This window comes from Leiobunum rupestre, chromosome 3 (assembly GCF_980474605.1).
Source record: "Leiobunum rupestre chromosome 3, qqLeiRupe1.1.hap1, whole genome shotgun sequence".
NCBI lineage: Eukaryota > Metazoa > Arthropoda > Arachnida > Opiliones > Sclerosomatidae > Leiobunum > Leiobunum rupestre.
This window is the reverse complement of record NC_143386.1, coordinates 10,408,889-10,553,067: the sequence shown is the minus strand read 5'-3', so window position 1 is coordinate 10,553,067 and position 144,179 is coordinate 10,408,889. Positions and strand designations below refer to the sequence as shown.

Here is a 144,179-nt window from a genome sequence, read left to right as displayed (position 1 = left end):
TTCTTAAGATAAATGGTTTTTTAGCCATATAGGAATTGTATTCCAAAAATCGAAGATTCCCGTATAGTATTTGGGCAGAAAATCGTAATATAATTCAATTTTGGTTAGTCCGAAAACTTATTATTGGATTTTCTTATGTAGTTTACAACAAAGGCATTCTCGATCGGGTGACCCTTACTTCGTTGGAGCTTAGAAAAAGCAAAGTTTTTCCAGATAATTATCATATTTTGTACTCCTAAGCCGCCGTATATAGGCTTTGGAATCAGCTAGGCATTAATCCCAGGAAGTGAAGAGAAGCACATTGTGAAAAACTAAATGAAATTCACAATTTATTTATTTAAAAAATCCAACGTTTCGGAGGAACTGTTCCTCCTTCTCCAGGGATTTTTACAAGTCTGACAGTATAATGGTAAAAATTTGGGACGAAAAAATATTTATGAGCTTTATCAGGGACTCATTTAAGTAGTAGGAACATTTGAGTTGGCGCGTATTCAATTCTTGAAGTCGGAAATTTGTTTTTTTTTTGGGAGTGGCAATTTTTTTGGCGGTTTGACGCGCCATCTATTATTCAATTTATATTTTATATTATAAAATGGCCGCGGCAACCTGCAAAAACGTCCGCTCTGTGTTAAAGACTAAAAAAAAAACGATTGACAACGATGTTAAACATTTAAAAACAATAAGTACAATCTCAATTTTAAATAGCCTTAATAAATATTTAACGGAGGAAAACCTTTTGAATGATGACATTAACCAAGAACTTTTAAATTTATGGAAAACTACTCCAAGACCAAGGCCTATTGGAAATGAGTGCAATGAACAAAATGAACCTAGTCATAATTCCTATTTTGAAAATCTTTCTATCTGCCTTTGGGAAACGTGCGTTAATACCTTTCATCGGTCATACTGTCCAAAACGCGAATCAGATTTTAATAATATGACTCTGAAATCAGAATGGAGAGAACTTATTATCAATGACATAGAATGGTGTGCGAGTTTTGAAAAAGAAACAATTTTGGAATGTGATTCTAATGAAAAGAAAGATCACTACACAGAAGACCGAAGAAACACACTTAAAGAAATGTGGTTTCCAGTCTTAGAAACTGAATTCAATTGCGATATTTCAGAGTCAATGGTAAAGATATTAGAAATTAAATTGGTTTGGTTTTATTTTAAAAATTTTAATTTTTTTAGAACAAGTTAGATAGCTTTGCTATTGTCATTAATAGCATAGCGAAAGGAGTTTTGGTGACCCTGATTTCAATTATCTTTGATAAGGATAAACTGGAAACTGAAAAGACTGGTATGGGATTTCTTATTATTGAAATTTTGTTAGGAAAAACTAAATAACTGAACTTTAATTTAGCTACAAATTTAAGTGCCATTGAAGATGGTTCAAGTTCCGATACTGAAAATAAAACCGAGCTAGACACTAGACTTATAGAATTGGGAGGAGCTGCCCTTAAAAGCATACATAATCTAGTCAAGAATGCTCTGAGAAGAAAAGTTAACAACAATAAGATTCTAGCCAAAAACCACCTATGTCTCGTTAGATGTTTTTCAATGACTGCCGAGGAAAAACCAAATGATCTCCCTCTAAGTTTGCTAACTAGAGATAAAGGCCACATGTTTTTCCTTAAGAAGAATTTCAATGGATTTTTACACAAGTTTGACCACGAGTTAAGGATAAATATCCAAAAGAAAAACCTCAAAGCTTTTGGACCCAAAATGGCACAAGTAGGAGTAAAACAAATAAATAATAATAAATAAATAAATCAGGTATCTTGTCTTACTGGAATTTTCTTTTTTTGAAAAAGCATCTTCAAATTAGTTTATATTAAAAATATCGCCCAATAGTTTCAAAGTTAGTATTACATTTATTAATTAAAAAAAAGAATTATATTTCCTAAATTTAAATATTTTTCTCAAATTAGGTTTTTGAGATGCCTGGTTTTTGGAGTTAAGTTAGACTATTGTGTTAATGTATTTTTTAAGTACAATTTGAAAATTTTTAGGTGCTGCTTCCTGTTATAAAGATAAATAGTCAATTGAAGAAGGAGTTTTTTAAGATCTCAAAAGAAATGTTAGTGAATAATGTTTTGGCGCCATATTTACCATCTTTTTATGGGATGCTAATTTCGAAAATGGTTAATGCAAGATTTAATGACTTTGTATTTTCTAATTTTTCTGAAAAAAGTACCCAAAGGAGGGTACATGTTAAGGGACAAACTGGGAATGATTTCTAGGCAAAAAAAACGAAAAGCTACAATATCCAAGACTTTTGAAGGAGCTAATAAAATATCAATGTTAGCTAAAAATAATAAAGTCACCCAGCCTGAATCTGAGAAAATAAAAATTATTACACCCAAATCCAAACCAGCGAAGAAAGAAGCAAAACCAAAACCAGCGAAGAAAGAAGCAAAACCAAAACCAGCGAAGAAAGAAGCAAAACCCAACCTACCATAGAAAGAACCAAAAGCGAAGGTACCAACGAAAAAACCCAAATCACCGAAGAGAGCATCCCAACGCAAAGCCAAGTCTGTGATAAAGTCAAATAAGGAAGCGGCTCTACTGTGTCATACACCTTCTGTAAAACCATTATCACCCTCTCAATGTGTAAATTTAAAAAAAAAATGTACAAGTTTTTCCTAGGCGTCTCAATTACCTCAATTGAAAGTGATATTCTTTTTTTAATTTTAAAAACAAAGTTGTTAAAATAGAAATACTTACGTAGATATATTGAAGAGGATCTCACTTAATTGTATCATAATTAGTTATATTGTAATGAAACAAGTTTTTTTTCCAAAAAAAGTTGTCAATTAGACCTTTCAGGAGGATTTTTAACCTAAAATTTATAATTTAAAAATTCTATCTTTAAAAGCAACTGTGATTGAAACCTTTGTATTAAAAAGTACAATTTAATGAATACTAAAAAGTGATATTTTTATGAAATAATGAAACTCGTTGAAATGAGATCTATCAAAAGATTTTTAGCCTAAAATTAATAATTTAAAAAATTCAACTTGTTTCATTATATCTTAAGTAACACACAACCAACGGTGATTGAAAACTGTTTTATTCATAAGTGAAAAAATATGAAATTAATAAATGTGGATTAAATCGGTTTGAGATTTTCTGTATTAAAGTTTTTTTGGTTTTACGGGTTCGTTTAACCCTCTTAAGCTCAGATTCAGCTACTGCAATATGGCAACCTCGGTGAACCTTTTCCCTTGGGTGTCTTCTTTCAACAGTTTGTTCCTTTCAGCAAAACAATAGTTTCGTCCTGACAACTTGCCAGCAGCTGCGTCACGGAACTGACCGAATAGGGACTCAATTGCATTGCCATTAATACGACCCGGAATCATACAATTGGAAGGATGGTCTGTAAGATATCCTTGGACTAATTCCTTAAACCCGTAAACCATTAACCGCAAGAGATCCCAGGTCTGCCATGACAAGAACATTTTTTGTTTTGGGGAGTTTAACTTTATATCTTCAAAGGAATCTAAAACATCATTTATCCAAGTTTCAAAAAATTTAAAACCTCCATCAATTGAAGTCAAAATTGGGTGATTTAGGCGACGTAGAATTCCTTCCTCAAATATCTTGTTACAACTCAGTAGATATTCTCTGGTCATTAGGATCTCTTCCTTATGAGGTACAATTAGTCTCCCTTCAGGGTAGGCAATCTGATACAGGGCTAACAACATTTCTTCTTGTTGCATTATTTTTGAGGGCTTTACATTTAACCGAACCCAGCTGTCTCGTTCGATATAATTTTTATGAAGCTTTCGAACCCTTTTGGCTTTTCCATTGTTTGATCTAATCTGGTCTTCATCATAAACTTGTCATATAGGATTCCAGCCAAACTGAACACCAACAAACTCAAACGACTTTGTACCGTTGAGACGAGATGAATGCAATGCTGATACAAGGCTCTTTAGCTCGTGAGATGGGCAGATAATCCAACTTAGCTTGTGGAATGGCCAACAGGGGTGTTTGAAGCTAGCAGTAAAGCTATGGTCTCTTGAACCATCATCGTTTAATATGAAACCGAACTGTCCTGAAACTTTCAAGGTATGCTTTATTAAAGCTAAATTTGAGCTAGCACCATCATAGATTAGACCTCTGGTTTTAAAACCGTAGTTGTGGAAAGCATCCAAGACATCAAGGAGGATACCATATAAAACTGTGTGTTTCACAGAGCCATTGGATGGAATGTATGGTCCAATTACGTTAAAAACATAAGATATGTCCCTCCATAAAAACTGAAGTACATAGTCTGTTGGAGCTGGTGTATCATGTTCCACAAGTTTGTATACGTCAACTAAAGACTTGTACTCTTGAGGCTGCAACGCTAATCCTGAGAGTTCATTGTTTCTAGAATTCCATACCACTTGAGATATTACTCTGACCTCGTCAAAGATTAAGACACCTTCGCCAAGTGGTTTTTTTAATCCTTTGTAAATTTGTTCGTCTTGTATCTTTCTGTAAGCGTCTCTTTGATCAGCCAAGTAATCATAGTTCACTCCAGGCCTTTGAATCCTTGCCCTGGTAAAATCTTTAAGAGACTCCTCACTAGATAATTGCAAAATATTAAAAGATCTCAGCGCTTTAAACGCAGAAGGACATCTAACGTAAATAACAAGTGCTAAACGATATGTGACCATGGACCAAGAATTAGCGTGACTTCCAGTTTCTTAAAATATAAAAAGAGGATTAGAGCTTGTGCATATTTATTAATATTAATTACAACCTACCATTTTTCACTTGATCTTTAAAGAATTCTGCTTTTTTCCGTTCATGAATTTTCATCCTATCAGCCTTCCAAATATCTCTAAGCCTTTTAGCGGTTTTTTCATTCTGACACTCATTAATAGCTTCTTCAAGTTTCTCTAGTGTCTCGGCTAATTGTTTCTAGAAGCGTAGCTAGTTCACAACTTTGTGATTTCTTCAACCGAATGTTTAGTTTTTCTAGTTTCATCTCAAGGGCTTAATTTTTTTGAATAAGCCACTTTCGATGTCTACGTAAGTTAAACAGTCTCTTCTTAGAACTTCGTGGAGTGAGGACCGCTATTTTAGTTCTCGATGAAACATCCACTTTACTCCTCTTCTTAGCTGAACAACACAGTGATATTGCATCATTTGCAGCTTTTCTCTTCATATATCCTCTTAAGTTGCCTAACCATTTTAAGCACTCCGAACACTTTTGACTTGACTGATTTTGGTTTGGCTTCACGAAGCTGCATTTAGGGGACTCATAACGTAGAAAAGCTATTGTTCGTACAACTACAGAGGAGCTATTGATTTTATTTCCAGCAGTAAAAGTCAAACTGGCAGGGTCAATCCCTTCGCATATTTCATACATTCCTTTTGCTGAAATGTAATTTAAAAATGTCCCCATCTCTTCTGATACTTTCCACATGCTGGTTTCCAAATTCCAAACAATAACACTGTTTACAAATGATTTTTCTACTCCTATTATTATTATTATTGAGTGGGGTGGCAAGCCAAACACTTCGACCTAAGGTCCATTGTGCATCCCCAAACTGGGTGACTTAAACAAGTCTTATTGCTGACACAAAGCTTAAAATCTGCCTGGCCGTGATGTTAGAGACGTCATACGTCTCCAACCGATGCATACCCAAATGCTCAAACCTCTGGGCTGCATAGTAATCGCAGCTACAGAGTACATGTGAGGCAGTTTCCTCCTCAGCTAGACAAGCTCTGCAAATCGGGTCATCACTTACCCCAATGAGAGTTAAATGTAAGTAGGCCAATAACAATAATAATACTAGCCCTAGAGAGTGAGAGTAATTCTCTGGCTCTCTCCCTAGAAGGGCCAAGAGTAAACTCTTTGGCCTGCCTTTGACCCTCAATCTCAGACCATTGTCTGAGTTGACGATCTGACATAAACTTGGAGATCAAGCCGCGCACAAGTCCTCGGGAGATGGGGAGAGCAGGTTCTGGTCCAATGAACCCAGCCCTCGCACCTTCCTTGGCCAAGGCGTCGGCCTTTTCGTTCCCAAGATGCCCCTTATGCCCAGGTACCCAACAAAGTTGAACTTTATTGTGCAACCCAAGAGCACAGAGGAGATCTAAGCAGCTAAGAACCAGTTTAGAAAGAATGCTATACTGGCTAAGAGCTCTGAGCTATCCGAATAAATCTGGATAACCTTCCCATGATACCCTTGATGTAGACAGTAAGCAACACAGGAGCAAATGGCAAAAATTTCCGCCTGGAATACACTAGTGTGTATCCCTAGGTTTTCATAAAAGCCAAAATTATTAGTAAGGCAATACATCCCCGCACCAGTGCCATAGTGGGCCTTAGACCCATCTGTGAACCAGACGATCTCTTCTCTGGTAACGAGGGTCAAGTTACTCCACTCCGCACGGCTAGGGAAGTTGACCTCAAAAGGTTTACTAAAGTGAAGTTTAGTAACCATCATATCAGAACCCATTGTCAGAATCGGCATCTGATTGGAAATATCCCGAAAGAGCTTGGTGTGGCTATACTCCCAATTATTAGCCTTCCACCAGCCATTTTGGTTAAGCCTATAGGCACCTAAAAGGGCAGCTTCCTCAATAAAAAGGTGGAGAGGAAGCATATTCAGGAGTATTTCCAGAGAAGCGCTTGGGGCTGTTCTCATGGCTCCTGTAATGCCGACACAAGCCAGCCTTTGTAGAGTGCGCAGATCAAACTGCACAGTAGTAGTAGGAAACTAAAACTTAGCGCTTTTATTTCCAAGATGGCCGCCAAGATGGCCGCCAAAACAACCCCCCCCAAAATATTTTCCAAAAATTTTTGTCCTTGGAAAAATCGAAAATATTTTTGTTTTCAATTTCACCTTGAAGATAATCTTTGACCTCGACGCTCGAACACTGTCAACAACCACTAAGCCTCGGTCTATCAAATCAACAAGTTTGGTCACGATCGGACAAGGTCGAACCGAGATATCGGCGGTAATGTGTGACACCACCAAATACTTACGTTAATTTACTTTTGGTGTCATTTTTTGGTTTTTTTCGTTTTTTGGCCATTTAAAATGCTAATTAGTTATTTGCGAGATGGGGAAACGAATTCGCGACCTTCGCTTTATACCCTTGGCGGTTTTGGCCCCACCCAAAATACTTTAAACAGCTAATAAACGTGCCTAAACTTGCAATAATAACTATTTCTATAAATAATAATTGTTTTTACATTTAAAAGTCAAAGGATATGTGTAAGCGTAAGACGTCTCAAAAATCGAGCTCTTTAAAGGTTAAAAAAATGAAGTTATTTATGGGGAAGCCAGAAATTAAATGCAAATCGCCTACCGAGAATCCTTGTTATTATAATGAACCATGTCGCAAACACGCTTTTAATTTCTTTGATAATTTAAACTTTAATGTTAAATGCTGGATTTGTCAAGAACAATGTCTTGACAAGACAATTTTTAAACAACACTTAATGGATCACTTATCGAGTAGTTATAAAAATCAAATTCGTATTGATGTTTGCGATTGTCTTCATTCAAAGAAACCAGAATATACAACCAAAGAAGAAATATTAGACGATCAAATTATTGATTATTTGAACGAGTTTAACGTAAAACATCAAGAATGGTTAAATGAGTTTGTTAATGGTACTGGAACTCCAAAGAAAATTCAACGTAAAAAAAAGACAACTGGTATTAAGTCCGAAGAAACTTTAAATTCAACAATAAAATCAAATGTTGTATTTCCACCAGACTTTGTCATGCCATCTGATGAGCAGATGGAAGCAATTATTTTTTTTCAAGAATATTGTAAAAATAATCAAATTTTAACTCTTAATCAAGTTGAAACACCCATTGAGGTTTTGGAAAATCTTGAACAAACTTGTCAAATGCTTGAAAATATGTGAATAAAGCTGATTTTCTAATATATTGTGATTATTTTTCCTACGTAAAAATAGATATTTTAACTCTTTCATGTTAAGGTTTAGCGTGGTAGATCGGTAGCGTTGCAGGACGTTATTCAAACAGTCTCAAGTTCAAATCACAATCCTTTCGATCTATCACGCTAAATCTTTTATTAGTATAAAACGAGATGTCGCCCAACTGAAACTGTCATTATAAAGATGACAAGTTTCGTAGTATTTCTACCTTCGAACGCATCACCCGATATTTACCCGGAAAATACACCTTCTAGTTTTAAAGTTCAATTAGCAAAACCTTTAAATTTTAATAATGAAAAATGGTCTTGCGCATTAGCAGAAATAATTCTTCCTGAAACTTATTCGAATATAACAAATGAGTATTCGCATTTCCAAGTAGGGCACGTGTCAGATGTTATTTCACCCGAAGAAAATCAATGGGATTATATTAAAATTGAAATTCCACCAAAACGTTAAGAGGGTGATCTAGATCGAAATAAGAATAATATTCCAACATCTCTTCAAAATAATATACTCAACGAGTTTGCTAAAACTATTGAGGCCAATCAATCACTTAAAGGAAAAATACATATGAATACGGTAAAAGTTGACGAAAACGAAGACAGTTCAAAATTAAAAATACAGTTACAAAAAGATGTGCAAGTAAGAATACCTCAAGCATCGCCCCTAGCATCTGTTCTGGAATTTCGAGAAAATGATTTTGTCGACAGTGATTATCTTTCTAATTATCCTCTCTCGAATCACGCTAAAACTATTTCTTTAACTTACGCAACAAATTTTATCGAAGTACGAATTAAAAAGGCGTTAGTTGTGAATAAATATCAACAAAAATATTTACCACGACAAATTCCCGTGGAAGAAATACAATCACAACCCAGGAGAAAAAAACAGAAAATTAACAAGAAACCGAAACTAAAACCAGAAGTGAAACAAGAGGAAAAACCAAAACTTGAACCAAAAACAAATTTAGAAGAAAAGCCAAATTTTAAACTAGAAGGAAATATAAACAACATTTTACCAACAGAACCTTTAATTCTAAATATTAATGAAGACGTCAATCAACCAAAAGTTTTAAATCCTTCCGAAGAAAATATTCTACCAAGTTCTCTCCCAATACCCATTAATCCACCATCTCAGCCTGTTATTAAACAAATACAATGGAATAATTACGCGATTGTTTTTGAAGCGGGCAGATATGAGGGAGAAAGACAATATAATAATGAAATTCAACCGTTCACATTACACTTAATTATACGTGATTTATTAGAACGATGTAAACCAAGACAGTTTGATGGATTAAAAACCGCGATATCTTCCGATGATGAAGATAATTTATATTTTAATTTAGAAATACCGGTAGGAATGGAAATTAAATTTCAAAATCCATTAGCAGATCTTTTTAAAATTCCAACAGACACTTATTTTACGGGTATTCAAAAATTTGGACCGTTAAATAATTTAAATAATATTACTTTTAATTCGCGTACTAATTTTATCGACATACGTATTGAGACAACAAAAATACCGCAATTTGAGCAGGAAGATTGGGCTTTCTATTCCGTATCAATTATCCAACCTTTTTTATTTGAAGGTCAGAGAGATGATTTTGGAAATATTATCCCATTATCTTTGCATAGGCAATTAAAAAACGAGATTCAACAGGCGACTAACTTCCCCCCTTTAAATCGGTACGAAATTAGTTACGCAATAGAAGAAATAAATCGAGGTCATTACTTGAGAATTTCATTTCCTAGAGATCTACAAATTGCCTTCACTGGGAGATTAGCAAATATTTTTAATATAAACGCGCCAGAATTTCAAAATGGTGTAATTAGCAGTAAAAATCCTTTAAAAGTGTATGAGGAAAAATTTATGTCAGATGAAGAATCGGTTATAGATTTTAGGTACAATAAAAATATTCCAATCGAACACCCTAACTGGGAAAATGACAGTTATACGTTTGAACGAAACTATTACGAGTCTGATAAAGATTTAGGCGGGAATTTTATACCGTTATCTCTTCATTTCAAAATTTTGAATGAACTTCAAAAATATTTTGATTCTCATATCTCACTTAAGGCGGGTTTTTTTATTTTCAAAGAAAATGGAAATTATTATTTTCAAATTGAATTAATGAGTGGGTTGGAAATTAAAATATTCGGTCCTCTAGCAGACCTCTTACAAATTGAGTACAAAGTAGATTATATATCCTCAGTTTATAAAAGCAAAGCATTAGACCCTCTTCAAATTAGAATAGAATTAGATAATACGGCTAATTTTATAATTTTTCGAAATGATTTAAACAGAGTTGAGAATAGTCGACGACAAAAACGTGATATTGATTTCCACAATTACGAACATGGTAAAAATAATAAACTAAATATTGTAGACAAATTCCATTGTCGAATTCCAACTGGGGTGTACCACACTATTGATGATATTTTATTAGCAATGAAACAATCATTGCCACATCAGAGTTGGGCTAAATTCGAGTTTAATTTTAATTCAGATTCGACAGTTTCAGTTAAAGGTTTGGGTGGAAACAGTTTTTTAACCTTTCCAATAGATAACCCCAAACTCGGGCGAATGTTAGGTTTTTCAAATAATCAAATTGAAAGGCCTCTTTTTAACGAAATAGGCATGTACCCCGCAGATCTCAACCACGGAATATCCGGAATTTATGTCTATACAAATATTATACAACCTATAATAACAGGACACACTAATACCCCCCTGCTGAGAATTATCAAATTAAACGAAAATAAAAATCGAGCACAGGTTGAAAGATTTCATTTTTTAGACCATTTTCCAGTTCTCTACGATCAAATACAGACTATAGAAATTTCTTTAAGGTCGGATTACGGTGAACTCCTGCCATATAAAACAGGCAAGACTATTATTAAATTAATATTTAAAAGACTGGATGCTTAGTCTAAAGTACACTTAAAACAAGCTCATCATGGAAAGATATTATCATCATTATGTTCAAACAGGACGCGGATATAACATCTTTCGAGGAAGTCAATATCAGACTGGGCGTGGATTTGGCTCAATTTTTAAAAGTTTAGCAAGATTCGTAACACCTCTTTTTCGACCCGTAGCTAAATCACTCGGTATTCAAGGGTTGGTTATGGGGAAAAGGATAATGGACGATGTTGTTGCTGGTCAAAATTTTAAGGAGTCGTTAAAAAAAAATAGTAAAATTGCTGGAACAAATCTTTTAAATAGTCTCGGTGATACCATATTAAATACACAGAAAGGTTCTGGAGCTCGAAGAGTAAAGAAGCGCAAATCAAAATTACGCAATAAGCAAAGAAAACGCAAGAGAACAAAAACCGATTTTCTTGACTAAAGCATTATGCCTCAATTTGAATCTATGTGTTCGGAGTTGGAGCTTTTTAACGAACCCCTGATTAATGGTAATATTGAGGGAAATAAATTTGTAGACTATTTCCCTATAGCTCCCTTGTCTAATGCTACACAGATTGATTTTTCTATCCCCGGGGGAGATTATTATATTGACATGTCAAACTTAATGCTTAAAATTCGAATTCGGGTTAAAAAAGAACAAAACGGTGTTTTAATAGATATACCTGCAGCCGAAAAAAAAGTATCATTATGTAATCTTCCATTGCATTCTATTTTTAGCCAAATAGACGTGTTTATGAATGAGACTTTAGTACAATCTAGCAACAATTGCTACCCATATTTAGCATATTTAGCAACAGTTTTAAATTTTGATAAAGGCGCCAAACAATCTTACAAAACCGCCGAGGGCTATTACGAAGACGGGTTTTGCGACCCAACGCTAGCGTTTAACGATGTTCATAAAGATAAAAAAAATAATGGAATTTTAAAAAGAAGTAAAGATATTGCGGGATCGAAACTTTGTGAATATATGGGAAGACTTCATGTAGACTCTTGTAAAATAGACAAATTTCTTTTAAACAAAGTGAATTTAAGAATTCGACTCTTGAAAAATTCCGATGAATTTATAATTATATCACAGGAAGATGTTAATATCAAATATAGATTAATTATCGAAGAAGCTGTTCTTACTGCTAAACATATTCTCGTAAATCCAGATCTACAGCTGGCACATAATGCTATATTGCACAAACAGAGGGCTTTGTACGATCTAACACAAACTGTTGTTAAAACTCTGACAATTTCAGCAGGCGCGAGCGATTTCGTGAAGTCAAATATTTTTTTAGGTAAAATTCCAAATCGGGTAATAATCGGAATGGTAAACAATTCTGCTTACAACGGGTCTATTCGAGAAAATCCCTTTCAATTTAACCATAATAATCTCTCGTTCTTACAACTTTCATTAGACGACCAGAATATACCAGAAACTGCTCTAACTCCAGATTTTAATAAAAACCTCTATACTCGGTCGTATTATTCACTATTCTCGGCAATGGATTTAATTGGAAATAACTCTGGTAATTGTATTGATTACGAAAATTATAAAAACGGTAATACATTATTCGCGTTTGATTTAACTTACGATTCCTCGGCAAACTCTAACAACCTCTCAATTCAACGAAATGGTAGTTTACGTATGGTAATGAAGTTTGCTTCCCCCTTAACTAATATTCAAAACATAATTATTATTGGAGAATACGAAAACCGATTTGTCATTAACCAAGAGCGTCAAGTTACGTATATTACGGAATAAAACCAATCAACGACGGCAAAGATTGATTAGTTGTTTCGCGAAATCGTAGTGGTAAAGATGTCTCGAACTCACAGTCTCTCACCCAAACAAGAAGTAACGGTGCTAGGATATGTAAATCCATCCATCAAAATTTACCGACTAGACACTTGCGCCGAATTTGAACTGAATTTGGAAGCCTGGCAATCTCTATTCACATTCGAAAAGGAAATAACTGATTTTTTTGAAGACCAAGTTGCTAGTTTTCAAACCTGGCTTCCGCTTGAAGGTTCAAAGATAAAAATCGACTGTTTCAAGGGACAAAAGGAAAAACTCGTGGATGTGCGCGCTTGTGCCAGAGGAAAAAACCATTTGTATCATCTTTTCTATTCTACAAATTATGGTTTTAATCTCAACCAAGCAGGGTGGAAAAGATTAAAACATTGTAAACATACAATTGATCAGGAGATTAATTTAATTTTGTCGGCAAAAAATATTATGCGTGACATAATTGTACATGAGCTTACGGATAAAATGTTTGAAATTACCGAAAATTGTGAGAATCCACATTGTAAATCTTCGATTGCTCACGATGTCTCTTGTAAACTAGGATTTAGCACAAATTTTGAAGACCGAGTGGAAAATATGATATTAATAGCTATCCCCCAATTAAACTACGATCATATTGTTGTAAGATTCCAAAAGGAATTTGGACTTGATCCCTTAATAGTAGAAAGTCAATTATATTTTGATATTGTACAAAATGTTTCAAACTTAAAATGCGATTTAATTTATTAAAATAAAAACTTTTACTATAGTTTTGTTTTTTTATTATTTCTATTCACACATTTAAAGATGGTGTTGTCAAAAACAGACAAACAATTAAGTAAAGTTTATTACGATGTTGAAAACCCATACAGTTATTCTGACAGTGTTACTTTAAGAAAAAAATTTCCCAAAATTTCGGAAAAAGAAATTAAAAATTTTCTCAGTAAACAACCAACCTACACACAACACAGAGCTAGGAGATTAAATTTTAAACGTAACAAATTATATGTAACGACGATTGATGAGACATTTATGGCCGATTTATTAGACCTCCCTATTTTACAAACTTTTAATAAAAAGTACCGCTATACGTTATTAGTTCAGGACATTCTAAGCAAATTCGCGTTTATTCTGCCAATTAAAAATAAAACCTCGAGCGAGATTGTGAAGGCCTTTAGAGAGATTTTCAAAAAACGAGTACCCCTTAATTTATGTACCGACGCAGGGACAGAATTTCGAAACGCCCCATTTCGCGCTCTCTTAAAACGTTATAACATCCACCATTACCTCACGTACTCCGAGAAAAAAGCTTCTATGATCGAGAGACTCGTTCGCACGGTAAAATCTAAAATTTTTAAAATAATTACCAAGACCGGCGATTTACACTATCTTAATAAACTACCATTAATTGCAAAAGCTTATAACGCTCGAAAACATTCAACAACGGGAATCGCCCCTAAAGATGTCAATAAAAACAATGAATCGGCAATTTGGGAAAAAAACTATGGCAATCTTAGTATGATTGGAAAGGCAAGTTTAAAAATTGGGGATAAAGTTCGATTAGCCGTTGCAAAAACAACATTTGATAAATCATACAGGGGAACGTTTACAGCCGAAATATTTGAAATTCATAGAGTAATTACGAGAGATCCCTGTATGTATATTGTGAAAGATTTGACCGGCAATATAATTAAAGGAGCTTTTTACGCTCAAGAAATAGTTAAAATTCAAGTGTAGAGCGCTACAGTCTTTATTCAACATTTTGTTATCCATGGGTAAAGTACACATTCTCCTGGGTCTCGCGATTGTAATATTTGGAGTGAGCGCAACAATAGTTTCCTCCGCGATGAAATTTAAAAAAAGAAGTCCAGAATACAGCTTAGATATTGGAATTTGCGACAAAGCCTTCAATTTAGGAAGAGACACCTACCTTGTAAAATGTAACGAAACTTTTGACGTGCGACATTTTAAAAAAGAAGACGGTAGTTTAAAACCATCTATCAGAGGAATCAACTTAACAAAAGATCAATATGAGAAATTATGCATTTTGACAGTGACGTGAAAGATGAATACTAATCAAATCCAAGCTATACTTAAGTGTGACCCCCGTTCGAGAGATAAATTTATCGGAGTGTTTCCCGCTAATAGATTACCAAAAGTTCCAATTAAAAAAAAATCATATTGTTTCGTAATCAACACCGATCCCGATACGCTTCCAGGGTCTCATTGGACGGCTGTTTACAAATCGGGCGACACTCTGGACTTTTTTTGTTCTCTAGGAAGATCACATCGTGACTATGGATTTTTGCTAGAGCGATATAGCAAGCGTATTCGACACAATACTCATAAATTTCAATCAAATAAAAGCCAAAACTGCGGACCACATGTGATTTATTTTCTAACCTCGAGATGTATGGGGATTTCTTACAGTAAAATAATTAACGAATTGTATAATTTCGATTTAAAAAGAAACGATAGTTTAGCGTTGTTGAATATATGTATTCATTTGATGAAAGAGTGGAAACGAAATAAATCAATTTGTTTAAAATAAAAAAAAATGTTTATTTATTTCACACATAATTATTTTTACACATTTTTTATTATTCTTGCCAACGAGAAGGAGGGCGGGTCTGTCTTTTAGGCCTCGGCGATTTTTTTGGGGGGGATGGTAATTTTATTTTTTTTTGCGGCGATATTGGAACGCCACCGACAGCACCCTCCTCCTCTAAAGACAGCTCTCGATCCCAATCCTCTTCCTGGCTTAATTGACTTCCAATATCGGTATTTTCTAAGTATTCTTCAAATATTTCATTTTCTCGACTTAATCGTTTACGCATTCTATCATCGGTAATTGTCTTTTGTTGCTTAACAATCGGCGTAGATGCTTTCCTCTTCCAAGATTCTACATTTTTTAAGAGACTCGGGAATTTTCTACTTTGCTCGTTTTCTCTCTCACTGAGATATTCTTTCATTTTGCGAGTCATAGTATTTAAACGAACCTCCGCAGCGTCGCCAGCGTTAACTCCCTCGGGCGTTTTGAAGGGTGAATAAATTTGCGAGGTGAACGGGGAATTTAATGGAGCAACAGGTCCGGGGGCTTGAAAGTTTGTAATTTCAACTTTAGGTACCGGTATCGCTTTTCTCATTTCCCGGGCCTCGCTCAGTATTTTTAGAAATTCTCGCAATTTAGAGCGGCTGTTTAAATTAGAAGTTAATATATTTTGCAACTCATTATCTAATAAGTTATAATACGTTTCCTGGGGAGAAACAAGCTGTTTATTTTCTTGAGATATTTGTCCGACACTCGAGGCGGGAACTAAAATCATTTTTTTCATTTTATCTTTTATTGAATAAATTGGCAATTAAAGGAACAATTGAGCCTAATAAAGCCGGTATGAAGAATCCCGTACCTTTCTGAATTATTAGAGCACGCTTCTTTTTTTGCGAAATTTTCGGACTGGCTAAGAAGCGTATTGTTTTTTTATATTTAGAAAGTTGTTTTTTTTTGGCTTTAGATAATATAATTCCACCACCTTTCAAGTTTTTGCAAACGCTCTGTAAGGCTTTTAATTGCTTTGGAGAACTGTTAGCTAATAAATTTTTACGTACCCCTCCTTTAGATTTATACAATAAATTTAAATATGGATAGTGTGTTTTAAACCTGTCAGAGGGATTTGCAATAGGAGTAGTTTTTGTACGTACTGTCTTTTTTGGTGTCATTTTCTTTAATGAACTTGATAATAATATAGTAAATTATTTATTATTGGAAAAAACTACCATTTGTGGTCCATTTTGATTAAATGTGTACGATCTTAATCGTAAGCTATCTGGAGTGGTTACAGATGTGTCTATAAATAGTGAATTGTAAGGTTCTCCAGTAGCCATATCGTAGGCCATTTTAATTATTTTTGTGTTATTTGGAGATATTTGATTGGCCAGATATTGTATTTGACTTAGATCTCGAGGAGATTTAAACAGATTTAGATATGACATATTAAGAGAGATTAAACGAGATTGTTTGCCTCGAGGAAATAGGGTTTGTGAGATTAATACAACTGAAATTTCATAATGATGACTGTCTACGGTAACTAATTTCGCAATTTGATCATTTTTGTAAAGTTCGTCTGCTAAATCGTCAATAATAAGTAAAGAATTTCTATTTGATTCCCAGAACTCGCTGTCCATTGGCGGAAGTCCTTGAATAAACTCTATATCGGTTAAAAACTGAGATAAATCGTGGTAACCTGATTGCCAAACCGAATAACAAAAAATAATTTTAATAGGAGGTTTATCAATTAATTCATTCCTCCATCTAATTAGTGAGTTCGCCCATGCTGACTTGCCCGACATAGTAGGGCCTGATACCATCATTCGAAACGGTGAAAGAAATTTTATATAAGACATTACTGTTTAAACAAAGACAACATACTACGTATTTTGTTAGTACATTGTCTGTTTTATAGAATATATGAAAAAATAAACACATTTTTAAATTTAAAAAATTATTTTATTAAAGTTTAATGTTTCTTATCAAAAACATCCCTTCACCAGTTATATAAAGTTTCAAAAATAACATACAAAAATAACATTTTGAATAAAAAATAAAATCATAATATCTCCTTCACCAAAAAAAACTATTAATTCCCGTTTTTTAGTAAAAATTCAATTTTGGAAGTTAAAAGTTTAAATCTTAGGTTATTTAAAAATAAAGTATTTACTCGATTTTCGGAAGAGATTTCATTTACTATAACTATGTGGTTAAATGACACCTGTTTTGCAAGTTTTTTTGTTACATGTTTTTTAGATTTATAATTAAAAGACAACTTTATTTTACAATTCGCCATTTTCACATTCTAAATATCCATAGGGAACACTGGAAATATTATCTTGTAGCACACGTTTACAAAAAGTCTTTTTGAAAGTTTTACTTAAGTTGCCAACACGTAAAAGCATTTTGTACTTATCTTTTATTACGTTAAAGGGAATTTTCACCTTAAACTCGGTATTTGGCACAAAAATCATTTGTTTGAAGGCGTCGAAATGTATGATGTCTGAGTTTTCCCTGGTAAGAGTTATTCCTTTAAGTTTTATAATTGTCTGATTATTTTCAAGTTTATAGCTGTAGCTTTTTGGTCCAGTTGATACGAATTTTGTGATATATGAATTCGGAGTCTCGCACGTAAGTTCACCTAAATTACCACCAAGGGGGGGTAGCCACTCGTGTGGTTTATGTGTAAATTTTATTCCGTCCGTGTCATAATAAATTACACGCTTCCCCAGCCTATTAATTAGCTTATGCAGATGAATACGACCGTAACTGGTGACAAAGGAAGCCACAATAACGTTACCTTTGCTAAAAGTTGGCGCAAGCTCACTTTTTTTTTATAGCTTACCATGGCAACATCGTTGTTGATTAAATGAAAGTCTGTTAATTTATTCGATGTGTCTGCTATAATCTCTGTTAATTGGGAGTAGCGATGTATAATTTTAGTTGATGATTTGTCCATTCTTAACGCCATTCTGCCATATAACGAATTTTGCGCCAATTTCGCGGAAGTTCTTAAGGATGGGTTATCAACAATTTCCTCAGGCTCTAACCGTACTCCATCAGCTTCGTATATCGCGTTTAAATACTCTTTTTGCTCTTGATATGTTTTAATATTGGGTGGAAATCCTGAATTTTTAACTTTTGCTTTAAAAAAAATATCAATATATGTTTTGAAAAAATTTGTTGTAATACTATAGTGATATACTTCGAAAATTTCTAACAGTTTGTAGTTACATTCTTTTATTGAATAGTAGATTTCCACCGAGGGTAAGACTACCGTTATAGCTCGTTCGTCAATACTGTGGGTACATTTGCTGTCATTATTTATTACACAACTTCCGCATAAAGGATAATAAAGTTTTTTATTAAATCGGTATGGAAGAACGGGTAAGTAGAGATCTCTGGGGGGGAGGATTCGACAACTAATTATTCCAAAATACGCGTCTGGGGCATAATCAAAATTGTGTGTGATAACTTTAACATTTTTACAACCATATTCCATTTTTTGTAAACAATAGGCGTACAGACTACAATGTCAAAATATCGGATTTGTTCTCCAAGTAAGGGCTCTACTTCATGATACAGTTTAATTGTTTCTACACGACCACCCACTAGCGAATCTCTAGGGTTAATTTTAGGAATGATTTTAATTGTATTAAAAAATGCTTTCGCCTCGACATTTTTTCTCAACAGTTCTAATATCTCACATTCAAAAATTTGAATATATGTGTGTTTTGGTAAACTTTGTTCAATAAATTCTTTTCGGTCTAATTCCCTTTCTCTAATTTCTTTGAATGTTTTTCCGACAATTGAATTAAAGCTCGAGCCAGAAAAATGTTTTGGACAACCGTGCCAGAAATCACCCATTACATCAATTACTATGGGTGGATTTTCACAGTAACCATCTACAAAATACGGTCCTACAGACTGTTCTCCCCCTGAACTTCTGACAGTTTGCAAAATTAAATTATTTTCCTTTTCATACCAAGATAAATATTTTAATGCAATCTCGCTTTGATTCTGTCTACTTGCCAAACCGATAGCCGGTATAGTACATAGTGTATATGGTTCTAAAAACTTGTCGATAAATACATTATTAAGTGCCCCGGAAAGAGAAATACCCCCATAATTACTGATATCAATTTCAATTAGTTCTTTATATAAGATTCGAAATTTCTGCATAGCTAAGCGTAATAAATTACAATCTAAAAGACAATACGCTCTGGATTCTGATTTAATACAATAGACCGGTTCGAGCTGTTTGTGTCAATACCAATTTTTAAATTCTCGGTATTCAAATTCTTTCATTTTATGGGGTTCAAAGTATTTTTCGTCCGGAATTTTACCTGAATAGTTCAAAGTGTCTTTCGTCCAAAAAATATAGGGAAAATATCCTTTAGATTGAGGCAAAGAAAACATTTTAGGAAAATGTCTTAAAGGAGCACTAACATAGTTCAAAGAATCTACAAAACGAATGTCTACCCCTTTAATATAAATAGTTAGTATCTTGGCTCCATCGTAAATAACCTGGGGAATGACATGATTAATTAATTTAGAAATAATAAACATTCCGTCGAAAGATCTTAGATTATGGGCCATTACGATGAGGTTGGTAAATTTCGGCCTAATAGTTTTTCGCTTTCGTTTCCCATCCATAAGTAAAACAGTTTCATTTTGAAACAAAAAATTGAGAAAGTTATTTACACAATATTGTCCTTCAAAAACCGTGGTTTCCACAGGCTGATTTAAAATTTCACTTTGGGCCACTAAGAGCATGGGTTTATGCACATTATTCTCGATTATGGTTTCAATATCGAAATATACATAGGATCTTGGATTCTTTTTAAATGTCGACTGTTTAACATAATGTTGGTTTGGAGGATGATCGATTTTACAAGACTCGCAAGTTGTTTCACATTTGTGAGTTTTTGAAGTTTCAAATTGAACACAGCATTTTTCGCATCTGTGGAAAAGCTTGCAAGTTTCATTTTTTAGGTGAAAACTATAACATTCCCCTTGTTTTAAATATCTATTACAAAGTTTACAACGAATTAAAGGAATTTCTAAAATTTCGTGAAATTCTCGACCTAAACATCTTTTACATTTTATATTTCTAGTGTCAAAACAGTGGTGCTTGTTTCTATGTGTGGTGGAATAAAAAATTTTTTCGCAATTTAAACATGAAGCTACACCGCCCCAAATGGAATGTAGATTTTTAGCTAAATGAACGTGCGTGCCAATTTTTACAAGTAGAATTTTGTGTTCGGCAGGGGGAAAACCCTTGAAATAAATTTGAAAATTTTCCGTGGCGTTAAATATTATTATCTGATACTTTGGGGCTAAATATGATTGAAATTTGGCTATATCACCAATTTCTACAGCGCCTCGAGCAATTCCTACATCATCGTGCAATTTCTTAGCGGCTTTAGTTTGTAATTTACTACGAAAGTATGTTAAGGTTCGATATTCTTTAAGAACGGTTGTTAATGGAAGTTTATTCTTTTTGTACTCGGCAATTTCACAGAGTTTTATTCCTACTGTAAGGGCTCTTGCTACGCACAAATTATCGATATTATTGATATAGTAAAAATTGGCTTTAGTTTTTAAAAAAGCATCAAGATCGATAATATCTCTATTTTTTAGAGATAAAAATTTTTTTCCCATTTTCTGTGGGGATTTCAAAAGAATTATACTAAATTTAATTTCTCCATCTAGTAAGAAATCTTTTTTTGATTGAGCAACGCGAGCTATATGGTTAAATATTCGCGAAACAGTTAACTGATCAATTTTAATAAATTTAATGTTAATTGGATGTTCTAAATTTTCCGATTGAATTGCAAATCTGAGGAAATCGAAACCGGGTGCTTCTTGTCTTACGTATTTGATAATTTTAAACAGAATCTTTTCAAATACTGTAAAAAATAAATGTGTGGGGATTTCGTTTAAGTATATTAGTTCTAGGTCAATGTCCAGTTGTTTACATTTCCACTTTTTTGAATTTCTAGGGCTTAATTTTTTAATTTTATAAAACTTTTTATAATTAAAACTGTTTAACGATGAAAAGTCTAATTGAGAGTCCGAATCGTAATCACTCGAGTCTTCCATGTTCTAATTTCGTTTCCAGGTCTAAAATATTATTCTAATTACTATTACGAATAATTAATTAATGAGTTTAACTTGCCTTCGTGGGTGGAACAACAATTTTTCCTTCCGTCTGCTCAATTAATTTTTTCAGCCTGTTTGTTGAGTTTATTATTCGAATAACATCCATGGATAGGGTGTTAGCTAAGAATTTCACCCTCTTATAATCACCCTTCCAGAGTTCATCTTGGGGAAGATGTTTGATGTTTTTATATGAATATATCTGGATATCTAGATATAATCCCTTGTCGCTCGCTTTTTTTCTCGGAGTTTTAGTTTCGTAAGACACTCCCCCTTTCTTGACTTTCACTGATTGTTCGATACCGACTTCTTCGATGTTTGACATGCGACGAACCTCCTGAATATAGTCCCCATCCGATTCGTCCGACTCTATTAACATCTCCTGTTCAGGACTATCGAAAACTGAAACTACCTGACTCGCGGAGATTTGACTATTACTTGTGGAAGCCATTTTAGCCTGTTATGATTCAATAGAAAATTTTGCCCTTTTATACCAAATGTATTTTTCATTAATTTTTTTCGAAATATAAAACCTTGAATATTAAAGTGATTAATACTACAAGGATAGAACCTAGTTATAATTTATCAGTATGTAAATGGTATTTAAAATTGTTTGTGAATAACAATTTAAATATGTAGACATGTATAAAAATATAAAATTATTAATTATTTTTTTTGAAGGACTTTATATTTAATTTTCGTGACAAAAAAGACAACGCCCTAAGAGTTTTAATATTATTGCTTTAAAAATCGATTATGGATGTAAGAATTTTGGTAATTACAGGGTTAGATGTTTTAAAATTCTATGGGAAGAAATATATTTCTGCGAGGTATAAAATTTAAACGAATGGATAAAATTATATTTCTGCAGGGTGTATTTGATAAAAAATTGTCTTTTGACTTGATTTTAAAACAGGTTAAAATCAGGATGTAAAAATTAAATATTCTGAAATTTTTCTTATAAAAAGACTGTCTTTCACCGTGTACCTTTTATAAACCATGGGCTCTCGCGAAGTTTTGACTGTTTCTGGTAAGATTACTCATCCTCTCGCTATTAACCCTTTTTCACTTAAATATTTAGCTTTACGTAAAGTTAGGAATTATAACCTTTTTAAAATTAACGATATTTCAATTAGAGTTGAAAATTACTGTATGAGAACTGTCTTTCTTGAGTGTAAAACATTAATAGAACCCTTTAAAAAAATTGTTTTTGCCTGTCCCTTTATAAAAAATTCTTTCAAATTATCGCCAGCTGTTTTCGCTTCGGTTTTTTCTAGAAGAATCAATAACAATTCTTGTCTATTTGACGTTCATTCTGTTAATTTTGTCTGTCCCCACGAGGCTTTTGAGTTTGACGGCTTATTGTTCCACACTCAATCCTCTCTTGAAGGCTGGTTTTCTTACGAAATTTTACGCCTAATTGGAAAACATATGCGCCTATATAAAAATTTAAATAAGATCCCATGGTTCCGTCAACATAAAAATCGTAGGAGCCTTCAACGTGACCTTTTAATACTCTTTCAATTACAACAAGTTTCCTTTTTCCGAAAAAAACATTTATCTATTACCACTGACTTTCGCCTAACACGGTATAACATCCGTTTGGAATTAGGCATGATCGTTCTATTTTTTATTAATGATTTGGATCGACAAGAAGTTAAAATAGTTACAACTTTAGAGTAAGGAATACTAATTTTAAAAAAATAATTACAATAATTAAAATAAATATTTTTATTTAGTTGCAAATTATCTCGACCGAATCAAAATTTAAACAATCGTCGGCAACTTTTCCAACTGCGACTCAAGGTAATTACAAAAATTTATTTATTTTTTAAAAAAACTAAAACTATTTATTTTTTTGAAATAGGACTCAAACCTTATAAAATTTTAATTTTTTTATTTAAAGACTTTTTTGTGTTTTTATTTTTTAATTTGTTTATTTTGGTGAAAGGTTTTAATTTTTAAAATGTTTTATATTTTTTATTTTAAATGTTTTTATTTTAGAAAGTTTAAGTGTTTAAATATGTTTTCCAAATCAACTAGCTTTATTAATTTAATTCAGGCGGTGGAGGTTGTTTTTAATATTTCATAATCTACTTTTTCTTTTTTAACTAGCTTTATTAATTTAATGTTGGGATTGGTGTAAAGTTCTTTTTTCTCTATATTAAAAAATCCTTTGTTTTCATCTTTTTTATCCAACGCATTTTCAAGCAATTTTATTAGTACATTTTGTACTAGATTTAATGTTTTTCTATTATTATTATTATCTTTTTTGTTTCTTCATCTCTTGCGCTATCTTTTTTGTTTCTTCATCTCTTTCGCTATATAACCTTGATCCTACCGCTCATAACAAACGAACCATTGATTATTTATTATTCTTTCTGATTTTTTTCATGTACTCTATGTACTTTTTTATACTAATATCGGTTAAACTTTAATGTTTTATGTTTTTTTTTTGGTAATTGAATAGTTTATTAACTGAAAATTGTATAAGTACATTTTGTACTAGGTTGTTTTTAAAAATTGAATATAATTGTTTTTATTAATTTATAAAACTTGTTTAAGAAGGATAGTGATAATTAGTTAACCTTCGTTGTATTAAAAATTAATAATTATTCCCAAAGGCAATATTTTTAAATTTTAAAAATATATGTCAGGCTTAAACTATAAAATCTCAATGTAAAGGATTTTACCAAAAGAAATCTAGAATCAAGATGTCTGGTGAATTTCATCTAAAGCCTGTACTTTCTTTGCCGCGATCTTTAAAATTGTTTCTCTTCGAGTAGTAAGAATGTTTATTCTTTGTAATACTCGTCAAATTTCGCGATGGAATCACAAGAATTTAAAGTCTGAACTTCGTATGTTAGATCAAATTCAACATGTTGGCATTGAACAACATTCGATCTGTTTTAATTCAGACATTCTCGAACTGTATACTTCCGAAGCGATTAAGACCAAAACCAGTGTTTTATTCGTGCGATGATAGATCAACAAAAAGAATTCTTGTGGTAAATATTTTTTAGATATATTCATTTTTAATAGGTTAATTTATTTATATTTATAAATTCTAGCCTGAATTTCCAACCCGACATGTCGTTTTGTACCGAAGAGGAAAAATACCTTCTACGAATTGATGTAATTATAATTATTTTTAATTATACACTTAAAATATTTTTTAACATTTGTTTTTTTTTATTTTTCAGCCTTCAAATTATTTATACAACCTTCTTTAATTCTTTATTATTAATTTTGTTAGATTTTAGTTTTATTGTTAGTGTTTCATATGTTGTTAAGTGTATAAAAAATATATTGAAATATCATAGTTATTAAATATTATAATAACTAATTGTGTTTTTTTTTGATTACTTAAAATAGCATTGTTTTTTAAAATAATAAAATATTTGCGAAAAACTTATTTATATTATTTTAATTATTTAAAGTATTTTGGGTGGGGCCAAAACCGCCAAGGGTATAAAGCGAAGGTCGCGAATTCGTTTCCCCATCTCGCAAATAACTAATTAGCATTTTAAATGGCCAAAAAACGAAAAAAACCAAAAAATGACACCAAAAGTAAATTAACGTAAGTATTTGGTGGTGTCACACATTACCGCCGATATCTCGGTTCGACCTTGTCCGATCGTGACCAAACTTGTTGATTTGATAGACCGAGGCTTAGTGGTTGTTGACAGTGTTCGAGCGTCGAGGTCAAAGATTATCTTCAAGGTGAAATTGAAAACAAAAATATTTTCGATTTTTCCAAGGACAAAAATTTTTGGAAAATATTTTGGGGGGGTTGTTTTGGCGGCCATCTTGGCGGCCATGACATGGTTCATTATAATAACAAGGATTCTCGGTAGGCGATTTGCATTTAATTTCTGGCTTCCCCATAAATAACTTCATTTTTTTAACCTTTAAAGAGCTCGATTTTTGAGACGTCTTACGCTTACACATATCCTTTGACTTTTAAATGTAAAAACAATTATTATTTATAGAAATAGTTATTATTGCAAGTTTAGGCACGTTTATTAGCTGTTTAAAGTATTTTGGGTGGGGCCAAAACCGCCAAGGGTATAAAGCGAAGGTCGCGAATTCGTTTCCCCATCTCGCAAATAACTAATTAGCATTTTAAATGGCCAAAAAACGAAAAAAACCAAAAAATGACACCAAAAGTAAATTAACGTAAGTATTTGGTGGTGTCACACATTACCGCCGATATCTCGGTTCGACCTTGTCCGATCGTGACCAAACTTGTTGATTTGATAGACCGAGGCTTAGTGGTTGTTGACAGTGTTCGAGCGTCGAGGTCAAAGATTATCTTCAAGGTGAAATTGAAAACAAAAATATTTTCGATTTTTCCAAGGACAAAAATTTTTGGAAAATATTTTGGGGGGGTTGTTTTGGCGGCCATCTTGGCGGCCATCTTGGAAATAAAAGCGCTAAGTTTTAGTTTCCTACTACTACTCACAGTCCTTAAAGTAACTCTTGGCCACCAGACCACAGCTGCATAAGACAGGATAGGTCTGATGATCATGGTGTACAGCCAGTACACAGCTCTGGGGCTCAGGCCCCAGGTCTTGCTAACAGCACTTCTAGTTCTCCAAAATAACATTTTGCCCTTCTTGACTATATAGTCAAGGTGTGGCTTCCATGTTAGTTTGCTATCCAGGATGATCCCGAGGTACTTCACCTCGGTGCTCTCCACTAGGTACTTTCCAAAAAAGGAAATACCCTCGAACATGCCTTTTATCCTTTTACGAGTAAAAGGAACCAAGACAGTTTTATTAGGATTAACCATGAGGTTGACCTCTCTGCACCAGCTCTCTACTGATGCGGTACAAGCCCATACAGGTTTGACCAGAATATTAAAGCAAATGTGTCTGTGATCCGACAAAGACGGTTCGTTAGACACATGCCAGTTCTTGATTTTATCTGCGACATTCGCTGTACACAGTGTGAGATCAATAACCTCACTTCTGTTAGAAGTAACAAAAGTTGGTACATTGTTCTTATTCAGAATGTGAAGTCTGGTACTAACCAGATATTCCATTAAGTCTTTACCACGCTGGTTGCAGTCTGAGCTTCCCCAGATTTCGTGGTGAGCATTAGCATCGCAACCGATGACCAGCTTCCTCCCCGAACTCTCACAGTTGTTAACCAATTTGGCCATCCCCCTTGCCGTATCAGTGCACAAGCCCTGGGTGTAGCAGAGTTATAATCATAGAATATATTACCTACATTTTGGAGACCAAGTATCTTTCCATTGGCAGTCCATGGCTCCTGTATGAGAGCGACGTCGAAGCTCTCCTTAGCAAACCTTCTGCAGAGTACAGCAGAGGCTGCCTTACAGTGGTGCAGATTGATCTGCAGCACCTTCAAACTCATGTTTGGGTGGGGTTAACTTGGTTGCTGGCCAGTTCTGCCAAGCCATACCCAGTGGAAGATGTGGAGGCCGCATCACTCCCACCGGCCCGACTAGCGTCCCCAGCCTGCCCCCCTGTTGCTCCCTCCATATGAGCATCTTCCTTGATCTCGTCGATATCTGACAAGTCAAAAGCCTTAAGGTCCTCTGTGAGAGTTTCCTCTCCAGATTCCCAATGGCTAGAATCTCGTCTTCCATCTCCGAGACCTCGGATTGTTCCCTATTCGGCGAAGAGCCCTCCAGGTTGGTCGGGTCCTTCGAGCTGCCCGTGCTTGGATCAAAGAGTATCTTGAAGAAACCCCTGTCCAAGCCGGTTTCAGCTCTAAAACCTGCTTCCCTGATGGCCTTTACCGACTCTCCATCCATCTGAAAAATCCAGCGGATGGCAGTCGGAACCTCAGACTTGTTGACTATCTTCCAGCATTGCGTATTCAACGCGCTGTTGAAAGTCTTGAGTCTGCGTAGAAGAACATTAACGTCCTTCGTATACACATCCATGGTGCGGAAGGCGACCTTGAATGGTTTCGGCAGGTCTGTTACCTTCATTACTGAAAGTAATGACCCACCAGGAACCAATTCCTTCTGGTCAAACTCCTTCCCCAACCACTCTGCAGTAGACACATCCTTACACAGGTAGTGTACTGCGCCTCCTTCCAGCTTAAAACTCCAGAATCAAGGTAGAGGGTCCCCCAAGGGTATCCCATCTATCCTCTCCAGAATACTTCGCTGGATGGTGCCCATCTCTTCTTCAGAGATGGTCTTCATGGGATAGCCATCAATAGTGATGGCCATCTTTATAGAGTTTAAGGTCTCACTTTAGGTCTGGTCGTGGACCTTAGACCTTTTGGAGACCTGAGACTGGGAGTCCGGAGTTTCGTCCCCCCTTGGTCTCTTGCCTTGCGTAGGAGGGGGGTCTTCCTTATTGGAGACCTCCCCTGACCTTTGCTTTTCACGGCGGCGTCGATTCCGCTTTTGGTTTTTATTGAGGGACGCTTCCCCATCGATCCCTTGCTTCGCCAGCTGGGTCTTGCCAGAGGCAGACCCTTGAAGGCTAGGCCGGGTTCTATTTGGGGAGAGTCCCTCTTGCTTAAGGGTGGGTCCTTTCGAACCCTCCCCCTGCTTTGGGTTGGGTCCTTTCGAACCCTCCCCCTGCTTTGGGTTGGGTCCTTTCGAACCCTCCCCCTGCTTTGGGTTGGGTCCTTTCGAACCCTCCCCCTGCTTTGGGTTGGGTCCTTTCGAACCCTCCCCCTGCTTTGGGTTGGGTCCTTTCGAACCCTCCCCCTGCTTTGGGTTGGGTCCTTTCGAACCCTCCCCCTGCTTTGGGTTGGGTCCTTCCGAATCCTCCCCTTGCTTAAGGCAGGGTTCTTTCGAACACTTGCCCGGTTTTTGTTTTTTTTGTTTATTTTGTTGTGCATCCATTATTGGTCCCACGAGAAAAGAGGAAAGTAGAAGGTCACCGCCCTTAATCCTCTGTCCGGGCGGAGGGCTAATTACAACGGGGTTTCGCCTGGTTCCCCGAGGGGATCGTTCATGATACCGTATTTACGCTTCCCCGGTTCCATTCAGCCCTCAGCACGATACCTTACACCTTAGCTTAAGGAAGAAGCAGAGCCTTAGTTGGCCAGCATGGAGGGTTACCCCTCCACCTGTTACAAGGTTGCAGTTTATGGAAGGGCTTTCTACTCCTAAGACTTGGAAACTTCCTCTCAAAGTTGATCCTGATATTACAACTCTAAATGGATTAGAAACAATGTGTTGTTCACAACGCTCAATATTTGCCAGTGATGTGCTTCGTGAATAGCAGTGATCAAGGAGAATAACATTTGCTGGTTCTAAAAAATATTAAATGTGGAATGTAAAATTGTAAAGACTTACATGGAAAATTTCATATATAAATGAAGCTTCCGAGTTAAGCCTTGGTACTTTGGGAAAATAATTGTGTCCTTTTCTTGTTATAACAATTGAGTAGCTATCGTCTATTTGTTTATTGCCGATTGTTTCTATATTAATATCATCGTATCCACCGCTATAAGCTATTGCCTTAATAAACATTTCCACTAATTGTGGACTTAGCGGTAGCCTTCCTATATTTTCGTTGCCTCCCATTTTCAAATCGAAAATTACGAAAATGGTTTCCTCGGTATCCACCAGTCGGCGTTTAGAAGTTGGTAAATAGGAGCCATTTTAAATAAGGGCGGGGTTAGCTGAGTACATGATGTCAGTATAGCTGTAAGGTAAACTCAAACGTTCCTACCACTTAAATGAGTCCCTGGCTTTATACATATAGTGGCTACTGTTCTATAGCCGCGAGCGTTTTTTCCCGAAGGCGAGTCGACCGTCGAAGGGTTATAGGAGCAACGGGCTCGATAACCTCGTTCGCGCGAGGCTACTATTGTCGGAATGGGGGATTCTGCGAGAGGAGGAATTGGTTTGTTGTGTGGGAGAAGGTGAGGACCATAAAAACATTTAAAAAGTGGAGAAAACGTGGATAAGTTAAATATTTTTTCGTCCCAAATTTTTACCATTATACTGTCAGACTTGTAAAAATCCCTGAAGAAGGAGGAACAGTTCCTCCGAAACGTTGGATTTTTTAAATAAATAAATTGTGAATTTTAAAACCGTTTTAAGTCTCTTTTCATTAACCCAAGGCACCACCTTATGCCCATGTCATCTAGCGACTTATAATGCCTATAAACAGGTGGCCGGGTTACAATGCGTAGGAGGGTGGTAAGGATATGTTGTCTTTCGCCACACCAAATGACCTTGGCACAAGCTCGACTTAGCATTTCTGAGGGTTCAATTGGAAAAATTAGAGCTGTTAGTATATAAAATTATTTGCTATAGGAATTATTTGGCACGATTGGGCCCGGGCCTTAAAAGATAGTGTGCGGGCGTTCTGTGTGACATTATTTAAGCTGTCCAGAATTTCTTTGCCAACCGTATCGACGTGATCCTTTAAAATTTCTTGATCTGTAGTGAACGTAATGCGTAATATTTTAATTTTGTTATTGCTCCATTTTACATCGATTGGTTCTATTCTTCCAGCCGCCAAGCCAGAGGCAGTTACGTTTTGCGAAGTTACATTTCGCATTGCTGACTACGCTGTATTTCATTTAAAAATCGTAAGCCATCGTTCGTAGAAATAAAGTTGTTCAAATCATCGGAAGGTTTATAGAGTTACTACGCAGTTCTTGACGAAGGTGGAAAAAAATTGTTCCAGTGACAGATTGAAAAGGAAGCTTTAATTATCGTTTCGGCCTCCAAGGTTATCGCTGGAATTGTAGCTCTAATGGTAAATAACATCCCTGGTGACATTTAAATTCGATAAAATATTTATTCCAGGAGTGCTTGACGTCTGATCAGGGTCGATAATTTTTTCTATTTTGCCTGCGCTTCGCCAGGCATTTGCATAAAATTTTAAAATCAACATTTAGTACGGCAATTGACCCCCAATTTCGCAATAGTTTCGGGTCACTGTTTTTGTATAAAAGAATTATTGCTAATGTAAATTAGCTTGGTGAAGATTTTAGAATTAAAATAAGGGAGTATATTTTAAAATTACAGGACCAATAATCGGATAAAAGTGTACATATAACCGAGGGGCAGGTCACTTCCATTTTGGGTGCGTCTTAATCATAGGAAAATTATTAAATCAGGGTAATCAAGATTAAAAAATCTAATCACGATTTAAACGAGATTTAATCATTCTAATCATGATCTAATCTTTTTAATCAGGATTTAATCATTTAAACGATATTTAATCATTCTAATCATAATCTCATCTTTTTAATTAGATTTAATCATTGTAATTAGATTTAATCATTGTAATTAGTTTTAATCGTTTTAATCACGATTTAATCAATATAATCGGTCGAATCGAGAATTTATCATTAAAATAAAAACTAAAGTACGATTTAATCATACTAATCACGATATAATTTTTTTAATCAGGATTTAATCATTTTAAACAGATTTAATCATTTTAAACAGATTTAATCATTTAATCATGATTAAATCATATTTAAACATTCTAATCATGATTAAACGTGATTTAATCAACTTAGTCGTGATTAAATTGAATTTAATTAAAATAATCACGGTTAAATCGGATTTAATCTTTTGAGGGGTGCGTCGTTAATCAAGGAAGTGACCTGCCCCTCGCATAAAACTCATTAGTTAAACCATCTTTTCCTGGCGATTTATTTTTAGGTAAGATGTTGATAACTTGGTCGACTTCGGATTTTAAAAGAGTACTATTGCATTCGTTGGTATCTACATAGACGAAAAACGGGTAAACCCTGAACACGTGACGTACGCCTTCCACAGTAGAGAGAGAGAGAGAGATTTTGATAATTGTTAGGAATATGGTGGTGCGCGACGCTGGCGCCTCTAGCGGCCGTTTTTAAAACAACGGCTACTGCGCAAGCGCGAACTTTTGTTTCTAATTTTTTTCCGGGGTCATAGGCCTAGTCGCTCCGTTTTGTTAGCCTTATAGTGCTTTTCTTTTACGAACCTTGGCCTTATCCTTTGATTCCTTTCTTTTAGAATCAGTCATGCATTTAGTGTGTTATTTGTAAATAGCTTATTAGAAACATGGGCCAAATAAAGATAAATCCAGGACATGACTCTATTCGAAAAACCCGTCCAATAGCGCTAACACCCGACCCCTATTGCCCCCTATTGGGAAAAACGCGCAATCGCGGACCCACGTCATTTTGGGGGCAGTTTTCAAAAATAATACACGTGGACGTCGTAGTAAATATCCCGGAATATTTATTCACAGTTATCATATATAGTGTGGTTATTAATGTAAGTACTTATTTTTATACGTACTAAGTTCGTAATTAGTATAATATATATCATTATATAATATTAAACATATACTTTCCTAGAATAGTTAAAATTAATCTAAAAATGAGGGGCCAATATGGCAGGATTTTTGAATAACAACCGCCACTTATTTCCGAATTCCGATTTAGTCAACACAAGATGGCGTTCCGGAAACCGGAAATTTCTGCTTGATTTTGCTCCCATTTTTTTTTATTTGCTCCTTTTCGCCACCTACTAAAATGGCCATCTGTTACTTTTGGTGGACGACTGATTTAGTACGTGTGAAGGTACCAGAGTCATGTCCTGGATTTTTCATTATTTGGCCCATGTTAGAAATAATCGACCATTTACCGTGTGTTTTCCCTAAAGTAATAAAACATCGTGGATTTATAATTTTAAGTATGTTTTTATATTTATCCTGTGTTGATTGTAGAAAGTGCTTATTTTTTTTAATCGCATGATTTTCTATTAATAGGCCTTTGTCACCTAACATCTTTACAATGCCTAAAGCCGTCACAGACTAAATTACAAAAAAAAAGTATAATATTGAGGCAGTTAGGAAGAGTTAAATACATAAATGTCAATAGTACTCACCATTAAACATTTCATCAATAAATTCATCGTTATCGTTTGAATTCATCGTTTATTCAAGTCCAATTGCTAAGCCTTAGCTTAAACGCGTGGGATCTCCACGACCTACGTGATTCGAAACCGGGAATTGATAAGAGAGGAGGAGGAGGAGGAGGGTGGAGCGCGAGTGCACCAGCAAACAAACAAATTAATTTTATTAAATTTAAAACCGGGATAAAAAAATTTAATTAATTCTTCAACTTTTCTTGACGCTTATTAGTTTATTGTTATTTTCCATGGTTTTCTTTTAACAATTCTTTCGATGGGTATTTCGTAGTTACAGCATTTAGGATCTTAATTTATTTATTAATTTATTATTTATGTATTTATTATTTATAAATAAATAAATCCGATTTGTAGTACGCGTTTGAGAACAGCGGCGTAATTGCACTCTAGCCGAAACATGTAACGGGAAATATTAAAAGAGTTTTAGTGTACGAAAAAACGTGGTTTTATTTACTTAGTTCTTAATAACTTATCCACTTTTGTGAGTGCAAGAACATTAGTTATTTATATATCTTTTAAACGAAAACTCCGTCAATATGTTTAGTTTAAATTGGGTTAATTGTGATAGAAATGGTTCGTTATATTAAATACGTAGTTACAGTTTATATACTCTTTTAAATTCTTTATGAAATAGAGATAGATTTAAGAAACTGCAAACAAAGAAACGTTCACTACTTCTGTTGACTGGAATGGGAACTAGAAATATCTCCTTTCTACCAATTTAAATATTAAATTTTAAAATATTAATAAATAAAATAATTCGATACTTTCTGTATGAAATATTTATTATTGATGAACGTAAGTAAGCGAGCTGGGGATATTTTTCAGTCATCGTTACCTGGTAATTGCACGGTGCGCCAAATAAATTTACGGCGTATTTAGGAAGTATAATAGACAGTTTTAGCAACCGTGCAAAACTGTTCTTCGGAGTCAAATTATTTATTTTTACAGACGACCAAATTTCATTATTTAGACGTTATACTTGATGTACCCGACGAAGTCAGAAATATTTTCTTTAAAAACTTATTTTCCCACAGGTTCTTACGTAGCGAGTTTTAAGTTATTAACTCCAGACTACTAAACTTACGTGGGCCAATTTTGAAAATGCCTATTATCAATTACAAATATTTCTGGAAACTGTCTATTATCAATTCCAAATATTTCCGGAAACTGCGTAATATCAATTCCAAATATTTACGGAATCTGTCTATTATCAATTCCAAATATTTCCGGAATCTGTCTATTATCAATTTCAAATATTTCTGGAAACTGTGTATTATTAATTCCAAATATTTCGTAAACTGTTTATTATCAATTCCAAATACTTCCGGAAACTGTGAATTATCAATTCCAATATTTCCGGAAACTGTTTATCAATTCCAAATATTTCCGGAAACTTTCTATTATCAATTAGATATATTTCGGGAAATTACCTATTACCAATTCCAAATGTTTCCGGAAACTAATTATTATCAATTCCAAATATTTCCGGAAACTTTCTATTATAAATTCCCAATATTTCCGGAAACTGTCTATTATCAATTAGATATATTTCCGGAAATTACCTATTACCAATTCCAAATGTTTCCGGAAACTGTTTATTATCAATTCCAAATATTTCCGGAATCTGTCTATTATCAATTCCAAATATTTCCGGAATCTGTCTATTATCAATTTCAAATACTTCCGGAAACTGTGAATTATCAATTCCAATATTTCCGGAAACTGTTTATCAATTCCAAATATTTCCGGAAATTACCTATTACCAATTCCAAATGTTTCCGGAAACTTTCTATTATCAATTCCCAATATTTCCGGAAACCGTCTATTATCAATTAGATATATTTCGGGAAATTACCTATTACCAATTCCAAATGTTTCCGGAAACTGTTTATTATCAATTCCAAATATTTCCGGAATCTGTCTATTATCAATTCCAAATATTTCCGGAATCTGTCTATTATCAATTTCAAATACTTCCGGAAACTGTGAATTATCAATTCCAATATTTCCGGAAACTGTTTATCAATTCCAAATATTTCCGGAAATTACCTATTACCAATTCCAAATGTTTCCGGAAACTTTCTATTATCAATTCCCAATATTTCCGGAAACCGTCTATTATCAATTAGATATATTTCCGGAAATTACCTATTACCAATTCCAAATGTTTCCGGAAACTGTTTATTATCAATTCCCAATATTTCCGGAAACTTTCTATTATCAATTACAAATATTTCCGGAAACTGTCTATTATCAATTTTACGATTCCCACAGTACCTTCGAGGCTAATGAATTAAAATAAGAAAGGTCTAGTAAAAATAAATTCTACCTCCGAAAATTTTGATATTTTCACAATCTTAAAAAAGAAATTAAAGAAATCACACCAGATGGCGTTTTATAAATTAAGCACGCATTACGAATTACGATGTAGGTTGTTTTTCCTATTGTAAAAACAAAACTTGTTGCCTCCGCATCTCTCCGTCCTTTTCCCTTAATCTCGTTCCGGCGAGCAGTCTCCATCCGGTGAAGTGGCGCTGACGGTTGGAATCGCTCCGGACGCTGGGGAGAGGTGTATTGCCGAGAAGCCCGCCTACTGGTTCGAGTCGGTGCTTCCCTCGCGCGCTATAAAAGGACTCCAGTCCCGCTCTGGTTGCAACAGTTGATCGTCACCTTGCCCCGAGATAAGCGCGCCCCATTCGGACCCTCTCGCGTTAGAGCTACTTCCGAAGTAGCGGACAGACTGCCATCCCCGCGAGTCACCGGGGATTTTCACCGACAAGTCTCATTCATTCATCGTCCGTTAGAATACAGAGCAGCCGATCTGACCACTTCCTCGGACTTCTCGCCGTAATGTAAGTGATAATATTTGGGGTTTTTCCCACTTGCTTGTTATTACCGGCTGATGGAAACGCTTTTGGGCAAAAAAGTCCAGATGGGACCCGGTTTGTATTCAAAGGGTCCAGAGCTTTATGTCTCCTGCGACGCGTTTCTGATTTTTTGTTCGCTTTTTTTATCTTCTTTGGAGTAGAACATTTTATGAAGTTACAAGAGCGTTTCTTGTACAAAGGAGTTTATCTAAATAAAACTATTAAAGATTCAGAAAAACCTATAACTATGTAGTTCCGTTATATTAAAAGCTTATTTAAAATATATATTTATTAACGTTAAGGGATTTATACATAGAATTATCTTTTTATCTTGTTGGAAGATAATTTCTTCAACAAAGGTATTTATCTAAATAAAACTATTAAAGATACAGAAAAAAACTGAAAAACCTATAACTATGTGGTTCCTTTATATTAAAAGCTAATTTAAATATATATTTATTAACGTTGAGATATTTATACGTAGAATTATATTTTTATTTTTTTGGAAGAGCATTTCTTCAACAAAGGTATTTATCTAAATAAAACTATTAAAGATACAGAAAAAAACTGAAAAACCTATAACTATGTAGTTCCGTTATATTAAAAGTTTATTTAAAATATATATTTATTAACGTTGAGATATTTATACGTAGAATTATCTATCTATCTTGTTGGAAGAGCATTTATCTAAATAAAACTATTAAAGATTCAGAAAAACTTAAAACAATGTAGTTCCGTTATATTTAAAACTTATTTAAAATATATATTTATTAACGTTAAGGGATTTATACATAGAATTATCTGTTTTAGAATATAATATTTTATATTGTTGGAAGAGCATTTCTTATACAAAAGAATTTATCTAAATAAAACTTTTAAAAATTCAGAAAAAAACTTATAACTATGTAGTTCCGTTATATTAAAAGCTTATTTAAAATATATATTTATTAACGTTAAGGGATTTATACATAGAATTATCTTTTTATCTTGTTGGAAGATAATTTCTTCAACAAAGGTATTTATCTAAATAAAACTATTAAAGATACAGAAAAAAACTGAAAAACCTATAACTATGTGGTTCCTTTATATTAAAAGCTAATTTAAATATATATTTATTAACGTTGAGATATTTATACGTAGAATTATATTTTTATCTTGTTGGAAGAGCATTTCTTCAACAAAGGTATTTATCTAAATAAAACTATTAAAGATACAGAAAAAAACTGAAAAACCTTTAACTATGTAGTTCCGTTATATTAAAAGTTTATTTAAAATATATATTTATTAACGTTGAGATATTTATACGTAGAATTATCTTTCTATCTTGTTGGAAGAGCATTTATCTAAATAAAACTATTAAAGATTCAGAAAAACCTAAAACAATGTAGTTCCGTTATATTTAAAGCTTATTTATAATAAATATTTATTAACGTTATGAGATTTATACATATAATTATCTTTTATAGAATATAATATTTTATCAAAAGCGAAGAGCATTAAATTTAAACATTAATGTTTCAGAAACCCTGTAAATATGTAGTTCGTCATATTGAAAGCTATTTTCTAAAATTTATTTATCAACGTTGAGAATTTTATAAATATAATTATAATTTTTTAGAATAGAATATTTTTCTAGTTGCAAGAGCATTTCTTGTATAAAGGAGTTTATCAAATTTATTAATTTATTTTTATGAAGTTCCGTTGTATTAAAAGCTATTTTTCAAATTAATTTATTAAAATTCAGAGCTAAAACAATCAACGTTTAAAATATCTCAAAGGTTCCTAGTAACAAAAAGTTTCGCAGCTCGTAGAAATTTAACTTTTATTTCTTCTTCTTATCATGTTACTAGTTTACATTTAATAATTAATGAAATCGGAACCATATAGTAGGTGTTTTTTCTTCTGATCATTTTTGTAGTTTATATATAATTACGAATGAAATCGGAAGCTACCAGAAGATAAAGTCGTCCTATGTTTTTCTTCTGATCACGTTAGTAGTTGCTTAGTAGTTCCAAGTTTTACAGAAATCTAATCACAAGTTCCAAAAATAAGTAAATCGGTTAAAGCATACTTGGCCTTTCAATTATCGTTTTTTTAAACCAAATTGTTGATCCATACTATTTTTTAATATTTAAATATTTTTAACTAAAAAAAATTATTTTCGGCTAACCAGTCTTGAATGTAGAGTAACGAAATTAGTTTGAGGAGATTGCTCCGGGGGCCCCACAAATCAGCTTCAGGAGATTGTTTTGGGGCCCTACAAATCAGTTTGAAGCGATTGTTCCGGGGGCCCCACAAATCAGCTTGAGGAGATTGTTTTGGGGCCCTACAAATCAGTTTGAAGCGATTGTTCCGGGGCCCCCACAAATCAGCTCGAGGAGATTGTTTTGGGGCCCTACAAATCAGTTTGAAGCGACTGTTCCGGGGCCCCACAAATCATCTTGAATAGATTGTTTCGGGGCCCCACAAATCAGCTTGAGGAGATTGTTTTGGGGCCCCACAAATCAGTTTGAAGAGATTGTTCCGGGGCCCCCACAAATCAGCTTGAAGAGATTGTTTCCGTGTCCCGCAAATCAGCCTGAGTAGGGTCCTCCGATAAAATCGTCTTATTGAAATTGACTTTAAAAATAGTCCGGCAAGTTCTTTCGTAACATTAAAAAAAAAATTTTGTAGGCTTTTTTTAGAGAGATTTATGCAGTTCCAAACTAGTTTTTAAAATTTGGCATCGTTTTCCAAATCAGTTGTTTTATTTTTTATTTTTTTTATTTCTGAGAAAACAACACAATTAGCCTTTTCAGTGTACATATAGCAACGTAGCGGCCAACGTAAGAAGCTGTTTGCGAAGGTGCCAAGCGCTTTAGTTGAAAACAAATTAGGTGAATAGAAACCCTTTTTAAGTGCTCGTCTTCAATCAATTGACTCTTCGAATTCCTAAAGAACAAGAAGTTCAATTAATGGAATCACATCGCGGTTGTGACAACTGTCCAAATTCGCTTAATGAGGCTGATTACATCGCAGGTTCTCGGTTAAGATAATTGCCGTGAAAGACTTGGGGGGAATATTTACGTTTTCCATCTTTATTTGCTCGCAAGTTTCTTTCAACTAATGATGATAAAATTAGCGAATAAGTAGATTAGTCCATTATGAAAAGGGATCAAAAGGCTAACCATAAACAAATTTGAAGAAATTTTGAAACTTACAAATAGCTCGTACCGATAGTCTTCGAGCAAACAAAAACACGCGAAACTCGGATCAAATAGATATTTTAGTGAAATACTAAATTAAATTTAATATAATAGCCAGAAATTCCAACGGTAGACCGGTTTCGTCCTATTTGGGACTCGTCAGTACCGTGCGAGAAATCTGGCTTGCGACTATTACATTGAAAAGAGAAACTAAGCCTAAACATTAAAAATTTCAAAACGCGTTGCATATAGCAACGGAAAGCCGAAAAGGGGGGAGTGTGGTGGAGAATAGAATATACGATAAGTTAAGTTAGAAGAAACCACCTATGGACTGTGAGAAGGATGATAAAATACGCGAAAAAGTAGATTAGTCCATAATTAAAAGGGATAATATAGCTAAATCCTAAACAAATTTGAAAAAAACGCGATCTTCGAGTAATAAACTAAATTAAAATTAAATAAAATAGCCAGAAATTCCAACGGTAGACCGGTTTCGTTCTATTTGGAACTCATCAGTACCGTGCGGGAAATCTGGTTGGCGACTGTCAAATCTAAAGGAGAAACTAAGCCTAAACATTAAAAATTTCAAAACGCGTTGCATAAAGCAACGGAAAGCCGAATAGGGGGAGAGTGGTGGAGAGTAATATACACGAAATGTTAAGTTAAAAGGAACACCCTATGGACTGCATTTGCAAAGGATCAAAAAATTAGCGAACAAGTAGATTAGTCCATTATGAAAAGGGATAAAAAAGCTAAACCCTAAACAAATTTGAAATTTTTTAAAAACTTACATCTTTCAACTAATGACGAGTGAAGATACTGGATTTTTATACATTATCGTGGTGTCCTTTAGGGTACCACGGAGCACAGGGTCAACGGAAAATGTCCGGGGCAGCGACTTCAGTTACAGCCTGCCTTTCCCATTTATTCCCCCTCTGAACAATTTCTATTCTTTCTATCTCTAACGATAGCTGGCGTCATGTTTCACCACATCTAACCAAAATTATTGTTCATTTTATCTCTATTTTGGGTAGCTTTGGAAAATCATAACCATCCAACCAATAAGTGAGTTTCACTAATATCTGACACATGCGTAGTTAGACGAAAAAGCAGACGAGGATAATACTTTGACCTCATAGCTCAGCACAACCTCGGTGACCCATGACGTCAGTTAAGGCATTCCTTTGTTGGGAAAAGTACCAACGTAAAATGTATCTTTGAAGCCGATAGATGGCAGTGCGCTTATTGAAACTCACGCCAACAACGTTTCGTCCATCCCTGTGGCAGAGCACATGCAAGTTGCCCTTTAAGTTACACGTAGCTTTACGTGTATTTCTTAAAGGGAGTATGACCTTGACATCGAAGATTAAAATTCCAAAAATATTAACCCAAGTTTTATCTTATAATGATATTTTATAATGTAAATGGTGAAATCACCAGCAAAATTAGGTTTCGTGAAATTAACAGGGCATTTGTATGTGACTTCGAAATGGAATAAGGTAGAAAAATTAATTTTTACAATAGAAGCCCCATGAATTAAAAGTTCAGAACGATCATAATTTGGTACACGCGAACAATGATTATATTAATATTTAAGAAATCAAAACAGCTAAAATAATAAGTTTATCAAAATGGAATTTTTTTATTTCCATATTATGATTGCTTATGAATATCTCCTGCAAAATTATTGGTTAGCGTTACTTATCAAGTCTGACAGTGGCGTAGCTCGGGGATAGGGGTAGTTGCCCCTGCCTTCCCTTGAGCACAAACCTTGGCTACGATACTAGAAAATACATGCACATTATACATCAAATCAATAAATATAAAATTAATTACCTAATATATAATATACATTTTAGTATATGATTACTCTTATCATAAGGTCTAGGCCAAATTTTTGTCGATCGCATTCCCGTTATTAAGAGGAAAGTATTCAAGATCTGCACCTCCTAGTGGTTACGTTTTCAACTATGCATTTCTGAAATAAATTTCGCGAAATGCATTATGAATGCGAACTTACATGTTAGAACCACGCGGGTGAAATCTCCGCCGCGAGCCCTTAGCACTGACGTCAAGGCTTATTCGCAATTTTATCACTTCAAAACTTAAAATTAACACTTATATTTGCAAAATGACTCATAAGAACCTAAAACTGGCTATTAGAAAAAAGAAGGGATTTATTTTTCAAATTTGAGATTTAGACGCGATTTGTGTGGCATTTAGCAACACGAGCGTGGCTGCTCTACCAAGTAAGATCATATTTGAGATGCCCTATAGAGTATTGGCACTGTGACGTCCTAGTACGTCACCCATGCTCTTTCCTATAGATAAAAAATTTGCGACCAAAATGGCGGCCATGGCCAAAACTACGGAGTGCTACTACTCTATCGTCGTACTTTAATTTTCTTCTCGCATGGACAATGCCGTAAACATGGCGCTCTATGCTATACCTTTACTTACGGGGACGTTATGATACACTCTAAAAACATTACACTCAAAATTGAATGCTTTAGTGTTCACATGGCCGACACTGGGGCAGCATGCTTTATCATTCAAATTTGAATATTTTTAAGGCGTTCAAAATTGAAAGTTGAATTTTCGTTCACAATTGAAAGGTGAAGTATTCGTTATTGAATTGTTTGTAAAATATGGCTAAAACATTAAAATTTGAACGCTATAGCGTTTAAATTCGAATTCAGAGTTTCGCTTGCAAATCAGAATGGTTTAGTACTCATATGTGATGACTTTACAAAAACGCAATTAAATATTCATTATTAATCGCTATAGTTTGATTCCTTAAATAACGATAAAGTTAGGTCCACCAATGGGTTATAAAAGATTTTTATAACCATTTGTAACCTACTCGAAAACAAGCTCGACCTACCCTTATGTAAGCTGATTATGTCCGAAAATATTAAAACCTATCAGAGAATAGGCTCATTAGCTATATTAATTAGGCTATTGTAGGTAGAGTTTCCTTCGTCGATTATACTTATGAAATCATGATTGTATGTGGGTTAACATGGAATATGTGGTCGCAACTGTTTTCATGATCCCCGGGAGATATTCACCGAGAGAAAGTTGCAATCATGCTGGAGTGTCTTCCCCCCCGCACCGAGAGAAAGGGGGAAAGATAACAGGACGAAGGGTGGAGGGGCGTGGTTTAACTTCGGGGAATATTATCTATTCATCCGAATACATTATTAAGAATATTTATTTTTCTATTGCGCGTGGGCGTCCATTAGGAGTTTTATCTCAAGTGATGAGATAACACACCTGTTAATTGATTGAGAGGGATTTTCGCCGAGGATTTTCTTTAAATAGGCTTCAAATTGCGGCTCATACGCTCCAATTTCTGGATTCTCCTCGTTGGGATTTGTATATTTGGCAATTAATGAAGTTTGACGACCTAATCCGCGCAAAGACGAGTCTTATCATCGACTCGAAAGGAATTTACCCAGTATGCGAGCCTTAATGTTATTTTGAAGGTTTATACGAGGAATATTGTTTGAGAAACTCTCCAAAAATACGCTGCCAGTGTGAAATTTACTAAATGATTAAATACTTATTAAAATTATTTTATCGAAAATCGATTGGAACCAAAATATTGAAAACATTTCAATATATAATTATAACATAAGACTATCAAGGCCCCCCAAGTTCATATTGGGCGTAAAGGCGCGTGTATTCAGCACTAGACAAACACGGGTGAAATTAAATTATAATCTACGCTACCTGGCGGAGAAAAAGAGCAAATCCTCCTCCCTCACCCCTACCACCTTTAATAAGTTTAAGTTTTTCACCACCAGATGGATTCATCTAGCCAGTTTGGCCAGTCAATTGCCTAACGTTAAAATTCCATTCGTTTCAAACTGAGGGGGACCTTGATAGTCTTATGATTATACCTCGAGCGATTAGCAAACTTTGCATACCTTATGTTTTTAAAAGTATAGTCACAGGAGATGTAACCCGAATTATTCTGGGAAAAATCAATCCCACGTACACCTTTGAGAAAGTATTCAGGGGGGTTCTTGTTGGCGCAACCCAACAATAATAGATTTTCCGCTTCGACACAACAGTCCCAATATAGTTGTGGACAGGAATCCATACTTCTACTTGGAATGCTTATCGCGACAGATTTTCTTCTCTATGTGGCTGACGGTTTTTTTGACGTCACTATGTTAACTGAACAATCAACAACGCGAGAGGGGAGCCCGTGCAGATAGGATTTTTACACTCGTAGGTGGGGCCAAAGCCGTCAGAGTGATCTTACCATACGCGATACGCCAGGATAAGCATTTCTAATTGATGTATGGATTCCTGTTGTGGAGTACCATCGTAAGTGAAATAACGCCGTGTAACAAGAACCCGTCTGTACAAGAGGTTAAGATTGGGGTTGAGCAACGTTTTGCTGTAGTTAAAAATTAAATTCCAGGATGAGTACACCTCCGCTTTCATTTTTCAAATCTGGAAATCAATGAATTATTTGAATCAAAAGGAATGGAGAAAAATTTTAAAATCATCAGAAACTTTTGAAAGTTTCCGTTCTTTAAAATAGCAAAATTCCAATAACATTTTTAACCAATGTTATAACTAAATACAGGAATCCATACTTCTACTTGGAATGCTTGTCCTGGCGTATCGCGTATGGTAAGATCACTCTGACGGCTTTGGCCCCGCTTACGAGATAAAAAATCCCTTCTGCGCGCACTCCCCTCTCACGTTGTTGTTTGTTAAAGGGAACATACCTTTGGTATTTCTGTCGCCCTCCGAGGGTTCCAATATTGTCTCCCCCCCCCCCGCCCGTAAAACTTTGAGCGTAAAGGCTCGTTCAATGAAATTTGTACACAACACTGCGTTAGCGTGTTTAAAGGCTAGCTGAGTTCTCCTTGTGTTTTTTACTCCTAGGTGGCAGTATGTTACGCGTTAACCGGTATTTTAGTCAAATAATTAACTACATTCTTAAGTTTACGTAAAATAGAGGTTTATTTTTGGTGCCCAAGACTTAAATTGGCACGATCGACCGTATGTCGAAGCATTTCATTAAAGTCACTGACGTCGGCATTACAGACCGTCATGATTTTGAATTTGACCAATACTATTGATAGTTTGATATTTCGATAGCACCCTCTTCTGCACACGCGCATGGTCATTTTTTGTTATTTTTGATATTTACAGAAAAGCCTCTTAGAGTTATGGAATCACTCTTTTCACGTCTCTAGCTAAGTTTTCTTTGTTTGCGCGTTGGTCACATTGTCAAAGCTAATGGTAACCCCTCTTTCCTTATATAAGCGACATTTTTTCCATACTGTTTAGTAACGTTACAATTTTCGTCAGGCAGATAATGGATTTTTTTATTCTATTTTTATTTTACGTTTTGGTTTCCAGTTTCTCTTACAGCAGTTTTCGGGACGTGATGTCTTATTTTGGAAAATATTTTACTTTCATTTCTAACACTGTAATTGTTGTATTATTCCCACTAGTACCAGTTTGCATTAGGATTTGAAAATTTATCTTATTCCATTTAATATTTGAATATCTGTAAAGCAATTAGCTGAAGCACTTCAGCTAGTTACAAATAAATCATTTTGAATTCTTCAAATATTAATAAAGAGATTGAATTTTTTTAATAAATGGAATATTAAATAAAGTCGAAGAGCGGAACCAAAGCGATGTTCGGATCTCTTTGCTTGCTATTTATACAGAAGTCTCACCTTAGACCAAGAAACACAGGGACGTCTCGCTCATAGCATACCCAACGCTTTATTTTTCGGCGGGGCTTTGTTGTGGCTGCGGTAGGGAGAGGGGTGTTAGGTGATACAGATAGTCAATAGGCGCCATCCATGACAGATAAAAATAACGTTTTTTAAAGAACTTGACAAAAAAATAATCAGCTAAGAGTTACATATTTTTAAATTATTTTATATTTCTTTCATATTTTAGGGACACAAATATTAAAAAACATACCAGAAATTTCGTTTTTTTTGGAGCCAGGCTGTTGCAGCTATAGGCCACGTGCTGACAAATTGTAGGGCTGTGCACGTGACTCAAATATCCAATAAAAATTGACTCACCTTCGCTACTAGCGACACAGCGCGAGATAAATAGGAAATAGGCAACCGCAACGAAGCTTCGGGCGTGAAATATCTACCGTGCGACGTTCCTGTGTTTCTTGGTCTAAGATCTCACTAATGAGACGATTTCCTTTCGAAATATAACGTTTCCTGTGTTATTAAGTCTACGTTTCCGAAGACTTGGGGGTTTTCATTTTCTAATACGTGGCTGCGTTCAGTAACCTCCAACGAAATATCTGAAAAATTATTTTCGTTGAGACCGTTGCTAAACGTGACGTAGGATCTTGTTGAATGCTTTTTACCAAGGTTGTACATAAGGCTATTATTTAAGTAGTCAGCCTGACTAGTGAGCCTCCTATCTTAATTTATTTAAGTAGTCACTAACTAGTGGGGGTAAAAAGGGGGGTATAAAAACAAGAATGACAGCCGACATTTTGCTTTACCCGCCAGAATTAAAATATAAATTTATTATCACTTGAGTTGCATGAAATATCTTTTGACTAGTTTAAAATGTTTTCATTGTAAATATCATCCAATTACGCATTAATATGAAAACTTGTATGAAGGTGCAGTGGACTTTCTACAAGCTCTACAAGCTCTACAAGCATATTGTGATTTTTTTTTAATAAAATGGTATTGATGATGAATGATGAATTTATGATACGCCATATTCCCCATTATTTATGAATATTTGGGTAAATTTCCCACAAGTCAAATTGACAAGTGAGCCCCCAGATTTCGATTAATTTTTAGTAGGCAGAGCATTTATTTCAGTAGTCAAATGCAGTGACAAGTGCCTTATGTTCAACCCTGCATTTTACGCTTGTTGTGAATTTTGTAAAACATCGTCTGTTTCGGTGTCTGCAGTTAGCCTTCCTCCGTGCTGCGAAGTCACGTTCCGTCGAGCAACGGAAAAACCTGGTCTTCCAGCCATGACTGCTCAACGTGACGTCAAAACCGGAAACGTTAAAAAGCGTAGAATGTGAATCCGGACTCAACGTATACTCAACGGTGAGTCCGTTGAGCGTTACTGAACGCAGCCCGTGTAAAATCTTATATATTCCTACCTCCAAATTTTCTTCAAGCGGGAGTTGTCGAGACTAAAATGCTACCACCGATTTCATACACATTTTGAGGGTGGTTTTTAGGTGGAAAAGAGAAGCTGAATTCCATAAAATGTTCTTAGAAGAGTCAGACTTGGTAGTTATCCGCCAGAGCGAGCCCAACGTAAAAATGGCAGCTACACGCGAAACGCAAACAGATTTCAAATTTCTAGATGAAAAGACGATAAAAAATTCGAAATCAATTGTCTTGTGAATTCTAGCCTAGGCATTTTTCCAACAGATGATGTTCAAGATAAAAATTGACCACTACAGTGAAGATATCGAGTACAAAAGGTTTATAGGTGGTTTCTAGGTAAAAAGAGTGCCCTGAGGTCAAAACAAATAGTCTTACAAGTCCAATTCTTGACACTTAAACACCTGAGAGCGTTTGGAGCGGAATAAACCCTATTTACGAAAGGTGTACTCAAGATAGCTCAATAAGTTAAAACATAAGTGTATAATATGAAAATTTTCCGCGGAAAATTTCCCGCTCGGAAAATTTTCCGGAAAATTACCGAGGCCTTTTTTCCGGAAAATTTTCCGTATTTTTCAGAAAAATATTAAAAACGTTTTCATTCCATGATTTTTCTAATATATTGTTTGCAAATTTAAATAAAGCGGCATTTTCACCTAATTTTTTCTAATCTAAAAGTAAAACTAAACCTATAGACTAGTTTAAACTGGTTGAAATGTAACACTATTAATGTTTTGTAGTATGTTGACTGATATTAGTCATTTTAAATCGATAAAGAGTTTAAAACATTAAAAACCCTTAAAAAGTAATTTATGTTTAAATTTTTTATTTTTCCGATTTGCGGAAAATTTTCCGTAATTCGGAAATTTTTCCGGAAAATTTTCTGGAAATTTTCCGCATTTCATTTTTCCGGAAAATTAACAGCCCTAGTTATAAGAGTCTTTATTTTGGAATAAAAAAAGAAAAAATACTATTTTTGCGTAAATTTAGGTTTCGGATTTTTTTTTAAACATTTTATTATTCCAGCCCAAAAACTACCCAAATCTTGGCTAGATTTGGGCTACATTAAAGAAATTGTTTTATCATATTGGTTCCCAACTAACAGATATCGCAACGGTTTTTCACTGTAATTACATTAAATGACTTCTTGTCTACCCATAATGAAAATATCTACGAAATTTGCTCGCAGTCAAAGATGGCTGATTTTGTGCATTTTGAGGTGGTTTTCGTTTCGTATCTTTATTTATACGTAAAACATCGCCACCCAAAAAATACTACGTGCTATGAATAGCTTAATCTATCCAATGCAAAAGTCAAAATTGTCCAAAACTCAATAGCAAGCTAACTTGGCCGCTAGGGGTCGCATGAATAAATATATTTAGATTTGACAAATCAAGATATTCTGAATAAAAGAAATATTTTCAAATATTTATTATGTGCACTCTCTAGAATTTTGGCCAAAAAAATCTGGCTTTTGCAACACTGCAAAGGTACGGAGGGTCATCATACTTCCAAGTCCCTATATTCGTATATATCCATTTGGTTACACAAACCTAAGTGATAATATTAAAAATAAATATTTTTAATATAAATAGACATAGAAGTATTTTTTTTGAAAAATTACGGGTAATGTTTTTCAGCAGTTCATAAACTTTTCGTCGAGGGAACGTTGATTATTGATACGCTCACCAACAGAGTTCGGAAAAAACTTTGAATATTTCCTATAACAGCATTAGGCTGTGTATGGCTTGCTACTCTGTATTCCGTACGTTTAGGTATGGTTTCGCAACAAATTGAAAATATAGTTTGCGACATAGTCGCAATATGTTTCTTTATTACGGGAATATTTTCAAATCATACATTTATCGATAAATATCCTGATTAAATTCTCCCTTACGAAATAAAATAGGATAATTAAGCGACGGTTCAATATAGAGAGTTTGCTAGGCTGCTTAATTTAGACGCGTAAATTCGCGGAACTAGAGCAGCCTTGCTCAGAGATCATCGAGAAGAGATAATTTAATCCTGGCTCTTCTAGTTCCGACGGAAATCAGTTAAAGAGAAGCAAACACCTCATATCCGAATGAACGGCCGGAGCTTGCGCAGCGCCGAGAGCGCGTGAATTCGTGACAAGTTCCCGGGAGCCCACTTACGAAATTTGTTTTAGGGACAAATATGAATGATATATTTCTTTGCGAAATAATAATTATAATAGGTGATTATGAAAAAGAATTGCGCGCAGAGGCTCACGGGAGTTGGTTATTTTTTGACAAAGCGTCGGCTGCTTAAATTCGTCTGCACCTACCGAGGCCCGCGGTCGTCCGCGTTTAGTAAAAAGCACCAACCATGGATTGGTTGTTTGAAAAGTTAGTATTTTTCTAAAATTATTAAAAATACATAAAGTTAACAAATTTATTATATATTTTTTTATTTCTTATAGTTCTAGACCAAGTATTGATAAAGCAACAAGCCCAATTTTAGTTGACATTTTAAAGGCTGTAAAATAAATGACCACACTTACAATTAGGATTTAAATCTAGTATTATATTGTACGAACCGTTTAAACGTCTTTAAACAAGAACTGGTACTAACGCCAATGGTTGAAAGGAATTAAACTTGAAAATGAATTAAAATCAATTTGGATATAATTTAAAAATATTTCATTTAATAAATCAATTACCTTAATTTAACGACTTTGAAAACTTCTCTCAAAACTAAAAACGAAAAATCCTTTCGATTGAACAATGAAATTATAGAAATCTCGCTAACCCTTGCCCAACTAGCCAGACGAATTTACAAAAAGGGCCAATTTTGATACTTTCAACGTGGTAGTACCTAACCAAATCACGTGACCACCGATATTTTTCATAATCACCTATTATAATTAGCGTGGTCCCCAACAAGGTTCCTAGAAAAATCTCTTATATATGTTACCTTTATTTATCGTAATGCTAATTTGTTTATGAAAATTTCCTCATGTACTGTACTAACTTGTAAGTTTACAATAAATCCAATTCCGCGATTCGCTAAGAAATATTAATACATAATGCCTGGACATGCAAGCTACTCTTTATGTGGTCCTGGTAAAAAGGCAAAAAAAGCCGTGATGGAGAATTTCTGAGCTTTGGTTTCCACTAGCACGTGTCGTAATGTATCGATTGTACGTCATACTGTTGAATGACGCGCCGTTACGCACACTAGTGGAAACCAAGCATTTGCGTCCACTAGCGCGTGTCGTAATGCATTTTTCTTCATCGATTGTACGTCATACTGTTGAATGACGCGCTGCTACGTACACTAGTGGAAACCAAGCATTTGCGTCCACTAGCGCGTGTCGTAATGTATTTTTCTTCATCGATTGTACGTCCCACTGTTGAAGGACCACCCGTTACGCACACTAGTGGAAACCAAGCATTTGCATCCACTAGCGCGTGTCGTAATGTATTTTTCTTCATCGATTGTACGTCCCACTGTTGAATGACGCGCCGTTACGCACACTAGTGGAAACCAAGCATTTGCGTCCACTAGCGCGTGTCGTAATGTATTTTTCTTCATCGATTGTACGTCCCACTGTTGAAGGACGCGCCGTTACGCACACTAGTGAAAACCAAGCATTTGCGTCCACTAGCGCGTGTCGTAATGTATTTTTCTTCATCGATTGTACTTCATACTGTTGAATGACGCACTGTTACGCACACTAGTGGAAACCAAGCATTTGCGTCCACTAGCGCTTGTCGTAATGTATTTTTCTTCATCGATTGTACGTCCCACTGTTGAAGGACGCGCTGTTACGCACACTAGTGGAAACCAAGCATTTGCGTCCACTAGCGCGTGTCGTAATGTATTTTTCTTCATCGATTGTACGTCATACTGTTGAATGACGCACTGTTACGCACACTAGTGGAAACCAAGCATTTGCGTCCACTAGCGCGTGTCGTAATGTATTTTTCTTCATCGATTGTACGTCCCACTGTTGAATGACGCGCCGTTACGCACACTAGTGGAAACCAAGCATTTGCGTCCACTAGCGCGTGTCGTAATGTATTTTTCTTCATCGATTGTACGTCCCACTGTTGAAGGACGCGCCGTTACGCACACTAGTGGGAACCAAGTATTTGCGTCCACTAGCGCGTGTCGTAATGTATTTTTCTTCATCGATTGTACGTCCCACTGTTGAAGGACGCGCCGTTACGCACACTAGTGGAAACCAAGCATTTGCGTCCACTAGCGCGTGTCGTAATGTATTTTTCTTCATCGATTGTACGTCCCACTGTTGAATGACGCGCCGTTACGCACACTAGTGGAAACCAAGCATTTGCGTCCACTAGCGCGTGTCGTAATGTATTTTTCTTCATCGATTGTACATCCCACTGTTGAAGGACGCGCCGTTACGCACACTAGTGGAAACCAAGCATTTGCGTCCACTAGCGCGTGTCGTAGTGTATTTTTCTTCATCGATTGTACGTCCCACTGTTGAAGGACGCGCCGTTACGCACACTAGTGGAAACCAAGCATTTGCGTCCACTAGCGCGTGTCGTAATGTATTTTTCTTCATCGATTGTACGTCCCACTGTTGAATGACGCGCCGTTACGCACACTAGTGGAAACCAAGCATTTGCGTCCACTAGCGCGTGTCGTAATGTATTTTTCTTCATGCGCGTGAAATCGATTGCACGTTCCACTGTTGAATGACACACCGTTACGCGCATTAGTGTAAACCAAGCATTAGGCTGATTTTGAATTTTTAAAAATTTAAATTCAAGAAAAGTTTTCGATTATAAAATGAATGTCAAATCTAGTTGACTTGGTTTGATTTGAGTTTGGATTGTAGTTAGGCGAATCTGGTAACCGAACGACCAGAAACATTTCATTCAACAATCCGCTTTTCGCCACGAAGGGGAGTAAGAAGAGAGGGTCTTTTATTGAAGCGCCTACCTTGGAATGAAAAATAAATGTATATATCGCTTTAGAATAATTCGCAGTTATCTTTCACTACGTAGCAATAAGAGTCAGGTTCGATCCTAGCTAGTGGCCCTGGTTGAAAACTCAGCCGCTAGAAGACTTTGGTTATTTTTGGGTATTATACAGCCTAGCTGATTATTTATTTACTTGATATGAGATTGCTTTTATAAAAAAATTGGAATTTCCGCAAATAAATATTGATAATTGCCCATAGTTGTACTAAAGTTTTCATATTTAATATTTCAACTGAGTATAATATTGCCGATAATTATGTATAATTTAAATTAATTTCAAAAATGGCTAGATAACTTTTGTTTTACCCTAAGTCTATTTGAGCCAAACCGGTATTTGAAAAAGCTTTCGGAAAATGTAATAACTCATCCTCTACCGTGCCTCGTTATAGCAGATACGGTCAACCATTTTATCTGAATTTTCCGAAGGGGAAAATTAGTAACATTCACACACATAAAATGGGTTGTTTAAGCAAGTACTTAAAAATTGAACCGCGTCGAACTGAAATCGGTCAGATTTGTTGGAATTTTATCTCTAATTTAAACCAAAAATTTATAATATTAAATAAAACCGTTTTTTACCTCTTTATTAATTTTTTCTTTCACAATGACGTCATAACTGGCGAAATACGACCCGGTATCTACCCCATTTTTTATCAACACACCATTCTTCCACTGGCATCATTGTAAATCGTTGAAACAACTTTTTACTTTCTGACGTTACATGTGTGTAAAAACGAAATATTGGGAAAATGAACAACTAAAACTTTTTACTGGTTTAGGGAAAATATTTTTTATTTATTTGCATTTTTATTTGCATCTCAATAATTAATGCATCTGTATAAGCAGGTCCGTTCTTTGTATGTACTACACCAAATGAAAATAACGTAGGGAACACCGTTTTTGCACAGGTAATTTCGCAAATTTCCACCTAGACGTATAATGTTTAGAATTAAATATTTCTGAGCAAAAGTTGGGTTCCAGACGTTTATGAGTGTTTTTTTAGTGTCTTCTTAGACCAGCAGCGAAATATGGATTTTCATCATATATTTATAAAACCTACAGAAACTTAGCTTTTCCTTTTCCATTGAGCGCTTTTTGGAACCTGAGCTCAACGAGGGTTTCGAGCGTCTAGTTAATCTTAGGCAGTATTTAGGTTCATTTTATTGACGATCCTTAATACAGTTAATAAGCTCATAGCCCGAGGGGGTGAAAGTTAAGGGTAGCTTCAAATAATGAAGTTTTTTTGCCTGTTAATAGGAAACTTCCGAAAGCGCATACGCTTAATCCGAGAGATGATTACGGGGGAATATTCAAGCCCAAAGCAAACGTTTCACGCTTTTTGCACAGACGATATACGCTTTACCTTATCTATTGTTTTATATTGACCTTGCACTTTCTGAAAGTCTCTTATTTCGACCTCAACGTTTGCTCTAATAAATTGAAAATTCGAAGAACATTTTGTATAACATGTACCAGGAATCTTGCTCGACTGTCTTTTTGGAAGAGTTTACCGATCACGGTATATTGTTGCAGTAGATACGTTATTCTTGAATAAGAATGTAAGGAAAATGAACTTTTGGGTTTCAAAAATGTAATGGGCAATTGGCGATAATTGGAAATTTCATTTGAGAGGGCAGGTTTCATTTTGATCATAATTATTTATTATTTTTAATAACTTCGATCATTATTCATTCATTATTCAATAATTTCAATCATTATTCATTCATTATTCAATAATTTCAATCATTATTCATTCATTATTCAATAATTTCAATCATTATTCATTCATTATTCAATATTTTCAATCATTATTTAATAATTTCAATCATTATTTAATAATTTCAATCATTATTTAATAATTTCAATCATTATTCAATATTTTAAACATTATTCAATATTTTAAACATTATTTAATAATTTCAATCATTACACAATAATTTCAATCATTATTCAATAATTTCCATCATTATTCAATAATTTAAATCATTATTTAATAATTTCAATCATTATTCAATATTTTAAACATTATTTAATAATTTCAATCATTATTCAATAATTTCAATCGTTATTTAATATTTTAAACATTATTTAATAATTTCAATCATTATTTAATCCTTCTATCAATATTCAATAATTTCAATCATTATTTAATCCTTCTATCAATATTCAATAATTTCAATCATTATTTAATCCTTCTATCAATATTCAATAATTTCAATCATTATTTAATCCTTCTATCAATATTCAATCCTTTCAAAGCGTAGTGAATCATTTCAATTACCATTCAATCTTTTTCGATATTCAATCCTTTCAAAGTGAAGTGAATCATTTTAATTCGAATTAAATATTTTTATAATAATTTATTTATCACAATAAAGATTTATTCTTCCAGTCACAACTTAACCCATTTAAGCATGATTTGGTCAATTCCATCCCGATTTAATCCCATTGCATTATTTCCAATGAAAAGAAATGTCGATTAATGAAATGAATATCAAATGAGAAAGTTTTTGAAACCCCTTTACAATTCTTTGAAAATACTATCTGATTAGTACTTGGTTAATCAATACGAACCTCAAAAAGACCCAAAGTATAAAATAAAAAGCATTTTAACATAATTAATTAATATTCTACTCAACATGTATATCAAAATAATAATAATAATAATAATCAGCAGACTAATACCAGCTTAGTCCTAAAGTCATCTAGCGACTTTTAATGTCCTAAGCAGGTGGCCGGGGTACAATGCGTAGGAGGGTGGTGGCAAGCCCTTCATGCCACGCGAGCCAACGGCTCCCTACACTAGCAAGCTCTACAAGTTTTAACCAGTGGAGAGATAACTTGCAAACTCTACGCAAAAGTAGCGATTCCGAGTTTTCACCCCGTGCCACAAGTTGATGTCGATCCCGGCGCTTCTTGCTGCGAAGCGAAAGTGCTAACCACTCCGCCACCCCACCTTGAAGTGCATCTTTCCTTGAATTGATTAAATTTCGTTTCGTCAATTTTGCTCTTCGCTATCTAATTGAACCCAAGGAACCGTTACGCGCCGATTCTTCCTGAATTCAGGCTTCGTTGGGTTTTTAAGAGGAAACAGCTCGGCTGGTTTATTACATGAAGTGTGTTCGTGTGTGTTCTAGTGAAAGCGACATAATTTGACTCTAGGTCTACTTCAGATCATTTGTAAAGTTCATAATTTAGAATTTAAACAAACCGGAAAAACAAATGTCTAATACTAGCTACTGGTCTTTTCTTATTTTATTTAAATCTACACTTGAATATTGCATTCAAAATCATGGCCGCAGTTTGTTAAGATAACATTCGGAATTTCTTCGTTAGCCTCTTTCGTACTAAAAGAATAACCTTTTTCTTTTTGCAAGAACAAACCAACTTATTTGTTAAAATAGATGCAGTTCTTAAATAATTTAGTGAAGGAATTTAATTAAATACGTTTTAAAATTCCTCTTTATCTGTATACGGATTTAAATCGCATCTGTGTTATTGCTGAGAATGAAATCAACGACATTACGATTATATATTAATTGAGTTACCAGGATTTTCAGTATAGCGATGTCTATATTATAAATTTAAGAAAATAAGCCTTCCTAATGTCACATTTTTAATAATAATAATCATAATAATAATAATCAGCTAGGCTAATACCCAAGGCACCACCTTAGGCCCAAGTCATCTAGCGACTTATAATGCCTTTAAACAGGTGGCCGGGTTGTTATGGTGCCTCATACAAGGTCAAATCTTTACTTTTGGGAAAATAGGGGACCCGTGATTAAAAACCAAAGTGCTACCCGCCACTTTCTTGGGTTCGAGGTTTTGAATTTTTAAAATAATTTTATTTGCCAAGAAAATCTTATTTCTGCAACTTTTAAAATACTTCGACAAGCTGCTTGACCAAAATACCGATTGAGCCCGCGAAATAATTAAAATTTTGGTCCCTATAAACCCGTTTCTACTCCTCAACAAAGCTTTAAAAAATTCCACAAAAACCAATTGGATAAAACTACGTATATTTTCTTCTTTACTTAATTTAATTTTGTTCGATGACTAGGCAATTTTACATGTAATTTCGTAGAATAATTAGTCAATTCTTTTCCAATTAAAACGTGTTCTTAGAGTACCAACAATGTATTTTTTATATTAAGTGAGAATGACTATCTTGAATTAAATTATAACAAGTTTTCCGGTTGTAGGAACTTTGTGGAAAATTTACTATTAACTTATGGGAATTTGGTACATCAAAAATAGGCAACACTGCTTCGAGCTTAAGGTGGACTGGAAGCAACGCTAAAAATTGTCAACATAGTCCATCTCAATGAGAATAAATACATTGATTATAATCTTAAAAGAGTTGACCCAAAACACTAATATATTAAGAGGGACGCTTCTATACGCGATTTGGTCTTTATTATGCTTTAGAGGCGTTTTTGGCTGACTCGGTTAGCGGTGATTCTGTATTTCCCAATTTTCTACAAAAACATGAAATCGCTAACTTCTTCAGTTTTTGAATCAAATTATAAATCCGAACGGAAATAAGGGCGACCGACGTAAGGGGGCGCTCGCTTCGGGAACACGCTCATTAATATTAATATTGTCGGATGATTAGCTCTCGACAGCCACGGATAGATGATGTCAAAGCAAATATAATTCCGAAGTTTGTCATTCCCAGTTTCGACAAATACCCTTAAATTAATACGCAGCTATATTTAATATTAAACGACGGGTTCGAACGAAATACAAGATATCTAATATACAATGATTGCGCCTTTATTAAGTTACTTTAAAATATCGCGTATGCCATGAATCGTCTGACTTTCGATTGAATAAACAGTGGAGTAACGACGGCCTACGGGTCACTTGATTTAACCTTGGAGCAACAACTCCTAGATTTGACAGACCCTTGTAATAATTAGCATTTTAAGTTGTCTTTGTGAAAGTGGACATTATGAATTTGTTAACGCTGTGAAGATAAACGCGATTCATCGAACTCACTCAACTGTCTGTAATAAACAAATCGAGCTAATAATAGAAATCACCTACGCCAGGAATCTATTTATTTATAGTTAGGGATAATGACTATGTTAAGACGATTTTCGGACATTATGGTCTCATGCTCGTGTTTTCTGCTGGCACGAGAGGGGGGAAGGAAAAGCGTCACCGCTGTACGCTTCAATCGCGTCGGAATACAAGTGTTAGGGAACAAATGCAATATGGGGCTGATTTGATTTTGATTAGAGGGAAGGAGTTTATGGTTAGAGCATGGACAGTAAATTAAGAGGACAGGTTTTAGATACCCTTCCACAGTGCATTTTATTTCTCCCCGCGTATCAATCAGCTCGAGAGACTCCGAGGGAGTCTTGCAAGGTCGTTTGTACCACTAGATCTTAAAATTTCAAAATGACAATCTAATGCGGTTGATATTGTTACGTAATTTTTTGCGCTTTATATTTTAGTAATTTTTAATTTTGGTTTCTTAATTCAATAAAAACTATCAACTGATATTTAGTATATCATATTTAATCTATAAAAACGTGAAAAAATACCTTTTGGCGTAAAAATGTACTTCGTGTTTATCTTTTTTCTTTTTTCGAACAGTATCGTCCACTCTCAGCGATACTTGTTTTTTTTTTCAAATAACCTTGGCCGACTCCCTTAGTGTGATTGGTTTACGGGGGCTAAAAACCAGGCTTTTTACCGATCCTCTAAAATCTACTATCCATGGTTAGAGCGTAAGGTGGATTGGGAGCAACGCTCAAAATCGTCTCTACATACATGTAGTCATTCTTTTTTTGAGGTTCTTAATTTCAACAAAAACTATTCACCAACCCATTTAACCCACCAAAAAGCAGGTAAAGACGAGAACCAGCTTTTGCTTGGAGACATCTACAGTGCCACATTATCCAAAAGGCTGACTATAGGCTGAAGCCTAGGGGCCCACCAACAGCATGGGTCCATGCATCATATGCATGCAGGAGGATGTTGAGGAGTTGTGGGGCCCAGTGGCGTAGACAAAGAGGGATTTCCGGGTCAGTGGCGGCCTAAGGGGGGGGGCGGTCCGTCCCGGGTACCAGGGCAGCAGGGGGTGCCATCGGAGAAGCTCGAGGGGGGGGGGGTGCAAATCAGAACGATTAAACTTGACGAAGACGGACCCGTGAAAACTTCTGCAAGGTCCTGGGGGGTGTCACAAAACACTGCCGCCGCCCCGGGGACCCAGCCTTCTTAAGCCGCCACTGTTCCGGGTCCAGACCCCCCCTTGGGACTACATTTGACTGTACTAAATTTCCACCTGCTTCTCGACCCCCCTCTTAACATGCACATACTTCTACCCCTTGACGAATTCCTGGCTACCCCAATGGTGGGGCCCAAAGAAGCTCAAAGCCTAAGGGCCCTGCCATGGGTTAATACGGCACTGGATATATAAAAAAGCGTGTTGAAGTGAGAAATATGAAACTTATTTGGGGAAACAAATGTAGTACTACAGCAGATTGACCTTCCAGGCGAGAAGACAACATAAGACTAAACAATTGATTTGGAAAAAAAGTGATATTAGCTCCTGACACAAGTCCTTAAGAGGAAAGAATCCACTGCAAAAAGGACTTTCGTATAAGTAGTGGATTCTTTCATCTTTGCCCCTAATTATTGTCGCCTTTTTAAGGATTCGTGTCACATGCTATATTAACTCTTTTTTCCATATTATTCGTTAGTCTTAGGTTTTATTTTCACTTTGAAAAATTGTCAGCATATATATTTTTAAAAAATAAAGATTAAAAAATCTTTAATAATAATCAGCTAGGCTTATACCCTTGGCACCAGCTTAGGCCCAAGTCACCCGACGATTTTCAATGACATTCAATCAGGTGACCGGGTTATACTGCGTAGGAGGGTGGTGGCCAGCCCTTAATGCCACGCGAACCAACAGCTCCCTACACCCACTATTACCAAAAGCGACATAAGACCCAAAAGTATGTCAAATCTACCTTTGCGCCAATATTTACTGAGAACTAGTCTCACGGTAGACTATGTAGCCAACTAGTTGGAATAGTACTAGCAAATATATATTTAGTCTGTGGTCTGGCGCGATTTCCTCTCGCCCGTAGACAAATATTCTAAGACGACTCACTCGGCGACGCAGAAGTGGAGGACATTTTCAATTTCTATAACGTATTTTTAACCCCGTCTCCCACTCCCTCTTTTTATTTCGCGACCAGGTCTCATTAAACATTATACCGTACTGACACACCTTTGGGTCTTATGTCACTATTGCTATTACCGTTCACCTCAACAAGTTTTTTACACACGAAAAAAGCTTAAATTATTGCATTTTTTTAAAAAGCCTTCTTCGATAGACACTAGGACGTATAATAAAAGGCAAATTATTATGTAATCAACGTATAATTGGTTAATTTTGTCATTAACTAGTTGGTTATATTGGGTACGGTGCCATGCATGGAGACACTTATGGTAGCTTTCTATTTTCAAATTGCATGTGACGGAGTGTCGTCAGTGACGCCTTTTCCTTGGTATTCTGTGGTTTTTAATACAAGAATATTAAGTTGAAATATAAGTATATAAAATATTTCAAATACAAATAATTTCAAAATCATCGTGAAATATGTAAAAATTTTCATAACAAGATATACTATAACTTAAAATACAAATATTCATATATCCCCGGGAAATACCGCGTACCCAAGCTAAATATAATAAATATGTAGCTCGAATATGATCCGTAATTTGAAAAAGCGCTCCACGAACAAAGTTTAAAAAATTAATTCGCAAAGACGGGAGCTGTGTTTCTGTTTAGATATATTTAGCCAGACACACACGATCAATTATTTTCAAAAGAAAATACAATGATTGGACGTCTTGAATCGGAATTATTTACGAATGATAGTACATCTGAAGACAACAGCTCAAATTACTGCTGTGCTATCTTTAAAAACTTTTCGGACTAAGCAGAATTCAACTTACAACGAAGAGAAAACATTTTATTTTTTATCTTCGTCAAAACATATGTGGAAATGTCACTGCCACTGAAGCTCTAGTTACCCCTGTTCATAGTTCCCCAGTTCATAGTTACCCCTGTTCATAGTTACTCCTCTTCATAGTTACCTCAGTTCATAGTTACCCCTGTTCATAATTACGCCTCTTCATAGTTACCCCTGTTCATAGTTACCCCTGTTCATAATTACTCCTCTTCATAATTACTCCTCTTCATAGTTACCCCTGTTCAAAGTTACCCCTGTTTATAGTAACCCCTGTTAATAGTTACCCCTGTTTATAGTAACCCCTGTTCATAGTTACATCTGTTTATAGTAACCCCTATTCATAGCTTGGAAACTCATCTCAAGCCGTAACGTAACCTCCCTTATCTCCAACGAGAAGCGACGCGGCTAATACAGAAGACATAAATTTATTGCAATGTTTCCTGAACGGCTGAAACGTGTTTCGCTTCTGAAACAAGTGAATGATAAATTTGGAAACCCACATCCACTTTGTATTTTAATTAACACGCCTAATAATACGAGCAATATATCTCGCGAAAATTATTGTTATTGTTATTTATATTATCCAGGCTTACTAAATCGGAGGGAATTCCTCGGAAATAAGCGGGGATTAGAGGCTCTTAATCTTTATTCGTTCGTTGAACGATGAAACAACATAATTAAGGAAGAACGAAGGTGGGCTGAGAGCGCGCGTCCACTGATTGCGTGAAAAAAGAAAGTGGAATCCTTGTCTACCGTCCTTGGCGGCACTCCAGAATGAGAAAACAAGACACGAACCAATGTTCGCAGCGCCGAGTCAAGGGTCTTAGGTTAATTGATGCCAGGACCTGATAAAGGATCAATACGCATTAAGCCTTGGCTTTAATGCGAAGCGGCGCGATTTCGGGAAAACTGGTTCGGCCACGCTGCCCCGGAGAGATATCTTAACCTTCCTCCGAGTTGACCCATTAATTAAACTGCGCGAATAATTAAACGGCTTAAACGTTGAACTTTGGCCCTTCTAGCTGCTAAACCGAAATACGCGCTATTCCGAGAACAGTCACTCTTGTTGACAAGCTAGTTTCGAAGTAATTGTTGCGAAATAAAAATGTCAGTATTCGTTTTTAATTGGGACTTTAATTTACGAATTAGCTTTCTTTTCCTTGAATTTAATTGGTTACTGAAAACTACGGTTTTTCCCCGTGGGTTAGTGAATGCTTCGGGGACCCATTCGGAAAGAATCACGACACGAAAATGCTTCAATTTCGAATTAGTAGATTCCTAGAAAAGAAACAGGAAACTATATATGTATACACTAGGAATGTATAAGGCTCCATTGAAACCGTGCCTAGAAAAAGGCTCGAGAAATGGACTGGTCTTAAAAGACGTCGAATATAAGGCGAAGCGCGTTTTTGCAAATTAATTGGCTGGCTGAGACTATAGGCCTATACGCGACTAGGTGGCGAGTCTAGTTTAGCACGTGGCCTTGTAAGCCACGCCCGTTTCAATGAGAATCATCAGCGTAACCATAGTCTTTTTTTAATAATAATCAGCTTGGCTAATACCCAAGGCACCACCTTAGGCCTAAGTCATCAAGCGACTTTTAAAGCCATTAATTCCGCTGGTCTGGTTACAATGGGTAGGGGGGTGGTGGCAAGCCGGCCAACATGCCACGCCAGCCAACAGCTCCCTACACCTACTATTACCAAAAGTAGCGTAAGACCCAAAAGTGTGTCAGAACGGTATAGTAGTTAATGAGAGTTTGTCGCAAAGTAAAACAGGGAAACGAAGGTGGGGTCGGTAAGTACGTCATCAAAATCGAGGTACTCCAGCGCCGACGAGTGAGGCGTTTTAGAACGTATGTCTACGGGCGAGTAAATCGCAGAGAGAAAATCGTGCCAGACTATAGACTAAATATAAGGTTGCTAGTACTATTCCAACTAGTAGGTTATGTAGTCTATATAGTGCAGGGTTGGCAAAAAACCGGTTTTTTCTTGAAAAGTCCACTGGTATGGTTTTTGCAAGTTAAATCCGGATTATTGGAGTTTTATCCGGATTTTTCAATAATCATACATTTGCCTTGTTATTAAATAAAATTGTGTTATTTTCCGTCCTCCACTATGTTGCCCACCCGCTTTTGGCATCCAACACCAGCCTTGGAAATAAGTTTTTTTTTAAACTGATCCTCATGACCAGTAACCCCCTAGCTTATGAATTATAATAACAGTAAATTATTGTTATTACACTTAATTATAAAAAATTTGGGATAGTGCCATAGACTAAACTGTATGTTTCCACCAATAAAAAGCTCTTTATTGGCTAAGTATAGAAACGTTTCTTAGTGATTTTTTTAAAACAATGAGTTTTTGAAAAGTCCGGATTTTTTCATGGATTTTTTCACGTGGTTTAATCCAGTTTAATCCACGTGGATAAAACCGGACTGGTTACCACCGTGCCAACCCTGATATAGTGTGACTAGGTCTCACAAGAAATTTTAATAGGCGCGAAGGTACAGCTGACACACTTTTGTGGAGTTATGCTACTTTTGCTATTACGAAAAGCGACACAACTAACTATTACCATTAACATAACAAGTATTTATGTCTTCCTTAGCCACCACCCTCCTACGCATTGAAACATGGGCATGGCCACCTGAATTTAAAAGCTTTAAAAGTCGCTTGATGACTCTGGCCTAAGGTGGGGCCTTGGGTATTAGCCTAGCTGATTATTTATTATTTTATTGTTTCATAGTTAAAATGAATTGATTAGGCTTATTTTTCTTTTCCTCCTCTATTTGAACAAATCTAATTTAATCTGTCTCGCTTCCCAATAAAGGTTTACAAACTTCCAATTTCGATTTGGTCATCCTTCTGTAATTAATGTTTAATAGGTCTGTCAAACTTCACAAAATAGTGATTTATCTCAACGCACAAAGCTAGATATTTTTACACTTAGATGACCTCAACAGCGTTTGAATTTTGTTCGCTTCCTGCCAAATGACGTAGCGATACATATGTACCAGCTAGTGTATCTACTCTAATTACATTTGCAATTAGCAGAGGCGCTTTAAGACCTTTGGCGCCCATAGACAAAAATATTGGGACCCTTTAAACGGAATTTAATTACCATTATAAATTTCGAATAAAAGTCAAACGAAGGCTTAGAATAGTAAATTGGAATTTAAATATATTACTTCGATTAAATATCCAAAGTTTACATTATTCTTAAGACCTACGCCAAATTGAAAATACATATTTAAACACCATTGAAGCCTTTTTTAACAAAATATTATTGATATTGAATATTTCAGACGGGCTGAGATGGCTTGTAAATATTTTATTTCTGGCGGGTTTTGTAATGGACAGATGTGTTCTCCAGATCGATTAATGTTATGTGTTGCTTAAAACATTTTAACTCGTGGTTTGGTCACTCGAGAGTGCATTCGCGAGTCGTTTAGTACAAATCCAAACAATACATTAGCCAATTAGAAACATTTTACACTACAAACTTCTGATATTACAGGTATTTATTATTGAAATTTGTAATTTGTTAATGTTAAATTTTAAGCTGTTGTTAAGGGTCGTTTAATTTACTGTTTACTCTATGAGTCCTTGCACCTAAAGAGTATATTTATAGAAGGGATTTAGTTTATTTGCTAAAATAATGACACATTGCTAAATCATGCTCTAGAATATTCTCGTTTTAACACGACACAAATACTTTGGGAGCGATTTCAGACCGGACAAGAGGAAATGCCTTAAGACCAGGGCCCCGGTAAAATAATGATTCCAGGTTCTAAGAGAGCCGTTACTACTCTACTTTTTCTGGATTTTTCAAACTCGGGGCCCCGGAATGGCCAGGTCGCAGGTAATTTATACCGACTTCCCTTCTCTCAAGTCAAGACTCAAAGCTTCTATAAATCGTTTAGAAGGGTCAATTCAACATTGTACGACCTGACGTAGCTAAAGATACGTACATTAGAACTGAAAATGGAATTTCGAAACTTTATTTGTGAAATCTGATATCTGTAAATATGCATTTGTAAAATTCATAAAAACGAAATTTAACCAATGCTTTCGTAGGTCAGTGAGCTTCGAAAAGTCTGTTCAATTTGGTGGCACTCGATTTTTTGTAGCTCTTCAGAATATATTTATAGGTTACAATGGATCTGGATGATGATCTTTTTAAAGTTTTTCCAACGCTATACTTATTGCGTGAGAAGTAGATATTAAAAAAATTGAAACGCTTGCCACGCTAACTAGGCTGTAGTGGGATGAATATTAGTAAGAATGACAGCGCAATACGTTTCTGGTAACTCTGGGGAAACTATGAAATGAAATCCTTATTGTTCCTCCGGGAACCACTGCAATATTTACCCGCGAAATAAATATATGTCTTTCCGAAAAGAGGTTTTTATTATACATAGAGGGCGTACGGAAAAACGACGCTTATAATAGATAAAAAATAGGCGGAACGCAAACAAGTCAGGGTCTGGTGTTTGCGGAGAAAATGACTCTTGGACAATGAGATGAAAAGAGCTTCGAAAATGGCGGGAGTTCAATTTGGAGTAAAGAGACCCCAAAGGTCCCACACATCGTAAAATATCAAGAGTCACCACTCGGGGAATACCCGCGCTCCACTCCGGCCCACAGCTTGCCCTCCCGTCGCGCGCTCTACTCTGCTCCAAATTGATTGTCTTCAACTCGAAATATGTCTTCTATATGTTGCTTAGAACCAACCAGACTCCAAACAATTAGCCGCCCATTGCGCATTTCTATAATTTATTAAACTCGTGCTCGCGGTTGTTTTACATTTTAATGAATCTTTGTCGACATTAATTATCTACGTGGGGCGTTTGGGGGGACTGTTAAATAAAATCAAAATATATTATCTTTCACTATATTCTAAGAATGCGTTACTCGAGCTCCTTCAATTAAATGGCTGTAAACTCTATTTCGGAGCGAAATAATTTATTCTGATTATATCTTAGATATTGCAACGCTTCTCCACTAAATCACTGAGACATTTAGAATATTTTTGTACTAAAGAGATAATAGCGTAAGTTATTTGGTGTTAAATTTTAGAATATTTTTGTACTAAAGAGGTAATAACGTAAGTTATTTGGGATTAAAGGGAGTAGAACCCCTCTTGTTTGGTACGTTGCACTTAGACTATACCGAGTAGCTTCCACAAACCTTCCTAGCGAGGGGCGGTAAGAAGTTAGTTTGATCGGATTTTACCCTCAAATTCCCAAAACGTGTATACACCCTAATTAACTCCTTGCCACCCCTCGCTAGGAAGGTTTGTGGAAGCTACTCGGTACAATCTAAGCACACCCTACCAAACAAGAGGGGTTATACTCCCTTTAAACTTTAGAATATTTTGGTTCTAAAGAGATAATAACGTTTCTGACAAACAAAATTTTACAGAAAATCCAAATTTGGCGGTAATGTGGGACGCTTGACGAGACACAATTAGTTTTAAACGTGACTACACGATTCATTTTAAAGTAGCTCCAAAGTTCGATAAACGAGCGGATGTATTTTTCAAATCAACTAAAGCCTTTAATTTAGAGTTGTTAATTTTTCGGGAAAATGAAATGCGGGAAAATTTCCGGAAAAATTTCTGGTTAAAAAAAATAAAATAATGATAATATATTACTTTTTAAGGGTTTTTATTCTAGACTAGTCTAGAGGTTTAGTTTTACTTTTAGATTAGAGAAAATGAGGCAAAAATACCCCGAAATTTAAATTTGTGAACCATGTTAGGCTAATCATGGAATGAAAACCTTTTTTTTCGGTAATATTCCGAGTGGGAAATTTTCCACGGAAAATTTTCGGAACAACAACTCTACTTTAATTGTTTACTTATCACTTTTTAATCATGTGTAGTTGACCCTATTTAAAGGGACTTAGATCCGGCGCGCTTAAAATACAACCGAAAACAAAGTAAAATATCATTGCGTCCTAGAAATTAGCTTCTAGCCATTATTATTCAAGCAAAAACATATAGGTAAGTTTGTAAGGCAATGAAAGTTTTCTTAGTAAGACAAACACCGTTGGATAAAAAACACAGTACTTGTACAGCTAAGTCCAATGATACCAACACCTTTATACCATTTCAATCTTCGCCGAAAGGATCAAATATTTACAGAAGGTCTTTGGAAAAGGCGTTCATAACTTCATAAGATCTTAATGAACTTTCTACGTGGGCGAACTTCGTTGGGATGTTTATGACAAAATTTGGTTTAAGTATGAAATAAATGAGCCAATTTAACAAAGTCGTTTTAATTTTCATACTTATAACTCGCACATTGGACTTTGAAAAACTCTATACCCTAAGTCTTAACATTTAGTTTGTATTTTAAAAATTTCTAAGCAGATTTCATTGTGTTAAGTAAATTTCCTTACACACAAGATGACTTAGCACTTGACAAAACCTAGAAGTTAATTAAATCAAGAATGTATTTATTTACCCTTAGGGAAAATGAAGCCTATGCGCTGGCACCTAGGAGCAACAAACACAAGGAGAACACAGCTAGCCTTTAATCACGCTAACGCAGTGTTGTGTACAATTTTCATTGGACGAGCCTTTACACTGAACGTTTTACTGGCGGGCGGAAGACAATTTCCGAATTTTCCCCTTCCGACGACAGCAGGTGCCAAAGCGTCTAACCAATGAAAACTGTACACAAGAAAATTAATGCTCGACTTTTGACGGGTTGCGTTCTCCTTGTGTGGGGTGCTGTGTTTGTTGCTCCTAGCTGGCACCAAAGTCTAGTTTTAAGGGCACCAATGAAATACCGACGCGATTTGATTGAATTTTAATGGGAGGAGCCTACTGGCAGGCCGTGACGTGTATTGGCAAAAACGCTAAAATAAATACATTTTTGATGAAATATGGTAAAAAACTATAAATGTAAAGGCGGCTATTTTATTACCAGCCCAAATGCGTAAACGTAAGTCGCAATGGGGAAAATAATAAGATTAAAGCGAATCAAACGCAATTTTATGCCCAAATTTTAATATTTGTTTTGTGGTGATGACACAAATAGTGTTAACATATTTTAAATAAAAGTTTTATTAAAAAAGATATTGAGAAATTGTTTATCTCTTTTGGTTGGGGTGGAAAGCAGTGAGTGGTTTCCAATAACTTACAAAAATTATTATTTGATAAAGCTTTCATTATGACAATAACAGACCTAAAGTAGAAAGTTCACTTTAAGGGATTTCAAGTCGCAAGCTGACTCATGTACGTTTTACCTGGAAAAAATAAACGTGATTGATTGATTACATGTTGAAAAGGCCGTGTTACATGTAATACAATTTCGGGCCGTAGACCCTACAAATGGGCTCTTAAAATCATTTAAAATATTTTGGCCATACTATCGTTTATACAATGGGCAATTTTCTTGAAAGAACGTAAATTAAAACCTGAATTCGGGTCTTTTATCTTATCGGGCCATAGGCAATAGACCTTTTTATAAAATAACATTGGCCTTCTTGTTTTTATGCTGGTGCTGCGTCATGGGAGACGTATCGATGACGTTTTTCAAAGAGGCACAATGTTTTAAGCATAAACTGAACTGAACTTCTACGTATTTCGTGACGAATGAGCTACATGAAAACCAGTTCAGCAAGCGTAGCTTATTTTATGGAAAGGCCTATTGCGTATCTCACCTATTCAGTAACACGGTCTTAAATATAGGAATCTGTTGGCTTATGAAAGGCTTGCCGCCACACTCACCTAAGCAATATAATCCGACCAATTAATAGTATTATATATAGACAAACAACTCAGGAGGCCAAATATTTTTACATTGGTTCTGTACGAGTGTTATACTTAAACCCTTTTTAATTTATCGATAAATTTTGTAATTTCTTAGGTTAATATCCTTAACAGAAGGCCGTTAAACAGCAAATCATATTTGCAAAATAATTCTGCCTGACGTCAGGCAGAATTTTCATCATCCTTGCAAGAACATCAGCCATTTCGTAAGAGCTTTCGTTGGTTCAAAATAAAATGAAAAATATGCTTTTTAACTGAGCTGTTAGAAAGGGCTGCGGTTTACTTCCTAAAAGGGTTGTTTTCCAGATTAGACGCGCTATCAGCCAAAGAAATGCGTCAAAACAATACATCAAACATATCTGCGATTTTCAAGGCTGTTCTTAAGCGAACAGCTATCAAGATCAACCCAAAGGCTAAACCGTCTACGTCTGGTTTCTTTATATTGACATATTTTTTAAAGAATGTAATCTTAATTCCTGGTATCGGCTCGGTCTTTTTATACAAACATTCAGTTGTTGCTTCTAAGGAAACTTCTTTTGCAAAAAGGAGCTCCCCAAAAATTAAAAGATTTTCTAATTATATAGAAAATCTTTGATTTGAGGTTACATATCTCTTTGTGAGAAAAATAGCTGATTAATTTCATTCATCAAATTAATATGAGATTTTGTTACAATAAATAATTCTTTATTTTTATCTATAGCAACTAGGAGCAACAGCTATCCTTTAAACACGCTAAGGCAATGTTGTGTACAAATTTCATTGGCCGAACCTTTACGCTGAACGTTTTACGGAAAGGGGGAAGACAATTTTACTCTTCCGACAGCAACAGGCGCTAAAGCGTCTAACCAATGAAAAAGATACGCAAAAAAATAGACTCCTTCTGTTGGGTGCTGTCAGCAATAAAACTAAAAGCACTCATTTTAAAACATCTTTGTGAAATCGACAGTAAATATTTATCTAATTTACAATAGTTCTCTTTATAAAGTAATGTGGCTTACTTGTTTCAATGTGGCTCTGACGTCACAGTCTCTTACTTTTAGAAGTCTACGAGAGCGCGCTACACTCGCCAGAGGAATATACACTCTTTTACCAAGTCGGCCATTTCATTACAGGCCTAATTTAAAATAGTACAGGCAAGGGCACCTGCACGTGCTGATCAGCTCGAGACGTCGCGTGCACTTGACCGCGTGAAGCGGCCTTGCATGCAGTATTTGAAATCAGACCTGTTATAAAATGGCAGCTCTCACAAATAAGGATATAAAAGAGTGTATAGGTTTTTCTAGCGCACGTGCAAATCGCTCGTGCGAAAGAATATTCTAATAAAGCCGTGCATATTCTATTCGGGTGGTACACATTCCAAAGGCAATTCAAAAATTAAGTTTGAAATTTTTACTAAAGAAATACATAAATAGGCTAATTATGGTTTCAACATTTTAAACAGAAATAACGCAAAATTTAAACTTAAATTATTGAATTTCAATAATTTCCAGCCCTAGTCTCAAGAATTTGGCTGGTCGACTCTTCTATCACAAGTAAGGGCCACTTGAAGTTAGGGACGAATGGTACGAGTGATTTTGTGGCCCTTTAAGCGTTGTCTATAAGCCCTTTTTACTTTTAAATAGTTTCCATTCGTGAAACCATAAGCCTATCAAGGCCCCTAAGTTTGAACTGGGCATAAAGGCGCATGTATCCAGCCCTAGTAAGGCAAATCAAAATTAGGATCTACACTACCTGGCAGAGACCAAGAGTAAATACTCGAAATTCCACTCACCCCTACCACCTCTTGCCATCTACGAAACAGTTTCCGGTAGCATGCATTGGTGGATTTTTGCGTAAGTTTCTTTTTTTCACCACCAGGTGGATTCATGTAGCCAATTTGGCCAGTTATTAGCTATAACGTTAAAATCCCCTTCGTGTCACACTTAGAGGGTCCTTGAAAGTCTTATGGTGAAACTCTGAACAACTGATTATAAAAAAAAAATAACCAGCTAGGCTAATAGCCAAGGCACCACCTTCAGCCTAAGTCAGCAAGCGACTTTTAAAGCCATTAATCCAGACGCCCGGGTGACAATGCGTAGGAGGGTGGTGGCAAACCCTTCATGAAACGCGAGCCAACAGGAGTTGTTCCGAGTTTTCGCCCTGTGCCACAAGTTGGGATTGAACCCGGCTCCTCATGCTGCGAGGCGAAAGTGCTAACCACTCCGCCACCCCACTTACAACTCATTCTTCGTTCTCCCTCTACTGGTAATGATAATAGTGAGTGTAGGTAGCTGCTGGCTCAAGTGGCAGAAAGAGGTTTCCCCCGTCCTCCTACGCATTGTAACCCGTCCACCTGATTTAAAGGCATTAAAAATTGCTAGCTTGACTCGACCCTAAAGTGGTGCCTTGGGTATTAGCCTAGCTGATGAAGATGATGATTATTACCTGCAAAAATTAGTACGTGGTTAATGTGGAATGTTTCCCCAGTTTTTCCGTTGTTAAAACTATGTTCATCTTTGACTCTTTCTCATATTTGAGAGTATACAAAAGCTCTGACATTCTTTGCTAAAGAAGAAACGTTTTTATCGTTTTACGACTCCTCCAGTGACACTCACCCGCTGGCCTCGTCTCCGAACTTATCTTCTTCATTCATATACCAAGAAGAAACCTCAATTCGATATTAAACTTCAAAGTAAATATTAAGGGTCGTACATTTCGATGCCATTGTCAAATATTTTCTTACCAACATTTAACTAACGTAAAAATAAAATACTCTGAAATAATTCCCTGAATTTCAGTGTAAGTTGTACCAGAAGTATATAATTTACCTTTTACGAGATAAGTATCCCTCTAGGCTATAAAAATAGAACATGCGCATTGGGCAAGGCTGGCTGGTTTTTTATAACCAAGCATCTAAACTTGTGTTTTTGTTTAAAGTCTTTAACAAAGATGTTAAAGAGAATCAAAGAAGTGTAAGCCCTTTACGTATAGTTACAGAAAATAAAAAAATAATTTTTAATCTGGGTATATAATTTTGGTACTTTAATTTTTTAACTCAAATTAAATTTTAGTTAATAAAGAACAGAATGTACAGTTAAAATAATTTACGCAACCGAAAAAAGTTTAAAAGTAAAATAAACCCGTGCTTATAAAAAACTGGTTTAAACAAAAACAAATTGTAAGTTTGATTAAACCAAAACAGGTTTTGGGCAACAACTGGGGCCCTATGCACATTCAGCACATGATCTGAAAATACTGAATGTTTAACTTCGCAAGGGCGCGATTTTACTAACACATTGCGGAATCGTACAACGCATCACAGTTGAAAATTTATTAATCCACCTGACGGGGTAAAATAATTACATTTAAGATTATTAAGGAGGAATCCATATCTCTACTTGGAATGCTTATCGCTGCAGATTTTCGTCTCGATTTGGCTGACGGTTTTTTTGACGTCACTATGTTAACTTAACTAACAACAACGTAAGAGGGGAGCGCGCGCAGAGGGGATTTTTTCTCTCTCGTAGGCGGGGCCAAAGCCGTCAGAGTGAACTTACCATACGCGATACGCCAGGATAAGCATTCCAAGTAGAATATGGATTCCTGTATTTAATTATTTACAAACCATATTTCACAAGGTATAGTAGTTTCAAAAATATTATATGATGTATTTCACCAATATTTATCATCCTAAAATCAACGTGAATTTGCGATTAAGGTAAATGTTTCAAACGGATAACATTTGAAAATATGATGTACTTCTGGTTGTACGTATCTTGTTTCCGTAATTTGACTCGGCAATGCTGTTGAGTTGCTCTTTGCCTAGATGGAGTGGTTTCAAATGAAACTCATCAAGGAAAAATCACATTAACTTCCAGAGTCACACTCGGGAAATTCCAATTAAAGTGATTAAAAATAAATATTTTCCCATGAAAAATAGAAAATATTTTTTCTTATGTCGCAGTTTTAATCATTTAAATTACTAAGTTGAAAATTTGCGTAGCCTTTTATAATTTGTTTAATGAAATTCCCAATTCTTAATAATGACAAAATCAGATTAGGAAGTGCACAAATTTTAAATTATTGCTCGCTACACACGGAGCCTGATCGTTTGAAAATCATAAATTTCGGACTAAATTGTTTCATAAGCTTGACTTCGCCGCTTTTTGCTTACAAAAAAAAAGTTTGCAAAAATAAAGGTTTTTTTTTGATAATTAGCGACTCTCCTGAACTAATCACCAATAGTTAATATCGTTATTCTAGTTAATTTAGAATTGCATGAATAAAGCGCTTCGATAACATTTTTGAATTAAATGTAATGTATACACCTATATTAAAGGGTGGGTAAAAATGTCGACCCACCCTATTGGAAATTTAAATGCTTTCAAAAGTGTAAATAACGTTTAGTCGTTTACTTTTGGAAAATAATTATGAATTATTGAATCGGAAGATAAAAATAACTATTTTAAACACTGGCTCCATTTCAGAAGTTAGTTTTTTCGAATTTCAAACCTAAACGCGTGTACGCTTGTATTTCTTGCCATCAAACTAACCAAATATTTTGCCAAAGAGTAGGAAACTTCCTATTTCGCAATCACTCCACGACAGACTATCATTAAACGAATTCGTTCTGTGCCATACTTTTGTTTTTTATACTCATATGCTGATATCAATCAAATTTCAAATAGTTTCTCAATTTTGAAATTATTAGAAGTCGGATTTTGGTTTTCAGACAATTTGGTAGTGTATTTTATCTACTATTCACTATTGGACAGGTATAGCAAAATTGGAAAGCAAACTCTTGCCAATCTTCGCTCCAAATGGAAAAGTTAATAGAATATGATGGTTGGCTGGCGTCGCGTGAATAGCTCAATATTGACCGTTTTTCTTTGCTATCATTTCTGCCCATAGCCACGATCCCGCGCGAAACAGCGCCAGCAGACCAAAACCAAATGGTTTTTTTATGTTAAGTTGTAGTGTAAGCTGGATTTTCTAATACAAGAAGGGTAAATATTTGTTATGTAGTATTAATTGCATTATAAGATTAAAATTAAAATACCCAAAAGGCTTACGTGAATTCATTTTTTAACCGATATTAAATTTCTATAAGCATAACAACAATACGTGTCTAAGCAATATCAATGTTTTTATTTCTAAACGAGGAAAATCTTTCTTTTGATGTTTTCAAAGAATTAATGTTTCGTATAATTACTTACGTTATTTTTAATTACATTGAATATTTAGATTTTAAGTTTGGGAAAATGTTTAGTTGATTTAAAAATATACCTACTTGTAGTCAAGTTTAAAGATAGTCACGTGTCTGACTTTAACACAAATATTAATTGATCTACTATTATCCTTTAAATAAAAGTTAAGTGCCACGAGTGACCATAAAATATAGGATTGTATTGTAGGAGTTGCTTACCAAATACCTGTGGTTATATCACCGAGGGCAAGGAAAGTCATCTCGGCTTTTGAGCAATGAAAGATGATTTTTAATAGCGTTTTCCATTTGACGGCTTTCGAGCGCTCTAGATCGCTCTGATCAACATTTACATTTGCGTGCTCGTATCTGCTCCGATCAAGTTTCGCGTGTTCCATTTCCAGCTATCGGGTGCTCCGAGATTGCCCAAAACCGATCTGCCGATTTCTACAGATCAACGGATCGAGATCGAGATCGGAGCAAATTTTTGCGTGTTCCTTTTAGATTTTTTTAGCAAAATGGCAGACCAAGACGCGAAAATTCAAATTACTAGCGGACGAAAAACAACAAAGCGCGGGAATACGTTAACTGAATGTTCCATTTGCGGTGTTACTCTTTTGGGACGAGATCTATGACGTCAGAGAGAGATTCGGAGCAAACCTCGGGCAATCAAATGGAAAGCGCTATAAAACGTGACACTAGCGACCCGTCCCTTTTTTCAGATAGACTTACATTAAGTTTTTCTTAATAACATATTTTGGTGACAGGCCCGTATCCAGAAAAATTTCGTTAAGGGGGCAGTAGCGTTTTGTGAGGGGGCACATTTTTTTCGTTACCTAATTTCGAAAACTAACATAAGTGGCGCCGTGAAATGTTTTTGGTGTTCAACAAAAAATACCTTGCTTTCTGAAACAGACCATTCTACAAATTGTATTTTATTAAGAAATAGTTACCCATAAATAACGATCTAAACCTTAGACAAAGATAAGTGGTCCAAAAGGAAAATTTCAACGAATAGAAGTTTATAAAACTAATAAAGATGAAGGGGCAGCGAATATTCTTTGAGGAGGAATGGATTAAATTGAGGGGGCAGGTACGGGCAAATAAAAATTTAATTTCATTTGAGGGGGAAACATTTATATTTGAGGGGGCATTGCCCCAGAATGCCCCCCCCCCGTGGCTACGGGCCTGCCTGGTAATGACGGCGAGCAGATAAAATCTGAAACATTTACAGAACACAAGAGAAATGCAGTGTGCCATATCACAGATAAAATCATTTTGGCAATGCTATCATCAGTTGTTCGTAATAATATATCTTGGTGCGGACGGCTGAAGTTAAAAACATAAATATTTAGAACATTGCAGTGTGCCATCTCGTTATCTCAAGGATATAATAATATTAGCAGTGCTACCATCGGTTTTTCTTAGTAATATATTTTGGTCATAACGGCTAGCAGTTAAAACTTGAAAAATTGAGAGAGCAGACGAAAATTGTACAGCGCCATCTACATTAGTTATCTCACGGATAAAATAATTTAGATAGTGCAACCATACGCTTCTCAGGAAGTCTGTCGAGTTGACATGTTAAAGTATATGTATTCATTTCGCGACCGAAACGAGACTAGGTCTAGGTGGCGTAGCGGCGCTAGCTTTTCCGAGGTTACGTCAAGGATCTAGCGTCTGCTAAAGACAAATTGAAAATTCATAATACCGTTTTAACTAAATAAACTTATCAAAATATAAGCAAATGATGCAAAAATTATATTAACTGCAAGTATCATTATTTATAAAGTCCAATATACAAATAACGATAAGGAAAAACTAATAGTGTCTGTTTTAGCCACTACCTATCTAGGTTTCAATGGCGAAGCAAAGGCGTAGCGATAGTTTTCGTTCGCGAATTGGTAAATAAGAAATTTGTTTCGGGAATGCAAAAATAAAATGGTTGAAACGATTCTTTAATTTTTATACTTAGTGATTGAAAAGGACTAGTGAAATAAAGCAATGGTACTTTGTGAAATCGACCAAAGCTTTTAACAAAGCCATTTCCGTTCTCCGAATGGCGTCGGTCGATTTTCGGCCGGAGCCAACGCGGGGATGTTGTTTTTCATTCTCCGGCACTTTTCCGCCTGTGGGCGTCTAATCGTTCGCTTTAAAGCCGTAACATTTTACGTTTAGGGAGAATCATTTTCCTTCAATTTGCGAGCAAATGTTAAATAGCTTTCGCCGTGGATCCTTCGCTTAACGAGTGAGCGGCATTCGCCAACGGAAAGATGGCGCTAAGTGCCTCGAAACGTTATTAGATTTTAAAACTTTTGGCTTTGACTTAATTTCTTCTCGCGGAAGCCCCTTTTTACGAAGGCGCGTTCGAAAGTTCTTCTTGAGAGGAAAGGGATTTTCCGACGAGAGAGGGCGTGAAAAAAGCGACCGCGACTTTGGCTAAATGTACACATTGTCGAAGTGTTGACTTTCGGGAGCTATTTTCCGTCGTAACACGTGGGGGAAGCCAAAGTCTTTGACGTTTTAAGCTACTGGGCAAAAAAATGCCACTTTAAAAGTCAAGTTAATTTTTACTATTCGCCCGTGGCTACTTGAGATATTCAATTTTGTTTTCGAATGGCGGTTAATTTTAAACTCAAATATCGGATTTGGAAATGTTTCGGCTAATTGACAATTCAAAATGACTTTCGATGATTTAATTGTCCACTATGATTTTACGTCAGTGGCTAACGATGCTATCACGGCTGTTCAGACCCGCCACTTCAAAAACCAATATTTAAGTAATCTTTGTCTGGTTGCAATGCATTTTATAAAATAGAATTACATTTAACATAATTTAGGGTAAATCTTATTAAAGTTGAAAAAAACTAATATAAATAGGGTGAAATTATAGAACATCAATTGTTTTCAGAATTTCAGCTTTAAAACAAATTTTGTTGTTCATTTTGGCAATACTCTAAATCAATGTGTGGGAGTTTAAAGTTAATAAGAATCATAATTACTTCATACACCGAATGAGTAAATGGAATTAGGCGTTTGCTGTTGATTTAGCTGCGCTATTTGTAAATAATAGCACCCTCACACCAACTTACGGACTTGGCAATCAAGCTAATACCCGAGTCAAAACCTTAGGCAAGAGTCATATCAGAGCATAAATGCGGATAATTTGATGCCGTTAGGCCTACTTTTCACTGGAAGCTGGCTCACTGCACGACACATGTGCTACGCAAGCAGCCAACTACCAGTTAAAGATAGAGTAAACCGATTAACAATTTAGCCGGCTTTTAACTATATTAATTCTTGGTTTAGATAAACTGCACTGTTATCTGAGAATTGGTTGGAATCATTATTAGCGGACTTAAGCACCGTCTTTGCTAGTTAGAGCAGGTAACGATGATTTTTAGTTTAGGCTACATGCCCTTTTTTACACACAATCACTGATCTCACGTACAGTGTAGCCGATGCCGATGCCGCCGCTGCCACCGTATTCCACATAACGCTTCAACAATTCGGCCTAGAAGGGTCAGTTATGTGTCAATCGAAAACATCTATCATTTTCTCGGTGGCCCATTATACATTTCTTAAATTGGACTCCAAGAAGTTAATCCAATTTCCATTTTAATGATTTTCGCCTTAAAATCTACATACTTTTTAAACATAAAGAGCGACTTGGTTGATTATAATATTCTTAGTTAGTACTGATCATTTCTGAACTACGTTTTCGGTTGCATTAAGAAATTTTAATTTTACGTGAGATTTCTGGCCAATTCGCTGGACCCCACAACTGCGTACGCACTATTGTCATATTTAAATTTCGTACCAATTGATACAGGCGCCATCTAACTCATTCGCGTTTCGCTACCTTATTTCCAAAACCAGGTAACTCGAAAATAATGTTTGTCTAAAATTAAATTTAAATTGACGTGTTCGCGTTCCGCTACCTTATTTCCAAAACCAAGTAACTCGAAAAATTAATTTTCGGTAAAATTCCTCTTGGGTTTATTAAGTTAATGTACAAGATAATTGGGAATTTGTTCAAATTTATATTTAATATTCAAAATATAGTTATTACATGGGGGGGGGGGTGATTTGTGTACTTAAATGTATAGCTATAGATGACTTGGGCCTATGGTAGTGCCTTGGGTATTAGCCTAGCTGATTATTATATTTATTACATATTGTTTTTAAAGCGACTAGACAATTCAGATAAAGTTGCCGAGATATTGTGCATTTTGCGTGTGTGAGTAAATCTAAAGTCTTTCCCGCACTGTTCTTTGGGTAGAGTTGTTTCGAATTTCCAGGCACGTTTCGCGGTTTTATGGCCAAGATTTATAGTGGCGATAAAGCAATAAGAATATTGCAATAAAGGAAGTCTGAGCGTCTACTCTCTCCGAGCGCGGGGGAACCTTGAAATTAGACCAAAGGAGGACACCAATCCCCTCGATTCTCTTGAGTTAAAAATTATCGTTATCAATTTACGACACAACGCAAAGTCGTCTCTAAAGCCCGTAAATTATCCACTTCATTTATTAAAGTAAGAGCTTTCGGAACCAGCGCCAAGAAAATCAGATTTAAGATTATAATTTATGGTAAATTTAACCAAACTTGCTAATTGCAATATATCGGTACCAATCGCTCCCGCATATTTAGAAACGATATTTTAACCGACATCAGTATTTGAATTTACCTGATAAAGATTTTTTTCAATGCTTAAGCTTTACATCTAAATCTCTATGAAAGAGGTTCGTAGTTTCAGAAGTAAATAAAAGTGAAACACGTTCAAAGTGGATTCCAATGGGCACGAATTTCACGTTAAATCTTATATGAACACCATATTTTCCCGAATAGTGAATAAGGTAAAACAATGGTAATACGACCGTTAATTATAATAAGAAAAAACGCAGTGCCTTGGCAGAATGTGCCTTCGAGGCGGTTACAAAAGTTACAACTAATAAAAAACATTTAAAATTTAAATTCTTCCATTTAATAGTCTTATTTTTTCTTATTAAATTTAACGATCCTAATTACCATGGTTTTACTTTATTCATAATTCAGTGACCGTTGGTGGCTTGTTCTCAAGCGAACGATGCTTGTAAGCGATTCCCAGATATCAGTTTTGTTATTTGAAACTAGGAAATAATAGATCAGATATCAGACTATTCGCGTAATCCGCATTGCCGCTAAGATTTTTTCAGATCAAGTGATATGGTTCAAAATACAATCCTGATAGTTTAAATACGAAATTAAATCATTGTAAAACGACCGATAGGTTGTGAGTGAATTTCAGATGCCTCACATATCTACTGAATAAATTCCTTTCGAAATTTTAATTACTGTTTATTTTAATTTCCACAAGATTATGTGTATAGACTCTTAAACGCGCCTCCACAATCGACCGCCATTACCTTACAGTCTACGGGGAGGGCGATGAAAAAACCGGTTTTGGGGGGGGATGAAATTTCTGCGGTAGAGCGCTTGCCTCTACGATAATGGCGGCGCCCAGTAAACGTTTCTAAAAAGAGTGTATACTAAATGTATTAGTTCAGCTAAATGAATGTAATAATATTAATAATAATCAGCTAGTTGAATTCTAGCAGATGAGTTCAGTTCGTGAAAATGAATCAGATACCATTTGAGATCAGATTACTGAGTGACTGTAACATAACAAATCAAACTATTCTGACTAACTGATATCTGAAAACTACGACCTGGCTCCAATATTTTGGTCGAAACTTTTCAAAATTCGACAAACCAGATAATTTGATATGAATAGACTTTCGATAAGTGAAGGATCCAGTTCAAGAAATTCTTCAAATTAAATTTTCAAAGTGAAACGAATTATTAGTTTATTTTCTTTGATTTTGGAACGAAAATATTTTATTTTGTTACTGCTTCGACTAAAATTTACAAAGTCTAAAATTAGCGTAACCAATTGCAGTAAGGAAAAAGCTGTTCTCTTTTTAAGGAAATAGTACGAGTGTTTGAAAAATTCCTAGAAATAATTTAACCCGTATACCTTTAATGAAATGCAAGAATCAGGGCTCACAAGGGATTCATTTGGCCAAGTAATCCTTAAAATATTCAAAAAAATTAGGATATGCAAATTTTCTTATTAGCCTCGTTACACTCGCATTTAAAACTTAATACGAAAAAATGTTGGCTGTACTGGAAGTGAATAATATATCTCTTACGTTATAAGTATTCATCTCCAAATACTGCTAATGTTATTCTCTTGAAACGTGCAAACAGAGTGAGGGGTGAATGAGTGTTTAGAACTTTCACCTCGCTGCAAGAGGAGACGGGTTCGATCCCAGCTTGTGGCACAGGGTGAAAACTCGGAACAACTCCTTCTGCATTGAAATTTCAAGTTCTCTCCCAACTGGTTTAAGGGGTTTTCCCCCGAGCTCTTCCGTTTCCCCTTCCATAAAAAGTTGTTGACGTTAACGGTAATAGTTAGTGTAGGGAGCTGTTGGCTCGCGTGGCATGAAGGGATTGCCAACACCGTCCTACGCAGTGTAACCCGGCCACCTGAATTAATGGCTTTAAAATTCGCTTGATGACTTAGGTGGTGCCTTGGGTATTATTATTATTAAATTTATCATTAATCTAGTTTCTAAATCTGTTACATCGCGAAAATGATTTATTAATTAGTACATATTTGAACATTTTACAGAGTTAGGAAAAGTAATGTTGAGCCATTAAAATATTAATAACTTCTGGTTGTACTTCATTTTCTTACCCTGAAATTATAAAAAGTCTTACGAAGAATATTATAATGATAGAAAGGTTTATAAAAAATTCACGTGTGGGTAGATCAATTTTCAAAACATATTTTCTTTTTTCTAGTAATAATTGTAATATTATCTCATTCTTTAGAAACATTCAAATAATAACAACAATGATATTTTTAACGAAACGCCGTGTTAAGAAATCTCATTATATTATCAAAGAAATTGGTACGCAAGAAAATATATGGTTTAAAAATACCCATTAATTTACCTTTTTATAAATTAAAAGGTTGCAAATAGGTCGATTCTAAAAGTCAGTGGATAAAAATTCAAATTATCTAAATTGTCTAGTCGCTTTAAAAACAAGATGTAATAATAATAATAATCAGCTAGGCTAATACCCAAGGCACCACCTTAGGCCCAAGTCATCTTGCGACTTTTAATGCCTTTAAACAGGTGGCCCCTTATCTTGCTAAGACTCCTACGTCAAAGTATCGTCTGCTCCCACTCTCCAAAACTTGGAGGAACACAGTAAGCGTTTCAATTTTCGTATTTTCCCGCTTGAGCTGTGGAATAAGGACGGAAAAAATCTCAGCATATGATTGGCTGAATCTGCTACCCACAGGATCGTTTGAAAAACTCGAACAGAATTTGATGTGACCTCTACTCCGACCAAAGACCGAAATTCAAACGAGACTATGTCCCTTTCAAGGAAGACGACGTAGCAGACGACGTTATGACATTAAGGAAGTTAGTCTTCACTAAGGGGAATTCAATTTTGGTCCAATGACTTTCGGAATCAATATAATTAACGTATACACTTTTAATCTAGATTTAGCCTAGAAGTATTGAATTAAATTTACAAATCGGAAACCAAATAATTTCCTGATCAACAATATAACAGAGTTTCTTAACGTGAATAATCACCTGCCGGCTTGTTGTTCCGAAACCAGCAACGTATTAATTCAGCATAAAGCCCATTTCGAGCGCTTCACGCATTAATATTAAAATATTTGTCGCTATATATTGGAATTTATGAGAAAATTCAAGTAATACCATATATATATATATATATAATGAGCTTCTATTTCGAAATAATTTAATTTTCACTTAATGCGGGGATAATTCGTACATAGAACAGACTCGTACGAATACGATTATAAAGTACGATTTTTAATTGAAATTAAATTGTAGCAAAATAGACCTAATTAAAAATAGCGTAAAGCTGGAGAACTCTGGAAAAACAACGTAAGCTTTCAAATTAACTAGTCAACTAAAATGGTGTTGGCAAATTAGCGAGTGGGTGAAAATATGCTAATTCACATATCAACATTCTATACCGGAATCTAAATTATCAATTACTTTAAAGGGGAATTGTCACCACCCTAAAATAAAAAACCCATTAAATGGATAGAGGACGTCCGAAAATGGTTATACGAAAAATTTCATGTTAATATTTCCAGTATTTGATTTATTATTAGCAACCATACTTCGTGTTTTATCGCCCCGATTCGAGAATCTCAAAACCCGCTTGGTTGAACCTACCTGCAGCACCCTCTCGTGAACAAAATATTATTTTCCCAGGTTTTATCGTTTTTTGGTCGGAACTGTCGTCTGCTACGACATTCTCTTTGACTTTTTAACCGAGTTATATTTGTAGTTTATCGTGTTTTTAAAATGCCTTAAACGCCACCCTTTCTCAAATTTTTGCCGCTTCACTCTTTTGGCGATGCACGTAGGTTCAACCACGATTTCTGAAATTTTTGTAGTCGTTTGATGTAGGTTGCGGAAAAAGTAGCGTAACTTTTTAAATACTTTTCCAATAACTATAGAAATTCAAGGACATAATCATTAATATATTTTCTATCATTCTGTAAAAAAAACTCGTAAATTTTGGTTTTGGTGACAATTCCCCTTTAAGGTGCGCTAAAATGTAATATTTATTTTAGTCAATAATTATTAATTATGATTAGTTTTATAGACGTAAATCAATAAAAATAGGCTCGATTATGAAGGTAATTTAATTATTATAAATTTTTGGCATTATTATAATTAAGCGAAGTATTTTTACTTAAATTCGGGGGTGGGGCCTTTTTAAATGTTTACTCTTTTTTACGCGGAAGAGAGGGGTTCAAAATTAAATTTTTGAGTTAATTTTTCCCCTTTCCATAAAAACCAGTTGAGGTTAACGGTAATAGTAAGTGTTGGGAGCTGAAAGCTGGCCATTACCCACCTGCATTGTAACCCGGCCACCTGATTTAAAGGCATTTAAAGTAGCTATAGAACTTGACCCAAAAGTGGTGCCTTGGGTATTAGCCTAGCTCAGCGGTTCCCAAAAGGTGTTCCGCGGAACCCTGAGGTTCCGTGCAAGGGTCACAGGGGTTCCGAGGATTCGCAGCGCGGTCATCTTTGTTTGTGTCAAGAGTCTTTTAAGATAAGTTGGGGTTCCGCCAGAATAAGGTGGATAATCTAGGGTTCCATAGTAAAACAAAATCTGAACCGCTGACCTAGCTGATAGTATTATTATTATTATTATTATTGTTATTATTATTATTGTTATTATTATTATTATTATTATTAAATGTTGTTATATTAATATAAACAACGCAGAATGTAATGCATATATTTGGATCTCGGCACGAAGCTATGCAAAAGAATTGAGGGAGAATTTGAACTATCCTCAAGACCATGAACACTGAAATCTCAAATAGAAGTTTCGGAGCTACTACATTCGGTGTCCGAGTCTGCGAGAAGCGACCGTCTTTCGAGGCGCTTTCAATATTTCATTTCGGCCGAAAGTCCCGGAACACTTGATAATGGCCACGAAATAAAGATCGCGATATTACGAATGCGAAATGTTTCCCCGAGGTTTCGAGAGTAAGACTCGTCTCTGCCTTAGTTTTAATTCGGTGACGAGCGTATATTTGTCCCCGCGCGGGGAAAGTCCGAAACTGCCATCGCGTGGAGGAGCTCGATTCTTTTCGTTTTAGCGCCTAGAGGGGAAAAGGGACCGGGACAGGTACTGAAGCCGTAGAATCTAATTTTCTCTTCGGAACCCAAAGGAATGAAAGTCCTGATGTCTTTGAGAATCTGGTGGCGCCTTCTATCATTTAAAAGAGTGTCGTACCACGCACCATACCTCAGTGGATTTCACGCGTGAATTCGTGATAACGAATTATAAAGTTTTTCTTAAAGAAATAAAGTAATTAAATTTCATTTGAATTAAATAAGGAAATAGACCATCTTATCTACTCCGCGCCGTTGTTTTCGGGCAGCGATGGGCATTTTTGAATATTTTGTGATAACTCTCACTCCATCTCATTCCCGTTTCTAAATTTTAAATTAAAACTCATCTCCTCTCACCACCGTGAACTAACTTTTTAGCTTATGCTCATCTTCTCTCATCGAGTTTCGGTTATTAAACTAACCTCGCTCACACTCCAAATACTTTCTAAGAAAAATCTTATTACCACAAATTCCACTCACGCTCACTTCCTCTCAATTGCTCCAACTGATCTCACGGCGGGAGGAGAGTGCCCATCACTGTTTTCGGGACTCGTAATCTGTCAACTCTTATGAGAAACTTCTACCCTCACTACAGTCTACCGGTTGAAATATTCTACCGTGATTTATAGTCTAACTATTGCATTCAAAAACTAACGACATAATATAATAACCAGCCATCCCAATATCTATTAATTTGAAATCAGGGAAAATTGAGAAGATCCTTAGCGTTGCTCCCAATCCCACTCATCCTCTAACAGAAAGCTCATTCTCACGAAATTAAATCAATTGAAGCACACGATGGGGATACTTTTGCTTCCCCATTTTTGCGTGGGGGGGGGGGAATTGGGTCATGATCGTCTCAACATACTCGTTGGCTGTGCCTACCTTTAAAACATTTCGACAGATTTTGCTTTCATGGCGGTACCAGATTTTGAATTTCGAAAATAATTAAAAGTTATTTAAAGTTGCTATCTTTTTAAATTTTCTATTAAAACCAATGGGATTAAGATTGAACAAATTTCAGATATTATTCTTGTTCTTATTCATAGTAATAGGTCTTTCTATAAAGTAACATTTGCCTTATTGTTTAGATGTATCGGGCGCGTACGTCACTCGTGACGTAGAAGTGACGTTTCACTATGATAGCCAATAGATGCTATAGCATCTAGGAGCAACAAACACAAGGAGAACGCATCTAGTCTTTAAACACGCTAACGCAGTGCTGTTTACAAATTTTATTGGAACGTTTTACGAGCTGGGCAGGCCCGTCTTAAGACCCTTTGGGGCCCTGGGCTAAATTATTTCTTAAGACCTTTGCGATCCCCAACGGTAAGCCTTTGTATGTCCGTTGTCTAAATTCAACTACACAATAATCAAACCAAAACTTTTAATTTCAAAAGTAAAACATAAGCCTACTGAAAATAAGATTTTTACTGACAGTGTTAGGTTTTAGAAATTGTAGGTACCGTATGATACGCGATGTGGCGATGAATAAAATTACTTTAGACGTAACTAAAAGACATTTTTTAATGAGCATAAATAATATTTAACCAACTAAACCCTTATCCCTAGAGTAGAGGCCATATGGCTGGCCTTTCCGGGGCCCCAAAACTGTGCTGGGGGCCCTGGGCTGTAGCCCATTTAGGCCATGCCTTAAGACGGCCCTCGGGCTGGGTGAAGACAATTTCCGAATTTTTCACTTCCGACGGCAGCATGCGCTAAAGCGTCTAACCAATGAAAAATGTACACAAGAAAATGCACGACTTTGACGGGTTGCGTTCTCCTTGTGTGGGGTGCTATAATTGTTGCTCCTAGCTAGCATAAACACTATTTATGTCTTATTCAACTTGTTTAAAAGTTCCACGCGCGTTTTGAAATTTTTGCGTAAATGGGCTCGAGCGATTTCGCGCGTGCTCCCTGAAAAAAAAATGCGCGAGCCTTTTACACTAAAATATTAAAGAGCGCGTGGACCATTTTAACAAGTTGAACAAGACACGAATTAAAATTCGACGAGTCGCCCTTTTAACAAAGATCTAGCCTTCAAAACTGATCTGAACTCCTACGTATCTCGTGACGAAAGCGATACATTAAAACAAGGTCGGCAAGCGTAATGACTTAACAAAAAGGCTTATTAGCTTTATAAGGTTGAAGTTTGCAAGTTTGACTAATTTACTTATCTAACTTTGCTTAAGACCATTGTAATTTTGGGTCTTATTTATAGTTTCTCGAAACCTAAATATTTAAATACGAAGTTCTGAAGAAAAGTTTGTAAGTTTCATTAATATAATTAGACCATAGGAATATTTGGATTAATTTATAGTTCATTTTAGCGCTGGTTGTTTAGGGAAATTTTTAATGCTTAGTAAATCTAAAATCTGTCAGCTTACAACTAATTCCCATTGGTTTCGGGTCAAATACTACTTGGTATCAAGTTCCAGTGCACTGTTAAAAATAAAGGTTTATAAAACGACCAAAATGGGACTTTTAATTTATTTCTAACCATTTGGTTATTAAAATCGGTCTAATCAATTATTTTTGACCCATTTTACTCTTTTATGTTGAATACAATACCTTTTAGGGTATGGAAAGGGAACGAGCCCTAAGAATAAACCTTTTCCAATCCTGGTGGTTAAGGTATAAAAAAGTTATGTTCTAACATTTAATCCTTTTGAATACCCATTTAATTCCCTTAAATGAAGAAAAAATTATATGGACCAATTTCGAGACTAGTATTTGAATACTACGTTATTTATTTGTTCAATATTTTCTTTAAAATAACATAATGCGAAGAAATCCCATTCACCAGGAATATTTAACTAAGGTTAAGTCTTTAAATTTTTTATAACAGATTCAAATATAGGGGATTTTGATTAAGGAGTCAAACTATGATAACCCAAATATCGGCACCAACGAATTCTTGCTATGTGTATATCAAAAACTGAAAGTATTAAATGATACTCTACGTGATCAACTCCCTTTTGTTCAACGACTTCAGGGACGCTCATTCGGCTATTTCCTACGAGCGAATAACAAGCCTAATCTGGCTATGTTAATGGTAAATATATTGAGTCGTATTGACGCATTCACATATTGCCTACAGGGAAATATTCAATAAGGGGCGAAATCCACCCGAGGCACCTTCCTATTTAATAATGATTGAGGTAGATGGCGACACTATAAAGTTTATTAAAAATAAACTTTTTATAATGTTATTAATTAATTACTAAATTATAGTACTTTATTATATATATAATTTTTGTAATTTAAATTAACAATTAATTTTAACCGTAGTTAACACTCTTCGCCATAGATGGCACTATAATACGAAGATTATTTTGTATTTTAAATCTCGACAAAACCGTTCTCCACTAAAACTGAAAACTTTCAACCAATCGTTGAAAATCAAAATTATGACGTCATGTTGCTATCAGAGCGCCATCTACTAACAAATAACGCCATCACCACGTTATCTCGGGTGAATTTTACACCTTTAAAGCCGTCTTTGCCCGTTATAAATTGCAAATCGATCCATTGAATAATAAAAAAAATAATTAAACAAGGGCCTATAAAGGACTGAAAATAAATTTAAAAAGGATTAACTTCTTACTGTTTATGAAGTAAAATGGATAAAAGAGTGTAAAATAAATATTTAACACTCCACAAAAGGACTTAATTTGGGGAGCAGAAGGTTTAAATATGTTTTATGATAAAACCCTGAATGGTCTTAAATATTGGAAAAAGTTTTAACCCCTTTAGAGGTCTAAAATAAAACCTTTATTTTTAACAGTGTGACGGGCACTCTCCTCTCACTGTGAGATCAGTGGGAGCAATTGAGAGGAGGTGAGATGCTCTAAGCTTCGAATGGAGAGGAGAGTGAGAGGAAATAAGATTTTTCAAAGAAAGTATTTGGAGTGTCAGTGAGATAAGTTTAATTAGCGAAATGCGGTGAGAGGACATCAGCTAAAAAGTTAGTTTACGGTGGTGAAAGGACGTGAGTTTGAGTTTAGGTGTAAGAAAACCAAAACAAAGGAAATGTAAAAACATGACGTTCTTGAAAATAATTATGTGACTTTGGCCAATATCGAAGCCAAAACGTACAATTAGCATAATATGCTGACGTTAGAAGGTTATAAAGAAGTGAAAGGCAGTAAATCTAACGTGGCCACCGGCAGTGATGGTCGTTGTTCTACCCCTGTGAGAGCACTGTGAGAATCTGAGAGGAGGTGAGATGCGTCAAACTTCAAAAGGAGAGGAGCGTGAGAGGAGTTTCACAAAGTATGCGTTTCAGAGAGAGGATATTGAAAGGAGATATTTGTTTATTTCCATGAACGGAAAAGAGAGTCAGATTTTTCTTAGAAAATATTTGGAGTGTGCGCGAGGTTAGTTTTATCACTGAAATTCGATGAGAGGAGATGAGCATGAGCTAAAGAGTTAGTTTACGGTGGTAAGAGGAGATGAGTTTGAATTTAAAATTTTAGTAACGGGAATGAGATGGAGTGATAGCTATCACAAAATTATCAAAAATGCCCATCACTGGTATAAAAATATGAGCGTAAACGAAGATATTCTGATATCTGATCTATTGCAATTATTAACTCCGTTCAAATAATGCAAACTAATCTGAGAATCAGTTTGAAGCATTACGAAGGTGGTCCTTGCTGAAGACAATTAGTAGCTCCGTAACGTCCCTTTATTAATGAGAGCCACGAGTCACAATTAAATTAAGATCTGGTGTTGCGCAAAAGAAATTAAGTTAAAGTGAACTGCAACGGAAATATTTTCACACAAAGTGCTTTATTTATTCAAGTTAGTATTATAATAAGTTGAAACCTTAGAAACATTTAATTCTTTAAAACCATAATAATAGTAATCCTTTAAAATAATACGAAATTGAGGTTATTCAACCGAACTAACTTGTAAAACTAACACTCTCGCTTAACAACACAAATTTTAAACAGTTAGATTTGAAAGTCCACGAAATATGTATTGATTTATTTACAGAAGTTGTACCTAAATTTCTACGTATTGTGAAACAATTGGTGGATTGGGTCGTTTTATTGACAAACAATAGAGATGAAAGCAGCCGACTTTATCAACGTTAACGTCTGGTGGACATACTAGTGTTTTGTCCACGTGTCGGCAAGTTCCTTTGCCAGTGCTTTCAAGCAATGCGAATTTTCCGTTGAAGCTTCAGCAATGGTTTGCGCTTAGCCTTTCTATCGAATTGAATGCACGAAATATTGTTGGTCACAAAAGTATACTTCAAAGGTTTATACGATTAATTCGGATTTTACGAATCACCGAGGCAATAAATGTACAAAAGATATAAAAGTTAGCTTGAACAACGATTCTAAAAAATCTTTTTGTTACGTTAGTAAGCATTAAATAATGAAGGATCAATATTTTTTCAGAAATAACATAAAACAATAAAACCAAATATTGCTTATTGTTAGCACTCTAAGACGAGGTTTAGTTATAAATCTTTCGACCAAGCCTTGTCTCTACTACAAAATATGGCGTTAGAAACTACGTAGGAACTTAGTCATGTTATTTAGAGCGCTACAATCCAAACCAGTTTCACTCTTACACCCACCCACAATGTTCCGCCCAGAACGGGATAAAAAGTATACCATATATAGCCAGAGAATAATTTACAAGGTGTCTCCCGAGGAATCACCAAAAACGCACCGTTATGATCGAGGGTGCAGCGAACAAGGACCTAGTAGATACAGGGACGAGAAAGTGTATTGGCGGCCTCTGTCGGAATATATCACCTAAAACGACCTAAACGCAAGGAGAGTTAGTTGTTAACAAAAAATATGGCGGTCACCTAATTTTAGCGGTTCTTGACGAGGCTTATTTTTTTTACGCTCGTAGTTTTATTTTTAATTTAACATCAAAATGGTAAAAACTAACTATAATAATACTGTGCATGGTGAACCACGTCTTAACAATGGCCGCGGTTTGTTTACATCTAACTCCCCGTGAATATGAAGACTTTTAAAATCGAAATTTTTTTTCCTGCTTTCTCGTCCCTGTATCTACTGTCCTTGCAGCGAACAAGCGATTGTCCCATGCACTTGGCTTCATAAAGTTAAGTTCTGTACTCCTGACATGCTACGAATCGTGCTCACCATTTTTGTTATAATGAAATTCCATCTTGGCCAGGGTTGGCAAAAAGCCGGCTTTTTTTGAAAAAATCCAGACCAGTGGTTTTAATTGGCTATAACAGGTTTTTTTCGGTTATACTGGCTAAAATTTAAACAGTACCTTTTACTTATGTAAGTAGAAATTGTCAGCAGTTATTGTCGTAAATAAGAAACTAAACAAGTAAAGCGAAATAAAACTATATAAAATAACTGAATTATTTTGATTTCCTCGGGAAATTCCCCCTAGTTTTTGTGTATGACGCACCGACAGAAGCGAGGCAGCGAACTTTGGAACTTTAAACCTACCGAAAAACTGGTAAAAGTAAACCGGTAAATATGAAACAAAACATAAACTAAATTTCTAAATAAAAACTATTCATTTACTAAAATATTCATATTGTAATTTTTTTTTAAAAAAGCCACAAAAATCTGGATTTTTTCAAGTGGCTATAACCGGTTTTAACCAGGTGGCTATAACCGGTATGGCTGGTTCTATGCCAACCCTGATCTTGGCTTACAAGACGTTTAAGGAAGTGGGAACCAAATTGAAAAATCGTCTGATAACACAAAAATAACGTAACTAGTGCCAATCAGCCCTAGCTTGTGTTAAACCTGTTGACAGAAATGTGAAATTCGTTAATTCACTATAAATATGGAAGTTCATACTCCCTTTAAGGCTAACCTAAAATAATGGTATCTAAGGCGTTCCTGTTTTACAAGCGTCGTTATCATACGTCCGCCTCGTGCCATCCATCCTTAAACACCATTTCAGGGATACGGGTTGCGAACGCAGCGACGGTTGCGTCATCTGCTATTGCCAAAGGTCAATGCATAGAATGTAATTTCCATTTATCTGTTATATAAATCGCAAATATAATACGTTTACGAAAGACTGCTGTAGATGGCGCCACAGTAAATATTGAAGGAGCGTTTTTCAAATTATGCTACATTGGGTTGCCCACCAAATATCCTAACTTGAATAATCACACACCACATAGTCCCAATCGGAATGCCAATTATTGTGCCGCCACCTACAGCAATTTTTCGTAAACAATTTCTAGTAATGTCTTGTAGAACGGAAGAAAGCGAAATTTCTTACCTGCATTTATAGTAGATGGCGCGGCAGTCACTGGAGTAGTGCATCTTGATAGATGGCACGAGGCGGACGTATGAAATCGATGTTTCTAAGAGAGGAGGGCGATAGAGACCATTATTTTAAATATGCAAGGTAGTGCTTGGCTAAAAAATAAAGACATTGTTTGTACGGAAGCTTTGAAATCAAATCAACTCAATAGCGAGTTCGTAATGAAATCGATTGCGAAATTAGTTTGGACAGTAACCAATACGACCGAAAGGTTTTTGGAAAGGATAATCTCAATTTGAAATAATTTATGGAATGGCAAATTAACGAGATCGATAACGGAGCGATGTTTTGTTTCGAATTAAGAATAAAGGGATTCTTTTGAAATATTAATTTTTATCGGCACACGCGGAGGCGCGTGATATTAATCTTCGCTCTCATTCGTGCGAGGGAGGCGGGCTCACCTAATTGCTTTTAAAATCAATTATTGTCACGAAAATACCAAATCTAATTCGGAAAGTCGGCAGCCAGTGACAGCTGGCCTTTGGTGTATGGCAGGGAAGTAGGCGGCGGACGACGAAAGGGCAAAAGATTTATAGAAATCCTCGAGCGTGGCAAAACGACTTCAAAGAGGGACCCGAAAGGCTTTTAAGTATTAAATTCGCCGCACGTCATTTCGGAGATATAACGGCGAGGTCGTTATGGATAAAAGTGATTATAACCATTTTCAGCCCGAAATAGACCGATAAAGGGTTTCGCCGAGAAAATTTAATATAACAAAAAAAAATTGCTTGTACTGTTTTTCGCCAGTGTTATTTTGTTCGACTGTTTGGAAAGATTTTATTAGGATTGAGCTAGGGATTGCCATTGTTAGGGCTATTCGCGGTGGAAACAATAGGCTCATTGAATGTTGGACTTCTTTCTTTGCAATAGCTCTTTCCCCTGACACATTTCTAGGCAGTAGATCGGTAATTACAACTGAGCAAAATGAATTTAGGAAAAACGAATTTTTGGAAATCCTAAAATTCATCCTGACAGTTTACCAAGGAGGTATTTCTTTATACTTTGAGAAAAGGACTTTGTCGAGACGATTAACTGCCAGCATGGTCTAGAGGAAAACCTTCACCGGTGTTGGAAGACGTGGGATTTAGGGAATTATCAAATCAAAACGGCATATCATTGATTACCTAAAACTCCTTTGTTTTAGACTCGAGTGAAGTGACTATTTAGATTTCATCTTCCATTAAGCTCGGCGGAACAGATAAATTAACCGCCAATATTTCGATTATTCATAAATTTCGGTTAACTGTTTATTGATGGATATTTTTCGCGGTTATAAAACGAATTAATATGCAAAAAATTAGATTTTATTCGGATAATTTTCGGCTTTGGATAAAAACAAATAAATCGGATATTTTTATCCAAATGGCGTGAAAGCGAGTGGGGTTTCTAGAAATCGTCTTTGCATAGTCATTATCCCAGATAATAAAGAAATACCTCCTTGGTACTATCAACTGTTACTAGTATACGATGCAGGGGTATACAAAAACACTAACAAATGTTGCTAAACTAGGATTGAGTATCCAGAGGATTCTCTAATCCAAGCCTTCGCGGATGATTTGCAGTCATTATTTTGGGGCACGTCCAGGTGTGCTCTCGAAACCACGGGTAAGGTGATCGTGGAGAAATTGACTAAGTGGAGCCAAGTCTATAAGCTGAGTTTTTCCATTAAAAAGTCGGCGGCTATCACCTTCGCCGCAAAATCCATAATGAAAAGGCTCCCAATCTATAAGATGGGAGCCGTCAATATTGCAAATGTTGACAAGCTGAAAGTTGTTGGTGTCACCATCGACAGCAAGCTTTCCTTTCTTCCTCATCTCGAGGAAGTAAGTGTCCGGGTGACGAAGCTGGTGCAAAGCATTGCTTGTTTTGCAAAGGTTGAGTGGGGCCTTGACCATAAAGCGTTAAGGACTATCTACAACGGGTGTATTGTGAGAGTAGTGGCTTACGCTTGTGGTGCTTGGTGGAAGAGCACGCAAAACAGTGTGATGGTGAGGAAGTTGAGCTCAATTCAGAGAATTGCGGCCCTTCGTATTACTTGTGCTTACCGTTGGACCTGGTGGTGAATCAGGAAGCTGCTGTGTTCAGATCCTTTTCTTTTAGAGAAGACAGTAAGCACTGTGGGGTGGAGTTACGTGGTGGCAACTACCTCTACCCAGGCGACCCATGGGAGGACCACCCAGCGGTCAGAAGCATTATAAACATCACAGAGCAACTACCCAATGGCAATGGGATAGAGGTGTTTACTGACGGTTCGTTGTCCGGTCGGGGTGCCGGAGTGGCATTTGCTGTGTACAGAGATGGTGTGGAAGTGTACAACGAGGTCACTCGCATTAATGGTAAGGTGGATGCGTTTTCTCTTGAGCTCTTAGCAATATATGAGGGTATTTGCTGGTTAAGGATGCATGGTCAGCGTCCTGGTGATGGTGCAACGGTTTTTACAGATTGTCTTTTTGCTATAAACGCAATAAGCAATCATAAAAACAATCATGGTTTATGCCATGATATCCGTAAGGTGTTAAAACGGATGGAGACTCAAGTCAACTTTACTTGGATAAAGTCGCACACTGGATGTGCAGGGAATGAAAGGGCTGACTTTCTTGCAAAGTCAGCAACCGATCTTCCCGAGGAGAAGGAGATGAAGCCAACTAAGTTGGTGATTAAAAGGTGGCTCAATGAGGTGACGACTCAAAGGTGGCAGGAGTCGTGGGATGAGAGTGAGAAGGGAAAGGTAACTAAGAAGTACTTTCCTATGGTCAATGGTAGCTTCAACACGAATTACTATTTGACGCAAATCCTAAGTGGACACGGTAAGTTCCCTTTTTACCTGTTCAACTTGGGTCATATTGCATCGCCCAAATGCATATGCGGCGCTTTGGAAGCAGACTCAGAGCACTATGTTCGTATTTGTCCTAGGACAAACCATTTATTAAGGAGACCAATCCGCGAGAATGGATTCCACAATCTGGATAACGAAACGATCAACGATCTTGAACGCGTAATGCGTTATATCGTTGTGAATTTTGACGAATTCACGATCCATACTCGACATTCTATAACCTTTCGGGGAGGGCTAAGAAGTGGAAGAATAAGTCACTCTAGTCCTCAGCTGTGCGAGGGTCGGTCCCGGGCAGCCCATGGTGTCGCCTTTTGTTGGGCCATGATGAGGGCGTTTGTTTGCTATATGTGAGGCAGTCATGATGGCTGTCTCACTGGCCGAACGTTGTTTCGCAAAGCACACTTCTGTCCCGGCCTGTTTAGTCTCGTAGGCCGCTGTAGTGCTTAGGCGGAGCAGCGGTGTACAAATACATAGTGATAGTAACAGTCACTCGCTGAAGAAGGACCACGGTCCGAAAGCTCCGAATAAAATTACGTTTTTTACTAAGTCATGAAGTAGCAGCTTTTTTAAAATTTAACAATTTATAATAAACCATGGCTAAAAGTTTTAATATTTATAGTTACATAGTGATATGTTGCTAAACTAGGCCCTAAAGGGGTCGGGGTGTGCAATAACTGGTGGCTTTACCGGGGATATAACAAATATCTGTATAAAAACAATAAGGGAGAGAAAGAATTGGGTCTTCTCTCTAGGTCCAGTAATTTGTTTTGTTGTAATAGTAAATAATTTGTAATTTTGTGCATGCTCTCGGATTATATTTATAGTGTATGATTGATGTATTTATATAGTTTGTTGTCGTTTTTAATGTTTAGTTGCTTTGACAAAGACCTTCGGGTTGGAAGCTCAGTGTTTAAAGTATTGGGTTCTATACACAGCCATAAATTTCATTAGATCCATGCGTGTCTCTCTTAATTTTCAAATACAAATTTTTGTTAAAGTAAATGTCACTGAAGGTAGCGGCCAATATTGCAGAAGGACAGAAATACAAGAGTTTATATACCCTTTAAGTTTTATATTAAGTATAAACAAGGTCTAAAGTGTATGTTGAGAGATTCTATTCCAAAATTGAAAGAGTATTGGGCGAGTGTCGAAATTCATCATTCTGGAGATGTAATGGATGGCTTTATGGAATAAAGTGATTATAAGCATTTTGGACCGCCACGCTTCGATTAATTGATGTCAGCTAATCATTTTCGGAGCACGTTCAGCGGTCTTGCATTTAATTGAATCATTAAATTTTAATTATTGGTTAAGAGAGTTAAGGAACAAGGGAAATTTCAAGTCGTATACAACGCGCTTTTTTCGTTTTGCTTACTTTACTGGTAACATCGTAATTTATTTTACGTGTTTCCTTATCGGCTTTAAATGTGTGATACATTGTCATTAATGTGGTTCCGTTGGTTTTATATTTTGAGATATGCGCTGTTGTTTAGTCTTCACTATTCAGTTAAGGTTTTTTTGTGTGCGTTATAAGCCGGGAATTGTAACGGTAAGGTGTTTTTGGTTTTTTTTATTACAATTTTCATTACCGTGGGTATATGGATTGACATTTTCTGGATTTCTAAGTATTTGAATTACCTTGTTGTTTGATTGGGTTATTATTATATATTTTTATTGCATATTTCTGTTAATACCATGTTTACTACTGTGGGTATTTAGATTGACTTTTTCTTGATTCCTAAATATTTTAATTAACTTGTTACTTAGTTGGGTTATTATTATATATTTTTATATTGGTCATTTTTCTTGTTTGTTGATAATGTGGGGGATTATTCATGTCTACGATTTTTTATTTGCATTTAATTTTATCGGCTTCGTTGGGTTGTCGTCATGAGCCCACTCAGTTTTTATTAGTGCTTTCACTTATAGTTTTGATTTTCGCTTATCTTTTGTTTTTCCATATAAATTTGATTGTTTAGGACCTATAATACAATGGGTTGGTTTTTCTTTTAAAATAGTTTCTCGCACGTATATTTTACGTTTCGTGAGCGTTCTAATAATTTTAAATTTTGTATTTTCTATTTCTCGTTTTGTTGCTTTGGTAATTTAATAACGTTTTGGGTCTAAAGTTGCTTTTTTGTTCTATTGTTATTGGAAATTTATTTAATGCAATAACATTTGTAATATCTATAATTAAAATAAAAAATAATCTACTGGTTGGGATAGCACCGGGATAACATTTTTTGGAGGACGCTTTTGATGGCGAAAAATCATTGAGTACCGTGTCCAGTAGTTAATACACCCAAGGGCAAATTCTTCCGAGGACAGGTAAATTTTGGCAAACTTGCCAACTTGTTAACTATTCTTTTGAATTATAAATATTTTTCGAAAATACACTACATCCAAAATTATCCTTCGAAATCTCCACATTTAAAAATTTAGTCGCGTGATAAATGGGCTTGGACGATTTTCCAAGTGCATTTTATTTAATTTACGATATTCGTAACTAAAACAGCAAAGACAACTGGTTTTTCGTTAGGTTTTGAAGAAAAACCAAAACTTATTTCCCAGCTCACGTCAAGCGAAATCCGCGACCAATTAGTTCAATTTGTTGATTTATAAAAAGAAGTGAATTTATAATTAGTTTCCAATATGTACCCACTCCACTATATTATTTTCAAAATGCGCCTCAATTTGAATATATTGAAAGTTTCTGGAAGTAGGGAAATGAGCTTGTTTCAGAGGCTGCTACCGCGTCTTCCGAGCTAAAAGCTTATTCATCCGTATTTTGCGCTCAACGAATCGAAGACAGGGAATCAGGGTCTATTTGAAATTCAAATGAATATCACAACTCTTCTTTAAAGGAAACTTCTTAATATAGATATCTGGGACACTGGAAACTTCATTTGCGGTTAAAAATCAAATAGATATGTATGTTTTCCAAGACGATGAACCCAAGCTCGCATTACGTGTTTACAGTCTCACGCTTCCAGAGTAAAACAGGAAAAAATTTCGTCGTCTTAAGACGATCATATACACTCCGAGAGTTTTCTCGTACGTGTAATAAACCCCATCGGGCATTTGAAGTTCAAAGAACGAGACGAAGACTTTTTTCGTAAAGATTGTTGAGAATGAAATGCGGTTTTTTTCCCACGGTAAAATGTGTTAACTCGGGAACAACGACTCTGGTAGTAACTGGAGTTGGGGAGTACCCCAAGGGAGTTCCAAATTTGCTTTTCTACCGTAGAAATTTGCGTTTTTTGAACTTCATTGAAACTGTTACGGTTTGTGAGGGAAGTTGTTTATTCGTTGTCTTTCATTTTTTAACCAAGTGTTTCCTGTCACAGTGTTGGGCATTTTCGTCAAAGAGCCGCTCACGCTCACGTCTTATTGAGGGGTAAAATTTTCGCTCCTCTCTTTTCGCTCTTTTTGAGCGGTAAAATTTTCGCTCCTCTCTTTTCGCTCTTTTTGAGCGGTAAAATTTTCGCTCCTCTCTTTTCGCTCTTTTTGAGCGGTAAAATTTTCGCTCCTCTCTTTTCGCTCTTTTTGAGCGGTAAAATTTTCGCTCCTCTCTTTTCGCTCTTTTTGAGCGGTAAAATTTTCGCTCCTCTCTTTTCGCTCTTTTTGAGCGGTAAAATTTTCGCTCCTCTCTTTTCGCTCTTTTTGAGCGGTAAAATTTTCGCTCCTCTCTTTTCGCTCTTTTTGAGGGGTAAAATTTTCGCTCCTCTCTTTTCGCTCTTTTTGAGCGGTAAAATTTTCGCTCCTCTCTTTTCGCTCTTTTTGAGCGGTAAAATTTTCGCTCCTCTCTTTTCGCTCTTTTTGAGCGGTAAAATTTTCGCTCCTCTCTTTTCGCTCTTTTTGAGGGGTAAAATTTTCGCTCCTCTCTTTTCACTCTTTTTGAGCGGTAAAATTTTCGCTCCTCTCTTTTCGCTCTTTTTGAGCGGTAAAATTTTCGCTCCTCTCTTTTCGCTCTTTTTGAGCGGTAAAATTTTCGCTCCTCTCTTTTCGCTCTTTTTGAGGGGTAAAATTTTCGCTCCTCTCTTTTCGCTCTTTTTGAGTGGTAAAATTTTCGCTCCTCTCTTTTCGCTCTTTTTGAGGGGTAAAATTTTCGCTCCTCTCTTTTCGCTCTTTTTGAGCGGTAAAATTTTCGCTCCTCTCTTTTCGCTCTTTTTGAGCGGTAAAATTTTCGCTCCTCTCTTTTCGCTCTTTTTGAGCGGTAAAATTTTCGCTCCTCTCTTTTCGCTCTTTTTGAGCGGTAAAATTTTCGCTCCTCTCTTTTCGCTCTTTTTGAGCGGTAAAATTTTCGCTCCTCTCTTTTCGCTCTTTTTGAGGGGTAAAATTTTCGCTCCTCTCTTTTCGCTCTTTTTGAGCGGTAAAATTTTCGCTCCTCTCTTTTCGCTCTTTTTGAGCGGTAAAATTTTCGCTCCTCTCTTTTCGCTCTTTTTGAGGGGTAAAATTTTCGCTCCTCTCTTTTCGCTCTTTTTGAGCGGTAAAATTTTCGCTCCTCTCTTTTCGCTCTTTTTTTGAGGGGTAAAATTTTCGCTCCTCTCTTTTCGCTCTTTTTTGAGGGGTAAAATTTTCGCTCCTCTCTTTTCGCTCTTTTTCTGAGGGGTAAAATTTTCGCTCCTCTCTTTTCGCTCTTTTTTTGAGGGGTAAAATTTTCGCTCCTCTCTTTTCGCTCTTTTTTGAGGGGTAAAATTTTCGCTCTCATTTTTCCGCTCTTTTTTGAGCGGTAAAATTTTCGCTCCTCTCTTTTCGCTCTTTTTCTGAGGGGTAAAATTTTCGCTCCTCTCTTTTCGCTCTTTTTTTGAGGGGTAAAATTTTCGCTCCTCTCTTTTCGCTCTTTTTCTGAGGGGTAAAATTTTCGCTCCTCTCTTTTCGCTCTTTTTGAGCGGTAAAATTTTCGCTCCTCTCTTTTCGCTCTTTTTGAGCGGTAAAATTTTCGCTCCTCTCTTTTCGCTCTTTTTTTGAGGGGTAAAATTTTCGCTCCTCTCTTTTCGCTCTTTTTTGAGGGGTAAAATTTTCGCTCCTCTCTTTTCGCTCTTTTTCTGAGGGGTAAAATTTTCGCTCCTCTCTTTTCGCTCTTTTTTTGAGGGGTAAAATTTTCGCTCCTCTCTTTTCGCTTTTTTTTGAGGGGTAAAATTTTCGCTCTCATTTTTCCGCTCTTTTTTGAGCGGTAAAATTTTCGCTCCTCTCTTTTCGCTCTTTTTCTGAGGGGTAAAATTTTCGCTCCTCTCTTTTCGCTCTTTTTTTGAGGGGTAAAATTTTCGCTCCTCTCTTTTCGCTCTTTTTTGAGGGGTAAAATTTTCGCTCTCATTTTTCCGCTCTTTTTTGAGCGGTAAAATTTTCGCTCTTTTTTTTCCGCTCTTTTTTGAGCGGTAAAATTGTCGCTCTTTTTTTCGCTCTTTTTTGAGCGGAAAAATTTTCGCTCCTCTCATTTTTGTTTTGCGCTCTTTTAAAAAGATATTTTACCGCTCATTTTCGCTCATAATAACAAATCCGCTCACAATGAGATGAGCGGTGCCCAACACTGTTCCTGTGAGATTATTGATCTAGTATTTTCATTAAGTAAATTACAGAGGCCTAGAGATAATAACAGGGTTTTAAAACCTAAGTTCTTCCGTTTGAAATAAACCACTTAAACGCAAAGAAGGACGTACTTCATTAAAAATATAGTACGTCTTCTTGGTGAACGAAAATATGGAAACTTCTTGCTCATAAATTATCTCACATCTCCGCACGTCATGAAGATTGAAAACTAACAAGGAGATTACCCGAGGTATTACACACAGATTTTGTTCAAACTCGGGGGATTGGTAGACCTTCATGTAACTTGAAAAATCCTAAAGGGAATTTATTCAATGGGCAACGGTTTTGCCATGGCAACGAAAAATGTTTTTGACAACATAAAATAGAAATTTTCCCATTGAAAATAACATGGTATTTGGACCGATTCCAAGGGTCCCCCCCCCCTGTGAAAGATTTTGCATAATTGAAAATTTTTTTAAATACCAAAATTATAAAAAAAATTGTTAAAAATTGACGAAAAAAATCAAAATTGATCACATTTTGTTCAATTTGAATGGGTGAAAATGAACCGATATGGCTTAAAAAGGAAAAATTTCCATTTTATGTTGTCAAAAACATTTATCGTTGTCATGGCAAAACCGTTGCCCATTAAATAAATTCCCTTTAGGATTTTTCAAGTTACACGAAGGTCTACCAATCCCTCGAGTTTGAATGAAATCGGTGTGTAACACCTCGGGTCGTCTCCTTGTAAGTACATAAGGCCGTTCCTTGGCTTACAATGTCAGTCACTTATAATTGTTAGCCAGAAAATCCAAATCTTCGAGAAAGAAGTTCAACTTTATTAAATTAAAAATGAGCGTAGTCAAAGTTTCGAGACTATTGGGTGAAAATCAATTGTGAAGGTAATTTGCATAGCGGGGATGCCCAAATTTCCAATTCTCAAGTTCGGCATTTTGAAGGTCGAGATCATAATTTACTAAAGATTACACGAAGTTTAGGAAGGCCTTCAGATAATGTTTTTGAAACAATTGTGCTGGTTTCACGAAACTGTGTCCATTACAGCGTAGAAAATATTTGTAGAATTTCACTCCTTTGCTCGCTTTTTTAGATATCTTGTAGCGGCGTGTTTTTTTGTACGACATTTTTATGAACTCACTTCTGATAAATACTAATGGTCTTTGGCTGATAAAATTGGTTGTGTTGACGGTAAAGAAAAATGAACATTTTCCAAGTAAAATCTTCCATCACCAAATTAATTGTTTTTACAACGTCAACTAATTTTATCTTGATAACATTTTGAAATAGGCCTTTCTATAAAGTAACATTGGCCTTTTTGTTTATATTTATCGGGTGCGTCACTCGTGACGTTGCACTATGATAGCCAATAGACGCTATCATCTAGGAGCAACAAACACAACAAAATTCGGAAATTGTCTTCCCCCCGCCCGTAAAACGTTCAGCGTAAAGGCTCCTGACGCTCGTCCAATGAAATTCGTTCACAACCCTTCGTTAGCGTGTTTAAAGGCTATAACTGCGTTCTCCTTGTGTTTGTTGCTCCTAGCTATCATAAACTCTATTTATGTCTTATTCAACTTGTTAAAAAGTTCCACGCGCGTCTTGATATTTTAGCGCAAATGGGCTCGAGTGATTTCGCGGGTGCTCCCTGAAAAAAAAAATGCGCGAGCCTTTTACACTAAAATATCAAAGACAGGGGCGTAGGAACCAGGGGGGGCAAGGGGGGCAATGCCCCTCCCTAGAATTTTACTGGTAGGGGCAACTAATGTTTTTGCCCCCTCCAACCTTTTGGTCAGTTGCAATCTTCACAAGGCTCAAATTATCATTTTAGAAGCATAGAAAGCTTATAGAACCTCAACTGTGTTTAAATTTCAGTCTTTTCCTGCCAATGTATATAGTAGAAAAATGTACAAATGCATTCGGTGAAGCTACACTCCATTAAAAATTCAAAACCATTCTCCAGATTGGTTACACTTTGCCCCCTCCAACTTCTAGAACGTTCCTACGCCCCTGATCAAAGAGCGCGTGGAACATTTTAACAAGTTCAACAAGACGTGAATTAAAATTCGACGAGTCACCCTTTTTATATAGATCTAACATTCAAAACTGAACTGAACTCCTACGTATCTCGTGACGAAAGCGATACAATAAAACAAGTTCGGCAAGCGTAATGACTTAACAGAAAGGCTTATTATTCGCGAATCGAGAGCGTTTTGTCATTTATCGCGTCTCCTCCTTGATTAATGGGGCTATCTTTCTTTGCTTTTCTGAGAACACTTTGATGAAACTTGAACCGCTGATATGTTTGTAAAGAACTCTTATAAAAAACATATTTTTTTTGGTAGCTTTCAATATGAAAATTTACGCAATTCATTTTGGAATAGTCCTATTTGACAGTAAGAAAGAATAAAGATAAATAACAATGAAATTGGAGGAAGCTCTAACGCTTTTTGGTTTTTCAAGTCGCTCGTCTATGGAAGCCGGGTTTTTGGTACGTTGTTACAAATATTGTTCTTCTTATAATAGTTATATGAGCAAATTCGTGGTCCTAATGTTGATAGAAAATAGAGGGCTCAAAACGGAATCAAAGTCAAGGTGACACAAAAAAAGGATTGACTTAAAAGTCAATCAAATCGGCCCGATATCTGATTGGTTCCTTAAAACGTACGTCTTAATACTTAGTGTGTTACTCTGTAGATTTGAAACATTTCTCCAATTTAAAGTATTAAAGGACCGCCGTCATTAGTATTTATCTGGCTAAAGACATATTTATTTAGAATCCTAAGAATGAATTTATTTGCTTTGAGACCATTTTAAATATCTCAATTAAGAATGAAGTTTTGCAATAGATAATATTTTATTTATAGTTTTAGCAAGAATTAAGAGCACGATACCATAATGGAACAACGCGGTGCTGTTATTAAAACTTTACCAAAACGATAATAACATTTACAAAATAAGTATCAGATAATTGAAGCGTTTGTTTTTGCTTGCCTTCTGGAATATGCGATATATCAACTAGAACCAAGTTTGTCTTTTAATCTTTTGATATTTGATATTTATTGTTACTTATTGCGTTTATTTATTTTAATTCAAAAGGAATTTCTTTTCATAATATACAACAGAAACATAATAAGAAAAAGCAAATTCTTTAAATTATATAAAAATTATATCCATTATGCCGTGAAGTATTGAAATTTAAAGTTTAGGGAGTTATGTTAGAACTATGAATTATACCTAAGGATTAATATTTTGTATTTTTTTCGTTTTAGATCGGAATCTCGTTGCTATTGTTGGATGTTTCCAGAAGAGTACAGAGAAGTCATGGTTCATTGACCGAAATACATCGATTCAGTCCAATAGAAGAATCTGACCCTCAAAAAGAAAGAAATTGTTCTAGACGATTCAAGGAGAAACGCTAATCATCACCGTTAGATTTCAGTACGATTAAGCGAAAGTAATGATTGTCTCTGCAACGTCGGCACTCGCAACTTCGGCCCTTCTGCTCATAGTCACACACTTAATACCCTTAACGACAGCGAGACCACATGACATTATCAGGTACAGTTCAATAATACAACCTTTGTAAATCATTCCTGATGGAGGAACTAATAGACTGACCACCATTAAGCCTCAGTCACACTAGAACTTAAAACCCAGTTGAGGTCGGTTTGAATGCCAGCTTCGACCACCGACGATAATTCTTGGTTCACACGTGCGAAATCGCTTCACTCCGGTTCGCTTATAGCCAAGGCTTAATGTCATTTCAAATTATGACCAGAATTTTAAAAATACTAACATGTAGGTACACCACAATTAGTTAATCATGTTTACTTTACATAAAGTAATACATTTGACATTATTAGGAATTTGATTCCCAAAATTTTTGAAAATACAAGCAATTTTACTTCCTCGCCTGGTCGTTTTGAAAGCGGTTCTAAGCGGACCGACTTGGACGAGTTGCTTCCCAAACCAACACCAAGCGATTTCTCACGCTGGTTTTGAAACCAAGTTATCTAAAACGAAGCGATTTTAGGGGTAAGTGTGAACCTGGCTTTAGTGTCCTTGATTCCAAGCCCACCTTTTATTTTTCATTCTAAATTGGTTTTGTCCGCTTGTTGAAAGATGGTCGTATAGTCCGGGGGGCGTCAAAATTCTAAGAAGGAATTCTTCTCTCTTAAGAAGAGTTTTAATTTTTATCTCCGTGAGAGCTCGCTAAAAAGCTTCAAATGTAAAAAGATTCTTCTAAAGATGGCGGCTAACGAGAATCCCACGAACGTTTTAAACTAAGCCTTTGACCATACATATTATTTTTACACAATTTCACGACAATATATAACGGAAGAAAACATTAGATTTATAATTAAAAAGGAGGATTTCATGGTAAACTAAGTTGCCATTCTGTATTCTCTGAAAATATCATACTGTTTATTTTCTTCAGCATCAAGTAAACTGACTTGAATATTAGCTGACATTTTTATTTATAATTACCACCACTTTGTGACCAAGAGCACTCGTGAGAAAAGATTAAATCGCTTCCTGTGAGAAGGACCGTACAAATTTTGAGAAGTCAGAATTCTCACTATTGGAAGAATTCTTAGAATTTGAACCTAGAGAGTATAGGTTGCAATCATGGCAAGAAATAGCGCACGACACTTGGCATTTGACTCCTAAATAGAGTACATCGACTCCTAAATAAAATGAAGAGATCTTAAGAGTCAATTTGACTATAGCGGAATAATATCCCGCTATCCTCGAATACTGCCTGGGAAATTCTAAAACTTCTTTCTTGAAAAGTCGGCGAAATGGGCAAAGTGGAAAAGTGACAGGACCACAAAGGGATGATAGTGGCTATAAAATATGCGCGATTGATACAATTCTGGAAAAGATAGGGTTCAATAAAACGGCGGATAGTATAAGGAAATAAGACGCTCCCTTATTTACCGACTCTGCGTTTTCCCTTTGATGAATTGTAAGCTACCTGCAACCGTAAATCAAAGTAAAAACAATTGATGGCTTTTTAACTGAATTTAGATTTTTTGCAATTTAAAACCTTTTTGGATTTATCCGGATACGTGCCATCTGAAGCAAGAATAATATATGTTTTTATTGTATTTATATTAGCGCAATATATTAAGTCACGGTTCTGTAGTAGAATTAGATTAAATATGGAGAATCTGAACCATTTAACTACATGTATATCCGTATTAAAAAAGAATTCATATTTTATTACATTCTTTCATAATTTATACAAAACAACGTGTATTCAGTTGTATACTCTCCAAACTTTCTATATTTATTAAGCTCTTTATAGCTGCCGGTAAGGCAGTTCTGAATTGTAATAGTAATTCGTGTATAAGCAATTACTACTTTTTTACTGGCCTGAGGGAAGTACAAGTTGACAATGTGTTGGGCATTTTTGCAATATCCTCACTCAGCTCACTAGCGGCTCATGCTAACGTGAAATTTTTCTCAGATGCTCTTCGAACTAGCTTCGAATCTAACATATATGCTTAGATATACCTGATCTCTCTTGGCTAATGTATTCAATTGGTTTTTTGTACCAGTTCAAATTAGTATCAAACTATCAAAAAGGTCAAAAAGTTGTAGAAATTGAAAAATAAATATATTCAAAATGTTTGTAGCCCAGATGACCCAAATTACTTTATAGCACCTTAAATTTATACGAAATAAACCAAAAACATTTACACTAATAACTTAAGCCATTCTCATATTTATCAAAATTGCAAAATGCAGCTCATATTTATCTTCCTTCTCATTATTTTCTCAAAGTTAATATCTTTTTCAAACCGGTCAAAAGTAGCACACAATGACTCCTGTCATCAACCCATTTAACAAATCTAATTAATTTATATTGCTCTTCTACTCAAACCGCTCACTTAGATCTCAAACTCTCACTGAAAATTTACCGCTCACTTAGATCTCAAACTCTTCATGGCGCTCGAAAATGATCGGAGCGTGCCCAGCTTCGCGAGGTGAATTGCCAGAATTTTTGTTAAGGTCGGGAACTGGGTATAAAAATACCAGTCCCAATAACACTATATTAACGACATACATGTTGGAAAGGAGTTGCGTAAAACTCTTATTCGCGGGGCAGCCCCGCGTAAGTGATGGCAAATTAGTTTTGAACTTGGTCAATATTGTTCTTGGTTGCGTCTTGTCGCCTGCCGCCATACCCCGCTCTCGCAAAAAATAAACAATCGAGCTCTTTTTGTCTCGCTCTTCCGAAAGCCAATTCACACGCGCCATCATTCGAGACTAAAATTGTCTATTCTTCGAGTTTCGTCTCGGAAATGAGTTTAATTCATCAAAATCCGCGGGCATTTCTTGTTACTTTCCATAATTAGCTTTTAAAAGCAAACAACTCTACGAAAGACTTCGAGTAACGTAAATAAAGGTCACGTAAAATGGATTTTCTGGCGGTCAAATATCATCAACTCAGAATGAGTTATATCCTGTGGTTATTAGCAAACCTTTAAACGTTGACGAAAAATTAAATCGTTAAACTCGTTATGCCAAGGGCAAAGAACTTTATTAAAATTAAGAGAACGTTAACTGTTTACCGCGTTGGATCTTTTCAAAACAGGGGATTGTTGTATGATTAAACCAATTCCGGTTTATTGACAATTGGTAACAATCAACGGATAAATATTTGAAGTGACTATATTGGAAATATAAAGTTTACATGAAATCCTTGTTTCAGTGACTTAGCTCTGTATCAGGATAACAGTTTGTAATTAAATTAAAATGGGATTTACGAGAAGGCAGAAAACAGCTTTGACATCCTGGATAAAGTCAAAGTCGTGGTAAATTATTAATATCCAGATTCAATTAAAGTTTTGGGTTCTTGTTAATACGAATAAAACCAACTATAAGAGCTAAGCTAGAACGTTATTTTGTGGAATATAATGTTGTTCTTAACATTTGTCTTCTAAACCACTCGATCACGCAAATTTAGTATTTAAGACCGAATACGACAAGTTCGTTTCTGTGGACACTAATACAGTTTCAGGGTAGGTTTTCTGCTCTAAAGTTGTTAATTAAATAATTAGACATAAATAATTACTAAATAAAAAATTACAAATAGATAATAAATGATAAATAAAAATTGATGAATAATAAATGATGAATAATAAATAATAAGTAATAAATGATAAATAACAAATGATAAATAATATATGTTAAATAGTAAATGATAAATAATAAATGATAAATAATATATGTTAAATAATATATGTTAAATAATAAATGATAAATAATATATGTTAAATAATGAATGATAAATAACAAATGATAAATAATAAATGATGAATAATAAATGATGAATAATAAATAATAAATAATAAATTGTAAATAAATAATCATGACATTAATATTGTTATTATTATTAATTTATTTACTAAATGTTTAATCAATTACCAAATAATTATTAATTATAAATTTATTTAAAAATAAAATAAAAAATAATCAGCTAGGCTAATACCCAAGGCACCACCTTAGACATAAGTCATCAAGCGACTATTAAAGCAATTAACCCGGCCACCTGAATTAATGGCTTTAAAAGTCGCTTGATGTCTTAGGCCTAAGGTGGTGCCTTGGGTATTAGCCTAGCTGATTATTTTTTATTTACTTAATAGTTAATAAATTACCAATAATTATTAATTATTAATTTATCAATTATTATTCGGGAATCATTATTATTTTTATAATTACCCGGAAACCTATACGTCTTCACATAATAGAACAAAATGTCATCTTTTCATATCCTATCTCAATGAATTTTCAAATAATTTTCGAAGACAAATACCTGAAGAATTAAATCCATAATTTATTTAAACTTAGGGAGGAGGACTAGGACGATTTTTAGCGTGGCTGCCAATTACCCGCACGCTCTAAGAGTAAGCTCTTTCCCCCCTTTCCCAAAAAATCCAATCAGCCCGGCATCTCATTGGTTCCCTAAAACTGACGTCATCCTACGCGATTGAAGCGTACACCGGTGACGTGTCTCCCCCCACACCTCTCCTGCGGGTAAAATTCGACCATGCTCTCAACATTATCCTTAAAGGCCTAGGTTTGTTTCTGCCTGTCCCCCTTAAATGAACTTGCCTGTAAAGCAAATACCCTGGTGGTAGGCCAACCGCTGAACATGTTGGCCCACCACCAGGGTATTTGCTTTTCAGACAAAGTTATTTTAAAGGGGGACAGGCAGAAGCAAACCTTGGCCTTTAAGTATAAATACACTATTGCAGGAATCCATACCTCTACTTGGAATTCTTATCCTGCCGTATCGCGTATGGTAAGATCACTCTGACGGTTTCGGCCTCGCCTCTGAGAGAAAAAAATCCCCTCTGCGCGCTCCCCTTTCACGTTGTTGTTTGTTAAGTTAACATAGTGACGTCAAAAAACCGTCAGCCCCACCGAGACGAAAATCTGCCGCGATATGCATTCCAAGTAGAGGTATGGATTCCTGACTTTTGATAAAACATTGGGTTTGAAATAAAAGCACAATTTAAGTTCTGAAAATTACAGTTATTTAATTAAATTTATTAGTAGTGTTCTCAGAATAAATAATTTAACAATTTGTTTTTTAAGAAAATGGCTAAAGGCAATTTGCTTGTTTTTAGCTTCGTAATATCGAGCAGACCTTGAACGGCAATCGAGGTGATCTCTTGATAGTCCAACACGGGCAATATAATCCGATAAAACGGGAGAAACGTTTTGAAGCGTGAAATTTAATATTTGTGGAAAAGAGGCGTCCATATTACTCTCTATTACTTTCTTGGAAATATATCTCGAATACTTTATTAATGCCGAAAGAAGCTATATACAGAGACACCAAACGATTTGCTTCAACGGTAGTTTAAAGAGAACATACACTATACGTATGTACGGCGTACGAAGCTTATTTCTGGCGCTCTGGGCAAATAAAGTGGCCCCAGAAAAGCGAGATCTTTTTTGGAGTTGGGAAGAGGATAAATCCCGTTTTATATAAAGAGACTAAAAACAAATCCATCATTTTTATTCCCCCGCGTCGCGTTAAACACGACCCCTAGCGGACGTCCATTGCAATTTCTTTTTAAATAAACATACTCGCGTAAAGTGCCCCGTAGTTAAGGGCTGAGGCTGATATTTCATATATTTCCATATTCAAAGAACCGGTCGCAGATGGCTTTTTTCTCGCCTGTATTGAAATCCGTTACCGTCAGGCTTTTAGAAGTAATTTAAGTTTGTTTTACGAAACACACTTTTATTTACAAAACGTTATTACAGTTTAGTGTGTGTTGTACACAAATCTATTTATACATAACCAATAAAGCTATTCAGTCTCTACAAAGGCGTTGTTTTCATGATCTCCGGGAGATATTCCCCGCCTACTTGGAGTGTCGTCCTCCTTTACAGGGAGAAAGATGATACGATTACAGGAGGAAACGGCGGAGGGCGTGGTTTTACTTCGGGGAATCACTGGGCGATATTCACATATTCTTTGTTAACCTTATTACATTCAAGATAGAATGGTTTTGCGCTCTGAGAAAGTGATATGCACTGAAGATTTTAGAATGAGTTTTTTTATATTTTGTCGTACAATGCGGGTGAATTTGAATATTCCTTAAATATCTTTAGCCTTATACTTAATTTTAAATCATATGAACCCAATTTTAAGGGCTGGATTATATTTTGTTTTTTAGCCAGTTGTTTTTAGGAAACTGGTAGTCCCGTGTTCATTAAATTTATTACTTGCCTCAAAATAAATGTATTCGCTTTTATGATAACAAGTGTTTTGTTGTTTAATTCCAGAGATCGGCGAAGTGGAATTTCCGACAACAGAATGACAGAAATCGAGACATTAATGAAGTTATCGAATTTAGGCACATTTACGAAAACTTTCTCCAAGACACCGGCATTCGGAATTTACAACATCGATCAAATGTGAGTCTCCTGTATGGAGCTATAATGTTTATTTATGGTCCTAAAATCAATTTCGGGTTCTTTTATTTGTCTATTAGAAAACTATTTCTTTAAAATAATATTAGTTGTATAGATAAATTAATCGTGAAAGATATTTTTATGCGTAAGCACAAGCCAATAATAATACCGTTTCGGGGGGAAGGATGAAAGATATAGAGTTTCACCATAAACCATAAAGTTAGGGCTTTAAAGATAAGATTAGCAACTAGTAAATATAGTACAAATCCCGCACGCTTTAGAATAAATAGATTTTAGAAATCTTGAAATCAACTTAAAAATCCCGAAATCTGGGAGAAAATCAGTTAAAAAATCTCGAAATCAGCTTTTAAAACCTGAAATCAACACGAAAATTGTGCTCTGAAATCTCAAAATCAGTTTCTGATTTCTGAAATCACTTTGAGATTCAAAACCTCGTACACAAAATTTGCAAGGGGTGACATCTCCCGAATTTCATGGTATTCGTAGCGTAAGATTTTAGCGAAGGGGTTAGCGCTTTCGCCTCGCAGCAAGAGCAGCCGGGTTCGATCCCAGCTTGTGGCGCTGGGTGAGAATTCTGAACTGCTCCTTCTGCGTAGAGTTTGCAAGTTCTCTCCCCATGCACTGGTTGAAGGGGTTGTCGCCCCAGCTCTTCGGTTGCCCTATTCATGAAAACTTGTTGAGATTAACAGTAATAGTTAGAGTAGGGAGCTGTTGGCTCGCGTAGCATGAAGGGTTAGCCACCACCCTCCTACGCATTGTAACCTGCCCACCTGTTTAAGGCATTAAAAAATGACTTGGGCCTAAAGGGGTGCCTTGGATATTAACCTAGCTGATTATTATTATTTGTTTCAGCAAAACAACTCCCAGGTATTAGAAATACCTTCGATTTTTACCCACAAAAATAAATTCAGAATGAAATAATAGGCGATTAAATAAATCATTATCCAGGGAAATCGCCAAGAAGTAAAATTTCCGAGAGCCAGGACCCACCAGTGCTTGTGGATATAATGGAAACTTTTCACCTTTAAACAGAACTTCGTGTGATAAACAGTAACTTGCAGGTTCTGGTTCTTGGAAATCTTACTTCTTGGCGATTTCCTGGGAGGATGATTTATTGAAGCGTCTATTAAATAGATTTAAGATATGAAATGTCGTTCCGAATAACAATTTGTTCTTAAGCATAAACCCTATTTTATAAATAATTGGCTTCAGGAATCCATCCCTCTATTGGGAATGCTTATCACGGCAGATTTTCGTCTCGATTTGGCTGACGGTTTTATTGACGTCACTATGTTAACTTAACAAACAACAACGTGAGAGGCGAGCGCGTGCAAAGGGGATTTTTTATCTCGTAGGCGGGGCCAAAGCCGTCAGAGTGATCTTACCATACGCGATACGGCAGGATAAGCATTCCAAGTAGAGGTATGGATTCCTGTCGGCTTTAAATATGAAAATGATCTCGTTTGGAACAGTGGCCGTCGAAAGCGGAGTTTCCGAAACCAGCGGCGTGACGCCCGAAACAACGTCATCCTGATCCTGCCCAGCAACGAGGAGGGCCACGAGTCGCCGCCCGAAGAACAAATATTCAATGATTCCGGAGAAGAAACTTCGGCGTACCTTCACGACGAAAAGGGAAAAGGCAACTCGGGAAGACACGCGCCTCCGAATCATTTCACGCTGAAGATGACATCCGCCATCCCGTCGTCGGTGTCCATGCTCAGGATGAATCAGTTCGCGAACGAAGCGGATGATGACGACGAAAAAGATTTTATGTCCTAGAGCCAAGGTGAGGGACGATCCATCATAGACGACTATTTGTTTAGCCCGGAGTTTATCGAGATAGGAGAATATTAAACTGCCATTTTGTCATGCCAACGCTCTAGTGTAGGGAGCTCTTGGCTCGCGTGGCTTTCAGGGCTGGCCACCACCCTCCTACGCATTGTAACCCGGCGACCTGAATTAAAAAGCTTTAAAAGTCACTCGATGACTTGGGCCTAAGGTGGCGCCTTGGGTATTTGCCTAGCTGATTATTATTATTTTATTATTATTACGTCATGGAAATTTCTAGCGTCCGAAAGGTCATAAGTTGAAATTTAATTAAAAATTTGCTCTTTACCATGACGCCATCTGTTGGCAAGGCGAAACTAAAATCAGAGCGACTATGACGCTCCAGGCATATTCCATTTGGCGCACTGATTATAATTTCATGTTGCATTTTCGTGCTCGGATCGGCCCACACCGCTTCTCGCCTCTTCCATTTAGCACTCTGAGTTCGCTCGAAACCAATCTGCCAATTTTGGTCTGCTTGGTGCAATTTGTTTTGTCTGTCTCTAAATCGGAGTGAGATCAATTGCGTCAGAAATTGATTCGAGCCAAATCTTCAGGAGTCAAATGGAAGACGCTATTTGGCCATTGTAATCTTCCTCACCAACCAAGGGGAGAAAACCGAAACACGTGGTTAAAGTTTATTAACAATTGATTTCTAAAATTAACGCACCATTTATCGTTTAAGTAAATAAAAAAAAAGTTTCAATATCGAAATAATTTGTTAAAAATTTTATTGTACTTCTTTATTGCAGACTACTGGAGTGAACTTAGAACTACATCAAGCGGGTGATCACACACGAATACTCAAACGTAGAAAATAAAAGAAAAAGCTACTTATATCCATATTTAAACAACGCGAAACGCGAAGAGAAAACGTCTTTAATACGGGCTTTAATCAGTTCATGTACTAGGCCTTTCAAAAAGAAGTTCTTTCTTCATTAGGCTTAAGAAATGTAGTGTTAAAATTAAGACCGTGTGTGTTAAAAGCTTTATTCTTCGTGTTTTTGCATCGCTTAAATAATTTAAAATCTCTAATCTGGGGTCTTCGGATCAAATCAATTGCTAGGCAGTGATTTTTTATTATTTATAACAAATATTTATCCCGCACTGTACAAAGATATCCAGTGATTATGTACTTTTCATCCGTTAAATGAAAAATTACGAAATAAATTTGCATAGATGTAGCGTTTTTTGAAATAAAGTTATTCCTGTAGCGTTAATTTATGAAAAATATTGTGAACAATCATAATTGTTTATACAATGTACCGTTCCTTGTTGATAATTCTGTATTATATATTTATGAAAATCAAATAAAAGTATTTATTAATATTCCTCCTCACTGATTAAGTTGATATGGTCTCATCAATTTTAAAAACCTTGAAATTATATTGAGTCAGAAATTCAAACACACTAAATGAAATTTTTCAGTGTATTTAGAATATTTAGCGCCTTTTCTAGCCATAAATACTACATTAAATTAAAACCGCCTTTAGTCATTTAGAGTAAAATAACTTAACTTTTCTTAGAAATGGATTTATAAGCTTAGAAAGGGATAAAGCGTAAGGCATTAGAAAGCTTTTAAGGTGTTAAGACCACATTCAACGTTCGCCGTCCAGAAGCAGCAATTAGGTTGCTTAAAGGGAGTAGATTCCTCCTTTTTTGGCAAGGTGTGCCATAGCTTCTCTCTTTTCTCGCTCATGGCGCTAGTCTAGAACGATAGTAGAAATACCCAATTCTTCTATTAGAGGAAGCGTGCCCACCCTGAACAGGTTTTATCACTTGAAACCTTTATTGTTTCATATTTAGTGTTAATATTTTAAAGCACCCTTAATTAACATCTAAACAACAATATCTAAGCTATAAATCAATTATTTTCATTATAGTTTGGATAATTATTCAAACATAATTTCTTAATAATGAGGTTCGTGGTTTTAGATTCACGAAAGGCGTTTTAGCAAAAGTAAATAGGGGGAGAAAGTCTATCACTGCCTTCAGATTTTACCTTCCACCATGCTTGACACCCTTTTTAAAGAGCTAGTGATCACGTGATATTTCTAACCAATAAGGATAGCGCATTACGCGCGAAGTAGTGCATTTGTGGTATTCCGGTCTGCGGTCAAGATGAAAATTTTGAAATGTATTCCCTGGCAACCATGTCACCGCCTCGCGATTTCAAATAGTCTCTCTGTCAAATGCTGACCATTATTTCCTTCGAGAACGGTTGATTTTAATTAATAATTACTATATCTATTTTAAAATAAACAAAAAAAGCTCGTAGCTATAGCTATTATTTCAGTTAAACTTGAAAATTGTTAGGCCTTAACATCGTAGATTTACCAATTAGTCCCGATCTCTGCTCTTAGATGGCGCCTAGCTCTCCACGATTTAAGTGAGCGTTATTCTAGTTACGGTTTATTTCTTTTCAAAAGTCGTGTTATAATTTTTAAAATGTCGCATTTTAGTTTCTATCATATATCTACTTTATTTAGGAACTAATTTCAACTAAATTAACCAAATTATCGAAAGCAAAAGTTTAATATTCATGTATTTAATAGATAACTATTTTTCAACGTGGCGGAGTACAACCGATACCTTTGTGTCCCCGTAAAGAGGCGAGGGGGGAGTCATTTCCGAAGCCCAAAAATTTAACCCCTCAAATAAGACGTCGTGCGGTTGGACCCAAGTGCCAGACTTTCTCCCCCTATTTACTTTTGGTTTTAGTAGATATGAGAAACTAAAGCACTACCAAACCGGGGATATTTTTAGTAGGATAATTCATCAAAAAACAATGTATTTCACACTACGTATAACACGTGGTTAGAAAAATGAGGGGAGGGAATTGTGTATTGCCCTAATTTCCTGAAAAGGTTATACTCCCTTTAAGGCACAAAAGCTCCTCAGATATCCATTGACTTTTCTGATTCTTTTTGGTAGGAGATATTCGATAAATTTGCATATATAAACTGTATTCAAAACCTAGTTATAAACGAAGGCTCTTACAAGTTTCGAGCCACTTGGTCGGCCATCATCAGAGACAAATAATTGCGAAATTACATCAAGCGTCGGTTGGGCTCTTGTTAAAATAATAATTACAATTAAATAAATTATAGGCTCAATTAACTGTAATTAATTAAAAAAAAAGCGAAAGGTGGACCTACCAATAAAAGTACCCGAAACAGTGGAGTAGTTGGGGGAGGGGCACAGGAGGCCCGTGCCCACCGAAATTATAATTATATATGTACAATTTTTTTTTCAATTGTGTGCCCCCGAAACAAAATCCTGACTACGCTACATGATTCCTTCTACACATTGTAAACCGGCCACCTAAATTAATGGCTTTAAAAGTCGCGGCATTTTGTTCCTTTCCCTTTGGCGTCCTTGAAATCTAAGGGGCAAACCCCCAATGCTTCCCACCCGTAGAGTGCCACCCAATCAGATCGCCTCTAAAGCATTTGCCAATTATGGTCAGAAATTCGTAAAAGTAGTGTTTCGCGATGCTAAACACCCTGGCGGGATTTTCTACAAGCTCTTTTGGTCGGCTGATTTTATTTTTCAGTTCTAGATGGCTCGGAAAAAAACCTCAGCTCATTAATGCCTAAAAACCAGGCTAGTCAATTTAATTTTTACGTAAAAGAGTTGTTTACGACTGGAGTTCAAACTGAGCTAGTTGAAAGGGAAAACAATGAAGACATTTGAAGAAAAAAAAAGAAAAGCGTTAGAAGATTTAGATAAGTTAGACCAAAAGTGACATAATTACCAAAAGTGTGTCAATCGGACTTATTTCTTAATAAATGTTACGAGCGAAATACGAGTTGGGAGGGGAGAAGGGAAAGTATGCCTTGTGGAGGGAAGGAAGTTAAAATCAACAAATAACGCCTCGTAGTGAGGAACGGAGGAACTAAGTAGCACTGGTCAAAGTTAGTGTACTTTTTGATTTTTCGTCATTCTGTGGAGATGCTAACGCCATCTACCTACGATATAATACCATATACAAAAAAAAGATCCAGAAAGGCGTCCATAAATAGTCTTTTATGTGGTCGATCTCGAGTCGACCATTCATTAAACCTTAAGCATACGAAAGTACAGAGATTGTCACACTTTTGGTTAGACCTAGGCTTAGTGGCTGAATCTGTTGATATCCTCCTCATATTTTTCTTGTAACAATGTTAATTGAGAAACGATATCTTCAATAAGTTTATGGTTAAAAAATGGTCTACAGCATATTTCTTAACAATAAACTCTGTAATTCTCCTAGAATTTTCCATTATTATAACACAACTAAAACTACGAACTTATAGATGCTAGCTATTTCGCGGAGAGCTACGTTTTTAAGACCAGTTTTCGCATGTACCTCGTCCAATGCCCTAAATTTGTAACGATCCGCGAAGGGGGTCAGCACCGCAGAAAGGGGATAAAGTAGTTTCTCAGATTACACAGCGCGAGCTTTGCCTCCAATGCGAGACTTACTGTTTATGTCTATTTATTTTTGGTATTTGCCTAGCTGATTATTATTATTATTATTATTATTTCCGGTGGTTACGCTCAATTTATTCACAACTATTATTTTTGTAAGAAAAACGTAAACTGTGATAAATGATATTTAGATTTAATAGACAGAGATAACATTCTAATCTTTAAATTAGAAATAGATAGAATTAGGTTCGATAGACTTTGCATTATATCATAACAGCCAGTGTGATTGTTCTACGCTATAACATAAGCCTATCTTAAGGTCCCCATAAGTAAAGCCCCTTGTTTACGGCATTGTACCTGAGAGAAGAAAATTACCGTACGACGATAGAGCAGTAGCGACATCTTCTTTTTCAAAATTTCTACACCTAAAATATTATCTTACTTGGTAGAGCAGCCACGCTCGGGTTGACAAATTCCACACAAAACGCGTCTAAATCTTAAAATTTTAAAAATAAATACCTAAAGGAACACAGTAGCCAGTTTAAGGTTCTGATGAATCATTTTGCAAAGATAAGTGTTAATTTAAGTTTTAAGGCGATAAAATTGTGTATAAGCCTTGGCTACGGTGCTAAGGGCAGGCGGCGGAGATTTCTCCAGCGTGGTTCTAACTATAAAAACATTCGCGCACGGCTTGCGCGCATTCATAATGCATTTCGCGAAATTTATTACAGAAATGCATAGTTGAGGACATAGCCACTAGGAGGTGCAGATTTTGAATACCTACCTCTTAATAACGGGTATGCGATAGTCAAAAATTTATCCTAGACCTTTGCTTATGGGGACCTTATGATAGGCTTAGGGTTATAAATAGACATCAGTCTTCTCCCTGAATATTCCTGGGTTAAATACATTCATGGTGATTTTAATAATGTTATTTTTATTTTAAAATTCCAAAAGAAATCTGTTCGACTGGGAATTTCTCCAGTTGAGAAAAAACTATTCTGGGTGCGCCACTGGAGCGACCTTTCGACCTCTGTGAGTGGGCGGAAATGAGATAGGTTGGCATGGATGAGTGTTAATAGAAAGAACATTCTAGAATGTATGAGTGGTTCAGTGCAAATAATAATCAACTAGGCTAATACCCAAGGCACCACCTTAGGCCTAAGTCATCAAGCGACTTTTAAAGCCATTAATTCAGGTGGCCGGGTTACAATGCGTAGGAGGGTGGTGGCAAGCCAACACCTCCCTACATTAACTATTACCGTTAACCACGACAAATTTTTAAATTCATTTCACAAGTATAGTACGATGTGTAAAAATTATACCATCCAAGGAACTTTTAATAAATGGATAAAAATTTGTTTACCTGAATAAAACTCGACTTAAGGAAATAGGAAGAGAAATTGCAGTTGAGCCACGGTCAAGTTATTTTCTAAAACGATACAAAGGCTTTGATCCTGCAAGAGACCTTCACACTTCTCATTTCTCAGAGGTACTTGTTATTTGGCGTAGCAGGCTGGATATTTGCGTCATTCGCAAAATGATTTAGCTGATCCGCGCACATGCGAGATAAATTGAAGCTCTAGAAGCCCTCCGGTTTTGGTTTTTCTTCTTCTACTTCATGGCCGGCCGTAAACATAATCAAAAGTTACACACTCCGAAATGGGGAAACGCGTATATTCCCAAGCCTGGCTGGCTTCACCAATCTCTTCAAGTGACGGACATTTCGAAATATTTTTCAAATAGTAGAGAGGTTAAGCAGAGCACTCTACAAGTTTGAACCAAAACGTCGGGAACATTTTAGACGTTTTTCGTTTCCCGTTTGTACACTCTCTTAAATAAGTCTTCGGCCGTTGGGATTTTGGCACTTATTTGCGATTATCTCAAAAACTATGAATGATAGCAAGTTGAAACCAATTTTATTTTTAATATTTTACTAATATCTTTCATACCTATGCCTTGATTCACGCGTAGCATTTCCATATCCGCCGGAAACGCCAAATATCGTTTTTGACAACTTTTTTAATAAAGTTGTTACGCCCCTGAAACCTGCATTTTTGAATTCAAAAGGGTCGATTCATATTTAGAAAGTGCTATTGTTATCCGGCTATATCGAACGGCTGTTAAGATATGGCCTATCGAAAATTCGGGTCTCATTCGGAAAATTCTAAAATGCCTAATAAATCAATATTATTAATCCGGCATATAACCACAGCGTTCCGACAACTCGTTAAATCAATATATATATGCTTATTGTGTTAACCGCAATGAAACGACGAAAGTTGTTTTTTCCTCAACAATAAGATATTATTTCTCGGTCGCCTCGAGCATTTTAGAATTTTAGCCGGATAACAATGGCACTTTCTAAATATGAATCGACCCTTTTGAATCCAAAAATGCAGGTTTCGGGGCGTAACAACATTATTAAAAAAAGTTGTCAAAAACGATATTTGGCATTTCCGGCGGATATGGAAATGCTACACGTGAATCAAGACATAGGTGTGAAAGATATTAGTAAAATATTAAAAATAAAATTGGTTTCAACTTGCTATCATTCATAGTTTTTGAGATAATCGCAAATACGTGCCAAAATCCCAATGGCCGAAGACTTATTTAACAGAGTGTAATTCAGACAATCGGAGTCGAATAACCCACTTCATATTTTCTGTCGAGCATAATTTATGTGACACGTCGTAATATATTTATAGTGTTGAAATTAAAATACTGATAATTATAATTTTCCAACTCAACAGATCGAGACAGAGTTATAACCTTTCAATATTTATCTAGCTGCATAATTGTTAAAAAGCGTAAACACTGGTTCGAATTGAAATAAATGTAGGCCTTGTACAATTACGACGAATTTGGTGAAATACATTTACGGTAATACCCGGGCACACGAAGCGACAAATAATTGTATTTCGACAAAACTAACACCCATACATGTTTTAGTATTGCTCAAACGAGGTTTTTAATTCTTCGTGTACCCTGGGTTAGCAAAAGGTATGCAATTTCTCAAAATTAAATTGCAAACGTACTTGATCAAGGTTCGTCGAGAAAAATACACCATTGGTACTTGAACAAAAACGCTCTTAACCCATTTTAAAGAATGTTTATCCTCTAACGTAGAGGTACTCCCGACGTTGTTGTTAAAATTTCTCGAGCGCTTTGCTTAACCTTTACTCTTTCAATCTTTTCTCGCCTGTGTAAATAACTCTCGCGATATTATTATTGCAACCTTCTGCAGAGGTTAGTCAATTGAGAATACTTATTATTACGTTTTTCGGTGTTCCAAAATTTGCTCATAAATATCTAATCAATTGAATCATAATTTAAACTACGTTAGGCAATTTCTTTAATTAGGCTTCATTTCATAATAGGTGTTTTTTTTCGCCTGTTCTCGGAATAAAAGTGTACTCTTTTTAACCTAAAACGTTTTATTCGCCTGTTCCGGGGATGAGAATTACTCCGGCCCATAAACTATTCACTTGTTCCGGAGTATTAGGGCTACACTTTTTACACTTTCTGAAAATGAGGTGTAAAGTAATAAATCGGATTTTGTCGTCTGATAGCCAGAATTTATCTGCTAAAAAGGAAAAACTTTTTACTCCCGACTCAAAACTATTCGCTCCCGACTCAAAACTATTCGCCACCAGCCTTGGAAATAAGGTATCTTTTAACTGGTCCTTAAGACCAGTAACCATTTAGATTATGAATTATTAAACTGGTCATTATGACCAGTGACCCCCTAACTTATGAATTTTTAAACTGGTCTCATATAAAATGTTATAATGTCATTTTATAAGTCGAATAAAACCTATACTACATGTTTAGAAGTTAGATTAAATTGGTAACATTAATTTCACACTTTATTTTATGAGTATCACAAGAATAGTACAATATAGTACTATCTCATCTAAGACTACTGCCATTGCCTAGAAGACCCTCGTAATTTCCCGTATTCTCCCTCTCTCTACTCGAGGACCCGTAGCTCCAGAGTCCCCGGTCCGTTACCGCGTAGCGTACCGTACCCGGGGGAAAGCGAGACTAGAGGATTGAGGGTTTGAGACCAGAGGGAGGTTCGACAGTTAGACTCGTTCAAGGGATGCAAGCGAGGTACTCTGCATAAAGCCTCGACGTGCAACGGTAGTACGCGCAGTCACGGTACATAGAATTCCGGTGAATAGGGAAATCAAAATTGATAGAAACTTTTAATTAATAAACTGGTCAACTGATATTATTTGATATTATTTCGAATTATGAAACTGGTCACCTTCTATTTTTTTGTTATTATTTCGAATTAATAAACTGGACACGGTGATAAATGACCCCCCAAATTTTGAATTAATAAAGTGGTCTTTGACCACCTGACCACTGTTATTTCCAAGGCAGTTTGCCACCACAGAATCGGAGTAAAATGACATCCTAGCCTTACTCTTCTTACCCTACTCCCAATTCCCGGAACAAGCTATAAGAAATCTCCTTACATTGATTTTATTTGCCATATTACTTTTTTGAAGAGTTATAGCGTTTTCCATTTGACTGCTCTCGAGTTCCATTTGCGTGCTCGTATCTGCTCCGATAAAGTTTCGCGTGTTCCATTTCCAGCTCTTGGGTGCTCCAAGATCGCCCGAAACCAATCTGACGATTTCAACAGATCAATGGATCGAGATCGAGATCGGAACAAATTTTTACGCGTTCCTTTTAGATTTTTTGGCAAAATGGCAGACCAAAACGCGAAAATTCAAATTACTAGCGGACGAAAAACAACAAAGCGCGGGAATACGTTAATTGAATGTTTCATTTGCGGTGTTACTCTTTTGGGACGAGATCTATGACGTCAGAGAGAGATTCGGAGCAAACCTCGAGCAATCAAATGGAAAGCGCTATAAAACGTGACACTAGCGACCCGTCCCTTTTTTCAGATAGACTTACATTACGTTTTTCTTAATAACATATTTTGGTGACAGGCCCGTATCCAGAAAAATTTCGTTAAGGGGGAAGTAGCGTTTTGTGAGGGGGCACATTTTTTTCGTTACCTAATTTCGAAAACTAACATAAGTGGCGCCGTGAAATGTTTTTGGTGTCCAACAAAAAAAACCTTGCTTTCTGAAACAGACCATTCTACAAATTGTATTTTATTAAGAAATAGTTACCCATAGACGCGAAAATTCAAATTACTAGCAGACGAAAAACAACAAAGTGCGGAAATATGTTCATGGAATTTTCCATTGGCGGTTTTACTCTAGTCGATTTGGGAGCGAATCTCGAGCAATCAAATGGAAAACGCTGTAAGATTTTAAATATCTAAAGACCTTTTCACACGAGCCAACTTTTCAAATCAAAGTGCTGATCCATTTTTTTCTCGCGTACTTTTTTGGTGGATAAACTCATCGAACTTTTATTCACACGAAGAAACTAGTTGACTAAATTCTAGTTGACTCATCTAGTTGTGTCGAAAAGTGTGAAAAGGCCTTTAAAAAAGTATTAACAACAGCTTATCTAATTATTTTATAAAACCTTTTGACGTTCTAAGAGATGTTGATTATTCTAGAAACTTGCAGGCATTCGCGAGCGAATATTATATTTTCAAGCTAAACTTAAATTGTATGGAATGTTTATCAAATAAAGACTTTAATTCGTGGAAGACAAAGATGATTTTTTATAATGCAGCATGCGTATTATTTATGAATATTTCTAGTCTTGCTTAATCTAACCAAAAGTAATCTCGCTCAACTCTAGCTAAGATTAACAGTCATGGGCATGCTCGCGAAATTGCCGCTCCTTTCGTTTCGCTCATTTTGAGGGAAAAGATTGGTACTCCTCTCTTTTCGATCATTTCTTAGAGGTTAAATTAGCACTTCTCGCTTATCATTCAGTTTTGAGAGGCAAAATTGGTGCTCCTCTCGTTTTTGAGAGGAAAATTTGGTGCTCCTCCCTTTGAGGTCATCTTTGAGAGGTCAAACAAGCGCAGTTTCTCGCTCTATAAGAAAGAAAACGAGAGGAAAATTTGGTGCTCCTCTCTTTGAGGTCATCTTTGAGAGGTAAAACAAGAACATAAGAAAGATATTCTGTCCCTCAATTTCGCTCAAAACGACCAAAAACCGCTCAAAATGAGTGGAACTTGCCCACCCCTAAGGATTTCTTCATCTGTTTTAACTCGGCTTAACTGTGATAGCAATAAACGCCACTTATGAGACGACAAGCTTCAAAGAAAACTATCATATGCTTAATGCTGGTATTATGGGTGTACTAGATTGTTCGCTTGGTCTATTCTATGAAGCGCTTAAGTCTGGATATGACTTTTGATTTAATCCCCTTAATAAGAAGAGCATTCTAATGCAAAGAATTCCTTTATATCATACGCAAAAGTAACCAATTTGCGTTTCACACTATTTACTTCGAAATATAAAATACCTCTGAAACTCATAGTCTCTATGCTCTTGGATGGATGGAAATTCACCGACTTCCTTTTCCCATTTAAAATAGCATGGGATTTTCTCGCTTTCAAAGGGTACTTTACTTGTGAAGAATTTAAAGATTTCGGAAAAAATGAAATTTACTCAAATTCACAAATTGGGTGATTTGGCTCATGTTTGGGTATATTTGATCAAGTTTCAGTTAATTTAAAACCAAATTTAAGCAAAAATGAGAAAATTTCCACATTTTACATACATTGGGAAAATTTAAATTAAATTGGGTAAAACCAAAAAAAAATGGGAAAAACTAAGAAAAAAAGTCTAGTATTGTAAGTCGAAATATTTTCCGCGGAAAATTTCCCGCTCGGAAAATTTTCCGGAAAATGAAAAAGGCCTTTTTTTCATAAACTTTTCTGTATTTTCCCGAAAAAAATAAAAAATGTTTTCATTCCATGATTAGTCTAATATTGTTTGCAAATTTAAATAAAGCGGCATTTTCGCCTAATTTTTTCGAATCTGAAAGTAAAACTAAACATCTGGACTAGTTTAAACTGATTAACAATGTAACACTATTAACGTTTTGTAGGATGTTTACTGATATTAGACATTTTCTATCAATAAAAAGTTAAAAACTTTAAAATCCCTTAAAAAGTAATTTATGTTTAAATTTTCTGGAAATTTTTCCGCATTTTATTTTTCCGGAAAATTAAAAACATTAGGAAAAACTAACAAAAATGGGTAAAACTAACAAAATTGGGTAAAACCTAAAAAAAATGGGTAAAACTAAGAAAATTGGGGAAAACTAAGAAAATTGGGGAAAACCTAAAACAAATGGGTATAACTAACAAAATTAGGTAAACACCAGAGTAAACGGCTAAAATCGGGTAAAACTACCAAATTTGGAAAAGTTTTTAATAATATTTATTAAAATTACTTAAAATGACCAAATAACCTTGGAAAAGTAGGTCTAGAATCGATTAAAAATGATTAAATTTCTTTAGTAGGGTTAGTAAGGCTGGGTACTGAAAATATTGATGCAATACCATACATCCGTCGTGTTACCCGGAATAAACCCACCCATAGGGGTACTGATGGTACACATCTTTTGCGATTCTTCATCCAGAAATCTTACTCGGTATATGATACTGCTCAACCAACAAATTCAGATTCAGCGTCACTTTAAGTCAGCGTAGATACGGACGTCATTTTCATCACGGGTACAGTAGGTGTGGCCCACTCCGAAACCTTGACGATAATATCCTGTTCTTGATGGCGCTTAAACTAACGCTCGATAGGTTGAACAAGAGCAAAAGGTAAATGTCGTGTTTTTCCAAATACAGGTTTAACATCGGGCTTCAACGTCAACGTCGCTTCTTTGTTAAGTACGCAACCCAGTTCATCATTGAACAACGATGGGTACTTAGCAACGAAATCTTTAAGGGATAAGCTAGGCGAACCAACCACCTGGGGCCCGGTAAGTACGTCCTCCAACTTAACTTGAAATTACCAGGAACACGTGCGTCCCAGTAATGGCCGTTCGTTTCCATTGTCCACAAATAATTCATGATCTCGGGACAGGCCATTATAGGTAATTGGCGCTATGATTGTTCCGAAAGGACGAATCCTAGTCTCCGACTTGTATGGGTGAAGAGTGACGCTCGTAGACTGCACCTGACCAGTGAAATAACGCTTGAAAATCCCTAGACGACAGTACTAAGACCCCTGCCACCGTGTCCAGCTCCATTTCCACATCCTTGACCTTATTGCGCAACAGGATCATCGGCACGGTGTCGTGTCCAAGGTGCTGCATTACGACGTCATGATCATCGTCATCGTGAGATTAAACTGTTTTAAAGTCCTTATTTGGATTACGTTTCTTCCCACTCTCCGGTTCTGGCAGCAGAACGGCACATGCTAGCGTAATGGCCCTTCCTATCGTAATAATTGAATTGGTTGTTTTTAGCAAAACAATGGTCTTGCAAGTGATTCCGACGTCCACACCAGAAGCAAGCCCCCTTTGGTCCTTCTGGTCTTCACCTCCTGATTAGCTTCCTTTAGATTCATTTGTTGCTCCGGAACGGAATCCCCATTAGCCTTCATTTCACCAGCGTCCTTTGTAGCAAGCTCCATCGACTGAGAGGTGTCCTCAGCTCCAGCGAACGTCATGGTCTTCACTATAGCAAAAGCTTCTTCAAGGTTGACTCGTTCCCCACTCCCGCAACGAACTTTTCTCTCAAGAAATCATCAATCTGTGAACCAAATTTGCAGAACTTGCTAAGATGGCGAAGTGATTCCCGGACCCCCTTCAAATGACGCTTACTGAACCGTCTCAGCTCAGCCGTGATATTAGGCTCCGGATTGAAGTATGGAACACCCCTGAGGTTCCAGTGACCCAACGCCCCGAGCACAGGACAACCCACGGACTCCAGTGACCCAGTAAACCGGGTGTGGATCGCCCCCAAGGACTCCAGTGACCCCGTTCAACCACTAGATAGGGACAGTGCACTAACCCTCAGTTAGGTGAGCGAAGGTCTCCGGCAGCCCACGGTGTCTACTTCTGTTCGGCCATGATCAGGGCGTTTGTTTGCTATATGGGAGCCAATCATTATGGCTGTCTCACTGGCCGAACGTTGTTTCGCAAGCACACTTTCTGTCCAGGGCAGTTTATTCTCGTAGGCCACCGTAGTGCTAATGTGGAACGGTGTTGTACAAATACATATATTTATGGAGATCATTAATCCTGGATAATACCGTAAATACTCTTACACAAGTCAGCAGGACCCCGGCATAGATTTTCTCCTCAATCTGGTTGACCGTAAAGAAAAACTCCAACCGTTCGATGTCGGAACTCCAGAGTCTCCAGTTCTCTTCTTCCGGAATGAACTCCCCAACTGAAACCAAATACGTTTCCATCAGACAAATATAGCTGCTGCAGAAGCTGCCAGAAGTGAAGACTTGAGAAATTACCCGTAGACTTTAGTTATTCCCGTCGCCACTGTAATATCGTAAAGCCAAAGGACCGAATGAACCATACAAAAATATTAGATAAGATCGAGGGGTAAGACACTCTGCGAACTCGGTGTACACTGCCGTACCTTTGACAGTGCTAAATGGAACTCGCGAACTCTTGAAAATATGTACCTTTAACAGTGCTAAATGCACGAACTCGGTGTACAGATTATCTGAGACTGTCTTACCCCTCGGACAAGATGACAATATACTACAAGGAGAATAAACAAGATTAACTTCATCTGGTTAAATGATTACCTTCACATAAGTAAGTAATCTAAATAACCGAATCAAAGGACCGTTGGAATCAGAACTATATGGTATGTTATACTCAAAAATCAAGATTTTTAGAAACACATACTGATATTCCTTATTAGTTAGAAATGGGAACCTCTAATTTGTAAAGACCTTACAATGAAAAAATGAATGAAAGACAGCTTATTTACTTTTCCTGTTTGGTAACGAAGTGTTTACCTCTTCCGGAATGTGACCTCGGAAAAATTGGCCTCCATCAGTGGTTGTATTGTCCTATCACGGGCCTTCACGGCCAACTTTGATGAGGCGCTGTGGCACGAACAGTTTAGGTAAATCATTTAATTCATTATTAAGCATTTCTATCACAACAACGATCAGCACATCAACTTATTAAATAGTTTCGTTCTGAACTATATGACCCTTAGATCCATCGCGTTCCAAAAGCAACACACTACCTCGGCTGTTGCCGCTGTTCCAAGGTTAAACGGACTTAATAATTTCATTTTTCTTTTGAGAGGGAATTGAAGTGAGAAATAAATTATCATGGTTCCACTCAGAATTTCAAAATATTTAGTATATTCCTATTAAAATAAAGATTATTCATTATTCCGCGTGGAAATATATTTTTTGACCAAATTCACCACGTAAAACGAAATATATTTGGATATACATGTAGTCTGTTATTCAGTTTGCTCAATTTCAATTTTTGGCTAGTAAAATAATCTATACCTATTATAAGTTGTTTACTTTTGTTAAAACCTCAGATAAAATGGATTGAAAATAGATATAGTTTGTTTCTTTCATCAGGGAGTTTAATCTATATCAATGATAAATATGTTAATCGTCAGGGAGTTTAATCTATATGTTAAAATGAAACAAACTTGATTATATTTGATCATAAAAGTAAAATATGGTTTAGATTTATGAATTAATTGAAAGCGATCTACATTCATTTTGAGACGGAATTTATAGTTCCGATATTTTTATGTATTTTAAAATTATGTACCTAATCTAAGATCTTAATCATGTCACAGAACTTCTCCAGTGGTTAGATGTGAAATTTTTAATATAGTTATGGGATCAATTTGAGGTAATATATTCCATTATCTCCTTAAAGGGAGTAGAACCCTCCTTGTTTGGTAGGGGGCGCCATAGCTTCTCTCTTTTCCCGCTCATGGCGCTAGTCTAGAACGATAGTAGAAATACCCAATTCTTCTATTAGAGGAAGCGTGCCCACCCTGAAGAGGTTTTCTCACTTGAAACCTTTATTGTTTCATATTTAGTGTTTTTTAAATGCACCTTTAATTAACATATAAACAACAATATACGAGCTATAAATTAATTATTTTCATTATAGTTTGGATATTTATTCAAATATAATTTCTTAATAATGAGGTACGTGGTTTTTGATTCACAAAAGAGTATATATAAGATATGAGAAATTAAAGCAATACCAAACCGGGGATATTTTCAGTGGGATAATTCATCAAAAACCACTGTATTTCACACGACACATAACACGTGTTTAGAAAAATGAGGGGAGGCAATTATGTTTTGCCCCAAATTCCTGAAAAGGTTATACTCCCTTTAACGTTGATACCGACAGTCGTTGTCAAATTTCTGATTATCGTAGTGCCCAAAATTGATACAGCTAACGCCCAATTCGTGGACCCCTAGTGCGCAAAAAGAATATAGCGAGGGCACGATATCACCTATCAATTGCTGTACCACTTTTCTTTCTAAATAGCCGTCATCAGTGTCCAAAATTCAGACAGTGACAGCAATGGTGTGAGAGACAGCTTATCCCGAAATTGTAACGGCTAGCTGTTACAGTACCGCGTCATTAACGTTAGACCTTTTGTTTGAAGATTTCAAGGTTAGTGATAAAATATTATGAGAAAGATTATTACGCGTAAATTGCCAAAAACCATTAAATTGGGCAAAATGCATCTGGTGGGCTCCTGATCGCCCAATCTTCTAGTCAGCGGTTCCCAATTTTGTTTTGCTATGGAACCCTAAATTATCCACCTAATTCTGGTGGAACCCCAACTCATTTTTGTTTCTTATCTTAAAAGACTCTTGACACAAACAAAGATGGCCGCGCTGCGAATTCTCGGAACCCCTGTGACCCGTCCGCGGAACCCCAGGGTTCGGCGGAACACCTTTTGGGAACCGCTGAATCTAGTGGACCACCAAGGATTCGATACCTGTTATCGATTGACATAGCATGGCACCTTCTAGTTCTAATTATTGAATATTAATGTAGAATTAGACAGTGGCATGGGTGGCTACACAGTATACGTGAAACTAAATGCACACAAATCCCTTAGGTATTGTGTCTAAAAACGGCTCAATTCTAGAGATAGTAAATTTAAACGAGTCTCTTCTCTAGACGTTGGGCGTTAACATTTTCTGCTTTCACTCAATACTCTTCACTCTTGATTTTTCCTAATTCAGAGCTCTGATCCTCATGCCAAAGTGTCTTTGGCTTTTCGTTTTCATTAAATCCTAGCTTACTCGTAAAAAAATCCTGGCGGCGCTACGGCAGGTAAAACCAACTATAAAAGATTTTTCTCTGTTTTTCGATATTTCATTTTCCAAAAATGCCAGGTTTTAAATAGCTTTAACGAATTACATTAATTTATAATCCATTTTACTATTTTTTTAAAATCTTGCACAAAGGCAAAAACAATTTAATTTGTATATCTATTTTTAAATAGGATTTACGCAGGTACGGATGGCAAACAAACTATATTAAAAAAACAGATTAAAAAAAAATAAAAATTATATGTTTTGACATCAAATGTTTAAAGATACTATGGCGTAACTGATGGTGAGTCGATCTAAAATATAAACTAGTTCTTTTTGTACAATTCATAGTGCTCGGCATTCGATTAATTTTTATCCATGAATAAAATAAGCTCGGCGTAATTTAAATAATATTTATTTAAATAACCAATAGTTGAATAAAAATTGTAAAATGTTTAAATAATCGAAAGTGAATAAGCCTATTATTTAAATAAAACAAACAATTATTTAAATAAATACCACTTTTATTGAAATAAATGCTTGGTTGCGTAAAAAACATAATTAAATAAGTTAAAATGATATTCGTTATACCAACGTTTTTTAAATATATCGGAAATTTTGTGGATGATGAATAAACAATTCCGAGCACTATAATTAGTTCGTTTTGTAAAATTAAAAATAAAAGAGATGACGGCAAAACGAACGAAAGACATTTAAAGTCTGTTTTCAAATCACAACTAACTATTTTTGTTTATGATAAAACGGGTCAATTTCATTTATAGTTTTAATTGTTGAGTCGTGAAACCTTAGTAAGAAAACAAGACGTACGACGGTCAGAATACACACAATCCTTCTAATGTGTTAAGTTTGTTTGAGCTATTCACAGCACCCTTCAACGCCGGTATCACAACCAAAATATATCCACGGTCACAGATATATACATATTTACACTTATTTGTTACTTCTAGTCATACTTTGAAAGCATCGAAGATTCCTTCGATCAGTGTCACTCTTATTTTTTACTTCTGATCACACCTATTTGTTACTACTAGTCAGCCGTTGAGTGTCACACTTATTTCTTCTGGTTAATAATAATAATAATAATAATAATCAGCTAGGCTAATACCCAAGGCACCACCTTAGGCAAAGAGTAGTTCGATCCGTTTCATACTTATTTGTTACTTCTGATCACACTTATTACTTCTGGTCATACGCCGAAGACTAGGTCGATCAGTGTCATACTTAATTGCTACTTCTGGTCATACATTGAAAGCGCGGCGCACTCTGAACGGCCTTGAAAAACGCCAGAAGGAAACTAGCGCGTAGACCTCTATAAACACGCGAATTTATTATGTTGGAAATTGCAGGGCTCCGTATACGCTGCCCAAAAAACCTTACTTAATATTAAAATTAAGGAACGTATTTGCAACTCTTGGTTATATGTAAACCACAGCTATTCAAAAATATAACTTTCATGAAAATCGGACTTAAATTAAGGAACGTTATGCCGACTTTCAGGCGGAAATATAAGTGTCACTCTTATTTGTTACTTTTGGTCATATAAGAACGGCCTCCGATAAGTTGAATTGAATTGAATTATAATTTATTGATATTTTTGTTATTACAAATATAAGAAAAATAGAATATTACATCTTCCCATTCCACATAAGCGAAAAGACACTTGTGCGTGGAAGGGCACGGAGAAATATTACATGTTGCCTTCGAGACCAGATAAGAAAAATAAGTACACTGTAGTTACATTATCGCATTTTAACAATAGAAAAATAGAAACCAATAATTATGCAAAGTCTAAGAGCTTATATAATTCATCAAGACCATAAGAATTTAACCATTTAGTTAGTAAAAATATTGATACTAGTACATTTTTTCATTTCGTTATTCAAAATATTATACAATTTGGGTCCTAAGTAATTAGCATTCTTCTGACCGATAGACTTTACCATCCTATCAATCAATAAATTATTGCCAGTAACGTGGCGCGTGTTATACACATTGGATGCGGTTATAGATTCTCTAATTTTGTACGTATAGAGTAAAATACATTTACAATACAATTGGCGAATAGAAAAAACCGAGAAATCACCATATAAGTCAGCACAGTGTACGTTACTATATATATATATTTGTTTAAACAGATTCTTATAATTTTCCTCTGCATTATTTCTAAGGGTTGTATAACGTTTTTGTAAGTGCCGCCCCAGCCTATTATGCCATACGATAAAATAGACTGGACTAGAGCAAAATAAACTATTTTTAGCCATGAGATTGATAAAAAATTTCGGATCGTGTAAAATCTATGTAAACATAAACGTAATCTTTTGACCAAATTGTCGGCATGAAAATTCCACTTTAGACCGCTATCAATAATTATACCTAAGTATTTAATTTTCATAACTCTTTCAATTTCCAAACAGCTGTTTCCATGGTTATGTATTTTAATATCTAAATTATCAATATTTACAAATAGTCTATTAGAGAAGCATATATATTTAGTCTTTTCGATGTTAAGTGTAAGTAGATTTGCATCTAAAGCCTTGTAAATCCGATTTTGTGAGTTTTGGGTTATACGGAAAACTTCTGCCCATGTATCACTTTTACATAAAATCATAGTATCATCAGCAAACATTATTAGGCGGTCCTTGACACTGATGTCACCCAAATTATTTACGTAAATAACAAATAATATTGGACCTAGTATTGTACCCTGTGGAATACCCAAGGTGATAGTACATGGATCACTAAGGGTATTGTTTAGTTTAACCATGGTCGTTCGTTCATTTAAATAACTAGAGAACCAGCTTAGGGTCACTCCTCTAACACCTATTTTTTCTAGCTTTTTAATTAAAATTGTGTGATCCACAGTGTCGAACGCCTTTTTTAGATCTAAAAATATTCCAATAGTTTTTTTTATTTTTATCAATTGAATTATATAAATATTTGGTAACCTCTAGAATTGCGTCATTCGTGCCTAAGTTTTTGCGGAATCCAAACTGATTTCCAGATATACAGTTATTTAATTCGAGGAAATTTACCAATTGATTTTTTAAGAATTTTTCACAAATCTTAGATATATTACTAATCAGTGATATAGGTCTATAGTTCTCTAACATTTTTTTTCTTCCAGATTTAAAAATCGGAACTACTATAGATGTTTTAAATGCATTAGGAAAATTACCCTGTGATATAGACAAATTTAGCAAGTGAGACAATGGAAGAGATAATTCATTTTTAAACATTTTTAAGAACTTAGTGCTAATACCGTCCTGGCCATTTGAGTTCGTATTTTTTAGGCTAGTTACAATATTAACTATGTCATTTGGTAGAGAGGGGGTAATAAAAATACTCTTTGGGTTCACAGTATTTATTCTTGCCGATGTATTTTCGTTATCTCTGTTAGATATATTCCTATCTACAATTTTTTTAGCCAGTATAGGCCCTACTGTGGAGAAGTAATTATTGAAAGCGTTAGTCACTTCTTTAGGTTGATCTATAGTTGACAATTCTATGTTATTATATACAATTTTATCAATTTGGTCTGGTTTTTTTATAGTCGACGTTGCTTCATTTATAATTCTCCAGACATGCTTTGGGTCATTTTTATTTAATTTTATTTTATTTTTAAAATAGTTATATTTCTCAATTCTGTATTAAAAGGTTCATATTTAAGTTTTTTGGCCATTTTATCTCGTCTTCTTATAGACGTAATTAAGCCTTGTGTTATCCAAGGTTTTAACTTACTTTAAAAAATTCCCATAAAAATCGTATGTGTTTTAGTGGAATTTTACTAACCTTGACTTCGATGTCATCTAATTTCTTAATTTTTTCAGTTATGGCTTTAATATATTGCAGAATTTGAGATGTTTCACTTTTTTCCCATCTGCATTCTCTACTGTACCGACTTGTTTTGCATTCTCTACTGTACCGACTTGTTTTGATGCCGTCGAGTCATTCGACGTTTTATCCTTACAGGTATCACACTTCCAAGCAGTGGCGGCGCTAGGGGGTAGGCCAGGTAGGCCACTGCCTACCTTAAAATTCCGAGGGGCCCCAAAATCATCCTGTAAGAGGCGCCATAATTGATCTAGAAAGGGTCTCAAAATTGTCCCGAGATATAAAATTATTTATAAATAACAATGAAACGATTGTCGATAATGTATTTAGAAATTTTTAAAGTATCTCCTAGTAAATTAAACCAGTTCTGTTATATTTTGACTCGTTTTACTGTTGTTAAAACGTTTTTGTTCGTCATGTACATCACTACTTTATTTTATTGAAGCATTTCGTTGAGAAAAGGGGGGTCCCGGGTCGGAGGCCCATTTATTTGGTTTGCCTACCCTCGCGAAAATTCCTGGCGCCGCCACTGCTTCCAAGTCGCCCGTCTCGAACCCATTTTTTTAAATGCATCTTCAGATTGAATTCCACAGCATATTGGATGGTAGTATTCATTACACAAACTACATTGAATCACTTCCTTAACATTTGAAAAATTATCCGAACATTTAAAGCACTGAGACGTAACTATTAAGATTTACTATAAGGAAGAAAAAAGGAAAAAAAAAAACTCAAAGTAAAAAATATTAAAGAATCTTATCAGATTAGAGAGTGATAAACGCATGACCGCTCGGCTCAAAGGCTATCGTGTAAAAAGTGGCATCCTTATTTGTTACTTCGATAAGTGTCACACTTATTTGTTACTTCAGGTCATACGTTGTAAACATCGCGTATTACTCCGATAAGTGTTACACTTATTTGTTACTTTGGGCCATATTAGAACGGCCTCCGATAAGTGTCACACTTATTTGTTACTTTGGGTCATATTAGAACGGCCTTGGAAAATGCCAGAGAGAAATTCGCGTAATGTCTCTATAACCATGCGTATTTCCAATGTTAGAAGTTGAGGGGGGTACTTATACGCTGTCCAAAAACCTTACTAATTAAAATTAAGCAACGAAATTGCAATTCTAGGATATATGGAAACTACAGCTATTCAAAAATATAACTTTCATGAAAATCGGACTTAAATTAAGGAATGTTATGTCGACTTTCAGGCGGAAATATAAAACCACGAACATTGGGGTCCCGTAAATAATCCCGAAAACTATACTTAAATTTCATATTTACTGATATAACCGAAGTTGTAGTTCAGATGAATCCTAACCTATCCAATAATATTTTTTTTAACGTTACCGGACTTAATTTTTAACAAAATATCAACCACACAAAAACAAACTACCGAAAACGGTAAATTGGGCAAATGCCCAACTACTTGGGCTTCGATTTCAAAACTTTATGAAAGGCTATCAATGGCGATATATGTACACTGGAACGAGATATCATTGACTCTTCTAGCCCTAACCGTTGAAGAGGTATGCGCGACACGGCGGCATCGGCTACACTGTACGTGATACTAATACACACACATCCTTAGGATTGTGTGTAAAAACCGAACTTTATCCAGATCCCAAGGAAAAATGATCTTAATCCATTTTATAGTATGTTTTACCTTAGGAAAATGTGTTTTAATAACTTAAAAACTAAAGGAAATAGATGATTGAAATTAAACAGATATATCATACTCTTCATAATTGTTATGAAAATGTAATCGAGAAAAATGCACTTACAAGGAGAATGCCCGAGGTGTACCGTGTTCATTGCCGATTTTGTTCAAAGTCGGGCGTAATGTAGACCTATGTTAGATATGAAAGTTCATAATTAAGAGACGTTGCACTACCCATTCGATTTGCCATGGCAACCGAAAATGTTTTTAACCACAAAAAAAAAATAAGATTTTTCCCCTTATTTTACCCACAAATTGTTACAATTTTACCCCCACAAATGTTCCAATTTACCCAAAATTGATGAAATTTAATTAAATGTGGTCAAAATTACCCATTTTGTGATTTAATTTTTTTTTAAATTTTCGTAAAAACCTAGAAAATCCGATGCTTTTTTAAAGGATTTTTTGTTTTAAATGTTCAGAAACATTTTCGATTGCCATGGCAAATCGAATGGGTAGTGCAACGTCTCCTTTTGGGAAATTTCATGTCTCATATGGGTCTAAATTACGCCCGACTTTGAACAAAATCGGCAATAAACACCTCGGGTACTCTCCTTGTTAGTTCGTTTTACCTTGTGACGGCCGACCTGGTTTGCCAGTATAAAAATATAAAACTAGCGAAATGGTATATTTTATATATATAAAATAGATTTTCTGTCGAAAGGAAAGACTATTATTCGTGCAACAGAAGAATACGCGGCTAATGGACAGAAATGGCCGGTTTGAAGCGAAAGCGGTGTCAGAGGCGCGCTCCTTTACCGATGAAAAGTCGAGAGCCGGAGATTTTTCTGTCAAAATCGTATTACCATTTTTAGTGTGCACACCTTTTGAAGTGCGCCGCCGGAAAGAACGTTTGAAGGGTCGCCGTGAGCGTCGAGAGGGAAGCGACCGGCAGAAATCACGCGCCCGTAATTTTAGGAGCACTTTAGGATTATCCAATAATTGAAGAATTGGGGAGCTGCATTTCCCTCTAGCGCTATAGACGGCCATCTTTCTATAAAAGTGCGGGCATTGGAATTGCGAACGCATTTTGGACCATATTTAGAAACTTATCGCGTCCAACGCTTACTGGAAACTAAAGGGCGCCACAAAGTTTTAAAATGGCTAAAATTACATTTTTTTTTAAGAATTGGGAAAGGTTAAATATCATTTATTATTGCTGATAATAAAACCAAATATATTCGCGATCGAAACGAGTCTAGGTGGCGCTGCAGCTCCACACTTTTCCTAAGTAGCGCGTATGATTTCGCGTCTGCTATTATCAAAATACAGAAAAATGTCAAAATTTTTATCCTGTAAGTCGGAAAATTTTCCATTCCATATTTTTTCGAGAAAAATAAAAAGTTTTCATTCCATGATTAGTCTAACATTGTTTGCAAATTTAAATAAAGCGGCATTTTCACCTAATTTTTTCGAATCTAAAAGTCAAAATAAACCTCTAGACTAGTTTAAACTGATTAACAATGTAACATTATTAATGTTAGTATGTTTACTATTATTAGACATTTTATATCGATATAAAGATAAAAACATTAAAAACCCTTAAAAAGTAATTTATGTTTCAATTTTTTATTTTTCCCATTTGCGGAAAAAAAATCGCGATTCGCAAACTTTTCCGGAAAATTTCTGGAAATTTTTCCGCATTTTATTTTTCCGGAAAATTAACAACTCTAAACTTTGGCGACGTAATTGTAAGAGTAAAAGTATAATCAAAATGAAAATATCAACCTTTTCTATTTCCAACCTGACGCTTCTAAAACTAAACTGAAAGAAAAGGATATATTAAAACCATGACTCTTCAAGAAATTAAATTAAGTCTAATAAGCCAGAAACTAATCATTTTAACGGACTGACATTATTAGAGTGATAAAAAACGCGAATAAGTAGAATAGTCCATAATGAAAAAGGATAAAAAACTATACCCTAAAGAAATTTGGAGAAATTTAAAAACTTACGAATAGATCGTACCAAACACAAAGACGCGAAACTCGGACCAAATAGATCTTCGAGTGAAAAACTAAATTAAATAAAATTAAATAGCCAGAATTTCCAACGGTAGACCGGTTTCATCCTATTGGTGGATCTTAAAATTAATTTTGCGCGTGATATTCGTCGCCATGTTAGTGTATAAAAGCAGGTAAATATGCCTGCTTTACGTCACAACGTAAAGGTAATGTCGCGCGCAAAAAATAAATTTGAAATCGGTCAATTTAGGACTCTTCAGTGCCGTGCGGGAAGGCTGGCTCGCGACTATTACACCAAAAACAGAAACTAAGCCTAAACATTAAAAATTTCAAAACGCGTTGCGTAACAACGGAAAACCGAATAGGAGGAGAGTGGTGGACTCATTATTAGGAGACAATATTCATGGACTGAGAAATTGGAAAATTAAATTTTGGATATCCTTGAAAGTTATTTTAAAGTATTATTTAAATGTTAATTGCCACAGGTTTATTTCAATTCTAATAATTGTATTTCGTTAATTACTGACTCGCTTTAGCAGCCCGTCCGAACCCATCTATTTTAGTTGATCTAATAATTATCGGGGAGATACAGTGTAAGACATAATCATAATTAACAAGTTATAGCATGAATGTATTCATTTCAACCATGAAAGTACTATATCATTACCCTTTCTACCATCTGGGCCTGAGATGGCCGGTGCCTTTTTGCGTTTTATATAATCACTTGAGTCAATCAGGAGACAGACATTTGTCCTTGACTCGATCCACAAAACGCTTACAGGATACTATAATACATAGTTTGCATCCCTACGTCATCAATAACGCAGTTCCAAGTTTAGATATATGCACCAAGAATAAATGTGTAATATTTGTAATTTGAGCAAGAATGAACCGTACAATAACGCCATTTTGATGGTGTAGATTTCTTACTAATATACGATGGTTAACAGTTTCAATCGTCTGTTTGCGGATTTTAATTATTTTAAAATTATTAAGAATTTATTTTCACGTTAAAAAGGGTTACCTGCCTAGTTAATAATTGTTCGATTAGTTCAATTAGAAAGAGAGACCGAATATTGTCATTTTATTCGATACCGAAGGTCATTGTAAAAGGGATCACCACAAAGGCCTAATGTGATAAACTTTGCTAACCTCTTTTCGTAGATATTCCTGTCGTCATTTGCTAATTATTTAAATAACCCGGGTTTCAAATCTTATCTGGTTTTGCTTCAGGCCCATAACGATATTATTTTAAAAACTTTAAAGCATATAAATCTAATTTTCGTCAGTTTTGTCGCTTCAATGAGATAACCAACAAAATGGATACCTATTTAGCATACCATTGAGCATATGTAACATCATTACTCATAAGTATGCCACTGTACCTTTATTCCATTCAAAAATCTTCACTAATGGTTTGTTTCACCACGAACCAGTAAAAAGGTGGACTACGTTAGATTTAAACTTTTTTATTCATCCTAGTAATTTTGTGAGTCACACTATTGGCTACTAACATATGTATTTAAGCCAATGGAAAACCTCTAAATTGAGAAGGAATTTTTTTATCGGAATTTTAGTCAGCCCAATCTAGCTTTATTGAAATTTATAAACTCGCTCGGTTTGTGCGGATGAAGTTAAATAATGAGTAGTTTAGAAAAAGAAAAGGTTGGGGAAAATAACCAATGCGGTTCAGAGATCGCTTTCCGAAAATGGAACAAGTCGATGTCGAAGTGGAATGGATATTCCACCAGCGTTATTAAAACCCATACCAAGCCTAGAAGAGTTAGGCCTAGGCTCAAAAGAATCTGTAAAGACCCCAAACTTGTAGATGACCCAGAAAAGCTCAACCTGAATTTTAAATATTTTTTTCCAGTAAACCTGCATCTTTTATTTGACCTTGGATTATTAATCTAAGATTTGACAACATAAATTTATTTTAGAACCTGAGTTTCCGAAAACTTCCTTAATTTGCATATTAATTGCATTAACAGCACTTGACAGTATATTGTAGCTCATTTTAGCTCTTAAGCCTTGGTTGTTCAAACCTGTTTGTTTACTAAAATAATGGCTGTCGGCTTATCAAACGTAGAGCTAATTGTGCATAATCGGCATTTGAGATTCGATGACGTCAAATATGACATCGAATATGACGTCAAATATTACGTAGGATACGGATGACGCAATATCTGTGAAACAAACCGTTAGTGAAGAAATAGAGCTAGTGGCATACTTCTGAGTAATTATGTTAGATATGCTTTGAGGTATTGAGGCGGATTTTTTAAAGGTGAATGAATATTCGACTCTATAATGACTATATAGTCCGTGTAAAAAATGCGCGTTAAGTTATGTGATTTAATTTTAAATAAAACTAGAATCATCACTTAATATTAAATCACATTAACGTTAAATCTTATGTTAATAAAATAAGGGTATAAATAAAATCTAAAATTGTAAAATCCTTAAAGTAAAGAAATTAGAATCATTAAAACATGAATGCAAACAGTATATAAAAATCACTCTTATTTGCAAAATCACTCGAATTTGTAAATAATACCTTTGTAAATAGTGTATTGTATCAATATCCGCTGTAATTCTGGAATGTTTCCATTACGTCATATACTCTAGGCGCAATGTAGACATTGGAGGTACACTCTCTTTTAGAGTTGTTAATTTTCCGGAAAAATTAAATGCGGACAAATTTCTGCAAATCGGAAAAATTCAAAATTGAAAAATATATTTATTTTTCATGGTTTTTATTCTAGACTAGTCTAGAGGCTTTTGGATTAGACAAAATGAGGCGAAAATGCCGCAAATTTTGTAAACAATATTAGGCTAATCATGGAATTAAAACCTTTTTTTTCTTTTTTGCCGAAAAATGCGGAAACTTTTCTGAAAAAAAGGCTTCGGTAATTTTCCGACTTACACTCGGTTTTCACTTGGCGATTTTCTTTGCGTATATAATTTCGCAAAAAGAGCGGAAAACGTAAAATCTGTTTTCCTGAATTTGTAAAATCTGTTTTCCTGAATTGGTTTTTCGCTTGTGAGGTTTCACTGGGCGAAACGAATTGTTGCGATCGATTTCATCCTATTGTCTTTCATGATTACATCTTTGTAGCTCGAGTTTCTCTCATCCCAAAGATATGGGTATTTTCTTATCTCTTCTACAATAGCTTCAGAATTAATTTTTGTCATTGTAGCTTAATACACTGCAGAGTGCAGACCGCTGATTATATACTATAGGTTTTATCTCGAAATTTCAAAATGGCGACTTGAAAAAGGTAAACACACGCGCTCCCTCCTAAATCACGTAACTAAAAGACTGGCTATGATTGGTCTACGTCTACCAAAATATATATCGCAAAATAGAAATAGGACCCGCGACGCAAAAACACGAATTTCGCAAAAATAACGGGAAATGTTTTTTCCTTTTCCGCAAAAAAATACGAAAATCGCACAAAAATCGCCCAGTGAAAACCGGGTGTAACAAATCTACTCTCTTTTTAAAAACAAATATTGCAATAGATAAAAGTTGCAATTTAAAACGCTTAGTATAGCAAATAGAGTAGCCAGTCGAGGCATTGATAAACAACGTCCACTATGGTCTATGAACCCATCAATTGATTCAGTCCCAAAATAAAATAACCTAGTAAAATTAAATCTAAAATGAAAGGATTATCAAATTGAAAATTCTTCACCAATGAAATGACGTGAAGTGCTCCCAACAACGCGGGAGACCTTGGCTCAAAACCACTGGTCTAAAGTCCAATTTTGTTATTATTATTTAGCATAAGTCATTTATCTTTTTTTTATAATTTATTATAACACTTTTAAAATTACGAAATTCGTAGTTATGTTACTATACACATTTAAAATTACAAATTTACAAGTTTTACAAAACCATATCATATTGATAATATTCGCCACGCAAAAATATAGGCACACAGTGGCAGTGGCGTTAGACTGGGGGCTACAGAGGTACAATGTACCCCTTTTCAGATCGGAAAGGGCCTTCAAAAGCTTATTTTTTATTACGTTTAAGGGGGCGTCAAATTCAATATCAGATAGATCTTGCAAATCATGAAAAAAAAGGCCGCCCAAGGTCTAGCGTATTTGATGTCAAGTAGCGTGATATGTGGGCTTTTCTTTGCCAAGAGTTATGAACTGGCCAATATAGAACTAGACCATATTTCTAATTTAAGACATTGCCCATGGTTTGATTTCACAACGTTCATGAGCCGAGACATTAGGACGTAGTGTTGGGCAGAGGACCTGGCGAATTTTAACCTTCAGGTTTTTGGCCATATTTAAACGTTCCTACGCGCCTGCACAATGGGTAGTTTTTGCGCCAAGTTTTGACTGTTTTAAGTAAACAAAAATACAGCAGAAGATTTATTTCATTAAAATTATAATTTTATTGATTTAAAGAATGTGATTAAAATCTACATTCTAATTTTTAAATACAAAACCAATAGAATTAGGTTCCGTTGACTTTTCATAATCCCGAAATAGCCAACCACAAAGTTTTACGTTTTTGATAGGCGCGAGACGGAGACGGAAGGTGGCGCGAGAGGAAGAGTTAAATAATTTCATGGATTTAGTGATGACGTCTAGCCGTGAAAACTTAAAATACGTAAAGTTCTAACGTAATTTTAACAACTTGCTTTAATCCAAGCCTAAGTTATTATAAAGGCCAGTGCAATCTAAATTTCTTCTATTATTTTCTGGAATTTTAGTTCAATAATTTGGTCCACTAGATTCCTTCGTATCTGAACATTATAGGAACATCAAGGTTTCAACTGTCAAGAGGCAAGACCCACCTAAAGTAGGGCGTTGCAAAGTGCAAATTATTGCGTTATAACAGATTTTATACATAATTTTCTTTGTTTTAATATACATTTCTTTTTTTCTCAAAGGAAAACGTTAGGCCTAACTTTCTTAAAACCATCAAATAGCCATCTTTCGTGAATCAGAAACAAGACTAAGCGTTGGTTAAATGGGGTTGCTTCTTTACCAGTTCACAGGACAAAGTCTTAATCAACATCAGAAAATTAAAAAGATTTGGCGTGCAAGTTGCTTTACTGCTATAAATGTATCCACCTGAGGTCATGTTCTCTGACCGCCAGTCATAAATATATAACTAAAACTTCAGAGACAAAGAATTTGATTGCATTTACACGTCGATTTTATGTGAAATAGATTTACAGAAAAGAAATATTTTGAGTGTAGCAGGTGTTTCTTTAATTCTTCTTTGAAATACCGAACCATGGTTTATCCGATCAGGATCTCAAACGAAATCGACAAACCTTTTAAATTAGATTTCAACGAAACTTTTGAAAACAAATAAAATATTCTTCACGTAATACTAGAAAGGCTAACCAGAAAACGTATAGAAGGAACTTGTTGGAGGTTCAGTCTGTACAAACAAAGGTAGGTCTAAAACTACAAGTTCCCACGTTCACGTTTTCGGGCTTTCACTTAACCTCTCTTTTCAGACGTTCATCCAAAAACATTTTAAAAATAATTATGATCTCAGAACCCTATGTAAAAATTTTAAATTCTCATATAAATAACTTAGGTCCAGTTTAACGCCAATTTTCGTAGCGTACGATATTGAAAAAAAAAATGTTTTTGGTCTTAGTAAAAATAAATTATATTTCTATACTTAAAAATTCTGGGTTTATTTATGACCGAAATCTCTGTTGCATGATGACCAAGAGCTGTGGTCAGAGCCATATTTCTGGTCGGGTCATCTCAGTAGTAGGGTTGTTGATTTTGAATTAAAAAATATTTTTTGTACTTCAAATGATAAGTGGTTTTTACATCGTTTTCTTCTTAGATTAAATAAAATTGAATTAACTTTAACTTGATTTAATTTAGTAACTAATTGTTAGTTTTAATGGTCAACTAGCTAATCAGCTAGGCTAATACCCAAGGCACCACCTTAGGCCTAAGTCATCAAGCGACTTTTGAAGCCATTAATTCAGGTGGCCGGGTTACAATGCGCCACCATAATCATATATTTTTGTCGTAAACTAATATAATTTCGTCACAATCTAATACAATTTCGTCGCAAACTAATAAAATATCGTCGCAAACTAATATAATTTCGTCGCAAACTAATATAAACTCGTCGCAAACTAATATAAACTCGTCGCAAACTAATATAACCCCTCCTAGGGGACCAGTTTTAAAACGTTCACCGCCATTTGGAGTAGACATTCCAATAGCCGAGGAACTGTAAGCGTCCATGGCATTGCGTACATTTTAAAATACTACGAAGCAAATAAACCCAGGCACTTGACTTCGCGGCACGTGGTCATAGTTAAGCATTCATCGACCTATCGACGCCAGTTTATATTTACCTAAATCAAAAGCTTAGCGTACTAGAAAATCCTCGGAGAGAGCGAAAATAAATTCCTCCGAAATGGAATATAAATCCTGCAAGTCTAAAAACGGAATTCCCACTTATTCTTTATTGGCCTCGCCGGTGGCTCGGTGTCCAAACTAAGAGATATTTTTAGCCGGCACGCTTATCGAATGGCGTAGGCGTCGAACAACTTCATTCATTCCGTCACAGAACGCGGAACGTCAATTTACTTTTATGGATTAGAGAACGTCCATTACCGGGTATTTGTGAATGAAAGTTTACCGTCAAACATCTCGAGTGATAATTGGCTTCCATTAACCACGTTAAATGCTTCGTTAGCAGGATTTCATTTTATACGCGCCTATTGGCCATGACATTTTGGAAACTCTACAGACAGAATACGGAAATATTAATTTTTTCATCAAAGGAATTGCTACTAGCCTTAAGTGAAAATGTTGCCCTTACTTGTACATGTATCACCATTTATTCGCTATTTCACGTTGCTCATTAAAGCGAAGGAAGAACGCCAAAGCGCAACAACAGAGTGTACAGGGTGTCAGGACACCCCTTAGAGTCCAACGGTTACCTCTTGGTATCCAACGGTTACCTCTTGGTGTCCAACGGATAACCCTTGGTGTTCAACGGATACCCCTTGGTGTTCAACGGATACCCCTTGGTGTCCAACGGATACCCCTAGAGTCCCACGGATACCCCTTAGCGTCCAATGGATACCCCTTAGCGTCCAACGGATACCCGTAGAGTCCAACGGATACCCCTTAGCGTCCAACGGATACCCGTAGAGTCCAATGGATACCCCTTAGCGTCCAACGGATACCCCTAGAGTCCAACGGATACCCCATAGAGTCCAACGGATACCCCAAGAGTCCAACGGTACCGCTTAGTGTCCAACGGTACCGCTTAGTGTCCAACGGATACCCGTTAGTGTCCAACGGATAGCCGTTAGTGTCCAACGGATACCCGTTAGTGTCCAACGGATACCTCTTGAGTCCAATGGATAACCCCTTGAATTCGAAGTGAATAATATATCTCTTACGAGAGAGTATTTACCAATTGCGCTAGTGGTATTCGCTTGAAACATGCGGTGGCGTAGGAACGTTTGAGAAGTTGAGGGCCGGCCCGTAACCAGCCGCCAAAACTGGGGGGCGTTGAAAAAAAATTGGGGGAGGATGGAGGGCAATACCTTGATGCTAAAAATCCTAATATTTAACTCCCACTCCAGAATTTAGTAAATTTATCGAAATTGGCTTTATTTTGTTATTTTTTAAATGATGAATTTCGACTTCGTTGAAAACAGAATATGTTATTAAAAATACGGGTAACCGATGTGATATGACATTAGTTGGTAGTTGAGCAATCAATTTATTTTTCGGTCGGTCGAGTTGGGGATGCTCAAGTATTCATTTGGGGGCACTGAGCATCCACTGGCGCCCACCCATATACGGGCCTGAGGGGGGGGGGCAGGCGAAGCAGTTTAAACTTGGCAACAATAAAAATAATTTAAACCTAACATGTACCTATTGATTTTTCTAAATGCGGCTGGGAAGAAAAAATAGTATGGGGTGAAACCCGTCATATTGATTTTATTTAACTAATTCATCTGAATTATTTATAGATAAATTTCACTACGCAGTAAAAATTTTACATTTTAAATATTTAAGCGAAGTACTATAAACTCGGCGAATTTTGAGCCATGAGAGGTCGAGCCTGATAAGGTGCCATTTCTGGGTTTTACTTAGGTTACATATAAGGCATTTTGGTCGAGTGCATAGCAGTGGGGAATTTTTCGAAAAACTTGGATAAAATGACTAAACTATTAGTTTAATCCAAAATTTGTTTACCAAAGGGTTTTCGAATCCGATATTAAAAACTAGAAATTGAAAATAGCTGATCCAATATGGCGGATCACACTACATATACAAAATGCTATTCGGAGGTTTTTGGTTTCCGTAATCACGAATTCATGATCAGAATTCCGATATTCTACCAAATGGTCATTCCAAAATGGTGCTACAAAATTGGTCAAAAATACATCACACTAAAAGCTACGTATCGAAATTTAGGTGGACCTGTTGATACTCATAACTTGAACTCATATTGAAATGCTTAAACGCTCATTTTTAAACATTTTTATAAACCCTAATTATAGAAATCAATTTCAATATGAAAAAATCATAGAAAAGAGTCGTTCAGTACTTCAAAATAAGCTAAAAAACCTCTAGGAATAAAATCCATTGAAAATCGGACTGAAACCAAAACTAAAAAAAAATCAACTTTAGGCCAACCAAGTATTTTTTTCACGCTACAAAGGCCCGTCTGACGAATTTGAAGGTCACTTTTGAACTGTCGTAAAACGATTGCTATGTGTGATATACTATAAGTACAAACGGAATTTAAAAATTTAAACTGATATTTAAAAGGCGAATTTTTATTTTTGACCACCTTTTTGAAAATTCCCCACTGTGGAGTAAGGTAAATTTTTATCATCTTTACTAAAACTTGGCAAGCTTTGTTGTGGTCTTTTTCTTATTCTTCACAATCAATTTTTAACGGTTATTTATGAAGACGTGATTTTTTCCAACTTCACACGTCCTAATTGACCAGAACCATCTATTCGTGTCTCCAACGGTAGTTCTTCGACTGATCATTTTAAAGTATTTAGCACCTTCTAACTGCAAGCTTGAAGCTTCCTTTAGCTTGAAAAATTGCATTTCTTAGGCGATAATGTATCGGCATAAAGTGTATTATAAAAATTTCTATTGTTGAATACATTGGGATTTATCTAGAGTCTAGTGAACGATATTTAATTCTATATGACGCCGAACGGCCGCAGCCGCGTCATTTATTATTTGACGCGCCACTGACGCCGCCGCCGATAAATTTTGATCCCACCGCCAATTTTTACCTCTCTGAGGGGACAAAGTCCCCTAGGAGGGGTTTTACAATCATCGTGTCTGTGTGTGTGTCTGTCTGTGCGTCTGTGTGTGTGTGTGAGAACGCGTTACCGGGGGCAAAGTCCAATAGTCGTGAAATCGTTGTTAAAGGTTGGCAAAACCACCGTCTGACGGTGAGCGTTAACGGGTAAAGTTGTGGTTGCGTAGGGTGCGGTTTAGTCGTTTTTTTCGTTAACGTTCGCCGTCGTTACGGTTTCGGCTCAGTTGTAGTGGGAATTTGTTGCAATGTTTATGTGTATGTAGGAATGTTGAGTTTGTTTGTTATGGCGGTTGTGAGTGTTGAGTTTGTGTAGTGGCGGTTGTGAGTGTTGAATTTGCATATGCGTCTTTGCTCTCCAACTTCTTCTTATTGACTTTTTGGGACGCTTAATCGAAAATTAGACCCTCAGCTTTATTGGAAGCGTTTATTACAAATTTACAGAATATTAAATTTTGGTTGTTACTAAATAGAACGAAATTTCGTGTTCCATTTAAATTAATGCATCGAAGTAATTCTAATGTAGCGTATTCTCTGTTGATTAAAAACGAAAGCACCGCCCAGGTTTCGAACCCGAGCCCTCCTGCGTGACAGGCGATTGTTCTACCACAGAACCACCGATTCATGGTACTCTTCTTTGAAAATTATAAACTCAGCTTATCGGAAGAGTATATTAATGGTTTTTAAAGTCTACATTTCTTACGTATGAAATTTTAAAGGTGAAATCTTGTTTCGGATACGCTTTTTTGTTGTGTTTTTAAACTGATCCCGATTACGTTCTTTTTTGTCTAATCTTTGGTATTGTTGGTTTTTTCTGTCTTATATTTGTATCTACTATTTTTTAAGTTTATTTCCTTTTTCCAGTCTTAAAGGAACCTTTCAGAGCATAAGTCATGCCCAAAAGCTTATCCGGTTTCATTATAATAACGTGAAAAATCGTACTTGTGAATGGTAAGGTGTTGCGCTTCTTGATATTATATTTTCTATTGCTTGATTTCTAAATATTTGAACTAATTTATTGCTTGACTGCGTTATAATATTTTTCTATGAATTATTTTGATTCTGAAGTCTGATTGCTTGACTGCGTTATAATATTTTTCTATCAGTTTTGTTTCTGAAGTCTGATTGATTGGGTTGTTATTGTGTATTTTTTTATTCGTTATTTTTATTTTTTGATACTCTAATATTTTAAACTGGATATAGTATAACGTTGTGGAGGGTATTTTTACGTTTTATTAGGATCAGTTTTTTAATTTTAAATATCTTTCGTTTTATTTGTATTTTATTTCGTTTTTTCAGTCGTATATTTTTATCGAGTTGTATACATCGTGCTCTTACTGGGTCGTCATTACTTCGTTATTTATTTTAAACGTTTTCTCGACTGATTAAGATGTTTAATTTGAAATAAAATGAGCGTTAAAGATGCGGCAAGTATTTCGTAAGCGAGAAAAATACAAATACCCTCTGTAGATATTTATTTCATTAAAATTGGATTCGTATTATATTTAACTGATAAACTTGTACCGTAAATAGGGTTAAATTCAATTGTGCATTGTTTTAGTACGTCTAACTCGCTGTTGTAACTACTTAATTTATAATATTCTGAATAAATTATACTCGATTGTTTCGTCTCAATTATTTTAATTATAATTAAAATTTTATACCGGGCGGGATTGAACCGGGATTACGTTTTTAGTAAATAACTCGGAATTGCGGAGATATATCTTTAAAAGTCGTCTCGAAATATTAATACCGCTAGGGACAATTCTTCCGAGGAGAGGTATATTTTGGCTTGCCAACTTGTTTCTACTTAAACTTATATTATTTGTTTACTTAAGGGGGAAGAATACAGTAAAAGCCTCTTTTTCGTTCAAGCTGAACGTTTCTGTTTTAACAATTACATAATTGAATTATATTTTTCTTATTAGGCTGAACCTTCCTCTAGTGCTTAAAATAATTTTGATAATTCTAATATTAATAGTTAACGAGATATAAGGTCCTAACTAAAGGGTAGTTTGGGCGCTTGCCCAACTTGTTAAGCTCCGGGGGTCCGAATTAAAACGTAATAACTTAATTATTTTAAAATTTAAAATTGTCAAAATTATTTTAAGCACTAAACAAGAGGC

General features: G+C 35.7%; 1 protein-coding gene and 1 long non-coding RNA gene across 4 annotated transcripts; both read left to right on the top strand.

The window, feature by feature from the left end:
• Positions 1-34,897: 34,897 nt before the first annotated feature.
• On the top strand, positions 34,898-109,750 carry LOC149949453 (uncharacterized). 3 transcript variants are annotated; one of them, XM_090169229.1, is made up of 5 exons: positions 34,898-35,076; positions 100,050-100,338; positions 106,594-106,725; positions 108,216-108,529; positions 109,323-109,750. In XM_090169229.1, exons 2-4 carry the CDS (start codon positions 100,238-100,240, stop codon positions 108,520-108,522), a joined length of 540 nt encoding a protein of 179 aa, XP_090025355.1. In that variant the 5' UTR covers positions 34,898-35,076; positions 100,050-100,237; the 3' UTR covers positions 108,523-108,529; positions 109,323-109,750. The 3 variants fall into 3 exon arrangements, with proteins under 3 accessions (XP_090025355.1, XP_090025357.1, XP_090025356.1); XM_090169231.1 differs by lacking the exon at positions 34,898-35,076 and adding an exon at positions 84,141-84,159; XM_090169230.1 differs by lacking the exon at positions 34,898-35,076 and adding an exon at positions 99,185-99,268.
• A 27,584-nt stretch (positions 109,751-137,334) lies between these two features.
• On the top strand, positions 137,335-137,754 carry LOC149949452 (uncharacterized). The gene is made up of 3 exons (XR_016479922.1): positions 137,335-137,380; positions 137,471-137,559; positions 137,651-137,754. It is a non-coding gene; the product is annotated as an uncharacterized LOC149949452 (long non-coding RNA).
• Positions 137,755-144,179: the final 6,425 nt, after the last annotated feature.

Excerpts from the sequence above, each read along its gene's own strand:
- LOC149949453 (XM_090169229.1), top strand. The coding sequence starts at position 100,238 with ATGATTGTCTCTGCAACGTCGGCACTCGCAACTTCGGCCCTTCTGCTC. Across the intron at positions 100,339-106,593 it reads AGACCACATGACATTATCAG|AGATCGGCGAAGTGGAATTT; the intron begins GTACAGTTCAAT and ends GTTTAATTCCAG. Across the intron at positions 106,726-108,215 it reads ATTTACAACATCGATCAAAT|TGGCCGTCGAAAGCGGAGTT; the intron begins GTGAGTCTCCTG and ends CGTTTGGAACAG.